The sequence below is a fragment of the Lepisosteus oculatus genome, chromosome 6 (genome assembly GCF_040954835.1).
Source record: "Lepisosteus oculatus isolate fLepOcu1 chromosome 6, fLepOcu1.hap2, whole genome shotgun sequence".
NCBI lineage: Eukaryota > Metazoa > Chordata > Actinopteri > Semionotiformes > Lepisosteidae > Lepisosteus > Lepisosteus oculatus.
The window spans coordinates 35,974,200-36,107,997 of record NC_090701.1 but is presented as its reverse complement, the minus strand read 5'-3'; the positions used below and the strand labels follow the sequence as shown (position 1 = coordinate 36,107,997).

Sequence of the window (133,798 nt, the reverse complement as noted above, 5' to 3'; positions counted from 1 at the left end):
GATCTTTAGAAATCAATACTGTAACTTCAATCACTAGAAATTATCAGGTGTCCTATTTACTGTATGTGTTACATTATTTTTGTTTTCTATTTTAGTGAACAGTACATGTAATACATGGTCAAATTATTTTAAGGCATTATAGCATTGTGTATTTTACTATAAGGAGAAGTCAATGTCACAATCATAATCCCTCCTGTGAAGGGCGCTCTGGCTCATTCACACTTTGCTGTTCCTGTGCACCTATCCTCCATCCTTCCCCCTCTTATTTAAGCCTGGCGCTCTCACTATTCTGGGCTCAGCTTTGGGAGCCCCCCCCTACCAGCGGGTCCAGGAGAGACCCGGGGGGCACAGGCTTCACCACAGTGTCCTAACCATCTGGGTCCGGGGCTCAGAGCGCCTAGCCTCGTCATCCCCCTTTATTCCCTGTCCCCACACCGGATCCCATTCCGCTTTTTAAGCTCGTCTTGTCTTGTCTCGATTGGATCACCCACTTTTGGACTTCGCCCTGGATTTTACGCCTGGACTCCTTGGACTTGTTCGCCTTGGCTACGCCCCACCAAAAACCAGTTCACCATCGTCACGCCCCCCTGTCTGTCAACCCCTCCTGATCCTTGTCGTCTCCTCCCTGTCGTCCTTTTCCACTTACATCCGGATTATACCGTGTGCATAGGATCCTGAACTACGCTTCGTTAGTTATCCTGAAGTATCTGATGGATGTTTTTCTTATATGGTCTTAGAAGTTCTTTTTGGGTTTCAAAAGGTTGGTTCTGTGTTCTTGTAGGTTTCCACCAAATCCCCTGGTTTCTTTTTTTAGCTTCTGAGATCTGATTAAACAATGAAGTATCTGGTTAAGTTATAGTGGTTATAAATTGGCAATGGTGCTGCCCTAGGAAAAAAACAGCGAAACAATGCACACATATTTTTGTTATTTATATGTAATATGTACAGTATGTATTCTGCCTTGCACCCATTGCTTGACTAGACAGGCTCTAGCTCCGCTGCGACCTTGTATTGGATAAAGTAGTTAGAAAAAGGATGGATGGAAATATAAATATACATTATATATGCAGTACAGTATAATCAGTCTACTTTTCAATCCATTTCAAGCTGCACTTTTATGAATGTATAATTGAGACCATTTAAATGTAATAACTAGAGAATACAAAATAGATAGTTACTGTTTTTGGTCTGTCAAAACAAAATCAGTGAGTTTTATCTTACACTGCTAAGGAATATTTGAGTGTTGGACTGTACTATTAAGGGACAATGTTATAACTAAGGGATGAACAGTATAGTGAAAATAAAACAATATGTTTCATCCATCTAAAATATTAAACAGCAACAGCTAATGTGATGACATGCTGTTCCAGGATAATCTTCAATTGTAATTTTTTCTGATTATGTTGTTTACCTGCCTGAAATCAGCCTGTAAAATAAAATTAAGATAAGTTACATAAGATTAGGAGCAGCTGCCAGATAAACGTAACCAAAATAACTACACTGTGACAAATAATTTGCACACTTTTTCATATATGGAATCTTTGGCCTTTTCTAAAAAATGTATAATTATGATTAGGCCAAAGGTTTGTGAATTGTATTCATCCCTCTTTTATATTTAGTATTTATTAGGCTTAATAAAATATTTTTTTTCATGTTATTGTTAAAATACTGGTAGTATCTCTTCTGATCCTTTGCATGTGTTGTATGAAGAATATCAACTCATGCCTTCAGACATTATAGAATTCCTCAATATAGATGAGATAAGTAATTCCTTTATCAATCAAATGACTCAATAAATAAGTTCCTGATAAATGAGTAATTTGTTATGGGCAAGTGCTATAAGTGTATTATGTGTAAAAGTGCAGAGGTAATATGTAAATATGTGGGCTTAGTTTAAGTGTGAGGGGAGTGAATTTACAGGGTTCTGGAGCAGTTGTGTGGATTCCTGTTGGGAGTGTTGTGGAATGAATATTTAAGACTAGACATCTGTTTTGTAATGCTTACTTGTACTCTTTGCAAGTGTACCTGTTTGTAAAACAAAGCTGCTCTGTTGCAAGACAAATTTCTGAGAATTAAGACAACAAAAGTATTATTGTATCTTATTGTATTATGGGTGTGCAGATACCATACTATACTTTTATGGTATACAGGGGTGGAGCAGTGGCTCTGTGGCTAAGGCTCTGCACCTTTGGCTGGAAGGTTGCTGGTTCAAATCCCACAGCTGGCAGAGGAATCCTACTCTGTTAGGTCCCTGAGCAAGCCCCTTAACCCCAACTGCTCCAGGGGTGCTGTACTATGGCTGACCCTGCACTCTGACCCCAGGCTCTCTCCCTGTCGGTGTGTCTCATAGAGCGCAAGCTGGGGTATGCAAAAAGACAAATTCCTAATGCAAGAAATTGCATAGAGTTAATAAAGTGATGTTGTTGTTTTATGTTTGAGGAAATGTATTATGCATGTACGTTTGCATAACAACACTAGAGGGACTCATAGATTTTCAGTCAATATCTGTACAGAGCATTTGCAATAGGCTCTGGCTCCCCCACAGTCCTGTATTGGATAAAGCAATAGAAATTACATAGGTGTATCTGTACAGAGACTGCTGGGGTACTCCTGTCTTTCCGTGTACCTCTAGAGACTTGTTTTGTTTCTGGGATCAACTAACAGCTCGATTTCAATTATATATTGTATCATTATCATAATATATATTGTTGTGTTAATTGCTCTGAATAATAGTGCCAGATGTACACATCACAAATACTCCTCATGACGGATCCTTGGAAGTTTTCTTTTTTGGCTCACTACACGTGAGCCAACAACAACTGTTTACTGTAAGCTGTAAACCCTCTATTGCAATTAGTATATGGTAAATTATATATGAAAAGAATGTCCACTGGGAATTTATTCCCCTCACCTAATTCAATTCAATTCAATTAAAAACATTCTCAAATAATCTGATAGTTACTTGACATATTAATGAACAAGGTGTATACACCCAACAAATTCAGCAATGGAATTTCCATTAAACTCTAGAACTACAACTACATCAAAAGCTTTGCTTTCATTTTTGATAAAAAGGGTTTTATTTTTACAAATGCATGATTTCAAATGGAAAGGTCACCTCTTGTTTATAACCATTCTTATGTTCTTATCTGGTATCTGGAATGTAAGGATGAAATTTTACCATAGTCCCATAGATAAAAATATAACGAAAGGGAGAGTAGTTTTTGAAATGACTGCAACTTAAAATGGCTAATGATCTTAAAATTAAAAGACCTCCATGTGTCATGATCTTCTGTATTGGTAAGCATAAGAAGAGTATACTTTATAAAATAAAATATACATTGATAGTTCTAAAAATCACTGCAAATGGCGCCAGTCAAAAAAACAAAATCTATATACATGCTCTGCTCTTCATAATATTAGCACTAGTTAGAATCTTTTTCAGTCTTATGCCTGCTACCAATAGGCTGCCTTTCTCAGTTCTATGTGCCACGCCACCGTATTTATCACTCTCTTACTAAGATCTGTTCCCATCAGCCTGCTCTTGTTTCCTCCGTTTATAAACTGATGCCTAAATAGCTTCTTTTACTTTATTACACTTTCTTGGGGTTTTTCTTTTTAAAAATGAGATTCCCCTCATTCTTTAGGTGACTAAGGCTATAAATAAAATGAATGAAGTAATCAAAATACATTTAAATAACAAAAGTTAATGCAGATGTTACTGTTGAAATTATGTTTTGTGATGCCTGCTAGTATGTCAGTTTTATTTTGACAGCTGCCGTATATCATGTCTCATCAACAGATCCAAGTCAAATACTGTGTGATGTGGGCTAGATGGAAATTGGGCTTTATACTGTATACATAAAGAGATTACACTTTCTTTTATTTCAACACCTGTATGAGACAGTTAAAAACACTTCTCTTCTCAACCCAACCCCACCACAGTCATGCTATAACTGTGCAGAGCCAAGGTCAAATTTACACAACATTATAATGAAATGGATCAGTTTGTGTACCCTGAGAAATGTACAGAAGCATTTTAAGAAAATAAGAAATTTTACAAAGCAGAGGAAACTATTCGGTTCAGCTAACTTTTTTGGTTGCTAGTAGTAATTGATTGGAGGAGTTCATTTAACCTGGAAACAAAATCAAGATACAGGCATCAAAAATGTGTCTGGGTAATGCATTCCAGACTCTCACAACTCTTTTTTTTTTGGTAAAATGTACCTCTAGTTTTCAATTTTAAATTCACTTCTCTGTAGTTTGCACTTATGTCTCTTGAACCAAACTTCCTGACATGCTCCTTTTCGCATACTGTGTAACATTAACATACATTAGCTAACCATATCAACATATTTAGGCACATGGGTATATTCTGAACAAGTCTGAGCTCACTGTGAATACAAAAATATAATAGTATGCCCCTGAAAATAAAATACCTAAGAGATACATTCACAACAGAATGAATAACAATTTAAACCAACCTAACATATTATACTTATCACACAACATTTAAAGAACTGATTGAGAGTATTTCACACTGAACAAAACATCCAAATTTGTTTTCAGCTTTAGAAATTAAGTGTTTCTAACATTGTTTAGTTTCACCCTGTGCTCAATATGTCTACATCACATGGTGAAATGCACAGATCTAATGTGTTCATGAAACTCTTTGTTCCAATACTTATGACCTTTGCACCATACAATAGTACAACTACATTTTTCTCACAAAACTAAAAGTTTACTGACAAGAATCTCGAATCTTGGAGCCATCTACCAGTTGCTCAGTTTGTTCCTTCACAAATACGGTAGGCAAAAATATCAACGGTCATTAATATGAAGCGTAAAGTCCAAGTTTCCTTGCTGCTTCAGATTTCTTTGGGCATTTCTTTTGGGGAAAGGGGTAGTACTTCATCTGAGAAGAGGGTCTTGAAAATTTGTTGTCAGGCAGGCTCAGTTGTCTCGACATGATTGCTGGGGCCGAGAACTTCCTCTGTGTTGAGATTGTATACTCTCCTGTTTCACTGCTCCCAGGCATGCTTGGCCCATGTGATTTTTCTAATTTCAAAGGATCTGCAGATCGTTCTTCCATAGGCTCAGGGCATGTCAAAGAAGCACTTTTATTTAATAAGCAATTTCCTGTTTGACTAGATAGCTCTCTGGTGGCTGTCGCTGTGTTTGTATCAGATGTTCTGCTTGAGTTGTTTGCCATGCGATGTATGCTTAAGTGAGTGTGCCATGGGGTTTTATAGTCTTCAAAGTCACCAACAAAATCATACGCCATCTGCTTCTCAAAGGATTTTGAATTTCTTACTTCCTGATTTATGGGCACCACGTTGACTAAGGAGTGTCCATTTACGTCTTTATTTCCTGTTGTTGAGGGTATAAGAAACACAGATCATTATCTCTCAAATGAAAGCAAATCAAACAATTATTATAAAACACAATCTGGAAAACATAAACGTTATGAAATCCATATTTTTAGTAAGCAGAGTTTAGAAAATAACTTGAAATGAAAGAAAGCCTCGATCATGAGTCAACAGACCATTAATAATTATCAGACTTAACTAAATAATTAAAGCAAGATACAAAGAAACTATATGACTGCCAGTGTAATTCTAATTAGTGAGATTACAGAACTAATGTACTGTTATTTGTGGGAAAATTAGCAGAATAAATAAAACATTGACTACAGACTTGTCCAAGAAACCCTTATCATTTCTACTACCTCTGCTTTCACCAGTCCATTAAGGGAAATAAGGATTTAACAGGTGTAGCATTTTTTTTACATCAAGATACAAAAATGATATCAGATCTACATACATTTCAGAGTTTTTTCCATTTTGATAATTCTAATCTCAGGTATAGACACTACATGGATTATAATAGTATAGTATAACGCTATTACACTAATAGTATGAGCAAATTTAAGCACCTTTAGTTAAAAATTATTTAACTAGCAAGAATAGTTAGTGAAGCTTTGACAATTGTAAAAGATTATTGTTGTTTCTGATGTGACTGTTTACATTGATGGAATTCCACCAAAAATCTTATGACATTTTAATAAAATACGTCTATACAAATATAGCATTTGAACGCAAAACAGATCAGTACATGTACTCAGTGGACCATTAATTTATTTTCTTCATTTACTGACAAATTCATGTGGAACTCAAACTTCTAGAACACAATATAAAATACATACTCTAACATCATTACAGCTATTCAATAACAGTTGCGCACTGTTAGAGAAAAGCTTAAACTGATTAAGTGTACAAAACAGAAAATTATCAAAGCTTTTACGATAGCCTAGAAAAGAACTTAAATTTGGCTAAACCGGTTTTTGTCTGGAAAAAAAAACCAAAACGGTTTTACCTGTTTACGGCTAAGTAACCTATAAAAAGGTATGTGAATAACATTCTACTGAACATCGTTCTTCGTAACGGCATCATATAAAGATACAAAAATGTAATTTATAGACTTGGAAAGGACACGCATAATATTCATATGACGTAAACTGATTTGTTCGAAAGCAAGAAAGCTATTTTACTATAAACGAAATATGTTTTAAAATATTGGCGTTCATTATAAATAGTGCGAATATAATTAGAGAACATAAGTTTAAAAAATATAATTTAAGTCTGCAGTGCTTAATCAACAAAATCTATATTGTATCTAATTGACACTACAATTTAAAGCATTGACTTTCGATTTAAAGCGCATTTTGTCACACTGGGTTTATAAAACTTTATTGCTCAATGCAAAGAATGGAGCTGTACAGTGTTCGAGATCAAAGTTGCATACTTTAAGAATAGTTGCAGACTCATATTTAAAAATATATGTAATAAAAGCAGCGTGCTTTTCTTATTCACACTACTGAGAAATATTTTACTCATGTTTGATTTGTCCAAGATGGCGAGCTTATAGGTAAATGCGAAACCAAAGCCATTATTAATGCATACCTTTTTTAAACAGAAGAATGTTGGTCTGTAATTGTTGTTTTTTTTTATTCCAATGGTACTGTTCTTTCAGAAGCGCTATGTCCATCTCTGTTGGTCCCGGAACGACTTCTGCTTCGTCTTCTTCAGAAGAATGACTCACACCACCTGCTTCGCGTCCAAATTTACGCACCTGAATCGTCTGGTCCGATAAAGACGTCAAAGTTATATGGCAGCAAGATAACATTTTGCTCATTTGTTTGCATTTGTACAACAGTCGTTTTTCTTTTGTTTTCTTTTCAAAACAAAGTAGTTTCATCTATGGCACTTAATAACTTCACGTCAAAATAGCACAAATGATGCGAATTGTTAAATAAAAACACACTGTGCTGGAATACTAGCGCTGTGCAAATACTTAGAACACTTGCAACCTGCTTTTCGTAGATGAGCTGAGGGGGAACATGTGATGCACTGCTCGAGTGATATGTAAATAAACAGGCTACATTGAAGCTTCACTGACAAAGACAAGGTGTGGTGTGGTGAGGCAATACACAAAGCTTTACTTTTAATTGGAGATGTAACTCCACAAACTGGGAGGAAAGGTATTGCGGGAGGGTTAAAGATGTTAGTTAATTAGGGCTGACTTGATCAGCTTTTTTATTTTGAAAAAAAAAACACAACAACAACAACTCATCACACATCTGTCAGAAGAGCTGTTCTAAGTCTAAAGAATTGCCTGAACATTTGTGCTCACAGCTCACCTGTTTTGCATGGTTTGATTTGTTTACACCCTTTTCTTGGTAGAAACATTTGGCACAATTTTCAGTATGACAGTCAATTAAATGGCAGGTGCAATACCTAATCATTTTATGGACATTTAAGGGACTTAATACAACTGGAAAGTAATGTTACTGTTACTTTAACAGTTTTATAGTTTATCCATAATAAATTAATCCTGTGAATATTCTATATAAACACTTTGGTATATGTCTCATACTGTAGGTACCTTCAACAAATATTTGTACAGTATGTATACTAGATGTATATTATGTTCTAACCCATCAGATACTGAAAGCATTTACAGTACTTGTCCATGTCAGAATTTGCACCAAGATTTTAAAAGATTTCAAGAGGTTAAGAAGGCATTGAAGAAACCTTAATTGATTTGTGATATCTCTTAGGCTATGGGTTACTATTACAAAGAACCCAAAACTTGTTTTGCTGATTGGTGCTCCTTTTCTAGTAGGATTTATAGTTAATCTGTGATAGAAAATCCAGAGAATTTTGTTGACTCATAAGTAGATTTTAAGATGCTGTGTCCTTGTTCTGTGTGTATCAGGAATAGTGAAAAAGAAATTGTATCTCTGTGTCAGTGTCTAGGATTCCAGTTTTGCAAGTGCTGTCATCTCTGCTTCATTGTAACTCCTGTAGTTTTTTTAACTCTGCATCCAAAGATCTTCTGAGGTTTTCACAGAATTCACAATAATTTAAATTAATGAGGGAAATATCCTTTTCTCCTTGTTGATATACTGTATTTATAATAGGTATATAACAGTGAAATGTCTGCCTCTAGAGCACAACTCATAGACTGGTTATAACTTCGTAATCTTGGACAAGTACAGTATGTGTTAAAATTCAAAACCTATACTGACTCTTGCAGTGCTGAAGTTAGGACAGATAATATATTACATAGAATGTCACAGGATTTGTTTTTGTAAGTGTATAACTGTAGTTCATGTATTTGCCACAGAGCCACAAATTGATTCATGTCCCTTTGACCCCCATGTTTTAAGGACTTAAATTATCTATGACAAATATGCCTTTGCACAAAGTAATGTCATTATTATTACAGTGTAACATGTTTAGAACGTTTTAAGCATTTATTCTGAAAATAAGTAAAACATTTTTTACACAATGTTTTGTCCTGTTTTATCAAAGAATTAAATAAATGTGGGGGTCATCGTACAGTAAATTGTCATCAAAACTAAAATACATTGACATGTCACCATTGAATACATTCATTGTTTCCTATAGGAAAGATGAAAATAGTGAAGTTGATTAGCAGCACATCCAATACCAGATTACAATGCTTCTTGACTTGTTCTCAGGCTCACACTTGTGGAAATGTAATGATCTGCCAATGTGCAGCATGTTGACACAGCAGTGTTTAAGAAGTGGGCGAGTCCCCCTTTGCAGAACCTATTGTTATAATAACCAGACTCAACAGTCAGGTCATGTTGTAAATCAGTTACTCAGCAGTACAGAGACTGGCTGTATTTGGGTCACATTGCTTTTTTAATCATTAACACCACTTAAAAAAGTGTTTTAACCCACATACATATCCTGTGCTGATTTGCGTATTTTCATTTAGAGTCATAGACAAAATAATGACATGCACTATACAAGCAAATGGGAGTGATCATATTTGTCCTTAGCAGTATATAAATAGTACATGTTATTATAGATGTATAGAATTTTATATATGATCTGTGATTAGATTATAAATATTACACTTTTTCCTTTAATTCTGGATTTTATTGGGTATTTGGAATGAATCAGTAATTCACAATACACACATTAATACATTATATAATTATATCCAATTCCTGTATAATATTTAGGCTACATTTATTAATTTTTGTTATATTTGTCTGCAAATATATTTCTATGGTACAAAGAAAAACACAAATCTTATTGCTCAGCAAAAAGCCTGAAAACGAACTTTTTCTAAAGATTTTATGAAAAGTGTGGATGTTTATGCTTTGAAATTGTACGTGTCTTATAATAGGCCATAGTAAATGTAAAGGAACAAGTAATAGGTTTATTCCATGCTGAAAAAAAGAAGAAAGAGAAAACAACGTTTCGGCCGTGGAGCCTTCTTCAGGTGTGAGAGAGACAGGGCAGTAGGCAAAGGTAAAGTAGCGGGAGAACAAAGGTTGAGAGGGAGGAGGAGTGAGAGGCGGGAGCAGGGGACAGAAAGAGAGGCCAATCAAGAGGTGTGAAGTCAAAATGGGTGCAGAGAGGTGTGAAATGAAACTTCCAATGAATGGAGAAAATCTAAAAGAACAGTACGACATCTGTAAAGGAATAGAAGGTGGTTAGAAAGCCTGGTCTTGGAACAGATAGCTGTGAAGAGACAGAATGCTGGTTTAGTGAGAGAAGCGGACGCAGCTACCCACCTGAACATAGTAAATGTAGTCAAGGCACTGCAGTCAATGTAGGATGAAAAAAAGGTTTTGCAAAAGTTTTTCAATAAATTATAAGAAGTATGCAAGAAGTTTCAGCTCTACAAATTGCTGTCTTGGAGAGGTCGCTGAAGTGTGGAGTTGACAGTGCACTGCATTTCCTGACTATTGACTTCACAGTCAGTTTTACAGATTGTGCTTCAAAAAGAAAATACAGTTTGATTAATAGTTTTACTGTAGAGGTTTTAGATAACACTCCCATGTCTTCCTTTGATTGTTTCAAGAGTGATGATCATTTCCTTTGTGTGTTTTAGAATTTTGTAAGCAGTGTTTAGCATTGTTGCCCCACAGTGCAGGGGCCCTGGGTTCAGTTCTGGACCTGGGGTATTATCTGAATGAAGTTTTTTAATTTTTCAATTTTTTCAATTCAATTCAAGCTTTATTGTCCCCTACGGGAAATTTGTTTTACGGCACACTCAAACACAACACAATGACAAATACACATAATCAAAAGGGAAGAGAATACAGAAGTGTTACAGGAGAAAAGAAACAAGAGACAAGTAGTTACTTTGCATTGTTTAAGAGTGTAATTGCAGTGGGAATGAAAGATTTCCTGAGTCTGTTGGTTTTGCACCTGGGGGCACAGAGGCGTCTCCCAGATGGGAGAAGTGTGAATTCACAATGGAGGGTGTGATGCTTTTGGCTTTCTTAGTCACCCTCTGTTTGTAAAGGATGCTTAAGTTAATTTGATTATTCCCGATTATTTTGCCACTTATATTCACTAATTTACCCAGCCTATTACAATTACAGGTACTTATGTACCAGTAACCAACAAGTGAAGCAGTACAGTATGTTAAGGCACTTTCAATGAATGATTTGTAGAAAAGTGTAAGGGTAGTTTTATCTACCTTAAAGTACCTGAGTTTTCTAAGAAAGATGAGTCTCTGTTGGCCTTTTTTATAGATAGTGTCACAACATTTGTCCCATTCTAGGTTTTTGTCAATGACCAGTCCCAAGTACTTATAGTCATCGACAATTTCAACAGGCTGACCATGAATTGTAGTGGGTTGAGGGGAAGTGGTATTTTTCCCAAAATCAATAACCAGTATGGTCACCTTGTGTTTGCGTGAGTTTCCGCCCATGTTACAAAGACATACTGGTAGGCAAATTGGTCTTTGTGTGATTTTTGCATGTCTGTGTGTGCCTGGAGATTGACTGGCTTCCTATCTGTGGTGTTTCCTGAGTCGTTCCTGTTGCTTGCTGGGATAGGCTCCAATGTGACCCTGAACTGAATGAAGTGGTTAGAAAATGGATGGACAACACAATACTCACTGACAAAAGGAAAAACTTTTAAAGCATTAAATCTAAATATGAAACAATATTTATGGATTAAAATCCATTATTTTTCACTTGTTTCCACAGAATGTTTTGTAGGTGTCAGATTTATCTTTGCTATCACGAGTTGTGTGACGTATTTCATTATTTTCCATCTTTCTCGCCATCTTTCTCGCCACACCTGAAACTAGAATTGGATAGGAAAGATGAAGATTGAATTGTATTAAACAGTATAATCAAATCTAAAAATGCTTTTGGATATAAAAATCTCAACATACAAGAGAAAAACAATGTTTTCATTGTTATTTCCTCTTACCCTGTGAGGGGACTTATTCCATAACTGCATTAGGAGAGAAGATAAGAATTTAACATCTAGTTGCCAGCACTTCTGTGGTGCTGAGTGACAAAAGTTCTGTCCCCCAGAGCACATAACAAATATGGACTGGGAAGGGGTTCCAGTATCCTGCAGGTACTGTGACGGTTACCTTCTCATGTCACAATTTGCAATGTCATGGTGGAAGGTGTAAAATGTAAATTGATGGTACCTGCAAACTGTTTCCAAATGAAGAATATACTATTCTGTGTATATTCTATATTCAGAATAAAATATAAAGTGCTACCATATAATGTAGCACTCCACCTGCAAGAACTGGCATCATGTAATCTTGTAAAAACTAACAAGTCTGAAATAATAGAAAAAATTAAACACTTTTTGTATTATGTATTAAAATATAATGTTAATCTTCACCTTGTTACTGAATTATTATTGGACACTGGAATACTGCGTCTGACCTTTGAACAGATAATCCTACCGCTCATTCCGGTCAGTGTTAAACATTGACGGAAAACTATGAGACTGAGTTTTTATTTGATTAGAATTCAGTACTTTAAATTTGCCATACTCTTTAATAATAATCCAAACACGAGAGTAGCTCTTGAAGTTTGAACTGCACAATTAAAATCTTTGCCTTCTTCAGTCATTTAATCGTGAAGTATTGCCACCTAGAAAGAACGTGTGAAAGGAGTCTTAAGACAGTCATAATTAAAAAGAATACTTTCTTAACGTTTCCGTTCTTGAGTGGTTACATTGTCAGCTCGCATTCTCAGAGGCTCGTTAAAATTTGTACCTAGCACAGCCAAGAAATACGCTGGTGGCGGCTCCTTTAATTTTTAACTTTTCCTGGGTCGTCATGATGACATAGGCTTCACTGTGTTCAACCCCACCGCTGAAATATGGCTCCAGCTTCTGGTTGTTGTTACCTAGGGTTTGATTTCAGTACCCAGCAGGTAAGGCCTTTTTTATTGCGTAACATGTTGCACATAAATGTCTTCTTTTATTTCCACGTTAACACACTCGGAACCGTACAGTACGTTGCTGTACTGTTGTCATACTCGGAAAGAACTAGTCAGGATGTTTTTGCACGTGATCTGTTATGATAGACAGTCTGCGAAAATTCAAAAAGTTCTGCAGCTCAGATGAAGTAGATTTCTGATGTAATGAGGTGTTGAATCTCCGAAAATTATTTATTTTGAACCGGAGACCTCAATTCTGATTGTCAATTATATTATTTTTTGTTACTCCGTAGGGACAGAAACTACAGTATTGATTTCTACTGTAGTTCTGGGCTGTTTTGCAAGATTTTAATAAACACACTCTAGTGCATAAATCCTTGCAGTGATAATTATTGCAATTTAATGTCTTAAAACTATGGTACATAGTCTAGATACCTTACTGTGCTTTGCTCCTTAAAGGTTTAGCAAAACACTTTTCAAGTACCGAAATATTGATTTGTATATGGAAGGTCAACTTTTAATTACACTTGTTGCACACGGCTCTGCATTGTAATGCTTTTTTATTGATCCGAAGTCGATTAAACTGTATCAATGACACCACGACCTTACCCCTTTAAAATATCTGACAACATATAGTATCCTTTTATAGTTTATTTCCTGTGTAATTGAGTGACTATTTCCGTGTTTTAGCATGACAGTTAACAATAAAAACCGCATTTTAGTTTGTGGGCGATTATTTTCATTATTAATATCATTGTAGCTAAAAGTGATTGCTGTTGATGAACATCTGGACGTCGTTTATCAAGACAGTGTGCAGTTTGACAATGAGATTCCTGAATACAGGTAAATAGTGAACTGTCACTAGTACAGACCAACATTGATTTATTCCTTATACATTATATCTAAAAAAAGCCATCACCACTTATGCATTATTGCTTCAAGCCCATAAAATTGTTATTAGTTTGTGTGATCATCTGTAACTCTGATAAAAGTAAGCTTATGTCATTTTAAGTGGTGCTCAATTTCTGTGTTTTAATAAAAATATAAAAGCTTTATGACTTTAAACCACACAATGAGTATTCTGCAAATACTTTACACAGATTAGATTTTAATCAAAGATGTAAAAATGTATAAATACAGTTTTACCCTGCAGCTACAGGTATTTTTGGTAGTACAAATCTACACTTGATCGCGGACACAGATATTTATTTAAATATACAGAGCCCTGTTTTTCTCACACAGGACCCAAGGTGGGGTTCATTTCCACAGTGACAGATTAACTGTTACTTCTCCAGTGCTGATGTGGGTTAAGGTAAGAAACACTGTGAATAACTTGCTGCAGAAAGTAATCTCCATTGTCACTGTCCCATCCAAGAAAGTACATTAATTGCAATGCATGCAAAATGTTGGGATTTGTATTTGGATTTGTCTGTTTTCCTTTTTTGTTATTCAATATTTTTGTCATCTAAATAAGTATAAAAATAAAGCTACATCATGCTACAGCTTTTTAATAAAATAATCCAAAACCTGCAAAGGGCTGAAGCAAAAAGAAAATTGATTGGTTTGGTGGTGCCTGAGTTTTGGATGGTGGAACAGTAATACATGGTATTATTATTTCATTCCAATAAAATTGCCAATTTATTTAAGTGTGTATACTGATATTCTAGGTGCAAATAAATTTCTTTTACATAAATTATTACTGAAATTATTCAAGCTATAACAGACCATTAACACTTTCACTTCTATTTGTGCCATGAATTCTAGGCGGTAGATAACATTCTTGAAAAGATGAAGATTTCTGGTTTTGAGTTCACTCGTGTAAAAGCCTTATCAGGAAGTGGACAGGTACGTTCTATTGTAAATTCATACGCTGCGGCAGACAACCTGTAAAAAAATGCTCACTTTTTCATGTTAAAATGTATGAGGTGATTCTTCTGCTATTTTTGTGTTTTTTCTATAGCAACATGGTAGCATATATTGGAAAAAAGGTGCCAAGACGGTCCTCCAGAACCTTGCACATGATAAGCCTTTGCATGAGCAGATGAAGGTAAAGATTCTGTGTTGCTTTTTTAATTGAGTGCTGTCTTAGGTAATAGTCTTAATTAATTTTATTATTTGGCTCATGAAAGGACACATAGATAATGATGTTTCTTCCCAGCATTTGACAGGCGAAATACCATATGGTGGGTGTTATTGATTTGAGAGTGCAATTTTCATGTACATGTGATTTTTTCTGTGAGGAAATCAATGCAGAGCAACAGCATTTAATTTGTCAATAATATACATTTTGACATTTTTGGTTTTCTTTTTAGGAATTTTAAACATGATGACTTTATTTTGTTTGTAATATCCAATTTTAATTTAAACAATTATTGCTGCATTATTGATGTAATCCAAGAGATTAGGAGCCTTAAAGACAATATACATGCTTCCACTGATTAGGTACGTCAACAAGACTTCTTCTTTTCACACTGTGGAACCATTGACACAAATAGCACCAGTTTCATTGGAGACAGAGGACAGACCCTTAATGAACATGTCCTGCAGATGCCTGTCTTACTATGAATTGTGGTTGCACTGTACGTCACTGATTTATTAGCTGACTTCTGCTTTGACCGATAGTCTTCTGCCCTGTCCATAGCTTACTGATTTTATGGCCTAAATTCCACCTCAGAATCTTATGTTATAAAGTTCACACATTATTTTAAAGTGAAACAAAAACAAAATACAAAGATGTCCTTCACCTTAAACTGTGGAGTTGTTGTAATGTAATGTAGTATATTTTTGACTTGACAGCAGACAGAATTTATTGGTCTTTATTTATACATTGTGAAATAGAAATGCCTTTTAATTTTTTAAGCTATTAATAGAAATAACATTTCACACCATCATATTTTCTCTACTAGTGTGTGATACACTTTCAGGTTCATAATGCAGTTCTCTGTGTTTTAATTTACTGGAAAAGTTATTAAACTGAGTAAATGTCTTGGAAATACCAGCTTTCAGTCTTTCTGTTTTATTCATACGCTCCTTAGTAGAAAAATGAATAAAGTACATAGACCCTTGTTAAAGAAAAAAAAACTTTCTTCTGGAGTATAATTTAATTAGAATTTTTTCCCCAAATTTCTAACTGTATTAGTCTCCACAGCATGAGAAGAAGTCACAACTGGAAAATCAGGTTTTCCTATAATCCTTTTGTTTTGTGTGTCAATGCTTTTATTTAATAAGAAGTGCTACAGGATCTAGATTCCGGCTTCCAGTTTCATTTCTACCTTTTCTAATGGAATCCAAATAAGATTAAAAACAGATGTTTGGACAGTAGAATACTAATCCTGTCAAACACTTTTTTCAATTTAAAGCTTATTGTTCGTAGCCCTTTGTTTTTCTTCTAAAGTCTGTTTGAAGAATATTGAAGTATAGAATATTTTAGGGGCTGCACACCACCAGAAACATTCTAACTCAGGGATTGCAAATGTCTTTCTCCTTTACTTGTAGAAAATTCAGATGTGTATTATATCACTTTATTAACCCTATGCAATTTCTTGCATTAGGAGTTTTTCTTTTTGCATACCCCAGCTTGCTCTCCATGAGACACACAGACACAGAGATAGGGAGAGAGCCTGGGGTCAGAGCACAGGGTCTGCCATTGTACAGCGCCCCTGGAGCAGCTGGGGTTAAGGGCCTTGCTCAGGGGTCCAACGGAGTAGGATTCCTCTGCCGGCCGTGGGATTTTAACCGGCTTGGAAGGCAGCTATGCTCACCACTATACCACAGTTAAGAACTTTAGAACTGTTCTATTATATAATATAATTATATATTTTTATAAAATTGATCATGTTATAATATTCAATGTACATTTAACTTATAATTACATTTTTATAATGTAATATTATAAATGAACAGTAAGGTAAAGAAAGGTAAGGCAAAAATCAGGCTGAAGTACTGGGACCAAATCTTTAAAATTGTCCTGTGTAAGATTTTTGAGATATAGGTTTTCTGCTTAACACTGGGAATGGAGATCTTGGCAAATTTGACAAAGATGTTTAGTTCGTGTTATCCCAGTTTCTGTGTCAAATCTGAGCTTCTAATCTGGATAACTCTGTCAGCTTCTTTCGGGAGTTAGGGCACCTTCAAGAAAATATCCTCATCTCTGTCCACATAAAATACACCTGTGATAATCAAAACTGAATGGAGACACCACAAATTTGCAGCTCTAAATCCACAGCTTTCAACGTATGAGTATTTAGCTGTATCTATGTATAGGATTGTATGTGCCTTTCATTTTGTATTAATTTTCCTAAATTATGTAAATAAAATTGGCAAGCTATCACATACGGTACAGTTTAATGGGCTTTTTGGGGAGAGGTAAAAATATGAATTCACAGAGTCTTTCCTGTGTTCCACAGGACAGTTTTGCGGTGCAGGATAGCCCAGTGTGGATGGATTCCAGCACTACGGAACAATGCCAGCTCCTGGAGCAAGCTGTAGGAGGAGCCCAGCACCTGGCTGACATCACTGGCTCTCGTGCTTATGAGGTGAGGTAGATCACTGTCCCTTGTAGTCATGATGTTTTGAAGTAGTAATAAATGTCTGTTATATATTGTATACTACCTAATCCACATATTCAGAGCAAGAAAAATGAAGAGCAGTAGATAGTTAATATGATAGAAAAAGGGAAAAGTTATTATAAGCATTTAAACCCTTTGCTGTGGGAAACCTAAAATAATTTAGGTACACAGAATTGCCTTGATGATCCAAACATTTAGCTGAGTGGCCTCTGTTTGTGTTCAACAATAATGTTTGTCGTAACTTCAGAATAAAAATGACGGTCTCTTTGAGGGTCTCTGTGACCAGGTGGTGAATTTCAGGCAAAGACTCAACTATGAAGACCGAAAAAGTTTTCCAAGCAAGTGAGGGGTAAAGTAATTAAAAAGTGTACAAACAATATTAAGTTCTCGGAAAATCCCTTACCCAAAATGAGTTGTGGCTGTAATTCCTTCCAGAGGTGCTTTGACCAAATGTCGAGTTTGTGGGTCTAAATAATTCTGCAACATGTATATTTACCATCTTTTCTTCAGTTTTGGCTGACATTTACTGAATCTTATCTTGCTCTTAGAAGTCTTCAGTCGGAGCATTTACGAAGAGTGGTCTTATTTGCACTGTTCTCTTAGAATATACACAGCACACCAGATAACACCACACAATGTACACAGTACATTATAAAACAGTAAATGATTAATAGTGACAGTATGTACAAACAGACAGTAAACAAACAGAACAATAAATACGTGGTAGGAGCAAAAATAAAGAACATAAATGAGAGAACTACATGTGAGATGTCACCATGGAATAACGCCATCCCGATCTAGATCAAGGCACTGTACTTCCTTGTTATTTTTGAATATTTGTCTCCTCAGAGGTTGAGCAATATAATGCTAAGTTACACAAATTTGCATATATTTTCAAATTCAAGTTATATTGCTTGATTAGTGTAATAGAGAAAGGGAAAAGGACTGAGAATATTTGAGGAAGTAGAATGCACAACAGAGCATTTTGATTGTAGAGACTGAACAATGGCACCATATATGAAATGTTGATTTTTTTTCTGTCTTATTTTTATGCTGGAATTATATTCTACTGTCTACTTGTCCTTCTTGTGTTTCTATATGTTGCTTAAGATGACCTGAATTGGGATCGGATCATTGACTTAGAATGCTTTAGTTGGAGAACTTAAGTCTTTCAATTTCTGTTTCATAGTATTGTAACGGTGTATACAGTACCTGTAATGGAAGTAAAATGTACTTTTAAAGAAATGGTTTGGATTTAAGATTTTTGTGGTTTTGCAATAATATGAATCCTAAACGTGAAGTGATGAATGTATTTTTTCACAGCACATCTGGTTTTACAGAAATTGTTTAATCGACATACTGTACATAAGCACATTTTTCACTGACTTTTTGAACGTCATTGTTGCTTATCTTGAGTAATATGCAAAAACTTACATTTTTAGAGATTCACTGGAAATCAGATAGCCAAGATTTGCAAGACAAAACCTGAAGCATACAAGGAAACAGAGGTATTTTTTTAAGCCAAAGTCCCTTTCTATTTCTTTTTTGATCTAGCACTTGATTAATTTGACTTCGTGATGATGCTGATACTAAAGCAAATACCTGGAGACCCGGAGCTACACCCAGTGCAATATAGTTTTCTCAGGAAATGCAACACAAAGACAATGAGAACTGGGTTTTATTGTGTTGTTTCATACACTTTAATACAAGTCATACCCATATCTTGACACTTTTTCTGAAAATTATGTTACAGAGAATTTCACTGGTCAGTAGCTTTGCTGCCTCTGTCTTCCTTGGTGACTATGCTCCAATAGATTACAGTGATGGTAAGTGCTCAGACCTTTTGTAGTGGGAACAGTAAAAGTTTATACAATACATATTGGCAATTAGGGCTCTAGGGAGTCACTGCTAAACTGAATTACTTCTTCCTTCTCTTTCAAAATATGTTGTGTTCTAGCTTTTGCACAGCTGATTTGTTGTACACTCTGTTCATGTATTTTTTTCCTAAGACATGGGCTGTTTATTAACAGTCATTGTGTTTGTTTAAATAGGTCAGATGATTGTACATTGGTTTTCTGTTATCCGGTAAAAAACAGTAGTTTAAACTTGGCTATATTAGCTTGATATTAAATATACTGTATGTTATCATGGTTAAAATGAAATTCTTTTTATTGCCCTTTGATGGTTATTTGACATATAATTTTGGATGAGGTGTTAAACCACGGTCCCGACTAACTGATCATTAATAAATTCAAGGCTCTGTTCTTCAGAGTGGGAGTGTTAACTCTAGTTAATTCCTCACTAAATTCCTCTTTGGACTTGCACAATCTATCCTCCTTCAATTTCCCCTTTAATTCAAAAGTAATATCACTTTACCTGAGCATATTCTTAGCATCATGAATAATTATTTTGTCACATATCACCTTTCATTTAAAATCATTTCAAGGTGCTGTGCAATAAAATGATTAAACAAAAGAGACAAGTCTAAACCCATTCAAAAAGTAAATTAAACACAATTTAACACTACAGTATAAAACTGCGTCTTAGGCTATGACAGTGCTGTCTGACTTTCCAGATCTGATATTGGCTAAGAGATCATAATGACAACAAAATCACAAATATAACTGTAATCTTTTCAGCTACATTCAGTCTCCACAATCAATGAATAGGAGCTTTCCATATAACATGGCTTGATAAAGTATTCCCCAATCTTTAGGTTTCTCGTAATTATTTCTATAAGTGTATTAGTAGCAGTTCTGTGCTTCACACTGTTCACAGGATCAGGGATGAATTTGATGGACATCTTTACAAAAGAGTGGGCACCACAATGCTTGAGGGCCACAGCAACCCAGCTGAAGGAAAAATTGGGCTCTCCAGTTCCTTCCTCAACAGTTCTGGTATGTTTTTAAAATATTTTTCTTACAGGAGTAATGAGAAGATGAAATTGGGTGGAAGGGACCATTAAAAATTATTACCACTGAACTAATTAGTTCAACTTACTAATGTAGACATTTACAATTGCTCTAAAATGCAGTACATATTTTACTGAGAAGGTTAACATCTGGAGGGAAAAGCATTCCCAGGGACTTTTCTGGGAACTCTGTAGAATATTAGAGAATATATATAGAATACAATATGGGCATTTTTTATAGAATTGTCTATAACTTCTTCACAAGCAGTCACCTTCACAAGCTGTTCTTGTGAAAGATGAAAAGTCGCATTGTATTTAAGATATTTTATTGGAAAATGTTTAATTGTTCTATTAAAAATGGTGTAGATTTATCTTAAAAATGTGATTTGCTTATGGAGTTGTAATACAAACTTAATATTTCCGGTTGTATGTTAATGTCCTGTAACTATAAAACTTGAATCATGAGTAAGGGATGAGCAACTAGCTTAAGTTGAAATGTTCCCAGATATTGACAGATGATCATGGCCATCACTCCACAATAAAAATGAAAGTCAAATAAACAACATAACAGAGAAGGCTCAAGCCATACCATTTAAGTCATTCATAAATAAAAAATTGATTGTGTAACAGAGGGGATCAGTAGAGGCCTAATCATGTGATTTTAATTAATATAGTATTTTAATACCCTTTTGAGTTTAATGCCCATTTGAACCCTGTTCCCTCATTAACAGTTGTATTCTGCTGAAAAAGGGCTATGAAGCCTGTTGGATTTTGTCCTTCAATGATCTCAGATATGCCTGTGCTGATAAGTTTCTTATCTTCTGAAATAATTACAGTATAGATATTCTACTGGATTTTCTTATCATTACGTTTTCCTTTATTTTTCAAGTATATTCAGCAACATAAAGTGCCATACCGTTGTGAAGCTTTTACTAGACTAAATATAATTTTCTTTGCTCTTTGTAGACTGTGCATAGTTTTTTTTCTGATAGTTTGATTACATTTCTATCAGTAGTTGATAGCATACAGATTTAACTATGCCTATTCGTACTGCCTGATAAAATGTGTCTTAGCTGCATGTACAGTATAAGACAGTGACATTCATCAAGGTGTGTTTTTCTGATTACAGTGCACTTTTTCTGATTACAGTGCACTGTGTGTCTTGATATACAGTAGCTGTAACTGTAACATGAGATATCATTTAAATTAATGATCATGTATAATGATCATGCACTTTCTGAAAACAGTATCTATAAAATCAATGCAGCTTTTATTCATCTGCTAGATGTAAATCTGCAGTTCTCCATTTAGTATTTTTGTATAGGGATCACCATAGCTTTCAAAGCACCAAGATAATAAATAGATGCCAAGACTCACTTTAATTTAAAAAAATAGTATTCAGATTTTACAATTTTCATACTCCTTCCTAGGTGGTTTTATGATCTTCATTGTACAACCATGATGTAGAGACATCATTCACAAAGAGGTATACACTCCTGTATGAAGTTGTCAGCATAGTGTGAATTTCACCCATCATTGGGAGAACTGTGATGTGCTCCTAATATCATCACTGGTGCGGTCAATGACAAGTAATCAGCAGTGAAAAGTAAGACTAAGTAAGAAAGACAGGTTTATGGAGAAGAAGAGTCCATAATATGTTATGTTACGACAAACAGCATTCTGTTGGCATCTAAATGAGATTTAAATACAACAATGCAAAGACATTTTATTTACACAGATTCATAGCTTTAGAACGAACATCTTCATGATTGAAATGACAGGTTAACATGCAATTATAAACTTTAAACTGTGTATTTTTTCATACTGTATCTGCGGGGTATGTTGTGTTCCTCACCTGACCTTGGACCCACTCTTCTAAAGTACTGTATATGATTTTTGTGGCTAGTATTGTCTCACAAAGTGGCTGGTAGTCAGATACTGGAGGTGTGTGTTAATAACTGGAACATGGAATTCTGATTAGTACATATGGCAGACAGAGCAGGCAGTCTTAGCTGGTCATTTTCCTGTTCTCATTGTGCCACAGGCAGAATTCAGAAAATGGTCTAAATGGAAGTTTTAGAAATTGGAAGGAGTAATCAGTATTCACTTTCAAGATAATCCAAATTTCCTAAATGTCATTGTATTTTAGTTCTGCCCTTAACTCATCAGTAATATAACTGGCAGAATTATTTTTCAGTTATGAGTAAATTTTATAATTAGCCAGTACTTGGCTTTCTTAGAATGGCTTGATTGACATTTTCAGGCCTCAAGCTGAAAACCTGGAAAGCAGGTCACACACATTTGCCTGCGAATTTCACAGGGCATTACTCATCATTTCTGTAACTGAAACTGCAACACCGTTTTGTAACTGAAATTCAATTACAGTTTGAGAATTATGCCCTTGGGGACTGGCACTTTTGCTCAGTGTTGCCGAAAAAAAAATGCCAAACATGTGCTTAGTGATCTTGGAATGTGGGAAGGTTGTAGGGATGTCTGCTCAGAAAAATAAAATGAACTGTGAGTATTGCCATGTCAGAGACAATGTTGCATAGCATTGGTGCCACCCAGTGGCACAGCTGCAACCTGCTTGCACAGTTAACAGTAATTGTAGCTAACAGTTTGTTAGATTTCAGTAGAATATATCACATTTCCCTGTACAGTGACTCCCACGAATGATAACACTGGCCCTGGTAAGTTCCTGCTAAGTTATTTTTTACTATATTTAAGTAAACCTTTTTTAGTCATACATCTTTTAAAATGTCATAAGACAGAATGTACGCTAGTTTTATGCTGCAATTCAGATTATGTTGATTACACCATAGTGCCTGTTCTATTAGTTTAGTGTCTAAGTTGGTCTTGATGTTTTTTCTTTTTTTATTTTAAATTAGGGTTCCGTGTCTCCATACTTTGTCCGGCGCTATGGGTTCTCACCAGACTGTAGAGTTGTAGCATTCACAGGTGACAATCCAGGTGAGATTCTAGTGATCCAGTTGTGGTTTCTTCCATGGAACTCCTTCCTCCTCTTTCTGTCTCTATCAACACTAGATCACTAGGTGGTAAGAGCACTCCATGCTGATGGTAATTCCATGAGCACTGAGAGAAGTAATGACATATTCCAGAACATGTTTGATTGTATTTGTGGGTGCTTAGACAAGTAGCCTTCCAGGTAAATTCAGAAGACAAGTTACCTTCCAGGTAAATTCAATTTACAATTGACTGCTTTTTTATTATGTCAAACCTGTAATGTAACATCTGGGAACTGCTGTACAAAACACCTTCTTGAAACAGTTTCAAGCTACATGAACAACAGCACACAATGAAATGCAGAAACAATCAGAGTTTATACTTAATATGACAGAATAGTACCTAGTTTGGGCCTAACAGAAATCTGTATCAGTATCCCTTGTCTGAACCTTGCATGTGCAGAGCGACTCCTTCCCACTTTGCCTGTGTGATGAAGATTGTCACTTGCACGTTCACATATTCATCAGCTTCATGTCCTCAAACTCAGTTCTTTCTGTTGGGGCAACTGGTTTTCCAAGCTCATATATTAATTACTTGATTGCATTAAATATACTGTTATCCTTTCATCTTCATCTTCTGACTGCTTCATCTAGTTCCATGTTGTAGTGGAGCTGGAGCTCATACTAGAAAGTGATTGGCGCAAGGAATGACACACTTTGGACTGGATGCTGGAGTCCATCACAGGGTGGACACACAGATACCAACACGGACAAGCACACACTCACTCCAGGGCCAATTTTTCCCAGAAGTCAGTTAACCTGCCAAGATGTTTTGGGATTGTGGGAAGACCCGGAGCAACCGGGGGAAACCCATGTAAACACAGTGAGAACCTACAAATTCCATGCAGATGGAACCCCAGGTCTGGAACTGAACCCAGGATCCCGTACTGAAAGGCAAAAATGCTAAACACTGTGCCAACATGCCTCTCTATTTTCCTTGTGTACAATATAATAATCAAAATGACCAGAAATCGAATTCCTTTGTCTTTATTGTTTTTAATATTAATCTTAAGCAGAATTTAAAGAAAACATTTTTTTTTTATTTCTAGAAAAAGCTACAAAAACATTGACAGTGTTTATATTGCTTTATTGTGTTTATAGACTTTTTATTCAGTGACATAGTGATACAGTTAATTTAACAGTTACCAGTATTTATATTACTAACTACATAATTACCTGTTGATCATATTTAATCTAACAGTTGCCTAATTTTTTCAGTGAATGACATCTTCAAAATTTGTTTTGCAACTTTGACTTCAACTTATCTCTGTTAAATAGCATATATTCCAGCACAGCATAAATACAATCTGAATAAAAGAATATTTCCTACGGAATTTGGATGCATGAGTGTCAAGTGCATCAGTATTTTTGCAATCGATAACAAAGAGATGTGAAACGCAATACAAAACTCAAGTGAGTTTTTATGCTAGTTCTTCACAAATTCAATAGCAATTTATTTGTGTAGGTGAGGAAGTGAAGGCTTCCTAATCATGTTAGAAATAACTAAATCTTAAAAGTGTTCATTGCTATTTGAATGCTGAAGGGCAATGTTTATTAATACAAATGAAGCATAGTAAATCAAGTAGATCCATCCATTCATTTTCTAACAGCTTCATCCAATTCAGGGCTGCATGGGGAATCAAGTACATGCTCATGCCTTTTCATTATACTTCTTGTCTAGCATCTGATAAAAAGTTAGCAGTAAGTGAAGTACATTACTCTAGAGCTTAGGAAAATTAAACTCAATTAAGTCTTTCTCATGGTGGCATGGTGGCACAGTTGTTAACATTTATTTATTTATGTTATTCAATAACGAGTCACGCGGGGTGGGGAGGGCATTGGAGCCTCCCGGCCAGCAATGGGAGCAAGGCAGGACACACCCTGGACAGGATGCCAGTCCATCACATGGAGACAGACACACACACACCGCTACACTTCCCACAAAACAATCAACCTGCCAATATGTTTTTGACCGTGGGAGGACACCAGAACACCTGGAGAAAAACCCATGTGAACATGGGGTAGCACCTCAAGAAGAGAACCCGGGGAATCCAGTGCTGTGAGGCAGCAATGCTAACTGTGCCAAATGAACTACCCACTTGAAGAACCTCTGATACCCAATTTACTTATTTTGATTTAGCTAGAAATAAAGGCTTGAGTAGAAGCCCTTAGTTCATGGTTAAATCGGTATTTTGTTCTTCTAAAAGTTATCATTTATTGCTTTTGAGTAAAGGGTCTAAAACAAAAAATATGAATTTTCCCAAAGAAATGTCAGTTGACCTATTTTACTATTGAAGTGCTTTTCAAATTTTCTTTTTGGCTTTAGATGACAAACTCGGGGAAAATTCCTGAATTAAACTTATTCTTCTTTGCTCTTTCGTTCCTGCCAAAGAACGGGTAACATATGTATCACCCTTGAAACCTGACTGAATGTTTTGTCTAGTCAACAAGAAAGCAGGATGACAAAAATGATTAAATATGTAAAAGTGCACTTGTCCCAGTAAAACAAAATTAAAGCTGGAATTTAAAGGTATGTATATATTGTTTAAAGTCACAGGATTAAATAATTTATTTTGATTTGCATCCAGTCTTTAGCTTTTTTTTGTGTGATGCTTACTGTAGTTCTATCAAAATAAAATAATGAAGTAAATGAACATATCAATCTTGAGTATTCAGTGATATAATAGACAGTTTTTCTACAGTAGCTGGAGAGTATCTAATGCCATACAAATGTATTGAGTGTTAAATCAGTACTGGTTCTTATTCCTCAGGGTCCTTGGCAGGAATGAGACTCAAGGAGGGAGACATTGCAGTAAGTATCCATGATTTTCCTACCCTGGATTCTGTCCAGTCTGGACGGGTGAAAATGTAAAGCATCTCAATGGTTCTGTTTCTGTACAGAAAAATGACACTTCGGACAATACTGAAGTCTAGCATGTTTGTACTATTTAAAGGGTTAACATCAAACTTTGTACAGTAGGTATAAATCTATTATCAACACAGCTATTATGCTATATGTAAAAATACAGTAGGGTTTCTGCCTTATCTACGATGATCTGATGATCTGCTCCTCTTCAAAAGCTGTTTAGCTAGTTGACTCCCAACCTGCCAAGAATCATTTTGGTCATATCGTTAAGTAGTATTCCTGCATAACTGAAGATGGCTGCCTGATTAACCTGGTTCTCTTTTAAATTATCTCACTCCACAAACTGCTCATGCTCAAATGGTGTTCGATCATTTATCTTCAGAATTACTTGGTAGAGTATAATTCTGTTGACAATATGATTAAACCTAGTCAAAATGTATCTTCTGCTAAATTAAAGTTGGCTCCCTTACCTCCATTTTGTTCTCAATCTTCAAACTGGACCACGTACACCCACTCGCTTAAACCTTGGCAGATTTTATTGAACTAGAACCTGCTTCAGAGCTACAGGTATGTTTCACATGTAGCATCTGTACTTTTTACACTTTAAAATAGGTGACAGGAGATACCTGACAAGAGAAATACAACCTCTACCTCTAAAAATTGTTTTGAGTGATGAGCTCTTTAGCTGGTAGGTATAATTCTAGTTTTTCCTTAGTTTATTTGCAGTTCATTCACACTCTTGGAGTAAGAGAGACGCGATTGCTTGGAACTCTGCAAAACAAATTCTCTAACTTCTCATTGATTTTTATATTAACCATTTATACAGAAATAAAACTATTCATTTGTGCTTTACTTATGTTGACTTAATTTTCTTACATTTTTATTGTAGTTTATAAAATATTTACAGTGGGGTCACTCATAAAATATTCTGTGAAGCCCATATACAGTAGAAGCTATACAGTTGTACAAGTATTAGGTGAGATAGTAAACTTTTTGCTGAAATTTCAGTTCGGTGGAACTACACCATATTATAATTGTGTAGTTAATTAAAATAAAACATGCTTTGTTGTGTGCTTTTAACAAATTACACAGGATGGTTTAACAACACAAGAGTCAGTCAAATCATTTTTTATACTCACAGCCTTACTGCAGCCCATTTCAGTGACCTACATTGTTTTTACCACACATCAAAATGGTGACTTATTAACCTGCATTACAAACACACGGAGGCTGTCTGTAGATTTTACTGTACTGTTTAAACTCCCTCATGCCTTCTGCTTCTCAAACTGTTACTGTAGATCAGGAGAGGGCAGTGTCTAGATCTCCTTTTGGCTGGCTGATTACAGGTACTGTATGAGGCCCTGGCAGTTCAGACTCAACAGAAGATTTCACATAAAATCTTTAAATGGAGACCTAGCATATCTTAAGAAGGACAAGTAAATAATTAAACAAGAATGCTAGTCCCTGGTTTCTGGAGCACAATCAAGTTAGAAGTTTAAGTCCTACTTTGGTGCTGTGTTTTGCTGACCATTTTCAGTTTATAATAATTTATTAATGAAAAAGAAAATAAAAGACAATGTCAAAATATGATCACTTTGTTAACTTTTGTTTCAGAGCTTTTATATAGCCAGGTACAGTAAGTACAATACTGTGACACACTTCATGACCAGAACATTGATAGGCAGGTCTGTGTAAATCAGATTCACAAAGTAGTCATAAGGTAAAGAGAAAGTGCTCCTTTCTTTATAGTGAACCCTTTAACAAACACAATGCTTTTACAAAGCCCTCTATTGGATTAAGAAATTAGAAAATGGATGGGTGGAATTCACACACAAAAGCCTACTTTCCTCCTGTAGCTTAATGGAAGAAATCTCTTCAGAAATCTCTTGTTATCAATATCTGGTAGGTAAGCTGTTTACAAGCTCCAAATCAAGACTCGCAACACTCCCAAAACTTCCAAAACCTGCAAGATTTCAGTTCGAAGTTGCTCCCTTCTTTCTCTCCCTCTGGTGCTTTTTTGCATATCTGAGGATCTACTCTTGAGTTTCTAGATGGCAGACCAAAAAGACCCAAGCAGAAACCTGAGCATCCTGGTTTTTTAAACAGTCACATCACCACTTATCTTACATTGAATTGTCAAGTGACAAAGGACACTAGCACATTCCGTAGAGCATTTTGGAGAAATGTCTGAGCCCATTGCTCTGTTGTACTTTGTCAATTTTAAAGTGAGATATGCAGTGTGACTCAAGAGTTTTCAAACTCATTGTTTGACCAAAACGGTCAAACCAATATGTTGCAATTTTCGATAGTGTTAACAAATGCAGACTGACTTGCACAAATGATAAAAGACATCTTCATCTTACCCTGCATTGAAATAGTTATTGTTACAGTTACACGTGAAATTGATGTGTTTAAAAATACTGTACAACCTAAGTTTTGTTACATTGTATACAAAGCTGTGACTTTGTGTTGACTTTAGGTGAGTCTTGGTACAAGTGACACAATTTTCCTATGGATCAAGGATCCCAAGCCCGATGTAGAAGGACACATTTTCTGCAATCCAGTTGACAGCCAGGCGTACATGGCTTTATTATGGTAAAGAAAATCTTACTTCCCTGAGTAAACTATATTTATATTTCGGTCTACAGAATTCAGTATTGCTCACATCTCCCAGGCGCACTTACTGTTTTAAACTGGAATAGTATTATCTATAATACAGTTCATCAGCAGTGTGCAGATCAACATCTCATAGAAGGGCAGTCTGTGATTTATCAGGTTTTTTGGAGAATATGCTATTTTACTTTTGAAAAGTGCATTCCTGTGAAACTGCTGCATATAAAGTCACCTTAAGTATTGGTATATGAATGATTGGTTCCAGATAAAATTCTGGCGTTTGAGAATTCATGCATTTGCGTATTACTTCTACAAAAAGAAAAGGGCTTGAAAGAATCATGCTAATTCATTCTTAGCATCCTTAAAATGTTAAATGCTAACTTCACAATGCTAAATACTAAAAACATTTCTAAATGTGAGCTTTAAAAATAAGCATAGACTTTACCATGCACTTCTTACTTTAAAGCATATGGTTATAATTATGTGGAAATTTAACTGACCTAATATTACTGTATGTCTCTATAAGAGATTTTGAAAATGTATCATTACACCAGAGCTCTATTTTCACATTTACCTAGAATTGTGAACAATTTTTGCAGTTTAGTTTTATGCTCATTCATTTGAAAAAGCATTTTTTAATGATACCTGACTTTCTGTAGCGACACTTACACTTTGTAGATATGTCCACTGTATTCTTTTAGTACAGTAAACCAAGAATGCACGGAGGAACCGTTCTTTGTCTTGTGGAGGATGGACAAGGTACTTACTGACAATCTCCAAACCTTTTGGGACCTGATCAATGACAGTGGTCACTGGTAGATAGGGAAACTTCAAAGCCAAACCAATCACCTAGTCTAGGACATCCCAGGCAGTGTTCTCTGTCTGAGATATGATATTTGTCTGCATGATATTCTGGACCAAGCTATTCTTATTCTTAGAGTAGAGAGTTTTGCTCAATATGCAGCTCAGGAGCCTGTAATCATCTGAAGCTTTTCATTAAAAAAATGTGCTGCTGCTGTTGTAAAAGATTTAAAGGCTATTTAACATTGTACAAATGTCCCTGTGAGCCACTGTAATTAACCTCATGTCACATTGCTTCTTGTACATTCAACAGCTGTATAAAGGCAATAAAAGCAAAATATTTTCTTTTGTACAGTAAAGCAGACCTGAAGACGTGCAATAGATTAACAAAGCGTTCCAAGTATGTTTAAGAGTAACAAAAAATCTCCAAATTAAAAATGTACTTATATCTTATATAGTGTCTTTCATCTCTAAGAATCCCAAAGCCTACAACTTTATATTTAGGAAGAGACCTGCTTTACTCCACCACTGAAGTGCAGCATCAACCTGGATGATGTACAGTATAGATGGCTTTCTCCTCTAATAGCCTCACTGCACAGCAGTTCAGGTGTGTGAAGAGAGAAAGTACTTCACTAATCAAATTAAAGGGGAAATTTTGGAAGCCCATATTGAACAAGCATGACTGAAATTTAAGCAGGACACCGAGATTAAAACCCTCATTCTTATTTGGTTTATACTCATGTCATGGACCACAGGGTCTTTAAAGACCGAAAAGTCAGGACTCCTCCTGTCTTTAGAAGAGAAGGACTATACCTCCTATAGTACATGTAAGACAGTATTCACTGAAAACTGTTTCTGTGCCTCCAGTTTTAAAAATGGCTCACTTACAAGAGAGAGAATCAGGGATGAATGTGCAGGAGGATCGTGGGAAGATTTCTCAAAAGCACTTCAATCAGTACCAATGGGGAACTCTGGAAAAATAGGTAATATATGTTTATTTAACCAGAGCTTTTGAGAGCATATCAAGAGTCTTGTTCTTAAGGTGGAATTTAGAAGACAATCAGGACCTGCTGGCAATATCGAGTAATTTGAGCAATATTTGTACAAATTGGAAAGATGAAAATTCAGCTAGTGAGGTGGTAGCAATGGAAATAAAATATTTCTCATATATTTTAGATTTGTATATTGTGTGCTTTTTCAATGTCTTTGAGATTGTTTCCAGGGACACCAAATTTCCATAAATTTTCTGAATTCTTTGGTATTGAATGGGTCTATTCAGTAAATACAATAAAACAACATTCTTAATTCTTGTTATGTGTTACAGTATTAAATCTGGATTACTCACCACTGGCATGTTATCAAATGCTATAAGTGTGTGTCATACTGTAGCTTACTTTGAATCAGGATAATGGTGTAAAACTCTGGTGATAATAGTGAAACAACTGAAAACTTTTTTTTCAGGAATTTATTTTGATGTAATGGAAATCACACCAGCGGCAGAGGGGGTACACAGATTTAATAGGGATAACAAAAAGGTAAGAAAAAATGACTTTGGTTCTGTGCAGCCTTGTCTGTTGCATCTTCCCGTGCACTGTTAGTTAAGTCAGGATATGTGCCTGACTGGGCTTACCAGTATACCTACTTGTACTCTCTATTTGAAGTCTCTGGGTATAGGAATATATTCTCTGGAGAATCTACACAACTTTGACTTGCCTCCTGATTCTCCCTACTTTATCCTATGGTGGAATCCTGTGTTGTCCCAGACATTTTCTTAAAATGTATTTATGATTTTTTCCCTCTATTTTTCCACTTAAAAAATTTAAATTTAAAAAGAAATATTTAATATCCTCTCCTCTGATCCACTTACTTTTTCTATAATTTAAAACAGTTGAAATTCCAAAAGACTGATAAAGACCTATACTATATACATTTTGCATTTACCTTTACATCATAGAAAAAAAATATTAAGCATTTAAGCTCTATTTTAAGACAGGAATTATATTTTTCAAACATGCAATGTGGGTTTCATTCTGGACATGAATGTGTAATAGCAAACATCCTTCAGTGTTGTCAGTTATATTATAATTGTGAAGCTTACACTTGTATGAATTGTCTTTATATGTTTATCCAATACTTTTTACAGTGTGGACCACTCAATTCTTCTGCACAATATGCTGAATATTGGTCTTTATATGAACTACTTGCATAGATACAATAATTACAACATTAGAATGGTGTTTAAAACATGAACATTGTGTTTCCTTTTAGTTTCTATTGGAGTCCTAAAAGGTTCTGTTCTGAGCCCTTCTCTTTTCTCCTTCTGTATCAAGGGTTCTGAACCTACAGTATGTGTCACAATGCCATTTATAGGTTGGGTCACCATGATCCTCTTTAATAAGTTGAAATTTCCTCTTGCACAACCGTGTTTTTCTGGAAGACTTTTTTTTTAGTTCCACTGGGAAAAAAAAAACACTATTGCGTTATTACGAGAGTGTTATTTCTCAGTAGTTAAACTTTGTTTGAAAATCATTATTTAGGAATTAGCATACCATCTTCATTAAGATGAATAAAAGAATGAAGTTACACTTCATTTTGTGGAAAGCTCTTAGGATACAGATGAATGTTTAATACATCTATTTTTAGACATCAAGTATACAGTACCTCCCAGCAATCGAGCATTCCTGAGGTAAACATGTGCAACATTAAGACATATTCCTACAAGTACTGCTACATCCCAGAGGATCAGACTTAATACAGCTGGGTGTGCAGCCCATTTGACATTGCTCATGACGTTTCAAGCATTGCAAGCCTCGAGAATCAAATGTAGTGGAGAGACTCCATTACAATTTTCAAAAACAAACAGAATCACTTAGTTCTGCATCAAAGTAAAAAAAAAATCGCTATATAGAGGCCAAATGATCCCTAGATAAAAAGGCTGCACTTACTGTAAATCAAGGAGAAGATTGTGAACTGACCCAGAGTCAGAAGCTGTTTAACAAGGGTGGTTTCAACATTGTGTCTCTACTCTCAACTGAAAAGGTTCAAAGAACTCATTAGATGCCAGTGGAACCTGCACATTTAGTATTTGTGTTTCCAAGTCAGGGTTCTTTCAGCATAGCTGTTATGGCAGTGGACTTTAAACCTGCAGATTAAGATCATATTTTAATGACTCATTGAGGAGGTTAGTAGCAATTGGACAGAAACAGAGATGTTAGTTTTGAATAGGGGCATAAACTTAGGATCTAGTTCAGAAACGTAGACAGTTTCATATTAAGTATCAGCTCAGTTACATAAGCACCATCAACAGGAGTAAAATGAGAAAGAAAAACTTTAACCTAAGAAAAGAGAACAGGGTTTAGGCGTCATGACTGCAGTAGAGGACTGTATTTTTTGTGAAAGAATTGCATGAATGCATTGCATAGTGCAGCACAGAAAGGACATTCAGACTTATTTAGCTGGTTGGAGCATATGATAGTGTTGAGAAGGTCTGTTGGATTATTGTGATCCTGTTCCAAACGGTTGGGAAAGGAAGAGGATCTGGCCGCCTTACAGGCATCCTTATAGGATAGCTGATGCTGTTCATAAGCCTCTAGCTGAGCAGAGAGCCCAATCTGTCTCCAAAAATGCTGCTTTCTTTTTTGAAGACCATATTAGTATATGCATGTATTCCATGTATATCCTACCGTATCCTTGAGTGTATGTCCATGAATGTATAATGTTTCCCCTCTGTTAAGGCAGTCTTCAACAATGTAAAATAATTAGTTTATTTCCTGAAATATTGTTTATCCTAATCTCTTTGTTGGTGACGGTTGTTTTTACTGTGTTTTTGTTAACACTGTGTATTTGTGCCACAAAACAGATTTCCCACATGGGATAGTAGATCATGAAATGAAATGATTAAAATGTGACCGATGTCAAAGATAGTAATGGAAAGCTGCCACTAGAGGCCGCTACAGGAGCTGGTTTCAAAGACGATCTTCTGTAGAAAGTTCACCTGTGGATGATATAATTGTAATCAATTTAATTGATTGGAATGTGAGAATTCGTTTGTTGGCTTTGTGCACTGTATGTAAGGGTGTGTTGTCTTGAGACTAGAAGAGATTGATAATGAGAGAATCATTTTATTTTTCTATGTACAAATTCTCCTTATTTGCATTACCTGAGCTTGGGATCTTCCACATATAATTTGTCCCTTCCTACATATCCATAAAGCTTTTGTTTTTCACACTGCACAACACACTACACATTTGTCAGGACTAACTGTTACTTTCAAATGTATATCTAAAATAAAACAGATGAAAATTCAGAAGAAGATTGGCATAGAATTGTTTTAGATAAAGAAGGAAACAAAAGACATTTGACATACTGTAGAATTGTTTTAGATAAAGAAGGAAACAAACTGTGAAATGAATATAGCTGAGACTTGTCGAAGATCTTTGGACAGCAATGTATATCATGGAAGTATAAACTATAATCAAGAAAAAAAATGGAGCTGCATAGTTTGTTGAAGCTGCAATAGCAAATTGTGGGAAAGCTATCAATGTCGGAGAGAACTCTGTAATGTTTCGATATATCACTGATCAGATTACTGAAGCCTCCTTTATGTCTGCCAAAGGTTGTGGGATTCCCAAAGGAGGTGGAAATTCGAGCTTTAATCGAGGGACAGTTCCTGGCAAAGAGAGTTCATGCTGAAAACCTGGGCTATAAAATCAGTGAGTATTCTTTTCTGTAAATTGCTCTGGAACTCTGTGCAGGTTTAACTATTCTTTTTCATTGACCAATTATAGAATTATTCCTATAGAATGGTTCAAAGTATAATATAACCACATCTGCATTTTTTTATGATTTTTACATTTTAGATAAAATTTGAATACATTATCAAGCTCCTATTTCAAACAGCAGCACACACTTAACATAAAAATATTTACAAAAAGAGGAGTCCATTTAGGGTAGATAGATTTAAGGAAACCATTATAGACATTTACAGACATTTTGACTGCTTTCATTTGGGGAAGCTTACAATGTATTACGTTTTCAAGTCTTTGTGACCTTGACATTATTAGGAAAAGTGTGCTTTAGAAATCAAAATGATAGCTCAACACAATAATTTGGTTCCCTTCTAGTACAGCATTGCAATATTTATTATCCTTAAATTACTGAAACTTTCTGAAAATTTTCTTCCTTTTTATTGTACATCAGCTGATGTACATCAGCTTTTATAAAATTATGTCCCTGTCATGTCATCATCTATATAAACACCAAAAAGAGAAAAATCTGTATGCAGTACATATTTAAAATACTTATTATTAAGCACTATTATAAACATATCTTTTGAAAACTAAATTTGCATTTTAAAGTGAAGTTATAACAAAAGCAAGAGGAAATTGCTAACGTATTCTTAATTAATTTATTAGTAACAGTGTATACTTAGCAAGATGATTTCAATTATAATGTGAAGCAGCTTTACATTTTTACATTTATTATAATATATTATTGCACTCAAAAAACAGATTTCAATACTACTAATTTATTTTTATGTGCATAATTATCCTGTTTAAAAACAATTTTTATGAAGGTAGCACAATTGAACTAATTTACATCACAGAGGTTGTGCTATTCCACGGAAATCTGAAGGTCATATGTGCGTCACCATTAGCCACATTTGAATAGGCCCTTTAATAGTAAACTTTTGAACTCCATTCTGCTGCTCCTGAGGCACTAATCAAGAGTGCCTTGCAGACAAAATACACTGCAGAAGAGGCTACACGGGTTAGGACAGATAAAAGTGGCAAACGTACAAAAAAAAACAAACCCCCACATTTATGGATGATTTGGCCAAGCCGAAAGGACTTTGTTTTTACATTTTAAACAGAGGCAGAAAACTGAAAACAGAATGAATTACTGCTTTGTGAAACTGTTTAGTTAGATTAATTTGTACAGACATCAAATGTGAGTACCTAGTGAACAATGAGTTGTCACACACAACAGGAAAATAGAATAGATTTCTACTGTAAATTAACATGTTTGATAACTGAGGTTTTATGCTTTTTTTTGTGTTCTATATTGTATATAAAACACAATTTTAAATTTCAAGTCTAAAATAGTTTCTTGGGGAGCTATTACCAGAGGGATTAGGCAGGGGATGAAGATAACTTTCAGATCTCATTGATATAAGAGAGACTTCTGAGAAATCTGACAAAGTTTTAGGGAAAAAAATAGGGACAATATAACTATAATTACCCTTTGCAAGGAAAGCAATTCTTAGGGGGAAATTTCAATAAATATTAATATTTCGCACAGAAAATACACACAGAAAAAAAAGGATAAGTGTACAAAATGTTGCCTATACCTGAAAAGGAAAATGTTTATCCTGCATCTTTGACCTAACTCTAGTATTAGCAACTCACAACTGGCAACCCACTGAAGCTAAGCAGGTGTGAGCCTGGTCAGTACCTGGATGGGAGACCTCCTGGGAAAAACTAAGGTTGCTGCTGGAAGAGGTGTTAGTGGTGCCAGCAGGGGGTGCTCACCCTGCGGTCCATGTGGGTCCTAATGCCCCAGTATAGTGACAGGGACACTATGCTGTATAACAGGTGCCGTCCTTCGGATGAGACGTAAAACCAAGGTCCTGACTCTCTGTGGTCATTAAAAAACCCAGGGCTTTTCTCGAAAAGAGTAGGGGTCCCGGCATCCTGGCCAAATTTCCCATTGGCCCTTACCGTTCATGGCCTCCTAATAATCCCCTTCTATGAATTGGCTACATCACTCTGCTCTCCTCCCCACTGATAGCTGATGTGTGGTGAGCGTTCTGGCGCACTATGGCTGCCGTCGCATCATTCAGGTGGATGCTGCACATTGGTGGTGGAGGGGAGTCCCCATTACCTGTAAAACGCTTTGAGTGGAATTATTATTATTATTATTATTATTATTATTATTATTTTAGCCATATGAACAATTTAAATACAGGTGTACAGGTATTTGTATTTAAATACAAGAAATACATTCTCTTGGCTGTGGGAACAACAGTGTGCCCATATGGATAAGGCGACTGGAACAGTCCCATACTTGGCTTTTCAGCAGGCAGGCTGTGCTGTATGATAAAACAGATGTCAGGATGTTTGTAATTAGACTGAAGGTGAAAAGTGTAGCAAACCTAGTCTTATGATGCAGTAACAATACATAGCAATGCATTTATTGGCTGTTTTCCAGTTTCTTTTACATAAAACAGATACAATAGTTACTACTGTATTTAACAGTTGCATGTAATGAAAAATGAAAAGGATGCAGAAATGGTAAGGTGTGCTGGCCTATCTCAATCATTTAGTTTAGGACAATGTATCCAATTTTTTTCTTCAAAGTATTATATGAACATTTGTTAAAGGACAGATAATCTTTTGCCTCTGATTATTATTTTTCCTTTATTTCAAGTAAAAGTACAGTTACACAAATTTAAAGAAACTGGTCCACAGATTGTGTTTTGCGTTAACTGTAAGAATCTGTGAATCTTTGTCGAGGCTTGCTGTGATGCCTTGGGGCAATTCTCCCAAACCTTTCCATACTTTCTCATGCTTAGAGTCCTCTCCAACAGAGAAGACTCTGGTATAGAACAACTTGGATCTCCCAAGTTCTCAACAGAAAATCACTGTCAACCCTCAGCTGAGCTGCCCTGGAGAAATAACCCATTTAATGACATTTTTGTAGCACAACACTTTCTTCCCATGTAGACACTTTCCATCCAGTTACCTACTTTATGTATACTCTTCAGTGATAGCTGAGAAAAACACAGCTGCAGGCATCAATTGTAAATACAAACAATTCTGAAAAATGTAAAGCAACAGTCACTCTATAATGTTTGCTTTCTGCTCAGACTTTCTTTTATGGGTTAGTGTAGTCTCCTTGTGTGTAGTCTCCTTGAAAGGAGCATTAACCTATGAATTGTTTTCTTTGGGGTTAAGAATTGTATTTCTGGGATGTAGAATTGTAGATTCACATACTGTTTTATCACAACATATCTGGTTCAAGGACTAAGACTGTAAAGGACATCCGATTAAACATTATCCCAGTTTCTAACTACTTTTTCCATAAAAACTCCATCCAGGGTGTAACATGCCTTGAGTAACGTGCCAAGATAGGATATGGTTAGGCTTCCACACAAACTTGAATTGGAGGAAACAGTTAGAAAATGGATGGATGACTAGTTTATTTTTAACTAAACAGAGTTTCCCCTGGACTAACAGTATGCATACATTCAGATATTGATTCTTAAAATAGAAACAAAACCAACAGTACATATGCTGTTCGACTGGTTTGAAATTTAACATCTTGTCATCCTGTCATTTCTAACTGCAAGTAGTTTTATATGCTCCATGTCAAAGGCAGGTAGGCAGTATCTTTTGCAATGCCATTTTAGTGAGAAGATGGTTTCATTTTGAATTTGCACAGTCTCTCTTGATGCAAGACTAGAGCTAATTGACTGAACAAATTACCTTTGGTTACATTTGTGAATTAGTCTGCTCCACCACCCTGGAGTGGATTGACTCACTTTTCCCCTGAAAAGAGAGGGATTCATACAGACACATAAAGCAGCATTATTAATAGCAAAGGGCTAATGATGCTGACCTTGAAGATGCAGTTGCAAATAGGACTAAGTGCTGAAAAAAATACAAGTCAATAAAATTAAATTGAATTTGGTAAATAATGCCTTGCATTCAAAGTCAGCGGCAAAAGTCTTTTATTGAAGGCTTCCTTTTATACAGGAATCCATGGAGAAGTTAACCTGGTAATGGGAAGAGTGTTGGTTAACAATAAAACATAAGGAGCAGTTTAATTCAAAGCATTTTCACCACCTTTTTTAACCCAGTGGTTGATGTCAGCTTTTCGTCTGGTAGTAACTCGATGTCGTAGTATTATAAATCAACCATCAAATATTCGATTTGGAATTTGAAGCTGGTCAAAGATCAGTATGGGGCACCATCTCAATGAGAATTCTTTTACCAAGTTAAAAAACTATCCTAAGGAAACAAAATTCTCTCCTGTCATGCCATACTCATGCCATACATCTTCATGATTTTAACACAAATAACATGGTTATGGATTACATCACAGCTGTGCACAGATTGCAAATAATTACTATTTATTATTGAATTTAAAGATATTTTTGTAAATTGCCTTACTTTTAACAAGGAATTTGAAAAAGATTTATTGGAACAGTTAATGCAGCCTATTATTAAAGGACTACAGAGCACTGTATAATGAAACCTTAATGGTGTACAATCTTACACACAAATGTATTATTTGCTTCTTAAAAGACCTCATCTGGGTCCACTTACAAAACATACATTAAGTAAAAGTATAAAGGAAAAGAAATTGACTTCCAACAAAGATAAAAGTGTGCAAAAACAAAATATAATATGTACTAAATCATTAACAACCAATGTGTGTATACAAAAATAAAAGCTAAAATAGAAATACCTTTAATTGAACAGCTCAGTAAGTTCCCCTTGTAAACTTTTCTATTCAAGTCTAAAAAGGTCAGAGCCATTCCTTTGAGCCAGGGATTGTATTTGGTTGTTCTTGTCTCAACTGATTAAAAGGCAGCAATTTCTTTGTAATGTGAAGACTAAGAACTGTACCTAATATTTTAATGGATTGTACAATTTCAACAAGGCATTCTTAAACTTAAATTCAACACTTTATATCGTATATCCTAACATTCGTTTTACCTTATTTATTGCTTTTCCCACCATTTATTGCTTTTCTAGAAGACAGACATAATGTATTAATATGAATACTCAAGCCTTGTTTATACTGTAGATCAAGAATCTGAATTCTTAAGCACTTCACTGTGCAGCTTCTACAGTGTTTTGTGGTTTTCTTCCTATTTGGGTATTGTCTACAGATTAGGTAAGTTTACTACTATAACATACAGTAATTAAGATAGAAATAAACTAGAAAGAACAATGGTCCTAATACAAATCCCTGTTGAACTCCACTTATCTGTGCATTCTCTTTCCTGTCAATTAACCAGTATTTAATCCAATCCAGACATGAAATAACTTGTGTGTGAACAGCTTAATACTTAGAATTAATCTTTTGTGAAGAACTTAAACATGTAAATGTACCATATCATATGCTTTGTTTGTATTAATTAGTACAGTTATTTTTTCAAAGAAATGTCAGGAAAGATTTACCTTCTAAATCTATTTTGACTATTTCCTATAATCTTATTGCCATGTAATGTATCTGATCCTAATTTAGCTGTAATTATTGTTTTGCTCACCTCACATGAAGTACAAGTAAGACATACTGTATGTAGTTCTGAAAATTTGTATTTTGTAAAAGATTAAGTCATATTTTTTTGCTTAAATTCAGGCATTGTTAATTGATATATTTTGACATTTCTAAACAGCTGATCTTTTTTTTAACCAAACCTATTTGTAATGCTCTATACCACTGATAAATATACTGTAGCTTTCAGTGTGAGTGTTCTGCATTTTGATAACCCTTATTTAAGTTGGAGAGTACTGCACTATTCATACAGCTAATAAAGTATCAAAGAACTTCAAAATATATTTATTTATAACCAACTACAGTATGTGTTCCAATTTGACTTCGGAGTCAGTTTTTTATATTTGGACATTCCTTTTGCCTTTATGTTATCATAGATGCCAGAGTCATGAGGTCAGCATTGAATGATAGTCTGTGAGACATTTATTCCTGATGATATCAGAACTTTTCTGTAGATTCTCAATTATTGCCCTTGGGTATGAGTTAGTGGCCCAAAATTATTATTTTATTACTGACCCCGCATTTAGATTAATGTTCTCTTTCATTGCATTAGCCTTGAACGTCTTGGACACTTGGACATGGACTGCACAGGTATAAATGAGATTTCTTTAGCAGTCATGAGAGTTGTTGAGGTTTATCGTCTTAAATTTAGGCCTTGACTTTCTCTGTGATGATGTGATACTGAATGTTTTAGCTTTTGTGTTCAGACTCTTTTAATACACATTTACCGTCATTGTGATTATTAAAAGCTAAATATGTGTAGTGTATAAATACATTTAATCATTGTGAATATAGAAAATATTTTATACAGTTGAGATACTCAGTGCTCATTGTTATACAGTTTAAACATGAAATGTTAAACAAAATCCTGATTTACATTCACAGTACATTTTCTTTGCTAGTTCAACTTTTGGTTACAGTTTATCAAGGGTAATAACTTTTGTAGGCTACTATTGTATTCGGTACACTGAAACTCTCAAGAGAACTGACCAATTTAAAACCTTTCAAAGATATGTCTGTCCTGCAACTAATTCCAATAGTTGTTTCACTGTTAAACCATCAATTATGCTATGTGATCAGGATAAGATATCTCAGCACTAATTTAATCATTCTTTTTAAAGGGAGGAATGATAACATTATGTGTGCTAAAAGTTACAGCATAGCAGCACATTCATAAAGATAAATAAGTACACATTAAGGCCTCCAGGTTGATTACTGATTTAAGAAATGCAACAACAGCAAGTAGCAGCTTATTTTTTAAGTTTTATGAGGTCTCTCCTTAAAAACTGTGAAGACAATTTGGCACTTCAGAAGGCCATTTCTGTGATAAGGAGATGTATAAACCTGCAAGACTGTCTGATCTTAGCCTTGATCAGAGCACATTTGGGATGTTCTTAGAGGATTCTACACCCTAAACCACCCTCTTGGTGCTTTTCCAGAGTGGTGCAGGACCCCACAAAGCTCATCATCTTTTGGATTTGGAATATGCTAAGTCAGGTTGGTATGCAGGTTGCTGTGCCTCTGTGTGAGAACTTGTTTGACCAATTTCATTGTCATCACATCACTTTCAATAACTCCTTATTCAATTCAGGGTCATGGTGGCCAAGAGCACATTCCAGGAAGCACCGGGCACAAGGCAGGATACATTCTTGATGTGACATCAGTCTATCACAGTTCACACAGATATATATAAGCACACCCTAACAACAGGGCCAATTATTTACAGAAGCCAGCTAACCTACCAGTATGTCCTTAGACTATGGTAGGAAAATGGAATATCCAGAGGAAACCCACACAAATGCAGGGAGACCACACACATACAGTAGCACCCAGGAACTGAACCAAGGCCCTGCCACTATGTGGCAGTAATGCTAGCCATTGAGCCACTGTGCCGCCCCTGACCAATTTCAGATTTTAATATGCTTTGTTTCCTTGTGCCCAGAATGCCATTTCATTTTTTAAAAAGAATTTTATTTTCCAAGTCATGCATTGTAATTAACAAAGTCTGTAATGGCATGTTGTGGCCTGATGAGGGCAACATATTCATGAGTTTGATAGGGTTTAACTATTGGTTGTTCAAATGTTAGCACAAGTCTGCCTAAGAATTAGTGTACATTTACACTGCAACCACAGTTTCATTGCATTGCACTACCATGTATAAAACTGCATACAGTACATCAAACATATGATCGCATTGTATATGTAGATCGTGATATAAATTGTAGTACCTTACCACGACGCAACTAACTTGACAAAATATTAGATACAGTTTGAATGTAATTTATGCTTTTGGATTCTCTTAGATGATCTTGCCAGCAGTTTGGTATTATAAAGATATCTGATTTGAAAATGTAGGTGTCCATTTAATCTGTCTGCTTTGCCATTCGGGCAGAGCGGTGGCACTGTGGCTTAGGATCTGTGCCTGTGGCTGGAAGGTTGCCCGCGGCCGGCAGAGGAATCCTACTCCTTTGGGCCCCTGAGCAAGGCCCTTAACCCCAACTGCTCCAGGGGTGCCGTATAAATGGCTGACCCTGTGCTCTGACCCCAAAAGCTTCTCTCTCTCCCCGTCCGTGTGCCTGTGTGTCTCATGGAGAGCAAGCTGGGATATGCGAAAAGAAAAAAATCGTAATGCAAGAAGTTGTATATGGCCAATAAATTGATCTCTACATGTAAAATATTTAACAAACAGCAAGTGGCTGAGTGTGGAATAAAAAACATTTCATTTTCTTCACTGAAAATATAAAGTTCCTATGCATGGGAGATTCTTGTGAAAGTGATTTTTTGTAGAAAGAAAATAACTATGTTCAATGTATTATTATTATTATTAATAATAAAAAAATAATTTTATTTTATTAAAGACAAAAATATGTTTTACAAAATTGTTGTAAGTTGCTAAGGAAATAATATCAGGGGAATATATATTCTTCTACATATTTAGATTTTAAAAGTATTGTATGTATAATTTTGAAAATGAAAAGAGAAAACATTGTTACATCTTTTATAATTTAAAGTGTGATTGTCATTCACTGGTTGCACATTCTCTTTAAACACATACAGCAAAAATTGTGAGGTAATTTGTCTTAATTGTGACAAAGTAAAGAAATTCAAGTACCACAGTATACTTTACTATGCATATTTAAATAAGCTCTCTGGCCTTTAAGATTTGTGAAGAAATGTCATGTAGAATTAGTATTGTTCAAAGGATCCTAACTGTAATAATAATTGCATGCAGTCACAAGTGATTAAATTGAGCATTTGAGTGACGGGACATAAGGCAACAGAAAATTGAGCTTCAGGTAAAGATGTCTATAAATATGAAGAAACTTAGGCCATTAGAATTCAGAGCTTGTGGTAAACTTTTTGATTCTTTAAGTGTTTGCAGTTAAAAGGAATTTGTATAGGATGTCTGTGCAATGAAAATATTGACAGGATAAATGTCAAGGTCAGAGTCACTCATGTTTCGTGACAGATGCCTCAGAAAGGTCAGCGCACACATATTTGCAGTGCATTCTTTGACCGGAGGCATAGTGACACACAGAACATCACAAAGTAGTGCAGCTGGTGAGCCTGTTCTGATAGAGCATCTTAGGTGTTGTTTTATCAGCATCTGTGAGTCTGAACAGAGGGGGTAGGAATTATTGGCACTAGTAACATAGCTTCCTCTGGGTGAGGACTGACTGGAAATTCTCCATCTGCAAACCCCCTAGTGTGTTGTATGTTGAAGTTATGAGTGGTGCTGTGCCCTTTCTGAGTTTATCTGCTTTGCCAACTTCAACATTAATGCTGGAACACCTGTCTGCCAACTTCACACTTTTGCAGCGGGAATGCTGTGCAATATGGATTACGGAAATTCTGTAACGTGTAAAAATAAATAAATAAATGGAATAGTTTGGGAAGTACCATTTCTTCAATCTTTTTAATATTATCTGTGTGAACATACCGTTTTCTGTGGAAAAATATAGCTCTCTTTCATTTATCCACGTTATATTAAGTTCCAGTACGTTTAATTTTCAAGGTAAAAGGAAAATATATTATAAAAAGTAAATTTGGGCATCTATTTTTGATACATTTGGTCCGGATTTTGGTTCAATGAGACGTTAGTGATTTCATGTCCGTCTTTCATTCCTTTGGGACAGCAATTAAGCTTAATTCCCTCCGGACTGAAGGACAAGTTGACCAAGACTCTTTCTGGGATGGGCAAGACGCTGTGCTCTTTTTTGATTGGCTAACAGAAAAAGTCATGATTTTGTCATCTTTTTCCCTTATAATTTTGAATATTATATTGTTATTACTGTGATGATAGTATTGGGCTAGATGTATTTTGGGCTAGGGTTAACCCTAACCCTTTCTTTCCTGTCTTTCCTTTAAACAGATATTTTTGGTATTGGGTCACATCTACTCTAAAACTGCTTGAATGCTGAATTTGCAATATTTTGTGTTTTAAGGCTGTGACATATTTGTATAGCAGATTTAATTTAGAGCCTAAAACTGGAACTAAAACATTTCACTTGCTTAATGCAAGTAATGTAAAACTGTGTTCACTAGACTGCAAAATATATTAATATAGAAGTTCTATAAATATTGCAGAAACACAGTGCTGATATCTATATTTATGTCAATAGATATAATTAGGCTTCCAAGTAGTGGAAACCTTTAGCGATTGTAATGATTTTTTTCTAAACACAAATTGCTCATATTTTGAGACTGAGCAACTTCATACAAGACAAGTCCTACAGTAGAATTGATTTTAATCCACAAAAATTGTGATACATATTGGGATTCTGCATCAACCAAAGTCAGAAACTCTTCAATGATGGAAATACATCTGGTTGCATTTTATGAACACTTGAAGGTTAGCACAAGTTGCTAGTTTAATAATGGTTATAAACCATTTCAAAGAAAGCAGCATAACTTGCAAAGTACTTCTGATCAAAACACTTGTTGGCTAATTAAACCCAGAATTTATAGGTCTAATTCTCATCTATCTCATCTAATTCTCATCTCATCTATAGGTCTAATTCCTGCATACATGTACACATGAATTGTTACAGTAACTACAAATGTTTAAGAACTGTTTGACCAATTAACTACAAAAGTGTTGAGCATCATTCAAGTAAACATTTTATCAAGATCTTTTTTACATACTGTATAGTAAGTTAGCTGCATGTGAAAGGTCACCGTAACCTGAAAGTGATTTAGTACCTATGCACAAAAAAACTTTTTACCCACCCCAACCTACCCAACCTTAACTTGGTTCAACATTGACTTGTGTCTTTTCTATTTCCCCCATTTCTGATGTAAAACCATTTACTCTCACTCTTTGTGATCTGTTGTTCCAAAAAATTTGTATAGCACCCTTAATAATAGCATCTCATGGTGCTTTGCATTAGGTGTAAAAAAGTTAGAAATGAAGAGCACTATTATTATTACTATGAAACTACAAATTATGTTTATTAGCAGTAGAGGTCCTAATATACAGTAGATCACCATGGTACTCTGTTAATGACATTTCCTCCAATTTGAGCATTCACCCCTTAGCTGTAGTGTGATTATTCTATTCCAAAAGGCGTTCTCAGTCTAAATACATACATTGTCACAAATGCGCACCACTCTGAATTTGATGTGAAACTTTATAAAAAGCCTTCAAAAAATCCAACAATGTCACATAATATACTCAGTACTGTATGCATCCGTTCTGCTGTTGCTTGTACAGTGAATTATTAGTTAAAAAAAGCCTTCCTGTTCTACTTCCATATTGACTATCCTGAAGAGTTATCATATAGAGGGTCTTCTAGTTTGGTTCTAATTATCATCTGCTTGCCTTTGCATGTAATAGATGTAAGGCTTATTATTCTACGATCACTTGAGTTAGTTTTGCAATCTCTTTTGTGGATGTGTGCTACATCAGCTATTATTCAGTCAGTGTTGAGTGGTTTCCAAATAACATCACTTGTTTCCATTTAATAGTATTAGAATACCATCAGCCCAAGAGGTTTTATTTATCTTATGTATAGAATTATTTGCCTTATGTGCTTCTAGTTCCTGTAAGACTTAAGTTTGTTTTATGCTAATAATGTTGATTAATTATGATAATTAAAATGTATTAGAATTAATATAATATTATTTGGCTGACACTTTTATCCCAAGTAACTTACTGTACATTTGTATCCATTTACACAGCTGGGCATTTTAGTTAAGCAAACTGAAGAACCTTGCTACATCAGAAGTACCCTACCTGGGATTTGAACACACAACCTTCCTGCTATGAATCCACACACTATTACTACACACTGCTGCCTGTTCTGTTCTGTTTAATAATAAGCAACAAGTGCAAGGGAGGATACACCCTGGATGGGATGCCAGTCTGTTGCAGGGCACGCAGAGACAGACATACACACTTTTACACAAGGTCCACTTTTCCCCAGTAGACAATTCACCCACCACTATGGTCGGTGTGAGAGCACTGGAGTACCTGGATGAAGCCCATGCAAACGCAAGGGTTCATTCCAATGCAGGTTTCAGGCAGATATCACCCCTGAAGTTGAACCCAGAGTTAGAAAACAGCAATGGTAACCACAGCTCCACTGTGCTGCCTTAAACACCTAAGTTAAAATATTAATACAATAAGCATTCTCCCTTTCATATATTACAGGTATTAATCCTTTGACTTTTAGAAGATGTTGAAAATATTGTCTTATCTGTCTGAGAAAGTACTGAAATTAAAGCTTTGCTAGATTTTCCTTCTCTTTAATGTTTTCATTTGTGGTATGTACTGTAAAAACTGATATTGAGGAAACAGAGAACAGCGTGACATGAAATAGAGTATATCAAGACCTGAATGAATAATCTGCTGCTTAGCTGAGCAAGAAATTGTTCCTTTCCTGGATATAAAAGACATTTTCTCAACCAATGAGTGCCATAGTGTTCTACTTTAAGTCAGTTTTCTGATGTGCTTTGGCTTGAAAGAATGTTGTGTGAATAATTATGTTGTACCCATACATATACTTCACATGCATGTGGATCAATAAAATAAAAGCGTTGAGTCAGAGGCTCTTTCAGAGGACATATTTTAAGACTAAAAAAAGCAAAACCATGATGGTATCAATTTAGTGATTGAGATTTGCATAGCACATTTCAGAATAAATATAACGTATTCATTTTCAAAGAAATGGCAAATTAAATCATTATGTCTTGAAATATTTAACTCTGATGTATTTAAGCAACAAGAAGCAGTGTTTTACCCATTGTACTATATGTAACCTCAATTTTTCTAGTTGTTTGATACAATAAATTAAATGCTAAAGAAGATACGGATGTTTTCATTTATTATTTCAGCTGAAAACCATGCAATTTAACCTTCTTACACTGTTGTACAACATACTAAACCACTTTAAACACAGCGTTCCTTCAAAGTCTTCAGAGCTGAACCTTTTTCAAATCACTTGTAAAGCTTTTGATTTTTTTCTGGGAAAAAGTTTTTCTCAGCCCTTTGAGATGTTTCTGGCTTGGCATGTCTTGTGCAGATGCTCCTGCAATTGTGAAAAATAAATGTAAAAGTCACCTGGTGTCGTGTTGGGAGAACAGTCAGGAAGCAGAAATTCTTGGAAGATCAAGGTTTCTCTGCCAGCAGCTTTTGCAAGTCTTTACAGTTAATTTGTGCTGCAGTTTATGATTCAAGGGTGTGATGTGTCGTTCCATGGTGTTTATTTCAAAGTAATCCTTCTATTTCATGGAACACGTCTGCATAACCACATATCCTTGTGTGATACAAAGTTGCTGCATAACACTGGCATTTTCTGGTCTTGCCTGCAGAGGGTTTTATGGAAAAAGCTGGTTGTTTCTTGTGAGTTTTTAAACCTTTAAACTACTGTTTATAATTTAAGGTTTTTTCATTTAATTGTACACAAAAGTATCAGAGACTCCACCCTTAAGTTGAAAATGCATTCCAGACCTTCAAGCAGTATATTGTGTATTATAAAATGACTGGTCTTCCTTCTCTCATCAGATGCCTTTTTTTCAAGCATCATAACAATGTTCTAGATGCACTGCTTATACAGTACACACCTCGTTAGTTTCATACTTATAATTTATCCCACTCTCATGCCCAAAACGTATTAATATTTGACAGTAAAAGTCTTTAAAAGCTTTGTTTTACTTACCATCTTCATATGTAGGCTGGACTGGACTAGGTTATCTTTATGCCATAACAAAAATCTGTAGATCATGATGTATAGGATTGATTAGTATTTTCAGGTTATTCTAAAACACATCCATAGATTCCTTTGTTTAGGCATCATCTAGCATACAAAATCTAATGACCACTGTAGCCTGCCTACAAATGCAAGAGCACAAATATAGTGCAGTCTAGTTATAGTTGTACTTTTCTTAGCACATAGTGTAAGTACATGTAACAACAAAAATTGTCAGTGTGACTATTTCTGTACCCTGAAGTACCCTCATCCAAATATACAATTTGACTTCAAGCTAAATTATATAATAATAAGATGTGAGCTTCACTTTTATCTAAGAAGCTGTTGAACTTATATAACTTAAAGTCTACAATTATGCATAATTACATTGCAATTATACACTTCGATAAGAAGTCACCAAAATTGAGACATATGCTAATAATATTGAGATGGTTTTACTGGGTTTATTGACCTACACTTGGTATACTTAATGGTATACTTTTTGACGTTCTCAACCTCTTCCAGAAAGCTTTGTGGACTTCAAGATTCTTTCCGGAATTGGAATTGTGTCATTGGCTTCTGTTCTCTCTCAGAATTCAAAAGGCCAAAATTACATTGAGGATCAGGAATTATTATTCCATATTGGAATGGCTCCACAGAAGACAGGAGACAATCTTTAACAGAAAAGAGTTGTGAAAAGAGTTGTGGGGCTTTCGGTTCTTGCTACCTAGCCATGTTGTTGAAGCTGAAACCTTAGCTTTAAATAAATGGCTATAAGACATCCTCAGATCAATTGGCTACTAGTCCTCAAATGAGCTCAATGGGCTTAATGGCCACCTCTGATTTGTAATGTTTCTTATTTTTTATGTTTTTTTGAGTATCTAGCAAGGAGGCAGCAGAGGGTACAACACATTTTGTTCAGTGGGGATACAACTCATTGGATATCATAGAATCATTTGGTATTTATATGTAGAAATTCATATTGCAGTTGGCTCTGAGATTATCGTGAGCATCTCATTATACTTTCACAGCTTTGCGAATTTTGTTTTATGAATAGTTCGACAATGCTTAGGCTGCATGCCCTGGTTCTGTACACGGTGTAGGCAAGCTCTGGATTGCTTTCCATTTAATACATTTAAAAAAGCACATGCCCCTTTTACTGAGACCCCCTAAGAAGTGAACAGTTTTATAGTGTGTTAAAGTTTACTTTCATCCTTGCTTCCCTCTGAGAAATACCCACTGTGACTCAGTAATGATGTCTTTAATTTGTACAATACTCCTTGTGGGGTGTAGTGGAGTGGAAGCAGGGAGCCTTACTGAAAGATAATCCACAGTGGCTGTTTTCAGAAATGAAAGCTAAATGCTGAAAATGTACCATTGTTGCTTCAGTCAGGCCTTATATTTTTATTACTTAAGATAACGTTTCCTCCCCTGTGTTTGTATTTAATGGGCAGTGTTTGCATTGCTCAGATCTATATGAATTTCATTTTCCAGTCAGAATTTCTGAAGACTATTCCCTGACATTTCTCTGTATTGATGGAGAATGTCACTCTTGACTGCTTCCGCTCTCTGGCTGTTTCTTTCTCAGCTTGTGTACATATCAGCTTTTATAGCTGTGGGCAGAACTCAATGTGTAGATTTAATAGACACACTCTGCTGCTGGCCCTTCTTTCCTCTGCAGACTTTGGAGAGCCCCCATTACCTGTAAAGCTCTTTGAGTGGAGTGTCCAGAAAAGTACTCTATAAATGTAAGCAATTTTTAATTATTATTATCCAATGAAATCCTGAGTTATAGCTTGCTTATTACATATTTACAAAATATTTAAGGAATAAGCCCAGAAAATTGTTTTGAATTATACAGTAGAAAAGGATACTTGTAAAGTTGTAAGATGGCTCTAGTTGTAAGCTGTACAATATGTTATATGTTGTACTTCAGTATTATCACTCAGTGAAATACCCTAGTCTAATATTGATTGGGCTGACAGGTGGCCACAGTACTGTGAAATATGTTGTTCATACTTGCAAAGAATGAGCCATTTGTGTTTTGTGTGCTTTCCTCTTACCTTTATACTTTCTGTAATTTGTCTTACTCTGCTTTAGGCACAAACTTCATTCAATAAAAATGTTGAGAGGCATATGAAATGAATTTATTAAACTGACATACAGTCAAGGCACAACTGAGGGGTATCTAAATCTGCTTTTGGAATGACTGTATTTATTATGCTTCACAGAAATATGAACAGCTTTTCTTATAGTTTTCATGCAGGATACCTTACATATAAGCTATGGGATTTTCCAACAAACTTTATCAGATCTCCTTTTTAAAAGTATATTTAGTTTTTACTGAACACTTTGAAATCAAACATTGGTATACGGCTATATATAACATATAGTATACTGTACCACGAAAGCTTCACAAAGGTAAAACAGATCTAATTTAAACCGCCTAAAATATTTAGTCTCTTTTCGGTGCCTACGGACAGTTCTAATTAGAAGAGGAATGCACTATAATTAATCTTCGTTGATTACAGATTTAAAGACTGTAAACCAGCATCCGTTGTATCCTAAACATGAAGGCCCTAAATCCAAACAATATTTGTATACCTCAGGAATTCTTTAAGATGTAATCAAGAGAAATTTCTAATGACTTTAAAGCTGATTTTTAAATTATTTTTACATCTCTGTGGAGCATGAGAAAATGGAAAGCAATTAAAGCTCTCTAGTCATGCAACAACAGTATATTAAATAAATTATTCCCTACTGCTATTAACTAATGCAATAAAAAAACATTTGCGGAAATGACAAAAAGGCAAAGGAGTGCACCAGATATTTTGAACTGAAGAAAATCTGGCAGACATGTTCCACAAAACATGCTGGGCTGCTTTCAAGATGATTGTTTAGTTACATTCTGGTTATGAGATGATAGAATTCTGTAGGCATCTTCTTTTGGGTTTAGAACTATAAAATAATATTGTCTTTTGTGAAATTCTGATTATGTTCATGTGGATTAATTCATGGTTAGTGTATAGTGTAAATAAATAGAAAACTACAGTATCTTACAATAATATAATAATGAAAGATAAGGACTAATGTTTATATTTTTATGCTCTAAGAAATGTGGGAAGAAACTTCTGTTGTAGCTCACCTTTTCTTCCCATTCTCTCACAAACCTAATTAACATTTATAACATTTGTGTCAAAAGGATCAATGTTATCAAGCTTAAAAGCAGTTTAGAATTACATACAGTATAGTTCCTGTTCGGTTGCTTACACTTCTCAGATAGAATGATTCAAAAGCTTCACATATAGTAGATGAGCTGCTATTATCATTAATCTTTGTATTAACCTTTCACACCCAGAGAACTGGAACCATGACTTCCTGCTGGATTAATTATAATTACTGTAATTTGACAATAAGGATTGCAGGATTGAAATATACATTCAGTGTCTTCTGGTCTTTAAATTACCCTAAATTTGTAAATGTGGTGTTATGGCAGGATCAACTGATGTCACTTGGCTTAAAGATGATGTCTGCCATGGAGTGGATGAAATGTATCAGAGATTATATGAAATTCTCCAAATGGAAGTGAAAAAGGTCACTCTGTCTGTGTGTAGGTGTGCGGTGGGGGGAGTGTAGACGTGCGATTTGTACTTTGGTTTTTGTAAAAGCTGTGTTGACATTTAGGGTCAGCCTAGGGCAAAGCACTGGTAGGATTTGTGGTTTTGCAGGCCAGCGTGGTGAACTTCAGAAATCTGAGGGGTTTGAGCTCAAACTCACATTGGGGATTTTGCAGAAAAATGGACATGAATGTCAATTTGATATCTGTCCAAAGTTATACAAACTTGAGGGAGCTGAGATTTATATTTCCCTCCATAGTTTCCCCTTCTCTTTCAGTGTTCCTTTTTTACAGGGGTTATGAGAAGGTAAACCAACTCCACATGTTTTTAAATTTCTTGGAGTACCATAATAAAACATTCAGTTTTTTGTTCATGTAGAACATGGCATACTAAAATTTATCACTAGGAGCCATTGATCTATTTTAGGCTATTTTAAAGACTTTGATATTTTTTATTCTTTACACTTCAGATGTTTTGTGTGCTCTTAATGTTTCAGGTCACGTTTACAGACAATATGCATTTGCATTGTTTCTAAAATACAAATGAAAAGGGACGATTAGCATACACTAATGACAAATATGAATATTTATTTTTGCTAGATGTGTGACATTACTATGCTTTGTTGGTGTTTTACCCCCCAAACCTCTTTAGCAACTCCTGCCTTTGTCAATGACAGATGCTCATATTCTGGCCTGTTTTACAACTTTAGCATTGTATTGTAAAATCATTTTCTCCACTCAGTTCCACTCTAATTTCTCCAGAGCTTGTTTTTTTTGGCCATTTTTCCTTTTTCATTCTCCTTTTAAGCTCATGGCTTAGCATTACACTTATTACAAAATCTATCATTCTTCTCTTGTAAGAAATTTAGACCTATTGTAGATGTGTTACAATTTTGTTAAAATGTGTTATATTTTGTTAAACAAAGCCATTATCCACAAGTCTCATCTCTTAATGTATTGCTTTTTGGGGTTAAGATCCCGTCTTTTGTGGATGTGGTTATCTCATTTCAGTATTCCTCATATGTATGGCTTTTATTCAATTCACACTGCAATTAGAATTTTACTAGTGTTATTGGTTTCTAATCTTGTACCCTATCAGTAACAAAATGAGTAATGTGAGTTTAATATTTTTATGATTTAATCATTTTACAGTGGATTCATTAAACCATCTACCAGAATTTCAGTCTAAGAACATCACAGGACATAAGATTACACCAGACATCTCATTTCACATAATGAATCATACAAAAATAACCATTTGGCAGCTGAATGGACAAAATCAGTATTTGATGCAAAAGTTTTGCAAATTCCAAGAAAAGCTGTGAGCAAAAAAACCTCTGAAAAGATCATGGGTCTGAATACTTAAAAGGCAACCAACAGATTTCAGGTTTTCTTGGAAAAAGGTTGGTGCTGGAAGAGGTGTTAGTAGGGCCAGCGGGGGGCGCTCACCCTACAGTAAATGTGGGTCCTAATGTTCCAGTATAGTGACGGGGATACTATACTGTGAAAAAGGCGCCGTCCTTTGGATGAGACGTAAAACCGAGGTTCTGACTCTCTGTGGTCATTAAAAATCCCAGGGCGTTTCTCAAAAAGAGTAGGACCGTAACCCCAAATTTCCCATTGAGCTTTACCAACCATGGCCTCCTAATAATCCCCAACTATGAATTGGCTTCATTACTCTGCTCTCCTCCCCACTGATAGCTGTGTGGTGAGTGTTCTGGCGCACTATGGCTGCTGTTGCATCATCTAGGTAAATGCTGCACATTGGTGGTGGTGGTGGTGGTGGAGAGTCCCCATTACCTGTAAAGTGCTTTGAGTGGAGTGTCCAGAAAAGCACTATATAAGTGTAAGCAATTAATAATAATAATAATTAATTAATCAATCTTGTTTGGTAAGGGATCAAATATTAAATCAGTTATTTCACAAATCCCTGACATAACAACAGTCTGTAATTGTTTCGCTTGTAATAAATGTATTGACTTGCTGTATTGTAGAATAACTTGTACATTTGTCTTGCCGAGATGTTACAGATCTATTCCCAAAGTATTAGACCACCCCTGTTGTTTGCAGTTTTTTTATAGGAAGAAATCAGCTCGCCTACGGGTGATGCTGGTTTCTCTAACTTGTGCGGAATGCGCAATTATTCGTTTAACTTTCTGGAATGGTTATTTGCCACACCCAGTGGTCTGACCCAAGATCAACACCCCAGATTTCTCTATCTGTTTACACTTTTTAACATTATTGTTATGTGGTAGAATATAGTAGAAAAATAGTTTTAGGTTAGACTGAAGTAAATCTGTAAACAAATAGTATTATGAAAAATAAATACAGTGCCTTTCAAAAATATTTAGACCCTTCCAATGGTGTCCTATTTTGTTAAATTACAGTATTTCAAAATATACTTAAAAACTGAAATATTTTGATTGCCTTTATACTCCATTTTTGGTGGAAGCACACTTAGCAGCAGTTCCTACCCCAGGTCTTTTTGTGTAAGTCTTGGACACTTCTTCTGTCTTCTCGACAGATTTCCTCAAGCTCTCTCAGTTTGCTTGGAGATCACTTATGGACAGAGGCTTTCAAGTCTTCCAACAGCTTCTCAGTAAGATTCAAGTCAGGACTTTGACTGGGACACACATAATTCATTTTCTTATTTTTAAGCTACTCTGGCGTACAGTAGCTTTGGTTTTGTGCTCTGGATCTTTGTTCTGCAGAAAGGTGATGTTTTGTCACAGTTTTAGGCCTTTAGCAGATTTTCCTCAATGAGTTGTAAGTACTTTGTTCCCATTGCTCTTGATAAGCTTCCCAGTCCCTGCTCAGGTGAAGCAGAACTATAACATAATGCTGCCACCACCATGCTTGATAGTAGTTATGGTGTTGACTATATTGTGTTTGCATCTGATGTAATGATTTGCATTTAGACCACAAAGTTCCAAGTATGTCTTGTCTGACCTTAAAACATTTTGCAGATACCTTTCACCTCTTAATAACAACTTCACCATTCTCTCTTAGGAATATTAAGGGTCTTTGAAATGCTTTTATACTCTTCTCTTGATCTGTGCCTTCATACAGCTTTATCTTTGAGTTATTTTGTAAGCTCCTTTGTCTTCCTGGTTCCTTAATCCTTTTTTATAGAAAACGTTGTTTTAATTCTTAAACACGTGAAATGCTAAGAGTTTAAATGCTAATTCAGTCATGACCTTTCCTTTTTCTTTTGTATTAATTATGTTTACTTGTTTGTTTTTATTTTTTGCTGTGAATGTGTAAAGTAGGACATGTATATAAATACATTGATTGCTACTGTACTTCAAAGCATTATGACAGTAAACTTTAAAACAACAGAATGTGAAACTCTGCAAGGGCCTGAATACTTTTGTAAGGTAATGTGTGTTTTATGTAATTAAAGAGTACAGATTTTCCAGTTGCATACATTAACTCCTTTTGCTGCAATATGTTAAATGTGGCTCTTGAATGATTCAGCACAAGGATCAGTGGCAAGCAAGTCTGAATTTCAGAAAATTGCCTGCAGCTATTAAACATGGAAAAAATCTAGCTCTGACAAAAAAAGTAACAATTAAGTGCATTTAACTTACAGCAATTAAAATAAACTAGTGGTGATACTAGTGGTATCAGGCTGATATGGTACAAGAAAAGACGTGTTAAGTGCTTAAGAAAGAAAAGAGGATTCTATCTAGAAACATATCAAGGCTTAATGATGAAAAGTAAGGCTATATGTTTTACCTTTTTTCTGAACAGAACAGAAACCTCTAAAGGAAGAATACAAATTTCCCTCTAAAACATCTGAGTAGTTGCATTAGGTTTACATAACTCCTATCTATACTGGAGTTCAAGAATGGTTTGTTAAACTGCATTTTTTAAATTGCGGAGACTGGTGACTTCTGGTATGCTACTGTCAGTGTGTCAGAAGCATGACCATAACTCCTATATATATATATTGGATATTGGGTGAAACTAATGGGAAAATAGTGTATTGTTCTGCACATCCGTAGAAATATTGCAGTCACTGGACATTTGCTTATTTGTTTTTTATGTCATTTTTAATACCTTTTAGACCTTTCACTACCTTAGATAATGTTGCACTTTCGATAAAATCCTTGACATTCTAAAGTAGGTAATATAAGAGATTTAGGAAAGTACTTGTCGAATCACAGTGACCACATAAAACTTGAATATTTCCCAAAATACCATACTAGGGCTATACTGTATTCCTTGCACAATGGGTGCTGTATCTGACTTCCAAACACGCCTTGTCACTAATTCTCAATGTCACACTTCTAGAATGGGTGAATCAAACATAACACTTTGGTACAGCTGAGATGTGGGATTCATGCACCACATACCACATATAAATTGAACCTGGGGGCTTTAACTATTTTTTGAAAAAAAACTTGCTAGTTTAACTTATAGGGTAACTGATCGGAAAAGATGTGGTTTAAAGAAGGGTTATTCTGAAGTTCAGATTTCTGAAGTGAAGTCTCTTTAAGTTTGTGTTCATGTTTCCAAATTGTAATAAAAATGATTTATCATTGGCAAAAAGATTTAGATTAGGTGTCTCCAACCTTAGTCTAGGAGAGGGTCAATCCAGTCTGTAAGTTCCACACTCCCACTGTCCCGTTAGGCTGGCACAGTGGTACTTTTTTTCATGAGACCCATAACCAGAAGAAATTGTTCTTTATTTTGACAGTACAAGATGGAATTCTGAGTGGAGAAAGACTAGAATGGTCATATGGTTGTTTTAAATGTGATATAAAACTGCACTTATTAGCATTGCTGCCTTGAAGCGCTGGGTTCTTGGATTCAGTTGTTAGGGTAATATCTTTGTAGACATTGTATTGTATATTGTCCCTATGTTTGCATGGGTTTTCTCAAGGTGCACAGGCTTCCTCCCGTAGCCCAAAAACTTACTGGAAGGTTAATTAGCTTCTAGGAAAATTGGCCCTGGTGTGAGTTTTTGTGTCTGTGTGTGCCCTGTGATAGATGGCGTCCTGTCCAGAGTGTATCCTGCCTGGGATGGGCTTTGGCTTTCCTGCCCTCCTGTAATGGATAAAGTGGTTAGAAAATTAATAGATGGATGGGTGATACTTTTTTTTTTAATGTGCTGTTCAATTGTATTATTCCAACCACTTTTTAGAATCATTTGAGTTTTAAGAAAGCAATTTGTTCAATCGATTGAATAATTTGTACAGATTAATATTAATATTAATATAAGGCTGGTGTTAACAAATAATGTTTACAGGAATGGTATGAGAATGAAACCTTTTAAATTAGAAGGCTCTCAGAACTGTGTACAAATGTCTCACATCCTGAATAGCATTGCCATATTGATAGTCAAAAGCAGAATGCAAGGAATTGAATAAAGATCCATTAAGAGAGAAACATACAAGGAATGTCAGGTGTTATGAATGCAATCTATTGCATGAACTAGTAGTTTTGCACTTTTAATTCATACAGTGATATGTGGTTACTTGGAAACATATGAATGCACCAGAACAAAAACAGGTGCTTTGGACCTTAGTTTGATTAGGACCCTGAGTCTTAAATTTAAGAGATTGGATTTAATTTTCTCCTCTGCTTTGTTCTCATTGTATAAACAAAATGAAGTGAAATAATTGAAGTTTCTTCTTTTTTAAATGTTATTAAAGAGTTTAGATAATTTTCCAATTGCGTACCTTAACTGCTTTTAATACAACACTTCTAATCCAGTGCTTCTAAAACTCAGAATTCAGAATTTAAGGGGAGAATAGTCCACTTCTATTGGAAAAACAGAATGAGATGACATTTAAAAAGGATGGCGTAGAATGAGCTGTCATGTCTTTTCTCTCTGTTTCTTCTTCAGGATGTTAGTGTAAGGAGTGCATTTCAAATAGTATTAGACTTGTCTGGAAGAAAAGGGGGAAGATAAAATATAAAAGCAGTGCTTCTTTCTCCTTATCTAGTCCCAAGTTCCGTGTTGAGTTTGAAACAGAGGTCACATTAAATGACACAGATGTCCATTGACATAAATGTTAAACAAAAAGGATGTAATATAAAACAACATTTGTGTCATACTCTATCAGTTCTGCATTGTAGTTTCTTTCAAATTCAATGATTTGCTCTTTTTTGTGTGATAGGACGGTCTTTTCCTGACCTTAAAGTGTTTCTATCCATTTTATATGTATATATAAATATATGGGTGGCATGGTGGCACAGTGGGTAGCCTTGTGGCCTTGCAGTGCTGGGCCCTGGGTTTAATTCCTGGGTTGCTGACTACATGGGATTTGTATGTTATCCCTATGTTCACGTGGGTTTCTCCCAGGTGCTCCAATAGGCTCCAGGCCATCATGACCATGAACTGTATAAGCAGTAGTTGGAAGTGATGATGATGTGATATAAATATGCAATTGCGCCTATATAGTTCAGGTGGGTAGCTGCGTCAGCTGCAAAGGTAATTGTCAGCATGCGAAGGCTCAACAGCCGAAACTTTGTGTTCTCTTTCTTCTTTTTTTTTCAGCATGGAATAAACCTATTACTTGTTCCTCTGCGCCCATATATTTACATATATCATATTGAATATTTCTATGCCAGTGTTGAGTTCCACTAAAGCATCGTGTGTTGAGGAAAACCTAAACAACTGTTGCTAAGTATTGAAACTTAGTACTAAACTTCAACAAGTAGGCCAATGTTAAGGTCTGGATAGACACACACTTCTGGTATTATTCTCGTTGCAAATCCTTATGAATGATATTAAATGAGACCGTTTTCAAACTGCTGGAATCAGTCTTTTGGCCTTTTTTAGATATTGACAAATGTGTCATTTAAATCTGTATGTCCCATCCTTGTGTTTACAATGTTGACAAGTTGTTCTAATAATAAAAGAATAAAAATGAAACTTAATATTGGAAATCAATGTTTCGTGGTCAAAAGCACCTGTTTTTCTAACAGAACCGGAGGATGCAAACCAGCCCTAAAGAAGAACAGATTCATTTTTGTATTTCTGTTTCTGAGAGTAGGGGTGATAATCTATTTCAATATGACTATCGCCTTTCTTTGCTCATCATGCTGGTAAAAACTGTCTAAAACTCAGTCTAGCTTCATTCAGCTATATATCGTTTGTCTCATTTGACTGGGGAGTCAATTAATTTCTGCATGAAAAATCCATGCATCTTCTTTCTGTGTTACCATGGAACTCAGATACCAGATTCATGAGGGCAAGCTTGGACTGTAGTCTTGGAGACATTGTACCCTGATGATGCCAAAGTTTTCAATGCCCCTTTTTATTTTAGATCAGAAACTTTGAATCTCTTCACATGTACGATTTCTTTGATAAATCAACTTTTAATTGCAATTATTCAAAGATACTGTAAGAATGCATTTGGAATCTTATGTATATCAACATGCATTTATATAGTATTTATGTCATTTTTTTAGTGGAGACTCTTCTGGATTGAATATCATGGTGTTTTTCTCTTGGAATTATATATTTATTATTATATTATATTTATTGCTATAATTTTGCTATAATTTTCTGTGCCCTCTAGATTTATTAATGGGGTAGGTAGGTCCCTTTTGAGGTAAAAAAGGCCCATGGGGGGCGAGGGCCCTATTTTTCTTGACCATCCGACACTGGAAGTGGAGGTGATGTGGTCAGCATCATGCTCCGGCAGGCCTATTACCTCCAGAAGGATTAACCCCCTGATACTCATTTGGAAAGTAGGCTGAGTAGACCTGGGAGCCGTCTGGAAGGAATTTAGAGCTTACCCCTACCTGGGATTGAACCTGGGACCTTCCAGCCAGAACGCCCTTGCCGTCTGAGCTACCACAGCTCCTTATTAATGGGGTAACCAGATAAAATATAAAGAAAGTATTTCATTATGACAGAAGGTTTTAAAATTGGATAATATGTACTGCTGAAAAAATAAGAAAGTTAATCTGTAATTTTAATAGAACTGCACAGAGTGAAGTTATATTTATCACAAATAATTTAAGAAAATACAAGTATCACATGTTTTACCCCTGTGCAGTTAGTATTTTGTAAATCTTCCTTTGGCAGGGATTACACTGACGGGATGCATCTTGTGGTGTGCTCTGAGTTGAGAACATTTAATCAGGTCCTTGAATGCCCACAAATGCCACTTTAATGCAGGTGACAATGCCTTGAAGTTTTTTTTTCTTTTGCCCTGTGTCCTGAAGATGCCAGTTTGTGTTGGAGGTGCCTTTGGATTTACAGTGTATTCCCAAACCACTTGTTTCGCTGCTTGCAGTGTAAAGACTGTGTCCTTAATATACCAGTATCCTTAAATGTATTAATGATGGACACTGCGGTAGAATGTGATAGACCCCGCTTTTTGTTAATTCTTTTAAAGGCATCCTTCAGCTTGTGGATCAATGGTCCACAATGACCACTTGCCCACAGTCTCTGAGATTTAACATGTTCATGCGTTTAGCTTCTGAGTGTTTTTCATATAACCCTGCCTGGTACCCATTTCTTGCTGGGACAAGCTCCTGCTCCAGCTCCACTGCAGTCTGAATTGGAAGAAGCAGTTAGAAAATGGATGGACGTTTTCCTCCTTTTATACCCCCAGAGAAACAGGGGGTGACCTTTGGAAGCCTCTATGTGGCTCTGGAGGAGTTCTGGAACTTTGAAAGAGCTGAATAATATTGTAGATTTGTCTTAATTGCTTTTATTTAAGAGTGGCACAGTGATGATATGGTTAGTTTTGCTGCCCAGCAGCACTGGTGCCCTGGGTTCAGTTCCTTGGGGGCTGGCTCCATTGAGTTTGTACTGTATGTTGTCCCTGTGTTCATGTGGGTTTCCTCTGGGTGCTCTGGTTTCCCCCCATAGTCCACAGACATGCTGGTTGGTTAACTGGCTTCTGATAAAATTGTCCCTGGTGTGAGTGTGTGTTGATCTATGTGTCTGCCCTGTGATTGACTGATGTTCTGTCCAGGGTGTACCCTGCCTAGTACCAATTGCTTGCTGGGATAGGCCCCAGCTCATCTTTGACCCTAGTGGGTAGAAAATGGATGCATAGATTTTATTTAAGGGAATACTTAGAGGTGTGAATAAATGTAACCCTTGGGTTTTCTAGAATTCAGTTAATTATTTATACCAGATAAGACATTACTCTGTCAAATTCCACTATAATGATAATACACCACTTTCAGAACTATTTTAAGCAAGACACATTGTGCAATCCAAAACTTATTCAGTTATAGGGTGTTTCTTGTTCCTATATCATTGGGTGTATGAATATATCTGGACGGTCTTGATACATAAGTCTCATGAAATGTGAAAAGGGAATATTTTTAAAATAGATTTTAAAAAAGAAGTATATTTGTCATGGATCAGTTAGTATAAAATATGATATCTAAATTCAAGCCGTGGCATACTATACTCTTTTCATGTTCTCCTTTTTTGATCTTATCATAAATATGTAAAATCAAAGCTTGACTTAATATTGATACTTAAACTGTAATGTTATCTTGTCTTTACAAGTGTGGTATTCAAATGTTGTTCAATTAGGGAATTTATAATATTTCTGTAATTCAGAAAACTTTTGCTTTTACAAAGGTTGATCTTTTTTTTCATTTTTAGAGGGAATACACAGATTTCTAGGGGAGGCATACTACTGTAGTGAAGACTTGTTTCAGAATAACTTTGACAAGATAGATTTTCACATGCACAAGTCATTGAGAAAACACCTTGATTTCATTTTTCGCTGATGATTAAACTGTAAACTACAGTAGGTAGTTTTTCTGAGTGAAAATTGTTGGCTTTACTTTAATCAACTGTGGCTGCAACTAGGCTGAACAAAAGCAGGGATGAGCTACAAAACACATTAAAAATGCTTTCAGACATGTTGTCATTATTTTTAATAAAATGTTTTTTTCTCCTCCAACGTAATGTGTCACTTCTTGGTTAGCAATATAAACATGAAACTAATGAGTTTATACACCTCCAAAATATCAGGCAAAATGAAATACAGCAGAATTTATCTTTAAGCAGCCAAGGAAATGAAGGGCAGTAACACAATAACCTGAAATAATGAAACTATTGAAATATTTTACACCATACAAGGGGAATGTATTACATTTTAATATAATGATGTTTTTTATATATTTTAAACATTGCTCTTATTGTATGGATTAGCTGTTTATTCCCTCTTTTAATGATTTATCAGTCTTTCAGCTAATCCAAATAAACATTTCTTACGAAAACTGTGGGAATCTGACCCCTGTCACCATGATCGATGCTATTAGGCTTTCCTGCAATTATTGCACTTTCAGATGCTCTGCTTGACAGTTTCCCTAGGAAGATAACCAGAGAACAATAACAATAACAGCCTGCCAAAAACAATAGCATTTGCAGTCCTATGGACTAGGATATATAGCCTCTATCCTGTTTTAGTCTGAGATCATTTCCTTCTGTCTTGGACATACCTATCCGTCAGAATGGAATCAAAACTTTGGGTGGTCTCTCAGAATGTGCCTGCTTGTTTCTGAACATATACTCCTATTCTAATGTACTCCTTCTGTAATGTACTGATTAACAACTGTGAAAGCTTTCAGTGGCGATTCATTGTGAAGGGCACTATGCCAAATAAAATCTGACGAGAAAATTATTTTGAAGCCCTGCTTGCTTACATCACTTACATCTTGTTTCTCAATATCAGTATTTAATTCCACCAGTCAACCAATAGATAATATGGCTTCCTAATGGATTACAAAGGCTTGAATATATTTAAATGTATTTTAACTTTTAAAAGAATTGGGGCACATCCTTCCAAATATGGGAATAAACAAAATATCACATAGTCCTTTGATTTTTTTTTCTTTCAGAACGCTCTGAAGGTTGTCCAGTAGTTTTCCATATGTGACAAAATAAAGTGTTTTCCAACTTTAGCAGAGTTCTTTTGTTTTATTTGGAAATGAAAAAGTAAATGTATGGAATTCAGATTGATCTAAGTATTTATCCTATATAACCTGCATATCTATGTAGTAAGAAAACATAAGAATAAACATTTTTATAAATATAAATATTGTATTTTTTGTTTAGTGCTCTGTGGTGATGGAATAAAACCCATCAAACATGCTTTTTTAGTAGATGAACTGTTGCTCTGCTCTGAAAGATACATTATTTAACATTTGTGGACTGTGAAGGCATAAGTTTTACAAGATTTTTTACATTAATCAGTGTTCCTCAGTGTCAGATTATTTAAAAATAATAATAATAAATACATTTTAAAATACACTATAAAACTTTTTATATTGGCATACTGACAAAAAGCCTAATTTTCATCCATCCCAATGATACAACTACTGTACCTCTGTCACTGTGATTTTAAGTCAAATTACTGTGATAAATCACATTCTTAAAATAAAAGGAGTATCAATAGTGAGCAGTGTTCAATATGTCTGAATGGAGCGTAGGGGTGCTCAGTCCTGCTAGCAGCTTGTCCTGATCCATGCAAACATCATATGATTCGATTAAAATATTTGCTCTATAACACAGATAATACCCTTGAAATCTTATTATTGTAGTCATTGCTACATAGCAACTATATATCTCTCCTTCAAACTGGTGCAGTTCTTGTGTGTTACTCTGGGTATAGCAATGGAAGTATGTAAATTGAAACCACATTATACAGTACTTTGTTGTTCAGAAATTCTATATTTAAAATTCATGAGACTCCTATTTTTCCTAACCACCAGCGATATTAAATTTAGTTGCATTATTTAATTAACTTGTATGCCCACAAAGTGGAAAGACAGTCTCTTTTTAATGTTATTCATAAGCCCATTGATATTGAATCAATTCAACATGCTAAGCTTGTTCCGCGAAGCAGCCTGGAGCATTGCTCCAGCAGCCTGCTGCCCAATACTGTATCGTATCATCATTTTACAAGTGTAATTCATTGAAATGGGATTCACATAGATTTTAAAATAATGAGATGAAAATACATCCTCATGTAACCCTTTCAAGAAGTACAAAATGGGCTCGGCTGCCTTCTCTACCAAGCCTGGCTTTAACATTGTATTTTTAGAATGTGTCATGACTTAAGTGCTACTGGCTACGTTTGCTGCTGTTCAAATGTCTTTCTTTTCCAAGGGTTAGACTTCAGAGAAGAAAGAATCCCAAAGCCAAGAGATTGTTGTTCCCTGCAGCTTTGACCACCAGCTGCATGGTCCACATCTTTTTTTTCAGTGTGGCACAGCAATTGCATAGACATGTCATGGAAAGAGGCTGATATTTTCCAAATTAACCAAATTTATGGTAAGAAATGATTATTTATTAAAAATAACCAAAAAAAATATACTAGGTGCTGCCTACACTGATAAGTAGCCAATAGATTATCTTGAAGACAATGTTAAGATTTAGTATTGAAAAAAAAACAATTTCAAAATGACATTCTTTGCTTCCACCCTCTGAGATTTAGTCTTCTTTATTATCTCCTTAACAATTATGGGATTCTTCCCTTTCCTTTCTCCTTGACTTTATATTCTTCCTTTCCTTCTTTATTATCTAAAGCTGTTTGAGAAAAGCAATGTCTATGGTTTCACTCTCTCCCTCTCAGTTCCTTTCTTCTAATCTTTCCTCTCAGATTTCCCTTCCTCTGCATTCTGCTCGGCAGGACAGGAACCCAATATAAACCATCTTTTTCCTTGTACCAGTTATCGTAATAATAACAATAAAAGAATAAGAAGGATTTTTGTTAATGGGTGCTTATCAAGAAACTTGAAACTCTGTGAAACACTCCGTTGCCCAATTCTGGGCAAATTGTGGGCAAAAAGCAATTTTGTGCTAAGTGGAGTATAATTGCCTGAATCAGCAGATTTTACATTTATAGATGGTACATGAGGTTTCTGGGTAACCTTCATTTAAAAAAGCTTAATTAATCAACCCAGACATTGACACTGTTTACATGGATATAACATTAGATCCTGACTAAGTAATCAAATATACAGGCATACTATCTTTTGAGATTAAACTGCAGGAAAAAAATATGTAAAGTGCAATTTTTGCCTCTAACACATCATCTAGTGTAGATCTTTAAAAAAATAAGCAAAATATATTTGTTTTATAAACCTTATATGACTACTTGCAAATGGATAACTTTACTTTTTGGAGTTAAACAGAGCCCAGGAAAGGGGCTGTGCTCTGCGACATCAAGATGTCAGACACAGTGGTGAACTGTGACTTTTCTAACAAGACTTATACAGTAGGAATACTTTAAACACAAATTATGTTGTTATCATTTTGAATTCTGTTCATACCAGGTCTATGTGTATCTTAAAACATTTACTTTAAAACAGAATATAAATTTTGGGGTGCCACACATTACATACACAGTAAAACAGTGTTTTTGTTTAAAGATATTTGCTCATCTTGGCAAAACTGAAATTCTAGCTGTCTCACTTTTGATAACTGCGAACTGTTAATTTAACCTGGAATTAAACTGGTTAATTAAATAAACCTGTTTCCTTTGTGAAAACATTACAACATACTGTATGCACATGCCCAACAAAGTGGTGAACCATTTTTGCCCAATTATGTCCCATTTTGTTGAATTATACATAACATATACACATATAGGCTGGCATAGAGGCATGGTGGTTACTATTGCTGCCTTGCAGCAATGGAGACCTGGGTTCAATTCCTGAGGTGCTGTCTGTGTAGTGTTTGTGGGGGTTTCCTCTGGGTGCTCTGGTTTCCTCCCATAGTCACTAGCATTGTTAGTTTAACTGGCTTCTGTAAAATTGTCCCTGGTGCGTCTACTGTACAGTATGTGTGCCCTGTGATGGGCTGGCATCCTGTCCAGGCTGTATCTCTCCTAGCACTTCCTGAGATAGATTCCAAGCCACCGTGCCCCTGAATTGGATAAGCAGTAATTTAGAGAATTTTTGATGATATACAGTACGCCCATTTTAAACTGATTGAAATTTCAATTTCAAATGAAACCTAAATGCTCAAACTTAGCACTTTTATAGGTGACAGAAATTAAATGACCGCAAGTATGGCAAATTCTATAAAATCATTTGAAAATATTTATCATGTACTGTATATATAAAGTGTTTGAAAAACTACAAAACAAGACATCATTGGAAAGGGGTGAATACTTTTGCAAGGCGCAAATTATTCACACAAAGGCATTTAATTTAATAAGGGAAAAATACTGGCTGGTTCATTGCTGGTCTTTATCTTATGAAACAGGACTGGAAGATACAGCTGTAAAGCAGTCCTATCTGTGACAAGAAACTTAAGATTACAATTAGTTTGAGAACATGGAGTTTAGAGAGTATAAAAGCGGCTTTGATTTAATGAGACATTTATTTGAAATCTCTGAATCCAATAGGAAGTGCTTATTAGCAGGAGTGAAAAGATTATATCAAAGGAACAGTGTAATGGCCAGTGGTTAGACCTATACTGAGAATGCAGGCAATTACATAGATATCTTAATGCTTTTCATCCTTACAGACAGATTTAAGACTTTATTTTTAATGCAAAGCAATTTCTTTAGCAGTATGCTATATTAAAGCTACTGCTGTTGTGGTGAAGTGAAGTAAGTTTTAATTTTGTACTTATTTGTGCCTAAAAATGTAACACGAACAGTGAGCATGTTACTTATTGCTGCTTAAATTGTGCTTTTACTGAAACAAACGTATGTTGTTTAGTTTGTGTTCTTTAGGGTATATTAAGTCATTATTTAAACATTTTATGGTTCATTTTTCTTTTCGTTCTGCAGCTCTCTTGGTATGCATACATAAGTACTAACAGTGTAAGAACAGATATACTACAGTACAGAGAAAAATGTGAAATTATTATGGAAATGTAATCCCAACCTGTATTTGCTTCATAAATATATTTATATATATATTATTTGATTGAAGTAAAAATGAAGTAGGAGTGAATAATTATGAATGAGTGTGTCTGAAATAATAAGTGAACCGCTAGTTTACTTAGAATGGTTAAGAGGAAAATTAGAATTGGGTGGTTAAATAATTGGGGAAGAAGAAAACAAGACAGAGGTTGCTGCCCTGTCCTATATAATGGTCATACAGGTTAATGGAAATAGATCATGCCTCATCAAATATATTGCAAAGGACCTTAAAAGGGTCTAGAACACATTGAAAATATACATTTGGTATTTTGCATTGTCCAAGTCAAATTCTAGACCTAAAGCCCATTGAAATGTTATGTCAGGATCTGAAGTGAGCTGTTCATGCAAGGAAACCCTCAAATGTCACTGACATTTGAAGCATTTCTGTAGGGAAGAATGGGCCAAAACTCCTAAAAGTCAAAGGCGTGGTAAACAGGCAGGAAACAAACAGTCATTGCTGCTCAGGGAGGTGCCACCAGTTACTGAATCTCAAGATTTACATGCTTATTCACACAAGGATATTAACTAAAGGATCATTTTGTTAATTAAACAATCAAAATGTATCTTATGTATTTGTGTTGTACTGTATGTGTAATAAGGTTTTATTCATCCTTCTTCAAGCCTTTCATGAAGTTCTTAATTATAACTAAATTATACAAGTATATGGCCCCAACTCCGGAGTGTTGACCTTTTTTTTCTGTATGCAACACTGTATGTTATGTAATACATTGCAGCAACATACAAAGTAACAGAAGATAGGTGCTCAAATGTGGGGCTTGCTTTTCCTAACTAATTTTCTAACCTGTATTTCAATCTTATAACACCAAGGGGGTCAATGCAGGTTTTCTAACACAACTTATTTGTGTTTTTTGTGATTCAAAATAATATTAAGTAGGAAAAACTAAATAAAATCTTGCATCATGTGTACAGCAATCATAAGCAGTGATTTACCAATACCCCAATACCATGAGTGGTCTGTAGCCTATTAAAAAGGAGAACTGATTTAATGTCAGGACTAGCACATTGTGTAATTTTACTAGAACTGAATACTTGGTGTATTCTAATGTTGATTGTTCTAATGGAGCAAAAACAAATTATTTCGGAAGCAATAAAAGGAAATTGACCCTAATGCATTTTTACAGTCATCATGCTAGCTTTTCAGGGTATTGTTGTACTGGTGAACACTGAGCTTGATTTCATAAAGCTTCTGGGTTAAAATAAAACAAATCAGCCTTCAGTCCCTTCAGTCCTGGTTGATACATCTGTTTCCCTGAAGGTTAATTATTTGCTCTCTGTACTTTTCTATTCTAAGCGTCTCTCCTCATTTTGTTGTATCAGTAACAACTGTACTTCTTAACATTAAGAATTGACTTACAAGAACACATACGCAAGACTACTATTCATCGACTTCAGCTCAGCTTTTAACACTATCATTCCAGAGAAACTAGTCAAGAAACTCAGTGCACTGGGTCTCAACACCACCCTCTGCAACAATATTTGGGACTTTCTGACAGGCAGACCTTAGGCTGTCAGGCTTGGAAACCACGCCTCCAGCACACTATCTCTGAACACAGGGGTCACCCAGGGTTGTGTGCTAAGTCCATTGCTCTTCTCCCTCTACACCAATGACTGTAAGGCCAAACACAACACCAACTCCATCATCATGTTTGCCGATGACACCACAGTTGTAGGTCTGATCACAGACGATGATGAGAGGGCCTACAGGAAGGAGATCAATCTCCTTACAACGTAGTGTGAAAACAGTAACCTCACCCTCAACATCAGCAAAACCAAGGAGCTGACCATTGATTTCAGAAAACTGCACAATGGACATGCCCCTACCCTCATCAACGGGACTGAAGTGGAAAGGGTCAGTAACTTCAAATTCCTTGGCGTCCATATCACTGAGGACCTCACATGGTCTCTCAACGCCACCTGTCTGATCAAGAAAGCGCAACAGCGCCTGTACTTCCTAAGATGGTTGAAGAAGACTAAGATATGCCCCAGATCCTCACTAACGTTTACAGATGCACTACAGAAAGCACACTGACAGGTTGCATCACAGTGTGGTATGACAACCGCAGTATTCCTGACCTCAAAGCCCTACAGCGGGTGATGAAAACTGCCCAGTCCATCACTGGGGTTGCTCTCCCATCCATCCAGGACATTTTTGACAGACGGTGCTTGAGGAAACCTCTAAAAGACCCCTACAGACTGTTTGACCCTCTACCATTTGGAAAATGGTACTGGAGCATTCGGGCCTGGACTACCAGACTCAGAGACAGTTTTTACCCCCACACTATCAAACTATTAAACTCCCAGCCTCTCTCACCTACTGTACGATCTGAACCTCAAGTGCCTTCTCTCTTACCAAAACTCAAACACACATTGAAATCTACCTCTACCTCACATGTCAATAAGCTCACTCCCCATAATTTTCTATCCTTTATTTCATTCTGTTGATGTATGATTTTGAACATCTGATGTTGTTTTGCACATTACCTGTTACCTGTGTTGTTTTGCTCATTGTCTGTTGTCTCTGTCTTTATTTTCTAATACAATTGTAATGTTGTTGTTTTTTTTTGTACTTCTTACCGTCTGAGAGCTAGCTAAATATCATTTCATTATACAGTACCATATACCTGTATATGAGTATAATGACAATAAACTTGAACTTGAACTTGATATTTCCCATATCAAGTCAACGTGAGTTAGTGTACCCTCAATTGATGCAAGTGGTTGCTTATCTGTCTCACTTTTCCACTGTGGTGGATATGAATGTTTTTTTAGAAGCTGAAATTGTTAGGCTAATGAAAAACAGAATATAGAACTAGTTTGGATGTTGTTAGCAGAAGATACAGCATGTTACATTTCAGCTGTCTTGAACACCTCCGTAATTTAAAGTATTTAAAATCAGATGAGACTCACTATTCTATTTAGATTGGTATTGGTTTGTTTAATGGTAGTTTATATGTTGTAATGAGGAATAATCACTTGAGAATGCCAAATAGCGAGCACTCATCATGATGCTATTAAAAAGAATTACAGCTGACACGCTTTTAACCAATTTGTTCAGACAGGGTTGGGACAAGGAATAAGTGAAAATGAATCCCTATCCCAAAGTTAATTCCCATTTTATGAGACAGCAAGACCTTTTAAGCAAAGCGGGCAATTAGATGTGTAGACAGTGCACTAAGGTTGTGTTTCAATTATCATTTCAGTGACCTACCAGGCTCTTTTAGTGGAATGTCAGCCAGAAACTAGATAAAATTGCATAGTGAGATTGAACTCTGTGCTGCACCGAAATGTGCATATATCCAAATAGAGGAAGATGAACCTTTAGATGTGTGTAAATTGACAAAGCAAGGCACAAGCGGGGTTATGAGACAGAAGATTACTATGTCACCGAGCTAGGCATTACCATAGGGTGAAGATGCTCTCTGAATAAGATAAATGAATATTCTAAAATCATATACATTTCCCATAATATGTACTGTAGCTCACTTACACTATGGTCTCTGAAAGAGGCAATCCATGAAAAAGGAATTAATGTGAATTTGCATGATATCCTGCATTTTCCTATTACCTCCTTTTAGCCTGCAGACTACAAAATCCCTTCAATTTAAAATCAACCTTTTTAAATCCAAGTTTCAATCTTGTATTGATTGAATATGAATAAAAAATTAATAAAGTATTTTTGTAAAATGAAATTATTGTTGTGGGAATGTGTTACCAAATTGTTACCAAAACAGAATTTTATTATGCTAAAGAAAAAAATACAAATCAGTTTACTTACTGTTTTTTTTAAAAAAAAACTATAATGACTGTTTCTTGAGAACTCTCCTCTGGGATCACAGGATCTTACCAAGTGGAGAGCTTAGAACCATAAAAAAGAAAATAATGTTCCATTTTATTTGATGAGCCAATTTATCTAGATAAATGGCAGTCATACAATTCATGTGCACGGTCCATTAAATATTAGGGTTTATGCAGGAATTCAGTTAATACCAGACACCGGATAGATTTCGACTACATTTTGAAGAAGATGTAGTGCTACACACAGTCGTGAAGAATCAATACATAACTCTTCCACAAGAGACCACAAGAGTGATGTTCATTGGAGGAGTTAGGCATGTAGTTAAATATGCTATCAAAATAGGCCAGAATGTATCTAGTGCTTGTTGATAACTGGTTTTATGTGGTAGCACAAGGAATGTAACGAGAAGTGAAGAAGGACAGGTTTTAAAATAAACTTATTTAAAAAAACATACTAGATGACAAAGAACCATATCATATATAAACATAAAAGAAAAAATCACACAAAACACAAATTTACATAATTCTATTCATTAGCTGAAAATAATGAATTTGTCAGTGTTTTGTATCCATCCAATGAAATTGAGGATTTACAATAAGTAGTCTGAAACTGACCTACAGTATTTCTCCAATTCCAAGAGGAACCTTCCAGAGTAGTGGGAGTGTTTTCTCCCTCTTTCCTGGGGGTTATGCCCTTTTCCTTACTTGCTTGTGCCCAAAATTTGTGTTGTATGCTCAGAGTACCACAAAATTACTTGTGGTCCCAGCTAACTGTCATTGCAAACAATCCTGGGATATACAGTTGTTGTTTTTTTCCCCAGGACCCCATATTCTCTTAAGTTGTAAGAAATGTAGGCCAAAACCCATGGTCATACCCACTGTATGAACTCTCTCCAGACTTTCTCCAGACAAATTTTATAAAGATCATTATTAAGACTTGAAAGAAAAAGTCTTTAGAAGCAATTTTGGTATTTCTTTTAAATGCTGATATTGGACATTGTACTTAAAAGTTACCAAACCCATTCACTGTGTTCAGTATGTATTTGTCTAGACTGATCAAGTGAGCTTTCTTGTCAGTAATTTGCATCTAATCATTAGTTTTAAATAATATCATATATACTCAGATCTTTGCACATTTTTGACACTATGTTGCATTAAAGCTTTTGTTATAGACAAAAAATGCAGTACACTGTAGATTCAAAACAAAAAAGAACAAGAAGAAAGATGTGAAGTTGATCATTAAGAAATAGAATCAGGCTGTCCCTGTAAACTGAACAGCTGGACAAGGAGGAAGCTGGTAAAGGATGCCACTGTGAAGCAACAGCGATTTTGAAAATGTTCACTGGCTGAGATGAGAGAAAATGTTAATGAGTCAAAGCTGTCTGTATTGCAGAGTGACAGGAAAGAAGATATTGCTGAAAATATATCTCATATCCTGTGTGGATTTTACAACAAAGCCAAAGCATTTAGGTCATGTAGTACTTCGGACATGTGACAAAAACTATGGTCAGACTAGACAAAACTGGAACACTAAATGCAAAATGTTACTGTACATCTAGTGCAAACATATCACCCGATCTACACATTCCTTCCTGTCAAGCATGGTGCTAGCAGCACTGTGTTATAGGGCTGCTTCACATTAACAAGGACTGGGAGGCTTGCCAAGACTGAGGGAAAAATTGGTGGAGGAAAGTACTGTTGTAACAGAAGAAATAAAGTTCTTGATCCCGAGATGAAGTGAAACAGATGAGTTTATTGCATGCAAGGAACAATAAAGCCGAAGTCTTGTTTCCCGCAAGAAACAACAAAACCGAAGTATTGTTCAACGTACTGTTACAAACTTTTGGGTTATATAGTGTTTTCTTCTCCGTTTCTGACGTCACTCGGTCTGATGGTAAAGAGGGGGGTTCATGGTATTTGGCCAGTTTACGATGTTCTGGGCAAATGGTCAGTTTAACATTACACCCAGGGGGGTTCCTAGCTGGCATCTGCAATCCTTATCAGTTAACCCCCTTTCCTGCCATAAACCCCAGCTTGTGACTTGGAAGTCTAAACCCCCTACAGAAAAGATTAAATTCAAACCCCCGTCTTCACATCTTTCTTCATTCCCCCCTTATAAAATATGGCATACGTCAGTGTAGCCTATTTTTATACATACAATGTCAGGGCAGATCTTTCCTTTCTTGGCGAACAGGTATGTATTGCCATGACATTGTACGTTCCACGGTTATGGCAAGATGTGATACATGTTTTTGTGCACGTGATGATTACAATTATACATATAAACAATACTACTCCTACAGATAAACACTATAAAAAGGTTCCACCCCAGGCCCCAAACACAGACTTTACCCAAAACCCAATTCCCCAATTTTCAGTATAATAGTCCTGATATTTCTGTCCCTCATTGTAAATGTGTTGGGCCAGATCTGAGATGTGCTCAGAATTATCAGGAATATATGTGCAGCATTCAGTGCCAATTACTGCACAAGTTCCTCTTTGGGCCGCCAGTACATAATCTAAAGCTAGTCGGTTCTGCATGGCCACTGAGGGCTACCATCTCATCATTAACAGCCTTCAGACTACATGAGGTAGACTTTGCTAATTCTTCTAAAGTCGAGGCCATTTGAATTAACTCTCGACTCAGAAAGTTCATGCCGGCTTGTGGAAATATTATACCTAAATAATATTCCCAATCAGCCAATTTTCTTTGTGGTCTGTGGTTAGGTCCGAAGGGGCTGTGGGTTTGAACACGGATATGAGGAACCACATATCCTAAATAACATGAGCCAGACCACTGGGCTGGCAGCCATGGGTAGGCTCGTTTTCCACAAATGAAATATGTTCCGTTTGGCGCTCCCCATGCCTCTGAAAATAAGAAGCTTATACCGAATTGTGGGGTGTGCCGATCCCATCCTGGAATTTGGGAGGTAGAGGTGGATATATTTGCAGCGCTGGTAAGGTTGCAACGACTCCATCCAACCAAGTGCAGACCAATTAGTGTGCTGAAAACATGTTTCCCTCACGTTCCTTATTGAGAGTCAGGTATGGTGGTGTATGGCTTCTGTTATATTTAGGAGCGTAAGAGCCTGTGAAACTCGTGGGCTCTAAGCCTCGCTCCTGTAGATATTGTAATGTTGTGCAGGTTAAAGTCCTGTTATGGCAACCCCCCATAGTTTGTCATATTAAAATCTCCTAAATTATCCCTCCAAATGATCATGCCTATGACTTCCTCGCGACGCCAAGTAATGGCTCCCATAGGAAGTCCTCCCTGTACATATTTGGGTAATGCGGCACACACCCAGCAGGCACTTTGGTTGGTTTTCTTAGCTGTCAGATAGGAGAGGCCTAAAAAGGAATTAATTCCATGTTCTCCTTTGTGGGAGAGATGATCATTAATTCCTGCGGAACATAGTCCTACAGCAACAATTATTGTTATAAACAGAAATGATTTCATTCTGAGTCTGTAAATGGGGATGAGGCTCGTCGGCAGTGTGGCGCGTGGATCCAGCGATCTTTTCCTTCCACTCGAACCGCAGACTCGGTTGTCAACAGGATCTGGATCCCACCTGGGCTGGAGAACCTGTGAAGGAAATTTCCTGATCCACACCCACTCTCCTGGGATGAGGTTGTGCCCTCCTTCAGGTGGTGGTCCCCACGCCTCCAGGACCTGCTCGTGGGCTCCTTGGGTGGCCTCTGTCAGCTACTTGCAATAATACAAAGGAATGGTTGATCCCTCTGAGGAAACCCCAGTCTCAGCACCTGTAAGAGAACTTGTTTCAAATTATTAAAGGCGGCTTTTGCTGCAGGAACCAAGGCAATCTTGTCCTTGTACTGCACTCCCCCCTTAAGCAGATCTGTTAAGAGTTGTGCTCACCCTGCAAAAAACATATTACCCAGGCCCTGTTAAAATTCCACAATGCTAGACACAAAAGGGCCTTATCATAACTGCTTCTATTAGACACTCTAAAGCTGAAGCAACTCAGACTTGTGGGTTTCCTCGTCAGGGGAAGCACTCAGAATACCATCAACATACTGAGTGATCACAGCCAGTTGAAGCCACGTGATACCCTGTTCTGCATAGTCATTCTTTGTAATGCATAATATTTCAACCCAATAGATCTGGGATCAAACCACCCATTAAAATCTGGTACTCGGCAAGTAAAACTTGCTGTCCCAATACTCCTGTGGCCTCCTGCCATCTTCCCCTATACATTGCTCTATAGTACACTGTTGAACAGAGGAGTGAAACAAGCATGACAGTAGTGCTCCAGTATCCCCTAACAGAGAAACCACCACTCCATTAACAGTACATTTTTAACCACTGGACTGGGACAGACTTAGGGAGGCTACAAGGGATTTACAGGATCTAATCGTTAGGTAAACAGATTTTCTCACAAGACGTTATTCTCCCCAGTCTCGATTCTAAACCTACAGCGTTTCAGCATGTCTGGTTTCGAGACATTCGAATAAAACCAAATTGTTTCCACTATTGCAACTAATTGTATAAATTACAATTTATAATAATTTCTAATAATACAAAAACTGTTTAACTACTTTTACGTCCGCCTGTACTGTACTTATACGTTTCAGACGCTCTTATATTTTCCAATCTCCTTAAGTTGATTTTTGTCAAGTCTCTTTAGTTACGTCTCTAGCCAGTCCCGCTGGCTAAACACACTCACACCGTCATTTAGTAGACCAAAACTCACAGTTACACACATACAGGCACACAAATTCATAAAACACACATACACATCGAGAATATATTTTTCTCTTCGTAATACAATGTGCTGTATTCTTGTTTTACTTCTACATGAATCATTTTAATTCCTGAAGCGCACTCCAGGTTCGCTGCATTTCTAATTTCGGGTGCGGTACTTTAGCCCACCGGTCAATATCTTACGGTTTTGGATTTGATCGTATGGGGGAAATCAGGGAAGGTAGGTGCGATTGCAGACCCCCTTGACGGGGTGCGAGACAGTGTTAGAGTGGCGCTGTCATCAACGGCGCCAGCCCCTGCTACATCAAGTCCTTTCCCACTTCGAGTGAGAGTACAGATCTGCGGGCGCCCTCCCTCTAACAGGGGAGACCCTGATCCGTCTTTATCACACTCATACCAAGTGTTATCCCAATCAGACCCCCCTTCTCCATATGGCCACTGAGGGAATTGATCCCAATTATTTTCGTTTCCTGCCTGTTTGTTCCCCTGTGGGAGAGCAGGACATAACTTAGTCGCTGGCTGCAGCACATTAACCAGTGCAGCGTGACCAGGAGTTAATTCCTTCTTTAGTTTCTCATTCTCCTGTACTGCCTCTTTTAGCTTTTTTTTTCTATACTCTTTCGTAGCGAGTAAAGTATATTTTCTTCCGGGTATTTATTTTCCCCGTAAACACACTTTTAAGTCACATCCCAATTTCTTTCTTTTTCGTCATGTATCTGCCACTACTGGTGCCGGCCGTGCACCAGGGTGGGAGCTACATGCTTGTGCTTTTGCCAATCAATACTCATATATGCTTTCTTTACAGGCGTCTTCGCCCCAAATTCCCTCTGACAAGCTCAGCTTTTTCCATATTTTTCTCCTTCTTTTCCGTCAACTTACACTTTTCCGATATTTAAACGGACCCTTCCACCACTTTCTCAAACCATCAGTTAGCGCACATGTTCGGTCTCTTTAAGATTTACTTTTGTCGTGTGTGAGGTAACAGCTCATTCAGTAGGGGGATGTTTTCACTTGGAAAAACCTGTGCATTCCTGCACTCATTCAGCTAAGGGCGTCTGTTACCTCCAGATCTAAATGCCTCTCCGAGACTTTAGAGAGGACTTACACCGCACTGTTCACAGGTAAGAAACGAGACCTCGAAAACCCCCTTTCTTGATCAGTAATTCACCATCCCCAGAACGCCAGCATCGCTGCTTTTGCCCCGGGGTGGACTTACGCACTGAGCTCAATCAGGGCGATTCTCGGGTCTCAACGTCCCCCAAATCCTGCCACTTAATGCCCCGCTCCCCACTATGAGGTGCGCCCATGCCAGTGTCGCGCGTGTGTATATGTATTTCACAAACAAGGAAAACACCAAAAACATACATACATATATCTCTTCTACTCCTGTTTCCTTTAAAACAAAAAAAAAAACCACGCCACGCCAGAAACCACGCCACTCCAATCTGTGCACGATCAAGGCGTAGCTAATCTCAGGACCCCGGGCGTAATTAAAGCCCACACCAATCCTGGATTATACGTGCATTTAATGCACCACTCAGCTCCAGAACCCCGGGCGCAATTAAGGCCCACACCGATCCCGAGCCACAGAACTCCGGGTGCAATTAAGACCCAAACCAGTTCTGACCTTCAGAACTCCGGGTGCAATTAAGACCCAAACCAGTCCTGAATTATACGTGCGTTTAATGCACCACTCAGCTCCAGAACCCCGGGCGCAATTAAGGCCCACACCGATCCCGAGCCACAGAACTCCGGGTGCAATTAAGACCCAAACCAGTTCTGACCTTCAGAACTCCGGGTGCAATTAAGACCCACACCAGTCCTGAACTACGTGCATTTAATGCACCACTTGCTCTAGAACCCCGGGCGCAATTAAGGCCCACACCGATTCTGAGCCTCAGAACTCCGGGTGCAATTAAGACCCAAACCAGTTCTGACCTTCAGAACTCCGGGTGCAATTAAGACCCACACCAGTCCTGAACTTCACGGTAAGGGTCCAAAACCCGTTCAAAACTCCACGCGCAATTAAGGCATACACCAGCTTCGAACGCCTGTACACAATACCGCGGAACCCCTGCCAGACCAAATTCTGGGCTTACAGCAAACAACCCATTACATACACCGGTGCCTTCCCCGGGCCAGAGGAATTCAGAAACTCACGTTTACTCCGTCATCTCGGGCGATTCTCGCAGGGAGCAGAGATTTCCCAATCGGTCAGAGAGAGTCGGGACTTTTAAATAAAAGAGGAGTCCTTACCTCTTAGTTATGTGCGCGCTGACCGTCTCTCCTGCCGATGGGAAGTTCTGCGCCTTCTGGAGCATCCTGCCGATTACGCCAAATTTGTTGTAACAGAAGAAATAAGGTTCTTGATCCCGAGATGAAGTGAAACAGATGAGTTTATTGCATGCAAGGAACAATAAAGCCGAAGTCTTGTTTCCCGCAAGAAACAACAAAACCGAAGTATTGTTCAACGTACTGTTACAAACTTTTGGGTTATATAGTGTTTTCTTCTCCGTTTCTGACGTCACTCGGTCTGATGGTAAAGAGGGGGGTTCATGGTATTTGGCCAGTTTACGATGTTCTGGGCAAATGGTCAGTTTAACATTACACCCAGGGGGGTTCCTAGCTGGCATCTGCAATCCTTATCAGTTAACCCCCTTTCCTGCCATAAACCCCAGCTTGTGACTTGGAAGTCTAAACCCCCTACAGAAAAGATTAAATTCAAACCCCCGTCTTCACATCTTTCTTCAGTACAAAGAGGAAAACCTGCTAAAATCTGCTTATGACCTAAAACTGGAACAAAAATTCATCTTTCAGCAGGAGTTTGCACTAGAGCTACACTGGAGTGGCCTAACACTAATAAAGTGAATGTTCTTGAGTGGCCCAGTCAAGTTGTGACTTGAATCCTGCTGATAATGGGCCAAGAAGAATGGGCAAAAATTGCATCATGCTATGTTGGAAGAGACTTACTCAAAAAGACATGCAGTTATAATTACTGTCAGGTGCTTCCATCAAATATTAATTTCAATGGTCTGAGTATTATGCATTGAGCACTGCATTTTTCTCATGCTGCAATTTTTAATTTTTCTTAACATTTGCTGCAGCCTATCGTACTTTGATAAAACTTCAATTAGAGCCTGTAGGTCCTGAGTAAAATGCTCGTTTTTAAAAATATGTATGCATTATTTTGTAATTTTGCAGAACTGTATATAAAGACAATCCAAGGAATTGCTCATTTTCACATTAAATATATTCTAGTTTTTGTGTAAGCTTTAGCAGTCAGCATGAATATTTTATGTGTGCAGATTAAGAACAGACTCAAATCATATTGCAGTGAATGCTTTTTCATCTTGAGGAGCTATAGTACTTTATTATTAAAATGAGGAAACATCAAGAAAAAAATAGATGTTGTTTTGCTGAAAGTTTAAAATAAATTCTCATTCAGAATGCAAGCTTTGTTGCTTGTGGTTGTGTGAACTAGATAATCGATAATTATCTGAACTGGCCTGTGATTCGCACTACATAGGAAAAAATGAGAATATGTCAACTGGCAAGAGAATGGCAGCTATTTCATTGGCCTTTGTCATGTGCTTGTCACCTTCTCTTGGATGACAGTGACTTCCGGGAGCCATAGACATCTTGCAGCAGTTTTGAGCAGAGCCATTGTAGCTAACTGATGTGGGTATCTGCCTTCAATCTACGTCCAGCCTTTGTGTCACAAAGGTTATCTTTATTTTCTTTAAAAAAAATTGCCATCAGCCTTTCAAAGGATCAGTTAAGAGCTTTAGTGAGTCATATGAAACAAACATGATATACAGGTTTAAATTAAAATCTTTAGAATTTGTATATGGTGGTTCAAGGCTTGAATTAACAGTATGCTGTTATTTCCTTCATTAGGCAGTATGTTTTTTACAATTAAGGTTGGGAATTAAGGTTGTAACGAATATATTATCCCACACAGGAAAGTTCCTATTCAAGTACAAATGAAATACAGAATTTTTGAGTGCCATGTACTTTTTTTTAGTTTATGACAGCAAACTTTAGTAGAAGAGAATATCAGTTGAATTACTTATTCAGATTGAAATCACAAACAGATGTTGAAGAACATGAGTTTCAAAGATCCCTGAGAACCTGAAAGATAATTCAATGATACTGTATACTTTACAGTCTTTAAAGACCATTTTCTATAGTTTTTTCAATATACATTCACTGTCAGTGAAGATATCGGAGGCTTTAATTCTCCTGGATTAAAAAAAAAAAATTAAATATAGTTGAACTTCTGACCCCTTTACTAACGAAATTCCCTGCCTTACCACCAAGTTAAATTCAGAGGTTTTGAAATGGCTTCAAAGGGAACATTAATTATTTATTTTTCTTTCAGTGGCACAACGCCTTCAACTCTTCTCTGCTTGTTTGTAGTGTTTTCTAGAATTTGAATTGATTTTTTCCCTTTCCCTTGTTGCTGTGGTCAGCGATGACCATTCAAATAATGAAACAAAACAGCAAATCAATTACAGAGAGCTTCTTCTGGATAATTTTAATTCATGTTGACACCTCAGATGTACAGCTGCCTGTGTGACTGTTTTAAATGATATCAGATGAGTGGCAATTTCATCTTCTTGGATATGTTATGATAACATAATCTAAAAGAACATGAAGGAGAATTCCTGGACATTTTTCCTTTTGTGCTGCATATCTCCTACCTCATGAATATTTTTACATAATTGCAGGCTTCTAAAAAGGAAGCAAAACTCCTTAAGAAGCTGAAGTTCTCCCAGAGTTTGTTCTTTCTCGTGATTCCTGTTACAAATCACACTTTATTAAGTCATCACAGGCACCAAGCACAAGTGGGGCCTATGGTGGTGACAGTAAAGAATAGTGTGACATTAATGGGGAACTTTAGGTAAAACTCATAGCCATTTAAACATACAATTTTGGTATCTCAGTGAAAATCATTAAGCGCGTTTATTTTAACATCAAACCTTATTGACATTCATGTAAGGAAATGGGAGACACCAGATTTGGCTATAACTTACTAATTACATGTGACTAAAACAAATCCTTTCCTTTCTCTTCATCACATTTTCTTGGATGATGAAGCTGATTATTATTGGACTCATTTCTCTATGTATCTAACCACATACAGTTGAAGTTGAAAAAAACGTTTTTCTTTTTTCTCTTAACAAGTCAGTGCCACCCACTAGAATGAATTTAACCCTTCTGACTACTACAGTACTAAAATTATCTGACTACTTATTCTATAAGTGTAACAGATATGAAGAGGCAAATCAACCTCAGTTTTCATGCTCGGGATCTTGAATTTTGCTATCACCATTTTTCTCGTCCAGAATTTGTATCTCCTATACTAATGATGTCTAGGGCACTTGGATTGTCTGACTCTTCATGAAATCTTGCAAAATAAATAAGTTGAACTGCTTTGACTCCCATATAAGATCAGAAATCTTTTGGAAAAGTCAGTAGAATTTAACAGAAATGTGTTGAATGGACCTTATGGAGACTTAAATGCTTTTAAACCCAACTGGTAATCTTAGTACCACATTCTAAACCATGTGGCATTTTGCTATTTTGCTATTATCTATAATTATCTGACAAAACAAATGCTTATTTTCTCTTGACAATATAGAGATTGTTTTAAAGTTTTATTAAGAGTCAGAAGCTGAATATACAAGGTTGTTTCTAGGTTATGTAACAGGGCAAAAATCTTTATGCCCAATGAATCACTGCAAGTTGCTCAAAATGCGATTTTTGTTAAAGGTAAGCTAGACAGAGAAAGTGCATGTCTGCTCTATTGTTTCTCAGAAGTCACGGATTCACTGGCTAGACAGTAACTGAAAGAAGCCTCTACAATTATTCAAAAGGAAGGAGACAGCCAAATGCATGCTTCTTGAACATAATGTTCAGGGTGGTTGCCTCATCCCTGACCTCTGGGTGATTCTATTTCTTTTGTTTGAAGTGAAAGTTAAATCAATATTTAATATTTCCAATAAACCCCTTCCTTCTCTTAGAAACTATTGTATTTTCACTCTTAAGAGCTACTACTCAAAATTCAGAAAGCAAACATTTTTAGATATATTTGTGCATTAAATTGTTAACATGGAAAATGTATTTCTTTCGGAGATGCCCATTTTCTTCAAATTGCTGTATAGTAGTGATATTTAATACATGTAGCCTGAAATGAACATGAAATCTAATTAGCATCACTGCCTCTTTCTGAATATAAAAGTCTGTACCAAGAGTCAGTTGGCTCCAAATCTGTGTCATCTCCAAGAATCAGTCATAAAAGGTCCATGACATGTCTCCAGAACAAGTTCATTTCAGCTTCATTGCAGGTTAAGAGACCTAGGAGCATCATAGAGAGAAAAAGATCACAGATGAGAGGAGACAGGGTCCAAAGACCCATCTTTTAGTAAAAGGGGCAGGGTGGTTTTCTCTCCTGTGACTAGAGAGATTCAGAAGAGGGAGCTACAAGAAATGAACTCCAGTGCTATGACAATAGGGGAGATGTTTTGGTACCTGTTTTCTCCATTGTTTGGAGCTGTTCAGGTCACCTTCTGCCTCGTTAGTGGGTGCATAACATTTTGTGATTAAAAGATTAGTAAACTTGGGTTTAAATCGTGCCGTAAGTCCTCTAGGGCTGATTTGATACCATCCTAGCAGTGTCTTACTGTGATCCTTGTCTAGCACAAGAGCAGCTCCCTCTTGGTGTTGGCTGTCTGTACATCCTGAATGCAAAATAGTTTATTCAAAACTGATCCATCTGGTTTTACTATTTCATAAAATGTTAGTATGAAGCAGCTCCACCTCTCTAGCTACATTGTCTGTATATTCCAACATCTTCTCCTGAGCAGTTGCTTCAGCCTGTAATCATAGCCATAGCCAAAATGTAAATGTAGTGGCTCTCTGAAGGCACCAGTTCTGTAGGGTTTGGGCATTTACTGAGACAATTATTAATTGTAGCAGTAAATCACAAAGTTGATTCTTTTGATGGCTTTAGAGTCCAACCATGCGACACAACTCAAACAACGCACACACACAGGTACTAATACACGAGGATACATTTATTAATACATAGAATATGCATGTAAAACTAACAGATCTTATCGAGAGGGTAATCAGAATACAAAAGGTATATATTCAGTCAGTTACGAAGTGTTCATATCAAGAGGACATACGTTCAGTATATCATTTATTTAGACCGTTTCATAAATGAACTTGGTTATAACTTCTACATTAGATACTCAAACAAGTACATAACTCTTAGGAATTAAATTGATATCAACTTGTTTGGATAACAATTGAATTCTCGAGCTGTAATGCAGTGAAGTTGAATACTCATCCAATCTCTGGGGATTCACATCTCCTGCGGGCACAAAGAAACAGTTGCAGGCTGTTGGTGTCCAATCCGCGCGCTCTGGCTCGGTGCCAGGCTGTGCTGTACGGCTTGCGACGGTGCACTGCTGATGCTCACTGACCGGCTAGTTAGTGTTGTTTGTGCCCAGCAAGTCAGGAAGAGGACCGGTTCGTTCCTGATGAAGAGCTAGTTCTGAATAGTGATTCAGCTGTCCACAGTTCCGACCTGTTCACGAGGCCTGCTGCTGGTGCTAACCTCGGGTGGATCCTCTGGTTACTCTCTGGCAACCTCCGCTCTAGACTCTTAGAACAAAGGAAAGTTCTGGCACTCGGACACACTGGCCGTTCCGTGGTTGTCCGGGCTGAGTCTCAGGATGGTCAGGAGGCGCTCTGCGAGAATGTCCTGCCCTTGGGAGCCTTCTGCTCCTGGGCCGTCCTGCCCTGGTATTCTCCTTTGAGACATATTCTCCTTGAGACAGACCCTTCGTTCCCTTCCCCCACAGCATTCCCAAACCATCGCCCAGCTTCAATCTTCTCTCCAACTGCTCACTAACCAGGTCGCCTGGCTTTTTTCTTCCCCTGTTTCGCCAGCTCCCACACCGATTCCTGTAACGCCTTTTTTGCAAACACCTGCTCCAACCCCTGCGGCCCCGCCCACCAGTCCTTCAACTTTACCATTTGTCCTCCCGGAGAAGTATGATGGCAATCCAGCAGGCTGCAGGGGCTTTATTGCTCAGTGCTCCCTGGTTTTTCAGCTGCAGCCTGAGCGTTTTTCTACTTCTCGGGAGCAGATCAGATTCGCCCTTTCCTTGCTCACAGGCAAAGCATTGGATTGGGCAGCAGTATTGCTTGCTAGAGGAGATCAGCTGTTCTCTGACTTTCAGCTTTTTGCTGACCGTCTCCAGGCGCGTTTTTCTCAAAGCAACACGGATTTGACTTGCCTTCGGCTTTCCTCTCTTCGCCAGGGCGACCGACCACTGCAAGATTATGTGGCTGAATTCCAAGCCCTCGCCACGGAGTCTGCCTGGAACCCTGAAGCTTTGGTTTGCCTCTTCTCTAAGGGTCTCTCGGAGGATCTAAAGGACCACCTGGTGCTCATGCCTTTACCCACCTGGTCTCTAGAGGCGGCTATTGCTCAGGTGGTTGAATTGGACACCTGCATTCAGCTTCGGAGAGCGGAGAGACACCCAGGAAGCAGACCTGTGTGCCCCATGGGTCCTCCCCTCTTGGCGCCCACCCTGCCACATGCACACCTGTCCTTGGAGGAAAAGGAAAGGCGCCGTCAGGAGGGGCTATGTCTGTACTGCTCTGCGTCGGGTCACCTGCTCGCTACTTGTCCTTCGAGACCCCCACATCCACCTCGAGCTCCCCCACTGTCTACTGTTAGACTCAGTAGTGCTGTTTTTTCACAATCCTCTTCAGGGCCTTTATTCCCAGCTGAGATTTCTTGGATGGACACGCACCTTCCCCTTTCAGTTTTGGTGGATACAGGGGCAGCTGGGAACTTTGTGGATGCCTCTTTTGCTAAGAAGTGGGATATTCCTCTTGCTCTGCTTTCACCCCCTAGCTGCATTCAAACTTTGGATGGGTCACCAATCGCTCCTGGACGCATTTCCTGGCAGACCATTCCCCTATCCCTTACTGTTGGTGCCACTCACGTGGAGGACATTTCACTCCTTCTCCTGGATTCCCCTGCTTACCCTGTGATCCTGGGCCTTCCCTGGCTCAAGAAGCATGATCCTCACATCTCCTGGGCCAAGAATGAGATCATTGCCTGGAGCCATGCCTGTCGTGACAACTGTTGTCGTCCTCCACTCAAGGTTGCTGCTGCAGTAAACCCCTTGGAAGAGCAATCTATTATCCCCCCCCAATATGCACATCTGAAACAAGCCTTTGACGGACAGAAAGCTCTATCGCTCCCCCCCTCACCGCACCTGCGACTGTGCAATAGATATGCTTTCAGGAACACTCCCACCCAAAGGACCGATCTACCCTCTCACTCAGGCAGAGAATGAAGCCCTGCAGGATTATATCAAGGAGGCCCTGAATTCCAGTTTTATTTGTCCCTCCTCGTCCCCAGTCTGTGCTGGGTTTTTCTTCATAGGGAAGAAGGACGGCTCCTTGAGGCCTTGTATTGACTACAGAGGCCTGAACTCCATTACAGTCAAACATCCCTACCCCTTGCCTTTAATCCCAGCTGCTCTGGAGTCCCTACGTGGAGCATCCATCTTCTCAAAACTAGATCTACGGGGGGCTTATAATTTAATCAGGATCCGTGAAGGGGATGAGTGGAAGACGGCCTTTATGACCATGCACGGCCACTATGAATATCAGGTTATGCCTTTTGGACTCGCTAATGCCCCGGCGGTCTTCCAATCCTTCATAAATGACATCTTAAGGGACATTATTGGAAAATTTGTTTTGGTATACTTGGACAACATCCTCATTTTTTCTGCCGACCCTCAGGGACATGTCCATCACATCCAGGAGGTCTTGTCCAGACTCATCGACAACCAGCTCTACGCAAAGATCGAGAAATGCATTTTTCATGCTTCTAAGATTCATTTTCTGGGCTACATTATTTCTCCCCTTGGTGTCGAGATGGACTCAGCTAAGGTCGCGGCTATCAATGATTGGCCTGTGCCTCGCAATTTAAAGCAAATCCAACGCTTTCTAGATTTTGCCAACTTCTACAGGCGATTCATCCGGAACTTTAGCTCCGTTGTAGTGCCCATCACGGCTCTGACCCGCAGCCGACCTAGCTGGGGTAAATGGAATCCGGAGGCTAACCAGGCATTCCTGCGCTTGAAACAACTCTTCAGCTCCGCTCCTCTCCTATGGCATCCAGATCCCTCCCGGCCTTTAATTGTTGAAGTTGACGCCTCTGCCCATGGGGTTGGTGCAGTCCTCTCCCAGCTCCTCGAAGAGGATCACCTTCCTCATCCATGTGCCTTTTTTTCCAAGAAGCTCTCTCCTGCCGAGGTTAACTACGATGTGGGCAATAATGAACTCCTAGCTATCAAGCTGGCCCTCGAGGAATGGAGACACTGGCTGGAGGGGGCTCATCACCCCTTTGTCATTATCATGGACCATAAGAACCTGTCCTATATTTAATCTGCCAAGCGCCTCAATACGTGTCAGGCCCGTTGGTCACTTTTCTTCTCTCGTTTCAATTGTGTTATCACTTACACTTCTGGCTCCAAGAATGGGAGGGTTTATGCACTCTCTCGGCTCCATGACCCCCCAGACTTGAACTACATGCTTGAACCAATCATCTCTTCCAACAGAATTGTGGCAGCGATTCATTGCTCCATTGAAGATCAGGTCAGGCGTGCCCTCAACGGAACTACAGTTCCTCTGTGCTGCCCCCCGGATAAGCTTTTCATCCCGAACAACTTGCGTTCTGCTGTCTTGCAGTGGGGGCATGATTCCCGGTTTGCCGGCCACCCTGGATGCAGACGCACTCTGGACCTCCTCATCAGGGACTTTTGGTGGCCTTCCATGCGCTCTAGGAAGGCTGGCCTCCTTCACCCCCTTCCACACCACCCCTGGTCCCAAATAGCTGTTGACTTCATTACGGACCTTCCTAACAGTCACGGTCATGCGGTAATCATGGTGGTCTCCGATCGTTTTTTCCAAAGCAGCCCATTTTGTCCCCCTCCCAGCATTGCCCACAGCCCAGGAAATGGAGTCTTTGTTTGTACAACAGGTCTTTAGGATACATGGTTTGCCTGACGATGTTGTCTCGGACAGGGGACCTCAATTTGTCTCGGCCTTTTGGAAGGCTTTCTGTCAAGCTCTAGGGACCCATGTATCTTTGACTTCTGGTTATCATCCTCAGGCCAGTGGTCAGGTGGAAAGGACCAACGAAAGCCTCCTGACCTTTTTGAGAGCCTTCACCTCCAGCTCACAGGATGATTGGTCATCACTACTTCCCTGGGCAGAATATGCCCACAATTCTCTTACCTCCTCCTCCACAGGTCTCTCTCCCTTCTTTTGTTCATTAGGTTATCAGCACACTCTCATCCCTGTCACACCTCCAGACACGGCAGTGTCGTCATTGCAACAATATATGTCTAAACTGCGAAGGACCTGGAGAATGGCGAGGACAGCTCTTATTAAGTCAACCCAGCGCCACGCCAAATTGGCCAACCGACACCGCAGACCAGCCCCTCGTTTTCGGAAAGGACAGTTTGTTTGGTTATCTACACGGAACCTACCTCTACATCAGCCTTCCAAAAAGCTTGGGCCTAGGTATATCGGCCCCTTCCGGATTCTCTCCCGGATCACCCCGATTACCTTCCGCCTTGCTCTCCCCCCTACCCTCAGAATCCACCCCTCATTCCATGTCTCCCTCCTGAAACCCTTTTACCGCTCGCCCCTTGCGGCTCCCCAACGTAGCCCGCCACCTCCTCGTCGCATTCAGGGGTGCCCGGCTTATACGGTCCACAAGATCATCGACTCCAGATGGAACCGAGGTACCCTTCAGTATCTAGTTGACTGGGAGGGTTTTGGCGCCGAGGAGAGATCTTGGGTTCCAGAGAAGGGGGAGGCTGTCACGACCACCAGCCAGCAGAGATCAACGCGTAAGCGAGCTAATCAGTACCAGCAGCGGATTACTATTGACAAGCGCCGCCGCACGAGTTAACACACCTGCAATTGCTCTACTGTGCGGCACGCCAGGTTATTTATACCATTCTAATCTACTTCCCGTTTCTCGGTATTGAGTTCACTTCTTGTTGCTCTGCCTAGCGTTTCTTACCCTTTTGCCTTCCTGGAATTCTGTCTGCCCTTTTGCCTTCGGACTTCGGATCTCGTCTCGCCCCTTGGATTGTTTGCTATCTGTGCCTATTTCGGATTTGACCCTGCAGCTCTCTTTTCGACCACGATTCTGTCTCACATCTTGCATTGTTCGCCACCAGTGCCTTTACCGGATCTCGACCTACCTTCGCCTTCGGACTACGACTCAGCTCCTGGTTTTGCTCTGTACGCTTACTTACCTCCCTACGACTCCTGCATCTGCATCGGATCCTTTTCACCTTTACATAGCAGCGTTACAGAAATAACCAAATCAGAAATCATTTCCTCTATTAAATACTTAAAAAACATTAAAGCTACAGACCCAGATAACATCGCAGCTCAGCTCCTGAAAGTAGATATTCCTACCACCACAGAGCTGCCCTACCCAGTTTGCAAAGAAATTTTGAAAACAGGACAAGTGCCACAAGAATGGCTTCAAGGTCTGGTTTTTACACACCACAAAAAAAGGTGCAGTTGCAGACTGCAATAACTGGAAAGGTGTCATAATTCTGGCAGCAGTTTCCAAAGGTTTTACGTGAATACTTTTGATACAGATGCAAGAAACAGTGCAACAACATCTGAGGGAAGAGCAGGCCTGGTTCTGCAATAAATGATCCTGCAGATCCTGCAGAGAAATATCATTGAACAACATGCTGAATGACAATCCACAGTACATGTCAACATCATCAATTACAAAAAGACTTTTGACAGTTTTCATAGAGGAAGCCTCTAGAAAATCCTACACTATGGCCCCTAATATTATCAACCTTTTCAGAGCACTCTTTAGCAATTTCCAGTGCAGTGTGTTACATGAAGCAAGTCGGCCAAAAGATTTGCAGAGGAATCCAGGGTCAAACAAGTTTGTCTTCTCTCTTCACTACTGATCCTTATTGCCCTGAACTAGGTCATTAAAGAGATACTATGTGATCAAAGATCTGACATCAGATGGACACTTACAACCCAACTAGAAGACCTTGCATATACTGGTGACCTTTGTTTAATATCAAGCACTTTCAAGCTCACCACTATAAATTGTCACGCCCTCTGCAGCCAGAGGGCGCTCCTTCTCTGTCCTGTCCCTAGTTTCCGGTCTGCTGTCCTTCCAGTCCCTCTCTTTCCCTTGGGCTTTATATTTCCGGGTCTTGCACTCTGCCCTCGCTCAGCATTGACGTTCGGATGTCCTGAGACCCACGTAGCACCAGGGCGCCCCATGTCCGCTCCCTGAGGGCATAGGTTTCTATACGGCAGTGGTTCTCAAACTGTGGTATGTGTACCTGCAGTGGTACTTGGCGTGCCGCCAGGTGGTACGCCAAATGATCCTGGAACTGTGTTGTGTGCGCTGAAAAAATCGGGACGGGTTTTCATATTTTGTATTTTTATACATATCGAATACGCAGCCTATGTACTACGATACAGTGCGCGCAAATACTTCAGTGGACACAAGAGATACTCTGTAATTCTATACCACTCTATAGGAATGCGTGCTACGGATGCAAGTGACCAATTGTATTTAAAAAAAGCTACTGTATCTCCAGCAAATAGGGTGAAAGGAGAACAATGCCAACGTTGTAAACACAGGAATGCATAGAAATGTGTGCTATGAATGCTGGTAATCTTGTGAGCACATGAAAGCGTGAAAAATAACAGAAAAATATTTAAGAACTGTTCTAAGTTAATTTGAGAAAAATACACAGAGCGTCTCTTTGTTTCTCTCCCATGCACATGAAATAAATACTTAAAATAAACACTGAAATAAAAACGGAAATGTGGAAAAATGCAAGCTTGCGGATTGCTAAAGCAGGTAAGCCCCACACTATTATGTGTGGAGAAGAAGCTGCTGAACAGCTCGACCTGCTGCCCCCCCATTAAAGACACAGTCATTCATAGAATTATTGAAATGAAGGATTATATCAAAAGTACGCTGACAGAGCGCGTTAAGATGAGCAGATGTTTTTCACTGCAATTAAATGAGTCTGTAGTCGATTTGGCCAATTTGCTCGTTTACGTTAGATACGAGTTTGGTACGTCCCATGAGGACTTTCTGTTCTGTAAACCGCTACCAACAGGAACTACAGGAGAGCACATATTTCAGCTTCTGAATGAATTTATCGAAGAGAATGGCATCGACTGGATAAAATGTGTCGGAGTTTGTACAGACGGTGCTAGAGCAATGACAATCCGACACAGCGGTGTAGTTGCACAAATTAGAGAGGTTGCTCCAGAAATTTCATTGCAACATCCACCGCGAGACCTTTGCTGTCAAGAAAATGCCTGACGATTTAAAATCTATTAGACTGTTGTGAATTGTATCAAGGCTCGAAAAATTAATTCACATGTGCTTTGCTCGACTAAACAGGCTCACCCCTCTCACTGAAATGGTGCTTTTTTATTAGTTGTTGTTAATGTTTTTCTGTAAAACACTTTGAATAATAAAGTTTATTATTATAATATTTATTATATGTATGTGTGAGTGTGTGTGCACATGCGCTCATGTTGGTCATTAAGAATTTCTGGGGTTCCTATGAGATGATGACTTGTAGGTGGTACTTGGATGGTTTGGTTGGATAAGGGGTGGTACTTGGTCCAAAAAGTTTGAGAACCACTGCTATACGGCATTCCTGAACTCTTTGCACTAATGAGCCCGGGCCTTTTTCCTGTCTCGCCGCTACGCATATGGGTCTTTTTCCACTCTCTTTCTCCCCACGGTTAGTCCCTTTGGACGTCCGTGACATAAATATAACCATTTGAACACTGTCTTAGGTAAAAGTTGTCTCAGGATCAACACAAAGTAAAGTAGATGGGCATCAACATAAACACATCAGAATAACTAGATATATTATACATTATCAACAAAATAAACACCTTCACCTGCCTTAGTAGTATTGTAGATGAGTGGTACTGACGTAGGCATGCGCTCCCGCATCAGCAAGTTCAGAGCTGTCTTGCAACCCTAAAACAAACATAGAGATCCAATAACATCTCACTCAAAACCAACGCAAAGTTTTTCAACTCAGACATAGAGACTTGTTGTCTTTATGGCTCAGAATATCAGGAAATCACAAAAGAAATAATGAATAAAGTTTGAACTTTTAGAATCATTCTGGGGGTCAGTTGGAAGGAAGCATCCAAAGTGGCCGAGGATACGAGAAAATTGAGGCACCTTTTGGAGGCCTTCTGCGCCATTTTGTGTGATGAGGCCTAAGTAAATAATCCTCTGGCCTAGTGTTTAGAGCTCCTTTAGAGATTCAACAATCAGGGCAATAGAATTAGAAATTTTCTTTCTTTCAAGCAGAATCATGATGGTCCTGATATAACCTGAAATTCATGTCTGATGTTTTTTATTTACTTTATTTTTAGTTCCTGGAACTAGGGTCCTGGCAACTGGTGGAGCATCAGCAAACAAAGACATTCTGCAGGTAAATGTCAATATTTATGGTAAAAAGCCTTTAATCACTAAAGACGGATGTCTTTGTGTTTAAAGTGATATTTTTGAAGTTGTTGGCAACATCAATTTTTGTGCACTCCCTGCTGGGATAATGGGTAAAAAATCATTTATATTTTCTTATCAAAAAGCACATGTACTTTCTTTTCTGTGTATTAGTGTTAAATTAAACATGTGTTGTAACTACTCAGATTAGTCATCTGTTTTTACCGTGTCATTCATGAAAATTATTTTATCTGTACTTTGGCTGTTTTATTACAAAAGCGACCTACACACCCTTTGCCTTTCTACAGTGTAAGTTTATGGCTTGAGTGTCACTCATTATAAAATATAACATAGATCATGTAAGCTTGTTTATAATGAGCATAAATGTTTCCCTCATGTCATTCTTTTGCTGTTCCCGACTTTTGACTTGCTCTGAGTTGGAATTAAAAAGTGGTCAACATAGGTAAATTAAATTGCTTACCGTCATGAAAAGTAACCTTAAACTTATTCTTAAACATATATACTGAACATCAAAAGAAACATTATTTTGTATGTAGATTTTTAGAAATCACAAGTAGACTTTAGGTATTGATTAAAGTGTAATTATTGTTTCATTGATCATTCCTGACTGGGCATGATAGTTCATGTTGCATAAACAGTAAATCACCTCAGAGATGAGAGAATTCATTGAGCACAGGTGATGAGGTGATTTAACCTGTTGAATCTAAAAAAAATAAAGTAAGAAAACACAGAAAGGAACCAACATGCTTGGCTTATCAAAAGAAAAGCTTTTATGCTGCAGGTATATTGGATGCTGGAGTAAGTAACCTAAGGTGGTCTCACCAGCGCTGAAGCCAAGCCCTGTTTAGCGATGAATAAAGATTTGTGTAGTACTCCCTGATGCACGTCACAGAGCAGTATACAGATGTGCAGAATGATCCACTAATTATTGTGTACTATAGACCAGACACTGGAGAGGTCTCAGATGATGGTCTGGGCAGGAGTGTTTGGTATTTGCTTGTAGTGATTGATGGCATCCTGACTGGTGCTACACTGATCAAGTCCTCAGCCTTACGTGCTTCTTTCTTGGCATAACAACAGAAAGACAAAATATGTCCTCTTTGCTTTTCTTTCAACGACTTTCTTATGAGAAGACAATGTAAAAGTTATGCTATGGATTCACTTCTCACAAGGCTTGAGCCCCATTGAACAGCTGAGGGATGAGCTTGGACAACATGGCATTGAGTAATCAGAGACCAGCAAATAAGAATATAAATATTTATGTTCTATATAAGGAAGGAGACCGATAACTACAAGGCAGTATCATCAAAATGTTGTGTTGTGTGACAGCTTCTATTACTATTACTTTATTACTTCCAACAGTGGCCACACACTACTAGAGGTACTACTGTACCTTTTATTTATATATACTGTATATATAATATAGATGTCAAAATTGACACTCTGTATTTGAAACATGAACATTCACTAAACCAAATTTATAGAGTGTAATATATGTTCTTGTTGACTGATTTATCAGTGATATCTCTTCAGCATTTATTGAAAACTCATTCATCCTGGTAATATAGGGTACAGGAAGTCAATATTTGCTTCTAGGTGTGTAGGTTCAGTATTGACCTCAATCTTCCTGTTTTCTAAAATAAAACATGTATGCTGTTGTTTAATTTCAGATACAATCTCTACCGAGAGTTTACTTTTAACTAATAAGCATTTATCTTCAGGTTCTTGCAGATGTATTCAATGCTCCAGTGTACACAATTGACACAGCTAATTCAGCCTGCCTTGGGTGTGCTTACAGAGCCAAGCATGGTAAGAAAACCGAATAAGTGCCGGAAATGCAAAAGTTCTTCTTTCCTTTTTGTTGCCTTACTTTACAATCCACACTTCTTTGCACTGTCATAGCAGCCTATGCTAATCATATGAAAATGCAACAGACCATTTTCATACGGTGTTATTGAGACACTTGATTCTTTATATCTGGGTCACTAAAGGTTTTTGTTTTTGAACCATAGCCATTTCCAGGGCAGACTTTCTCACTTCTTCAATTGGCAATGCACACTTGGCTTGGTGCTGCTGGAGGTAAGGCTAAAATTAGTTGGCTATGAGTCTCTCAGCTTCCAGCAAAACAGTGGCCCTTGCAGGTTTCCAAGGGACTGTGGGATTGTGGTGATATCGTGAGGCTCCAGACTATCTTGTGGCACAGCAAAGCTTGTTACATGACAAAGCATGAATTGCTTGACTGATGCACTTGTCGTATGAGCCTGTTTGCACTTCCTAATTCTCTACCTGTGTGCATAGGAATTTTTGCTGTGGGTCAATGGTGTAAAGACACAGTTGGAGGACCCACATTTGACGAACACACGCTCAAAATAATTTTTGTAGTGGATGTCAGTTTAAAAAATAGATAAAGGGCAATCGTTTTTAATCCAAATGTTACAATACTTATGAGTGCAACTACCAATAATCTCTCACTGAACACTCTCCTTCTTTTTCGCCAAAGCCATAAAATCCAGTACTTTTAGATAGACAAACTGCAAACTTTTAGATGCAAACTGTTTATAGATATAAAACAGCTGTTTTCACTAAAACATATTCTCTAGCTTTTACCTTGTAGCACCATTGGATAGAGACCTTAAGCAATGTGGTGAGGCCTGTGGATGGCATTCAGTGGCACTGTTAATTCCATTAGGTCATTATGTTAATGTTGTGTTATTTCATTGTATAAATTGATTGTTTTGCTGAGTTTTATTCTGGAATTTAATCAATAAAATATCCAAAGTAAACTACTGAAAATACATTCCAAAACACCCAGTGAAACAATTTTTAATGTGTCTTTAATACCAGATTACGAATCAATGGCTTTTGCAGAACATACAGTACATACATTTACAAGATATACTAGACGTTTATCAATTGAAGTACAAGAAACAATAGTGGTACAAATGGGGAATTATGAAACTTGTGAAAGTTTAGCTTTGTAGCTGGAAGTGTTCACTCTGCCAGGTGACACAAACTTTATCTAAACTCTTAGAGACACTTCCTAGTCACCTAACGCTGTAACAATATATAGGGTATCCCTGTTTAAGAGTCTGCAAGAATGCTGTTTGCTCAAGTTACTGATTCTGGTGGAGCTTGAGCTCATACTCAAATTAGATGCTCCAACATATGGCCAACAAGTGAAGACAGGACAAACATACACATATACAGTATAAATCTCTTCCAGAGATAATATATTTTGCTGTCATTTTCCGTCATTTACTACATATGGTCCATTCCATGTTAGCTATCGATTTTCTTTCTGTGTAATTGTTGGTACCCTATAAACTCGGTTTTAGAGTTAGAGTTTGACTGAGTGTTTGGGGTGATGTCAGAGGAAGAGTTTGCATTAAGTCAGAACCACACATGTTGCATTTTCTCTGGAGAAATTCTATACTTTGACATTAATCAATAATTTAGACTGAATCTTCTGGTCTTTTAGTGCAACAAAGGGGATAGCGTTGTGCTATTTTGTTTTTTTTAAACTCTTGTTTTTATGATTCTGTTTCAGGTGCCTGCAGCATATTATTGTGGAAAATCGGAATGAATTATTTTGTAGCTCTTAATTAGTAAAACAGAACAGATAGCTTGTACAGATCAGAATTGTTTGAATTAGAACCCTTGCAGCTCTTTAAAAAGAGTCATTTTATTTTTCATAAAATGCTTTCTTTTTTAATTTAAATGAATATTTCTCTACTCGTACAGATTTCATGTGTAGCCTGTGGCAGTTAGTTAACAGAAATTAAAACTTTAAGTCTTTTGTCATTACTTGAATGTTCCTTTTGTAAGTTGGTAAATCTAGTCCTTAAGCAACATAGCTTTGTTCAGATTCCTGTTGATACTTGACCGCATGCATTCAGCATAATATTTGAAAAATATTTTAATCAGTAGAAACTAATCAAAATTAAAGGCAATTAGAATTCTTTGCAACCGTTATGGGAAACTTCATGTAACTTTAATTAGCTTATTTCATTTACATTGTCACCAAAGTAGTGTGCCGAACTGTCAGCTATAGATCCTAGTCTCAAAAGAAAGGATGTTCATACTGTGTGTAATGCTATTGTCATTTTTATTTTACACAGAAACAGAATTATTTCAAATCTGAGTTTGAGAAGACAAAGTACTCCACGTAACATTCGTGTTTAGAATGCCAATGATTTTTTTTCAGGCACTAACACAGAAAGAACATCCATAACTAACATGCCAGCAGCCATATCACCATGCAACTCACAACTGGCAACCCATAAAAACTAAGCAGGTGTGAGCCTGGTGAGTACTTGGATGGGAGGCCTTCTGGGAAAAACTAAGGGTGCTGCTGGAAGAGGTGTTATTGGGGCAAGCAGGGGACACTCATCCTGTAGCCTATGTGGGTCCTAATGCCCCAGTATAGTGACGGGGACACTATACTGTAAAAAGGTGCCATCCTTCGGATGAGGCGTAAAACTGAGGTCCTGACTCTCTGTGGTCATTAAAAATCCCAGGACGTTTCTCAAAAAGAGTAGGGGTGTAACCCTGGCGTCCTGGCCAAATTTTCCCTTGGCTCTTACTGATCATGGCGTCCTAATAATCCCCATCTATGAATTAGCTTCATTACTCTGTTTGCCTCCACACTGATAGCTGATGTGTGGTGAGCATACTGGTGCACTATGGCTGCTGTTGCATCATCCAGGTGAATGCTGCACATTGGTGGTGGTGGAGGGGAATCCCCATTACCTGTAAAGCTCTATATAAGTGTAAATAAGTTATAATTAACATGGGATGGACAATAATTCTTGTCTGATAGAAAATTACAACAAAACACTTAATCTTTGGAAAAGATTTATACTGTACATGTGTAGGTTTGTCCTGTCTTCACTTTATTGCCATAGTTTGGAGCGGCTAATTTGTGTATCAACTTAAATTGTGCAGATTGTAAATTAATGATTTTTCCATAACACAAGCCTAGCCACATTCTTGGCTGCAGGTGCACATTTGCTTCCCATTTTAATTGTAGTGTACTTAGGATAATACCTGATATTTCTGTCTTAAAAGTTTTAAACCAGAAAAAGTTTGAAATTTGGTGAGAAAGATATCACTATAATCATCTAGCCTTGGTTGAAATAGTTTGAAAGCCCATTTAGTATTACCATGAGAATGCTTTTATTTGCCTGTCTGTATGATCAGAAGGTAGTGCCTGCTCAGACTATTTTGAAATTTGAATTCTTAGACTTTTTTTCCTATCTTGCATTTTATTCATATTCTTCTCTCTCAACAGTTTAGAAACTCTGCAACGAATACTAATCAGTTAAAGTATTATAACATTACAAAACCTTGTGCACAGGAAATGCAAGAGATTTCCAACTTATGCCTAGCTACAGTACCATGATGATTCATGATGATCCTTAAAAGCCCTTTCATTAAATATTCTAAAGGATAAGGTATGCTTATCCTTTTAATACTGTATAGTTCAATAATGAGATGAACAGAGTACATAATAAGCTTGGGCAAAGGAAGGTAGTTGGTAGTATGGCACTTATGACCTCATGTAGGTAAAATAAATGAAAAGGCAACTCACAATATTTGCAGTTCAAGAAAACTTTGATTTGAAGTTAAAATTTTGTACATGTTGTACAAAAAAATAGCCCAGTGGTATGGTAGTTGTTGTTCCTGTCTCATAGTTCCTGTCTTCAGTCCTAGGTTGAATTTTGGACCTTCTATTTGGAGTTTGCATATTCTTACCATATCTGTCAGGGAATTCACAAGGCACTATATTTTCACCTTACATTTTGAGAACAGTGATAGTTGGATTAATTGGCATCTCTAAATTGTCACTATGTACTGTATGTCCATGCTCTTGAGTACTGTATGTGTATGTAATGCAATGGACTAACATGCCTTCCAACTTGTAATCCTGCTGTTTTCTAGTTCAGTATGACCCTTACTAGGATTAAGCAGCTTTCCGATAGTAAAAATGGAAACAAATGAAGAACTTTTGTGGCAAAAAGTGGCCTGATGTTGACTAATATTCCAAATGTCCAGTTTGCTGCATGTGTTCATAGTTTATTTAGTTGCGTTCATTTTAAACCTACACCAGTTCCAGAGAAAGAAGGCAAAGCTAAAGATGTGAGCATGGGACTTGATTAAGTTATGTTAATGAATATACAACAATCCATTGAATATGAAACAACTAATGGGTTTAATAGGATTACATATTTAATTTAAAGCTTGCTTAGTGAATCGGTAATTGTATTAACTGGATGTTTATAGAAATTAGATGTCAGATAATGATGTCTTGCAGAGTTTAGTGAATGGATGGCCTGGCTTCTAGAAAGATTAGAACTTGGGCTGCACCAGTGATCCTCATATTCACAGTACTCTGCATTGGTGAAAATGTTTGTAGTTTCTGTCTTCTACTTATAGCTGTCATTTTTGTGACTGGCACTGAACATTATTTTTCACTGTATATATAACTTTTTCCCAGCTGCCCTTAAGACTGTTTTCTGCATAGAACAAATCTTAAGATGCTAGTTTGTCCTTCATCAAATGCAAGTTTGCTGTCAAGATCCTCTGCTTTCTCTGCCATATAGTGTGCTACAAGTTCACTACCTTGAAAAGAGTGCTGGAAGAAACAAGTATAAAACAGTGCAAAAATCCACATTTTCCGACCAAACAAATATTACTAGTAGTAATTATCATGGTTGTAGGATATTGTAGGCTATTCCATGTTGTTTGACACTATCATCCTGCTATTTTAGACATGATTTAAACAAACTGGGACCTGCACAACAAACACATGAACTCTGGTTTAATTAAACACAACTGTGTTTAACACAACCAAGCCCTGCAAAAACAGTATCCAGTCTACATTCAGATGAACAAACAAGAAATGTATCACCATCCTACTCCAATATACCCTGAAGTGACCCCAGATAAGCTGCTGACCTTCTGGAGGTACTTAAAGACAACAGTAGCCAAGCTCAAAACCAGGAACAATTTGAGCTCCAACCTTGCTGGTACAACTTCAGACACTGCTACCACCACCCACAGGACCTCAACCCCTGCACTGTCTTTTCTCAGCAGCAGAATACTCTGCCTGTCTGGTCAAGGCAAACATCACACCTCCACATATCTGATGACTTGCAATAACACACAAAAATGCTTAAAAGGTTCAATACATTCCTCACCTGCCATTACATGAGGAGATGTTTAATCCACCAAAGATACGCCTGCCTTCAAGAAAGCCAATCTCCAAATCCCCTTTGAAAAATCCTCCCCAATAAGATTCCACTTGGGCTGAAGAATAGGAATCACTGGACTTAACAAGCAAGTATCTCACCACATGCCTTATCTTACAAACCCTTCCAAGAAAAGTGTTCCATTCTGAATTGCTTTAGGATTGGTCATGGTCCATGTCTTCCCAACCTCTACAGATGAGGGATTAGTGCAAGCCCTCATTGTTCCTCTGGGATGGAGTAAACTAAGTAAATAAAATATGCCACTCAACACCAAGGATATGCTTAGTTCATCCAATAAGTGTAAGGCACACAAAGCAGTGTACAATTTGTAAAGGGCACAATATTTGCATGAGGGTCAGGGCTGCTGGCTCAAAGCTCCCGTGTTTAGAGTGTAATTCCAGCTGCCATTTATTTTTTCAGGAAGACCTAACAGATTGACCAAAAAACAAAATTCTTTCCACTTTTTATTCCAATGTGGCAAAAGACCTACCTCTTTATTAGGTTTTGCCCAAGGAACTTTACAAACATACTGTACTTACAATGGCCACACATGTAAAGGAACAGGATGCTTTATTTCAATACTCCTCCAGGTTTTCAATAGAAAAGAACAAAACTCTCCACAGGCTTGTCAGTGTGTTCCTTCCACACCCCACTATCACCATTTTCACCCTTTATAAACCACAAATGAGTGGTACTTTTCCACACTTTTATCAATTATCTAATAATCAAACAACTGACACCTATTGAGTCTATTTACACATGTTATTGGCCTTTGGGCAGCTTCTTGACATTTTTGCTGTACTCACATGATTTAGAGCAAGTCCCATACAGCTCAATTATTGTGAAAAATGACATACTGTACAGTGTTGGCAGCGTGGTGGCACAGTGGGTAGCATTGCTGTCTTACAGCACTGGGGCCCTGGGGTTCTGGGTAAATGCATTAGAGAAGTAAATGCACTAGAGAAGTTCCTGGGGTGCTATTTGCATGGAGTTTGTAGATTCTTCCCATATCTGCATTTGTTCTGGTTTCCTCCCACAGTATAAAGACAAACATGTAGGCTAATTGGCTTCTGGTAAAATTGGCCCTGATGTGTGCGTGCCCTGTGATGGACTGCTGTCACCATCCAGGATGTATCCTGCCTTGTGCTTGCTAGGTTAAGCTCTGCCTTCCACATCGCCCTGTACTGGAAAACCAGTTAGAAAATGTGTAGATGCGGATTTTGAACATGCACTAGATATGGAGCTGCGGGAAGTGGTCAGTCTCACATTCATGAGGGAATGTACAGTACATGTACTGTATGGTCAATCGACAGGGCACCAACACACAGAAGCAGAAAGGAGAAGTTAGTCAAAGTCGCAAAAGGAATGGGGATACAGCAACCTCATGTGACACTGCCTGTTAACATCACATTGCTTTTAACTAGTTTCACACATTCTCCCAGCTTTCATCAATCAACTAATTTATTTCTTGGTTTCCATTCATTTACAGATTTCAGCATGAATTACCTTTAATTTTCTCTCAAACCTGGAAAAAAAACTATGTTCTTCTTTTTCTTTGCAGCACAGAATTAACACCTAAATAAGGTATCAAGTATAATGCAGTCATATGTAATGAAATTAAAATTAACTTTCAAGGATGTCAGAAACGCAAATGAAATGATGACTACTTCTTCTGTTAGCAAAACTACTTTCTTACTCATCTCTGTATTGCTATTAATACTAATGCCTGCTGTCATCTAGTATTTTTAAATAATCATGGTATAATAAGGAAACAAAACCATTCAGGCAATGTGAAATCAATCAATAATCAAATACAAACCAAAGGTTTACAGTTTCAGGAAAGCAGACTGTGGATGCTGTTACCTTATATATGTTTTAATTTACTTTCTTATTATTGTTAATCCAATAGTTTTATAGGTATAAACAAATATCTGTTTTTAGGACTGTATGAGAATGCTACTTATAGACTTCAGATCTGTACTCCACAGGTTTTTACCTTTTCCCTAGTGGGGTTTTGCATGGCACAGTATACAGTACTGATTTTGTGGTGACAGTTAACGTTTATATTCTTGGAATATGTGTTGAAGTGTAGTTTTCTGGTACGGTGCTCAGAAATAATTGACAGTATGTTCTGTTTCATTTGGAATGATAAAGAAGCAATTCAACGTCAGGAAAGACAATAAATACAATGAAACATCATTAAATTCAGGAATTCATGAAAAAATCCCGGCTAACAATTAGAAGACGTACTATGAGTTTGGTAGGATTGAACAAAAAAAGAATGTAGATAAAAATGTAACTTTAATAATGAAATGAAAATTTCCTATTAGCCCTTAGAGAGTCCACAATTTAATGTACCATTCTTCCAAAATTGTACTGTGACATTAAAAATAGTCCAAAGAAGAACGATCTCAATACCATAACAGTAGGCATGAATAACAGCACTGCTGTTTTGCGTATTCTAGATCAGGAATGAATGATCTGTGTGAAGTTTGTTTGTTCTCCCCATGTTCCCGTGGATTTCCTATAGGAAAACAACCTATGGGTTTGGAGCTGAAGGTGGTGAATTTAAAATGAGAAATATAGATCTTGAAGAAGGTGCCTATGAAAAAGACACATTCCTTGTGTTGTCACATCATTTCATGTCATTTTCTGAGGATGCAATAAAAAGACACAGTATATAGTTAAACATTTAGAATTGAATTAAAGCGGTTTTCTTGAAATTGTGCAATTACTGTATCTAGTAAAGTCTAATGTAGAATGTTGTGTGCAGTTTTGATCACGATGATGCAAAAAAAACTGCTGTTCTGCAGTCATTCAGGTAAAGAGTGAAGAGGTACAGTACATTCCTGAGCTCAAAGAAATGTCTCACTCTGACAGATGAGAAGAACTGATTTTTTTTAGTCTAGAACAGAGAAAACAAAGAGTAGGGATGATGCAAGTATTGAAAATCGTCAAAGACATTGACACAGTCAACCTCATGAATGTCGTGATACATGAACTAGAGGACACAAATGAAAACTAAAGGAAAGTGCATGAGAAACAGCAAATAGGAGGAGAACAAGACGTTACCCAGCCATGCTATTAAAGCCAATACCCTGGCTGTTTCAAGATACAGCTGGATGAGACCATTGGACCAGTTAGCTACTGAAAATCAAAAGAGCTAAATGGACTGTATAGCCTCTTCTCCTTTGCAGACTTCTTTATGTCCTCAGTTGTATGAAAATATTTAAGAGAAGACAGAGAATTAAAATGCATAAGCATGTGTAGTAATCAGTGAATTGCAGGGAGGATGGAGTAAAAAATGCAGCTTTTTAATGATTAATGTATAATGTTAACTATTCATCGTGCATCCAATTAATCATTTGTTTGCAGTTTCTTAAACCTAATTATATTGTAAAGGCTCTTGTCAGAAGCCCCTATAAACTCAGCCTCTAGGGATATTGTTGAGACTCTCTTCTGTAATATTATTAATTAAAAATAAAGCAAGGTATCATCTTTACCTGACAGACAAAGGCCTAATCACAGTCACATTTTGTCATATTAATAACACCCAGTCAAATACTCTTCATTTTCCTTATACTCAGTACCAATTTTAATGTCTTTACATTATTTATTTTGCAGTGTGGATACAATAAGAGCAAATAAGGGAAAGGCCTGGTGTCTCTAGGGGAAAATCTGCAATTTTTTCTTTCAAAGGGATGAAAAATTCTTTCTTGTCATAGGCTATTAGATGAGTTATTGCTTCTAAACATTTGATGAACAGTGTTTCCAAAGCTGCGTCAACTCTGATATAAAATTCCTCCACTATAACGTTATCTTGTCAACATTCAACTGGACATAAACCAATGAAGACATCATGTCAAATGGTAAGCTAAAATGTAACAAGACTTAACTCAATAAGGATGCCACGTCCAATAGACACTCAGCATTCATATGAGATATTTCTGTTCACCAACATGTCAAAATATGTATGTTTGGACAATTTACAGTTTAGCTCTCTTACATTTTAGCAGCACAGGTATTGTAGGCAGTGAATGTAATCATGTTTTTTTAAAGAAAATCAATTTTTGTTAAATGAAGAGGTGCTTTACGACATGCATCTTGTCATCTGATTGTTTCTACACCTACTGGTTGCCTTTTTCAATGCATTTTCTTTCAAGCAATTGTGTTATTCTTCCAGCCACCCTTCAAGTAAATCTTTTGTGAAGTTTATGGACAATTTTCTGTAATTTAGAGCGAGTAAAAGAATACACTGTTTTCAAATATACAGTATTTGTAATTGTTTCTATAAGGTCAGATTTACTCAGTCAGTTTACTAAAATTTACTCAGTCAGTTTAGCCTGTGATAAATACAAATCTGGGTATTCAAAATCCTAAAAGAAAATGACTATTGCAGCTCAAATAGTAAAAAATACAAAACAAGAAAATGAGGATGAGAGGATATATATAAAGTACGTAAGCAGAATTGTATTCAGATCGAAGAATAAAAAGCACATTATGTTAAAGATTGTGAATACTGAAACCAAGCTATCTAAACATCTCTCCATGTTTTCTCACATGTTTCTCCATGTGAATCTTTCAAAAAGCAGGCTGGAGAGGGTCCTGGAAGAATGCCCTACTAGGAACCAAGCAAGCAGGTAGAACAGAATGACCCTCTTTATGCAGCCTGTCATGTTTATATAGAGGTTAAAATAACCAAACCTTTCAAATCCTCAGTAGTGGGCTTACTTTATTTGATGAGACAGAAAAAAAAATGTTCACTGAGTTGAAGAAAGAATTGTTCGACAGAGTGATTGGATTTACTCCTCACAGTATGGCAGATGAAAGATGAGTTTACAGATAAAATGGAAAACCACTCTAACCTACATTATTATTAGGGCATTTCTGCAGGGCTAAGGAATCTTCTTGATTTTTCAGGGATGTTCAGTGCAGTGTTCTTGTTTACTTTTCAAGGGAATCTTTTTGTATAAACTGCTGGCAAGTGTAATGCCCACAAGAAGAGTGTCTAGTAGCATGGTTTTGACTTTTATTGTTTTATTTTGTGACCTAAAACTGATTTGCATACGGCACAAGCATCCAGAAATTAAAATGTTTGGAAATGATCTATGTATCATCCTGAAAAATAGTTGTTTAATGCTATATGAAGTAAACAGTGGTGGAAATCATAATAAGGGTTATCCAGTTATTATATAAAGGGTGTGATCAACATTTTTTTTTAAAAAAGAGATGTTCCCTGACATTCGGTATTGATGAAAGATGACAAAAAGTGCCAGGCTCTGTGCCAGTTAGCAGTAAGATAATGTCCTTTCTAACCTGTTTAAGGACATTTCTAACATAATGAGAAAGTACTTTACTACTCATTTGCAGTGTATATAGTACAATGAGACATTCTACCTAACTTTGCATAGGATTTCTATTATCTAATATAAAGATATCAAACATCTACAGGCTGGGTCTGGCTAGTGTGGTTCAAGTCCATTTATTTGGCCCATGTGGAAGATGGTGTCAGAGACATCATCTGGGATATTCATGTTGTCTGAGCCTACATAGTTCACTTACAATGCAGGTGTCCTTATTGATATTATTGTATCCATGTTACACTTCCCATGATTCACTCCAGAAATCTAGACATTTGTCAAATATTACTCAATGTTGTATGAAAAGGACTGGATTTCCAACATACAAACACTGTTGTATGTTTATGTTTGATAACTGACCTATTTAACTTAGTATGGCTGTTAAGAAGACAAAAATATGTAATAGTTCTGCAGCCAGGAACTGTTTTGCTTTTTTTCTTTGCTTTTGTAACACCTTGGAGCACTGGCCACACTTTTTGATGACATGATGTTAAATTAAGGAGTATACTAAATGTTCACTAAAGTCACTAAATAAGCAAACACACAAGGAAAGTGGCTATGATGTGAAGAAAAGAGAGTATTAAAATATAGTAAACCTTGTATTTGTGAGGGTTGGGAACCTTGACGTCTACGCAAATGGAAAATTTACAAAGGTGTGGCGTATTCATAAATGCGGGAATTAATACCTAATGGGGAAAATAGGGTTTGGTTGTATGGCTTGTGAAGGATTTTGATAGTAATATCTTATATATACTGTATATAGCAATATATTATATATATAATTATATTACTGTTATGATACTGTATATATAATATGTATACATAATTATATCACCGTCATGATATTACGGCTTATACTGTAATAGTTATTTTTTTCATTATTAATCAATTTTCTCTACTTTTTACATCTTGTTTTTATTATAAATGCAGCTCTACTGTATTGTAATAAAGTTTATTACAGCACAGTAGCAACAAAGTAAATGAAATGTACTCACTCCCTTCCTACTCAACCAACTCGCTCCCCTGCTCCTGCTGTTTGTCTACTTCTCTTCTAATTTCTTTTGTTATCCTTTTCCTTAAGACAGTGAAGAACTGAGAGTATGATAACTTGTAGGGAATCGTGAACGTTGTTTTTAATGTTCCTTTTATTTTACAGCATAACACAGGCATTACTGTCCTAACAGCTCTACACACAATATACATCTAATGCTTTCCTGGCAGAAAATGAATAACTAAGTCATAATCCCATGATGCACTTCAACATAAACATGCTTACTCTTTATTAACCAAGCTGTGCCTTGTTGTAGCGATGCAGGTGATGCGATGCAGGTGATGTGTAGCAGATCTACAAGCATTTACACTCTTAACTGCACAGCTTGCGAATACGCAAGTTTGGTCTGTGAATACAGAAAAAAGCATTCACTGATAATTTTGCAAGAATAAGTTGTAAATATTGAACTTGAAACTTTCATACAAAAACATTTGTATGGGACAGGGTGGGTGTATACAGCTGTTCGAGAAGAATCGTGAACAAGATGTTCCATCAATATTCTTTTCAACAGAGCAGGGATGAACAAAATGAACAATAAATACATTATTGTCCCCGTCCCCATCCTTGAACTCTGGGTAGTGACCAAAAGATTGAGATCATGTTGTATAAGTGGTGCAAGTGAGGTTTCTCCATAGGTCTTTGGGGCTTACTCTTTGTGACAGTGTGAGGTGCTCTGCTATCTCGGAGGAGCTTGGAGTAGAGTTATTGCTCCTCTGGATCAGGAGGAGCCAGTTGAGGTAGCTCGGGCATGAGTGCCTCATGCTGGAGGGGTTCAGGGCACGGCCCACTGGGAAATACCTGGGAGATCATATCTCTCGGCTTGCCTGGGGGCATCTGGGAATCCCCAAGGAGGTGCTGGAGACCATTGCTGTTACCACCACCTCACCAGGAATAAGACCTTAGAAGATAAAATGAGACCATAATCACATAAAGGGTATTTTAAATAATTGTTAGTAAGAGATGCCCCATGCTCAGAGGGTATTGAATAAGTTTTGGAAAATTTTAAATAGTTGATTTTTAAAAGGAGGTAATTTGTCAAAATAAGCAATCAAAAAAATAGTATGTAATGGCTGTGCCTATTTTTTCAATTATTTTAGGCATGTCTTGATAGGAGTGAGACTAAATCACAATGTTAAATGATTTTAACACTCCTGATCTAATACTTTCCACTAAGTCCATAAAACACATTGGCCAACCAGAAGAGAAAATCATGAGGGACTGAAAATGACCTTTTCCACCACCTACAGTATATTCGTAGTGACTTAAAAAAAACATTCAACATTCTCTGAAAAACATCTAGTCTTTTATTATGTTACTGTATATATTATTATCTGTAGCATTTCAGAGCTTCGGGCTTGACTGAATATAATCAATTAAAATATTTGAAGTTCCATAGTATAACATACTTTTTTAATTAATGCAAGCTGATTTAACATAGGTCAGGCATAGGGGTACAGATAGTGTTTATCTTCAAAGTTGAATGAAATAATATTTTAAATAAAGATGTCAGAGTGACCCTCTTGGCATAATGTTGGATGACACCATGTTATAATTTGAACAACAAAATGAAAAACAATCATGTTAGATTAACCTGGCTTAAAAATGCCAGGCAGATTCAGTGTGACTCAACATTTATTGAAGAGACAGGTTATTTGACTCAAATTAAAGGTCAATGGAGTCATAATATGTGTATGTAAGCAGCGTTGATGCATTAGAAAGAGGTTTTTGGTTTTGAAATCATTAGGTCTGCATGTGTTTTGGTCTCAATAAACGTTCTATTTAGATGACAGGTTTTACCATTAGTGAAGAGGAATATATTTTTACAATGTATTAACATAGATATTCAAATGCAATTCAGTGCCTTTGTGAATACTAAAATATATCTTAAACATATGAAGTGAGCAGGTAAAGATACATAGCATATACAATATGTAACACTCACTTCTCACTTCTCAAAAATTCCCAAACCTATCAGGAGAATATCAAAATCTTTCTTTCAGCAGGTGCACTGAAATTTTATTGAACACACATACTACAGATTACATTTATAGCACAGATTAACATTTACTCAGCAGAGCTGATTAATAGAGGGTCTGATGACTACTAGTATCACAGACTAGCAATGCGTATAAGGATTATTTAATGATTAGTATATAACTCAAAATGGAAAATGCATTTACAATATTCTTCCTTACATATATATTTTGAATATTTATTTAATTATTCTTTCATGCAGTATACAGTATATGAAGATGAGTACATTTTATAAAGTACATTGTCCTTTCTACATAATTACTGATACAAAGAAATGGCAAAATACCTTACCAGAGAGAATTGTTCCTCATTGCTTCATAAAAGTTTTGTTATTGTGTTGGATTTTTCCAAATGCTTATTCATAATGTTTCAGCAGGGTTAGCTAATTCGAAGATTGATTATCCTATTTTGAAGTTTTGAAACACTGGGCATCGTCTTGTCCTTGGGAGGCAAGTGATGTAATGAAATCAATGAATCATTGTAGTGTTTCTAATAATTTACTTAGGTTAATTAACTTCACTGTTAAATCATTAAGACACATTAGGCATATTAAAGAATACATATTCAACAATGACAGGTGCATTCTAAGTCAGGTCATTAAACCAGTCTCAACACAAATGGACCATAGCATATATATACAGGAACAGTCATACAAAGAAGAACAAGAGAGGAAGAAGAACATAGTCATCATCTCTCATGATCAGAACCAGAAGCTTGTGGCAAAAGTTCTTTTTTGAATCAGATTTTAAACTGGATTATGTGCAGGTAATCTAAGCACAGAAAGAGTATTGGACTTTATTATAGAAGAGATCTGCTGTCTTATTCATTTGGAAATTCTAATTTCATTTACTGTGGAGTACACAGGCTAAAACTACCTGCCCTAGTTTTAGTGGTGCATTGTTAAAATTGGAAAATTGTGTCTCATTCTTTCAATGTATGAGCATCTGTTTAGAGAGAAGTAATCATGTATGGGATGTATTTTGTTTATTAGGACATCTTTTTTCTTATTGATGTTGTTGGTGTTTATAGTTTGGAGTATAAAGGGAGATTTCTGGAGACCATATCTTGGATGAAAACAGCGTTCTGAAACTCAGAGAATCTGTGCATAATGTAAATGTTGTGTGTTAGTGTTATTTATAAAACAAATATTTGTCAGGGTTTGGATATGATTATTATTCAGTTGTGAAGATGTGCTGGAGGATAAAAGAATACACACTAACAGAATACTAACAGTTAGTAATGTCTGACAGTAGGGGGTGAAATTATTAATCTACTGTGTATAAATTACTTCCACAGTAAGATGATGTCAGGACCTGATTCTTATTTGATGTTTACACATAATTTAATAACCTCCTTATATTTAATTTTAACACTCCCCTCTTTCATAACAATATTTATGGTGTAACACTTAATCAATTCCAGACAATTCCAGGCCATATTTTTCACTAAGAGTTAACTTATTCAACAAATTAATATAATAGTTTGTGCCAATATTTTACATAACTGTCTTGTAAAGATAATTTCTTGTCCATTCCATTCCATTATTAAAGTTTATATATAAAAATACTGTTGGAAAACATATGGGGAACATACATACTAACATACAGTATATCAGTAAATCTGTAAATATCCAGTATATATTGTGATGCCACAGGTGGAGGGGCCTCCACTGGGGCATGAACAGGCACACTCCGGACATGCCCCTTTAGGTCTGCTGGCCAACGTTTTCTCTGCTAAGTGTGCACTCACTCTTTTAACACACACTTTCTAATCTTCATAAAATTTTAACACACACTTTTTTCCAACAGGGGTGCTGAACTCAGCCCCCTCACTGGGGCAACAGGTTGCATGGCTTACATAGTCAGAGACCTCTGGGCCCCCGGCTCTCGGACTCTCAGGCCAACTCCAACTCTCCAACTCACTTGTTCCATTCAACTTCGTCTGAGATTCGGGTTGAGGTCCTTCACCTTACCAAGTCCTTCATTCGCGGTTTCCTGGGCCCAACAAGCTTCACCTTCAACTCTGATGTCACTATTTCACTAGGAGCCTCCCTGTTCCCAGCCACCATAGCTGGAGCCTCCTGTTCCCTCACTCTTAAGCTGGAACCTTCTGCTCCCTTACTATTACACACTGCACCAGGGCTATGGGCTTCCACTCTGCCCTGTCAGCGCTTGGACTAACAAGGACCCCCCCACACATTCTCGCACTAACAACACCGAGTCTCTTCTTAGTACAACTTGAGACTCAACACACAACCTCTGATGTCTCACACTTACACCCTAGGCTGTGCCTTGCAGCTGCTGATGTACAATCTCTGTACTATTATCTGTGCCTCTCTGTCATACTGTGCAGCATTGGTGGCACCCTCATCTCATCTCCACTGCACGCTCACCACCCAGAGGTCTGCAGCTAGATGGATCATGCTCTCTCCCCCCATACACTGTCCCTCTTCTGCTCACATTCTGGCCCACTACCTCTTAAAGGCACTATGCCCGGGACGGCATGACAACATAGTACTGTACATATCTGTTTGCTGTAGAGTTGTAACTTGATGAAGAGTTCGTATTCATACCCACAATTCAATGCAAATTGTATGCTTCATTACAACCCATAATTATTGCTGCTCTTCAGTAGCATTATAACCTTGAATGGTGCTCATATGAAAATAAATCTATACACACATTATGTTTTACAAAGTGCGGGGTAATACCGGCCAATTATTCATTTTGTTATATTTTTTAAATGTTTAGTTACCGAACCCATTCACTGCAATTACATACACACTTGCTCATGTCAGTTTCTGGTGGCGACAGGGGTGGATCTGTCTGTAATTTGCAGTGAATTTAAATTATTTTGTTTATTTTTTTCAGGAATAATTCTTGTTAACCATGGCAGATAAGAATAATGATAAGAAAACACTTGACAGTCCCCACATTTAGATACGAAGGTCACAATTACTGAATTTAATAAAAATATGTGAGCAACAGTAACATTGTCTGCTGTAAGCATAGTACCATTTTTAAAAAAGTTTTTTCAATGCTTATTTAGGTCTGCTACAGTCATACAGTATACAGTAGGTGTAAAATATTTTATTATTCTTTGTAATAAATCCACAGGATAAAAAATGGCCCTTGCTTTATGTACAAAACCATTTTACATCATGGTCCAGCAGCCTGTAACTCCTGTTCCCACTTTGGAGAAAATAAGTTCCATGGACATGTTCGTCTGATGTACCCACAAGCCATACAGTCTGTTATTTTACATGTTGAAAGCTCCATGTCACCATCCAGGAGAATGATCAACAAGTTGTAGGACTCACTGATGAACTGACCACCAAGTCACAGCTGGGTAGTGACATCAATCAGACTCAAAGTAGCAATGTCCAGGATATCAACCTTTTTTCTTCATGAGGTTTTTGTCATGAAGAAAATTGTGTTACAGCATTATAGATAATGTAAAGCTGCTATGAAAGATATCTTTCTCAAATAAGGTCAAATGCCTTCTGTATCCCAGGCCTTCTGGTTGGCAGAATGTTTATCCGGGGGTTTGGATCAAAATCACATCTCTATGCATTCTAATTTTACTCCAAAAGTTCGATACCTTTTTGGAAGCAATAGACACACTGAAAATGTATCCAGAAGTTTATGGGAAACTGTACTGCATTGCATTGAACTGAATGTATTGTGATCCACTGAGAAGAAAACATAGTTCACTAGAAATAGGAAGAACTGAACTCTACTTTATACGTATTATATAATTGTATATACACTGCACAGCTCACTAACATGGCATTTTGTTCCTTCTGAAAAAGAACAAAGCATGTGTGATCAAAGTAGTTCTGACTACTGACATATTTCATTTTTTTGTATTTTGTATTTTGATTTCCTCAGGCAATACTAATATTGTATGTCCAAGTTCCATTAACATTTTGCATTTGAGTCAGTGGTTTTTAATAATAAAACTTAAGGAATTGTCTTGTACAATTAAAATGATAGAAGATGAAATTTGTCTAATCTATTAGAATGCATAAGCAGGTATCAGATTTTCATCAGAAGAATTCTTGTCACATGCCTGTCGCTAGCAACCTTGCTGTGATAAGCACAACTAGTCCTCAGAGTGCGATGTATAGCACAGAGTAATGACAGACCAGTTTCAGAGCCACATAGTGGCCACATCTGTTCCTAAACGTGGCCAGCTAACCTGCCAAGACTATAATTTCCTCACAGGGAAAGAGACACTTAACAAGCATAGAGGAGTTTAGATTTCCAGATAACATTCAGAAACTGAAACGTTTTCATGCATAGTATTTGGTTATTTTTGATACATGTGGCCTAATTTAAAAAAAATACTTCAATATCCAGGTAAAGAACTAGGAGTTAATAATTATTAATAAGTAGTGTCTCAGCACCATTAAGTTTATAATGTACTTATAAACTAAAATAAATAATATTAATGTAAAACTTACCCAAATCTGCAAAACCGTGATGAAGTGATGATAAAGATAATGATTTTTGTACAGTACGATAGCTGATCAAGGCAATAATGAATAATGTACAGCATGATGAAAGGGTGTTAAAGCACTTCTGGAAGGGCTTCTTCATCTGGATCTAGTGGCAAGTGGTTTGGATCAAAGTCAAAGGAACCAGACCGTACATGAGTTAAGGTTGGCAGTGACTGCAAGGCTAGCAGTGAAGCTATTGAAGAGGGCGTAGTCTATGGTGGGGAAACCCATACAGTAATTCTGTCATAAAAGAGCATTGTAATAGTCAGCTTTTTTCCTGTTGTATTTCCTTATACATTTCTAGGTACAGGTGCAATGTGAGCGATCCTGAGACTCAGTTCCATTGAAGAATTGTATTCTGTAAACTTATCCATCATTACTTTTGCAAATTGAAGCACTTCATTAAACTTGTGAATGTCTCAACTATCTTGCTCTACATCCTCTTCATCCTCGGTTTAATCTTCTTTGGCTCTTCTCACAAGCTTGTCATGGTCCTCGTCTGTTAATTCATCTCAAATCCATTCAGCTGCTCTTTCTCCTAGCTTATGTTCATGTCAACAAAACCTTTACCACCCATGATTATTTATTGAAAATGTACTATATATTTTTTTAATCTTAGCCCAACTCAATCTCACTGACCTTCTTTCACGAATAATCAAATCTATGAAAGTCAAATACAGGAATGTTCAAACCTTACTGTACTAATTTTAATGATTAATATATATAATGTAATGAAAAATAGTTGTTAATCACAGATACTGTATATTTATCAAAGTTGTCTTATTGTTTATAATTAAAATGTTTTATACTGTATATAATGGAACATTATAAACCCATAGGAAACTACAGAAAATATGCATTAATAATAACAATAATTTTAATCAAAAGCAACTTGCATTCACCACTTAGAACTATAAAATAATATACATAGCAAAATGATCCACTTTTATGTAATATATTATAATAATCAAAACAACATAAATTATCAAGATGAATAATACAGTAATAATACCTGCAACTTTAATTTAACCATGTGTGGTCACTGTTGACCGTTTGCACCATGGCGAATCTCCTTCATTTGCAGTCAATGAATATATGGTCTGTCTGTTTGACAGTATCACCATCTGGGGACCTCCTTGTCATGCTAACATGACTGCAAGGGGTACTTACCAACATCCATTCCTGTATATGGGTTTTAGCCTGCCAAAGACAAGGGACCTCTGCTACTGTGATATCTTGTGAGGAATCACACTCCTTTCCAGCAAAACCTTCTTTAAAATTCTCTTCAAGTGCATTGATGACAGCTTTGATAACAAACTTACACCTGAGAGAGCAGCGTACCAAAAAGACAGAGGATGTATAAACCAGATGTGCTCTGCACCACAACACTTGCCTTGATATCACTGCTCTTTATGAACTTCCTTCAAAAAGGAAAGACTGATACTGAGCCTTGGTTCATCACACCGAAAATCTATGCACATGACAGAAAAGTAAAGAAAACCATACCTGTTAGGTTAGATGTCAATATCTGGAGGTGAAGTGGCTCCCATATAGGGAGCAGAAATTGGTCTCCCAGGTTTACAGAGGCTTAATATTAATAGAAGTCCAATGGTAGGTCATGTAAACACACAAAAAACATTTGTGCAGGAGTGAAATCACAAGTCACATACTGTGCTCCTTGACACCCCCAAATGGGGTAGCAGCAAGGACGCTTTCACACATTCAGTATGAGGGCACATTTTAAATTCAATCTGTTTACCAAGAGATTGAAGAAGTCAATTTATTGCTCAAGGGTTTCACATTCTACGTGTATCAGAGCTGAATCTCTGTCACTCAATGTTTTAAATCTGTTGAACCTGGTTTTTGTATTTTATAGGGTTTGTTGCTGAGAAAGGTGTGCACTTTGCTGAAGCTGTTGGACAAGCCTTGGAACCTAAGCTTGCAGTGTCACCAACACCAGGAGCAGAGCAGGTGGGGTACAGACCTTCTAAAGAAATAATATCTTCACTTTCATGTTCAAGCTATTTGATTTAATATTTTCCTCATGTTGTTGTACATATTTCTTGCTTAGATTATTTAGATGTAGCAATCACCGAACTACTCCAGAAAGAACCATTGCTTTACAGAGATTTCAAAGCAGAATGTGATGGAACAAGGAGGAAGGGTGACAAAACCAGTCTACAACTTGACTTCAATACTCCTCCAGTCACCATAAATACAAGAAAAACCAAAACGTTCCTAAGGAATGCATCTTAGTTAAGAAATGACCAGAACGTTGCCTGTGATGGTACCAGTATAAACAGCATTTCCATTTGTCAGCGAAGCACTGTTAAAGCATTGCCTTGTACTATACACAAACATATTTTAGTACTCTTTTTCTCAAGTGCTACAATAATATGTTTTTAGCTGATATAAAACTTTACCACGGATTAAATAACATGAACATAATGTACAGAAAATAACATTGATTTCTGTTGAGAAATATAAAAAAGTCTGAGTATAAACTATTGCAATATTACAACTCGACAGGCTCATATTATCCCCATAATGCTACATAAAATAGTTACCTACTGATCAAAATGGCTACTGATTTTAACATTCCTGTTTTATTAATTATAAAATAATATTCTGGAGTTCAATTAAACTCCATGAGAAATGTCGCCTGGTAATTTCTCAAAGTTAAGATTCTCCACATAGCCCAAATGCATCACTTCCACTAAAGAACGACATTTATAATTCTCTCAGTTAAACAAAACATGAATAAAAAGCCTAACTGTCATTGCAACATGATTTTATTATTATGAGGTGATTGAGATCTTTAATGTTACTGTAATTATCATAGAGCCTCAAAACTCTCACAACTGTTTGCATGATGACAGAATTTGATGGAAGTACTGTAGTTCTTTTTTTCCTATAGTTCTGGGTGTGCTGTGACTATGAGCAGCACCCGCTCAAAGAAAGAGAAGAAATGTCAGCAAATAAAAGTCCCTTCTGCATGCAAAAAGATCCATCTACTCCTGTGTTTCTACCACCAAAGTAGAAATAAAAATGAGCAGGCTTTATGCATTTTGACCTATGTTCTATGCAGAATTCTTGTTTACTATTATTATTTTCTGTGCAATACATTAGTTGAATTAGAGTTAAAGCGTTTTTATTCAGTTGTGCAGTACTTTGATAACTATGATTATGATTCAATGGATTTGTTTCCCAGGTACTATTTAACAATACTTTATATAAACTCATAGAGTTTCTCTGAGCCCATGCAGTATGTAATATGGTGTTTTTGAACATATCATTTTGCTTTAAGCAGCTGGTAGAATGTAACAGGGCAGCTTCCGGGAGTGTAGCTCAGGGAGTAGAATGATGGAAGGTAGTGTAGGAGCACTCCAGAGACTGAGAGAGGAATAAGTCAGGGTTCACATTTCTAATGAGAGTATTATAGAAATTGGCTTCAGCAGTCAGAGAGCTGATTTTGCACAATAAAAGAGACTAGCTCAGAGAGAAATGGATCTAATCTGATGGTTGGACTAGGTCAGTACATTTACATAGTGCAGCCTTGAGCAGTGTGCTATACTACTGTATATAGTTTCTAAGAACAAACTGGCAGGTTTTGACGATGGAATGACCAATACGATTAGCATACTGACACTGAGTATTGCGCTAGAAGTGCTACATAGGAATTTCTTACATTATATGAACATTATTTAGTCTTGCATTACTAGTTTGTTTGTTTGCAAAATCCCAGCTATTAAAGCACATAGACTGCTCCAACATTTCCAACATTTCCAGCTGGGAAATTACCAAGAAAATAACACCCCATTGGACTCTGGTTGTCCTTTAAAGTGGGAATGTACCAGCTACAAAATTGTGCAGGAGCATTTGGTTAGAGTACAAGCTCAGCCACCAAGCACCCTGTAAAAGCTTTTTTAGCACTTGAACTCTGAATCCCAGATCAAGGCTTATCAGCTACAGAGTGGCCTACTTTATGAGTCACTGCTTCTTCATTAAATGCTTCGTTCCCTTTGGATGTGGAATTGTGAAAGTAAATTACATGCCAGCCTCCAACTATTAAAAAAATATTCTGGGGTTACATCAGGACAGGAGATATGAGGCAAGTTGAGGCTGAATTAGCTCAAGCTCTTGGGAGAGATGAGTGCAAGCTTGTTGAATAATTAAAATGACTGAATTTTAAATAGAGTATAAGGTACTTTGAATTTAAAATGACATTTCCACATATGATTGGCTGTTTGTGGTTCATGCACAGTGACAGTGTTTTTGTGATTGAGATTATCTGCAACAATTTCAGATGTTTGGGGAGACATGACAGCTAATTGCACTAACATGTATGGATGTTACTATACTTTGAAATACTTTGTCCATTTTTTAATTCAATTATTTGACTTGAAAGTGTAAATAAAATGCTTGAGTTTAGAATTGATTTAAGAATTTTCTCAAATTTACAAATGTTTTGAACGTGAAGAAAAAGTGAATATAGCAAGTCTAGCAAAAAGAAAAGAATGGTAGACTTACAGTACAAACCCAAAGCAACATTGAAATAATATATCCCATGGTTTGTAATTAATTTTAGTCTTTTTTTCACTGAAATGTGTTGTGATTCTATTGAAATAATCCTGGATATTTCTGTTTTTGATGCCTGGAATGCTAACAGCTACAGCATATAATAATCATGAAAAATAAAGTTTTAGACATGAATGTGTTGATATTATAATGAAAGTTTCACTGCCTCCTTTGGCTTAACTTTATACTGTATGTAAAAATATTTTAAATGTTTTCAACATTGAGAATTTATGTGAGAAGACATTTATACTGTAATCAATTAATGTTATTGGTGAAAGAGTTTTAAGAAGTTTGAGTTCAATGTTTTGTAAATAAGAAATCAGTCCTGATGCTATCTTACCCAGTAAACAAATTTATAAAAGATTCTTAATTCACCCCACTTATCAGTTAATAGTGAACAAGTTACCATGATGTCTTTATTCTTCTGTGAATTACATTGTGGTAGAAAAATAAACTTTGACACTTATATTATGCACTATCATAGACACAAAAAACATTCTTCTGTTTACAGCTGGAGAGTTCAATATTGAGCTTTCTCAGTTAAAATCACTGAGTCCTTAATCCTTAGTCACAGTAACACACTCTGAAATAGACGACACACAGTGGAACTTTGGGTTGTGTGGAAATAAATGGCACTAATTGGAAAAGACAATTCAAAGACTCTTTTACTAAAATAGGAATTTATATAAATGGTGTTCTACTGATTGGAGTTCTCTTGTATTTTCAACTCATAAAATGCCTTATACATACTGTATAAGGGAAGTGAAGCTTGTGTTCCTCCAAAACCTCAGAGCAGTAATTTCCTATGGTGTCTGTTTAAAAATCAGCAAATACAGTTTGTTCACTGGAATTTATAGACAAATATGAAAAGTGGAAGAAATGTTAGCCTTTGGAAATTCCAATTATTAATATCTCAAAATATTTGCAAAAGTGTAATTCGGGGCAGACTTTAAAAAAAAATCGACCTTGGACATATTAATATAGTATTAGTAATCCTGACATCAAAAAAAAAATATTTACTGTTATTTACAGTGTTGAGAAAAAGTAAGTTTCATTAGCTCAATTAAGAGAATGAATAGAATCAGGTGTTATTAAAATAATTAGGTGGATCCTGGTGACTGAGCTGAGAGGCCCTACTTGATATAAAGATCAGAAATGCTGTGAGTTTCTCATGCCACAATCTAAGCAAATATCTGAGGATCACAGAAAAAGACTTGCTCATCAGTCCAGAAAGGAATACAAAAGCACTTGGGTCTCCACCATCGGCTATCTGACAGTCTACAAATGGAGAAAGTTCAAGACCACAGTCAATCTAGTCATCCTACAAAAATCTCTCCAAAACATTAAATAAACAAAGAAGTTACAAAGAACCCCCAAGTAACATTCAAGGAACTGCAGGCCACTCTTGCCTTGGTTAATGTGATTGTATATGGCTCAACTATCAGAAAATGACTGAACAATAACAGTGTTCATGGAATATCAGCAAGGAGAAAACCACCGCTCTTCAAAACAAAAACACTACTGTTCATGTGAAGCTTGGCAAAAAGCACAAATAGCGGGCTCAAAGCAGAGTGCACCCTGGATGGGACACCAGTCCATCGCTGTCCATGTTAAAAATACTTAGCAAAGTAGGCAAAGGCTACAGTATTTAGCCAGGAACTCAAATAATTAAAATCATTCCCAAAAATAACTTGTATGGCCTTACTGTGCAAAGTTTCCATCTTAGTGTGGGAGCATTTGTAATGATTACAAATGTGTGCAAGCAAATACTTGAAAATACAGTATACAGAACAGCATTGTTGATTTAAATTAATATAGTGCCTTGTTAAAGCACTTCTGTCTCGCTTCACCTTTTACACACTTTCCAATCTGTGATAAATATTCCAGCATAAGGGAGTTCAAAGACTTTCAAATAAACTTTGCTAAAATGTTATATGATTCTAGCAATTGAAAATGAGATGGATAAACTAACTCTGTTTTGTTTGATTTAACCCTTTGTGAGTAAGGAGAAATCAAATAATTATTAATGTCCCACTTACAATGTATGTAATCGCTCAGTGTTTATATACTGTATAATAGAACTCCCTGAAACTACTGACAGGTATTTGTAGATAAAGTTGAGAAGATTTGTGTGCCTAATTCCATCACCAAAAGAAATTGTGTGAAACTTTCTAGAAGGTGTTTAAAGTGTGAGCCCCTTAACTTAAAGCATTGCTGTGAAAAAACCCACTGTCAGAAAAATGCTAAACAGCTGAATGGTGTTATAATTATGTTTTTTTTCTTTTCCTCTTGCTGAAGAGATGGACATCTCACTGCATTAACCTTCCATGAGTTGTAAAGAACATTTTTCACACTGAACTATTTCAGTATTATTAAATTAATTGGCTAACACTTTTATCCATAGTGAGACAAATATTACCTCATTGCTCTAAAATGGTCTGAGTCAAATCAATTTTAATGGGTAAAACAATAGTTAACAATGGGAACTTGGACCCACAGTCTTCCATATGTATGTCCTATGCTATTATCCTATTGTATATTCCATATTCATACAGAGCCAAATCATACAGGTGAGTCAAAGTGGGTTTTCCAAAATGAACTCCAATAATAATCATGTGTCATAAAGCAAAAACAAACAAACATGATTGATAACTACAACTGCTAAGTATTTTTTATAGACAAATCAGTTCTACCCAAAAGTCAATCAAGCAAATTTACTGTGTAGTGTTGTATTTCGTCATTTTGAAGAAGCAGAAGTATTAGGACAGCTGGTTGACAGGTGTCTCTTGTTGGTCAGGTTCTCATTGTTAAGTAACTAGGCTAAAAACATCTGTGAAAATCCTTTCAACCTTTCCTTCCTTTTGATGTTGAGCTTTGTATTGCTTTTTTCCTCATTTACTTATATTTGTGTATACACAACTTGGTTGTTCATGTACAGTACATGGTTAAGTAATCATTGTATATATGGCCATAATAGCTGAAGCAATTTACTTAATATTGCAAAAAAATTGCAAACAAAAATGCTTTTTACCTCCCAAGCCTTCCGAAAACCATCTGTTTCTTCTAAATGTCACACATTTGATGGTGTTGTTTGAATCTAATTACCTGTTTTCAATAGCTAAGGTGTCATTGTAGCACTTCTCAGGTGTTGCTCTTCAGCACCTATGAAGTTACAGCTCACCAAAGTATGGATAGAACAATACTTCAGGCACAAAATACTTCAGTGCAATGGAGAGTGCACTTATCTATTAATGTGAATATGAAGAAAAGGAACAGTATGTACAGTGTAACAAAAATAAATCAACAGGAATACATGCAAGTGTGAAATGATCACAGTATATAGGTCTAAAAATCTGTTTTTAGAAAGTAATTTAGGTAAAAGGAGTGGCATGTTTGCATTGCACTTAGTTATACTGCCTTACTTCTCTTGGGCCCAGCTTTTATTCCAGACTGTTGCACATCCTTTGTGGAGTTTTTTTTCTTACAGTTAAGGAAGATCCTATAGCCAAAACATGTTTTATCTTCTTCTTACACTTCAGTGTGGAATTAACCTGTGCTTGGGTCCTAGCAGCTCGCTAACCGGTTCATGAATTAATCACTGTCTAACTCATAGAACACTTACTGGACATGTGTATGTGTTTCATGAATAACTAACAAAACCCAGTGACTGCAAAATCTGTGGTCAGTCAACAACCAATTTGTAATGGCAGATCTCTGGCAGATGTACGGCAATGTTTGAAAGGGAAAAGTTTTACAGGGTGTTAAATTTCATTGTTTCATTAAGCTTTTCCAGAGTATCTGGCTTGTGTGTGGAAGAATGGGGAAGTCTCCTTTCCAAACCTTTTTGGGTTTTTATATGGAGTATATTAATCATGTGCTATAATAAGGTAATTTTCTCACATGCTACTCCCTTAGTTAAACATTTTATAAGTTAAGATAAAATCACTTTATTGGCCATGTAAAATCTATTGTATTAGGAATTTGTCTTTTCGCATCACCAGCTTGCTCTCCATGACACACACAGAGAAGCTTGGGGTCAGAGTGCAGGGTCAGCAATTTATACGGAGCCCCTGGAGCAGCTGGGGTTAAGGGCCTTGCTCAGGGGCCCAGTGGAGTAGGACCCCTCTGCCGGCCGCGGGGTACGAACCCGCAACTTTCCAGCCACGGGCGCAGACAGATCCTTAGCCACAGAGCTCACTTCACTCTAAAAAAAGAATAACATACAATGAGAGCCACTGGGATTTTGTCTACCTTAACTCAAGTTGAAAACATGAAAACATTGCCCAAGTAAATTTAATTTAAAACTGATATTGGGTTCTAAAAGAAGTGTGAATGCAAATAAACTGTGAACCATTAAATGGTAACAAGTAATCCACTTGAAAGGGTGCAATTAAAAAACATTTTCTACAAATCTTAATATTGTGGACTGTTATGCTGCACATTTTCTGATGTTTCTTTCTGATAATTAAGGCATTCTATCAACAAGAAATTTGACTGAAGAATTATTTAAATTTAGAAAAAACTACGTTTTCTGGTTCAATGCTGATGAAAAAAGAGAAAATCCTTATTTGTAAAGTCTTGTGTATTGCATTACACTTTAACTGTGTAATGAAGAATTCCTCCAGTGTTGCAAATTATGTAATGAGTGTTTTTTTTTACCATTGAATGACTACAGTATAACCACTACTGGAATTAAAAAGCTTTGCCTGCTTAATATATAGCAAAATATGCCTTTGTACTTGGTTTTGCGATGACTCGTGTCAATGAAAGGGCTGGAAGCTGATACCTAATCCGATATTTCTGTAGGAGAAAAAGGGCATCAGTGCCTGTTGGGGCATACTGGGCCTGGAATCGAATTGACCATATTACTATGTTCACTGTTTAGTGGAAAGGCATATTATTTCACTTAGAATTAAGTGTTATTAAGACCTCTAATAATCTTTCTGTGCCTTGACCATGGAAGCTTAGGTCTTTCTGTAAAAGCAGAGGAATACAGCTAAACAGAAGCCTCATTCAATAATAAAAAAAAGATTTCCCTAGATATCCACAGACATGGACATCTTAAAGCTGTATCTATTCAGAAATATCTAATGACATATAGATGGGTTCCATTGACTCTAGCTAGGCTATTTCTGCCAGAACAGTGGTCAGATGTCACTGTCCATCACCCAGAGGAAAATCCACAAGTGAGGGACCTGTAGGTTGGGAAACAAGATTATACCTAATAACATCCAAAACAACTCACCAGCTGTGATATCGTACCTTAAAATCTAGAACCCAGTTAATTTTGGTTGGTTAACTCACTGGTTCTGTGCTCTCTCCAATTAACTTTTCCAACAAAGTGACTGCAAGCAGTCTGAGTCAGAACCTTTCTACAAAATACCAGGCTGGGAGAGAGAGTCAGTAAAAAGTACAGAATTCTTCCCAGGATATTCTATCTGCAATAGATAAAATCTTATGTTTGTGAACCCACTGTTATTTTCACCTGATAAATTAAATAAGACACCTGGACTCTTTTTTGTCTACTGTATATCCTGAATATCTGATTATATTATGTTACAATCAGTAGCGAGGACAAACTGTTCTCCCCACCTGTTTCACTTGCAGCTACTCCCAAGCACAACTGTGCACAGACTATTGTTAAAGACAGAAGTTCAGGGTGATATAACTTCCAAGCAGAGCTGTGCTCAGTAACACTAGGCACAGCTCTCTCCTCTTTATCTCTCTCTCTCCCTTGGACACTCCTTGCACAAGGCAAGCAGCTGCCAAGGTGCACCACAGATCATCACAGCCAGCTCCATCTTCTCAGTGGAAAGTTTGAACTGATTAAGGATCTTTGGCCTAAATATTTTTGAATATAAAACTTCTTTATTTATAATTCTCATGAGTTTATTATTCCAAACACGTGTGATTAGTTCATGATAGTAAATGCATATGTACTTGGACCTGAATATATGAATGTGATGTAATTATATCAGACTGATAAAACCTGAGATCAAAACACATGTTATATTCAAGGTATTTTAACACTGCATTTATTAAATCTGATTTTTGTAATCCCCGAATGAACAATCAGTTTTTCATATCACGGCACATTATTTCATAAATATATTCAATTGTGTTTGTCATTTGTTATGTATGTTTTTGATGTCAATCAATAATAAATTGTATGGTGTACATTGTTAGAGCTACTATGACTATTGAAGTGTCTTTAAGAATATATATACAGTGGTTAACACCTAGCTAGGGTTAATGTTCATAGTTCTCAGATCTTCAAAGCAAGGAAAGAACTATGGTGTTCACTAAGTTGTGCTGGGTGTGAAATACATTGATGAAAGGAATCATTTTGTTTACTTTGTTTAATTAAGTTCTGATTAAATTTCACTCAACAGTCCAGGAACGCAGCATAAAACAGATGCTGTTCTTAGGAAACTCTGATTTCCTGTTTAGAGAATCCCCGAGTTACAGCTTCTCCTGCATTTTTAGAATAGGTTTTCCATTCACTTTGTAGCATCCAGATTTACAGAGATACTGTAGATTTAACTGTAGGTTGTATTCTGTTGGTTTAGAAGGCACCTTTATCTTCTTTTGTCCTTTGTAGGCATTCTAGAGGATTTGAATACTTGGTAGCAGTCCACGGTTTATCTTGGTGGTCAGGATGAGGGCCTCTGGGGTGCCTTATTTGTAAATAGCACATCTTGTATGTTTATGTTGCATACTGTTTAGAGTGTCTTTACTAATACATATTTGTTTAGCCCATAGCTCAACACTCACACCTCATTGTTGTGGAATCCTTTTGGATCCTTAGGATTAGCCCATTTTGTAAATCAGGGAAGAGAAAACTCTTTTAACTTCAGATCAGATCTAATTTCATTTCAGCCTTTGAGTGGGTGGGATAAATGCATAACGTGAAACAAGGCTCCCACATGGGACTTTTTTTGAGTGGCTGTAGATCTACATGTGATAAGTGTATGATCCACAAGGTGGATACTATCCATAAGTCCATAAGACATCAAGCCACTGCCCAAGAGGAAGGATATCTGCTTTAGCAGGATCATTAAGTTCAGCGTGTCTATGGTGAAGGTGGTAATGATGCCTAGAGATGTGGTGGGGTGCTGGTGCAAGATGTCTGTTTGAGTGCATCCTTCAGCCCTGGTGCCAAAGAGAGGAGAAGTTTGTTTCCACAAGACAAGGCAGTGAAGGCAATTATGGGTGAAAGCCTGGAAGGGCAAAGCAGCACTTAACATTGCAGATGTACTAGTCTGGGGTCATCCTATTGTGAGGATTGAGAACTGTAAACTGCTGTGGTGAATCCTTGATGGATTGTATAGAATAAGCCTGCTAAACATAGAATTTTTGTTTCTGAGATTCCTTCTATTGCTTGAAATCAACAAATTAATGTTTGTTCCCACAGATCCTGTTGCTTCTGGTAACAGTTGTATATAAATGGAGGGTTATTTTTTATTGTGTTCTCTAGCTGTTTCAAATAGCATTGTACATAGACTCAGCTCTGTGCTCCAGGAAATACAGTAGAATCAATCTGACCACCATCCAAATACCAATATGATAATTCAGGCTCTGAGTGTCATTCTGGTTGCTCTTCTCTCAAAATAAAATATTATTTTTGTCATAACTTAATATTTTAATTACCTCAGAGCTTCTATGGAAGAAGACAACAATCAAACTAAATAAATAAAAAGGTAAAATTGAAGGCAACCTGGTCTAGAATTATACAACCCTTTCAATATATGTGATTTGTCCTTTCTCAGGCAGTACTTTCCTTTACTGTATTTTTATTTATTTTATCTATGTACATATTTTTATTTTATTGTTGATGTGCAAGATCTAAATTCCTTACTTTTAACATTTATTTAAATTGGTCCTTTCCATAGTATGTCTGCATTTTTTCAGATTCCATAGTATGTGGTTTAAATAACAATAAAATGAATATAGTACAGATAAGAAACTTATGTAGACGTATATATTCACATTATCCAAGAAAGAGCATTTTATTTGATTCACGTTTGTGGTTGTGACCCTTGTGTGCTCAATCCACACAATACAGTAGTCGTAAAAATGGTTAATGACTATTTCACAAGTGTTCATCTTCTATAAGATTTTTTCAGTGGTTATAATGGTCTATGTATGATCCCTGTAGTACTTTAAACAACTAGATCCATAGTTATAGTGCAGTCATTTAATTCAAAAGTATTGCCTCTCAGTAATTATTAGGTCATAATGTCCTGTATAAGTCAAACAGGCACATAAAACAAATTTAATAGATGTTTTTCAGTTTGTTCAGAGCAGTCTCTGCATTAGATTATTGTGATTATGAGTGTAACTGAAATTTTTATTAACTGATCATTTAACTAAACTTAAATTTATTATCTGAGGGTTCTAAATTAAATTAGACCTTATATATACTTATATGTATATATTGAAATTAATTTAATATTTATTACAATCAAGTTATTAACAAGTAATTAACAATCAGCTTGTTCTATTATGTGTCAAACTAGTGCATTTACAATCTGAAAGCACATGATTATAAACAGTTTTCAAAACTAAACCACATAAGCAGTATAGTCTTTGACATTTGTTATTAATTTTGGACATATCTCAGAATCTTGATTTGGTAGATGTTTATTTTCTCTTCGGGCATGTTGACTGTGAAACATTTGCAGACTGTGCATCTCTATAATAATAATAATTCATAAGCAGCTCTCCTTCTCTTTTTCATACTTGTCACATATATGGCTTTCAGATGCAATGTGAAATGTGCCATGCTGGGTTGGTGGTAGTGCTTTAAATAAGAGTTATGAGACAACTTCAATAAAGATTACTTGCTGTGCAAGGATCGGGTTTCTGTTAAAGCATCTGCAGTAATTGGCTGTCTTTCAATAAGGCCACAGTTATGATTGACAAAGAGAATGGAACACTCTCTCTGTTGTACTGTGAGACATACCCACAGGACACAGAAGATGGAAGTGCTTGAAAGTTTATTCGGGGAATAGCAGATGATCTTCATCTTCCTTGAATGAGTTTGGCAGAGGTCAATGGGAAAAGGTTCACATCATTTTTTATCCATTTTATTAGGACTTCTTTTTCGCCCTCAGTAGTTTTACTTCCATCATGTTTCTAAATTGACTTGTGAATTTGACATGTTACACACAATATATTTCTTTTGGTACCTACAATAACACATACCAAGCCTGAAGGCTCAAAAATATGTATGCACGGCAACATGTACTGTATAACTACACTATCGATTGCTGTGTAGAATAGTAATTGAATGGAAGAAATATTGTAGAAACATTACTCATTACTCTACAATACAACATAATTCAGTAAATGTGGTCTTCTGCCAAAAATAAAGTTTAATAAACAAATTATTACCAGAGTAACATACTGTTTTACCATGCTTTAAAATAAAGAAAATCAAGGTATTTAGTGAAAGATACAGTCACTTTAAATATGTGTACACACATGTGACATCATCCTTTTGAAAGATGACAGTAACAATTAACAAATCATCATTGTAATCATTTCAGAGAGGTTATTCTTATTCTTAAATACATTCTGCTTTTTTCTCTTCAGTTTGGTGTCACAAATTATCTAGCCTTATTTGGCAATGGGACAGTTTTGAAGACAACTTGTGTTTGTTGCTCGTTATGTGAACAATAAACCTTTTTCAGATTGCAATTTTCAAATGCAAACATCAGAGCTATATGTTGTAAATGTATGGGTGATTTGAAAATTATAGTAACCTGTAATCTAGATTGAGACTCCCTTTGATTCCTGTCCTTTGTTACCTTTTTTATGTTCTTAATATCCAGTCTACCAGTAGCAACAGTATTGTTTTTCTCCTTTTGTCATTGTTGGCATACTCAGGACAGTTTCATCCATGGCAGGCTAAGGTTTTGAGTACTTAGCATTTTGCCTAAAGAAATATATATATATATATTTCAAAAATCTTCTTGCTGGTTCCCAAGCAAACTGTATTTGTAAATGCTACAATGCATTTTCAAGACATTTGTTGGGAAGCTCAATAGATTTTTTGCAACACAATTGCTTTAGTTGCTGTGAGAATCAAACAATGGGAGCCTCTAATGAATTAAAGTGTTCATTATAAGCAGATGAAGGACAGAAGTTCAACTGAATGATTTCCATGGTGACACAAGTGAATCCTTGCATGCTCTTCCTTTCATTTTCAGTTGCTTCTTTATCCTTAAAGATAGTACGTATGTGTTGATCTGACATCTAACCCAGCAGGCACAGGGACGCAGGGCAAAAAAGTGCTCAGGATGCCAGTCCTTCAAAGGGCATCCAGACATACACACATTAACTTACAGACATGGAAATTTAGCAATCCTAGTTGATCTGGACAGCATGAGTGCGTGGGTCTGTGGGAAAAAGAACACAGAGAAAATCCAGTGCCATCACATGGAGAATATGCAAACCCTATACAGAAGGTGCCCTAGTCTGGAAGTAAACCCATGACCTAAGAACTATGAGACAGCCCTGTTAACTGCCATGGCACTGGGCCGCCCCTGAAATGCAGTATTAATAGTAAAGACAGACTTGTATTATAATTTGCAAGAGAGGGAAAAAGCAGGTGGGGGAAGCAATGAATTGTACTGTTAATTTAGTCATTGAACACTGCAAGCTCTGATTAACCACATTGTAAATAGCTGAAGTGAATTGTAAAACAATATGAAAAAAGCACAACAGGAAACATTGAGTTTCCATCACCTGCCTTTTGCTGAGGCAGGCAAACATAGGACATACTAATTTAAAAGCATGTAAAACTGTTGTCACTGAGTTTAAAAAGTCTGGAATTAAAGATGCTCACTTACTGCATTGTAGTATTGAAGTATTCAGCTGGAAATCGTACATGAGTTATTGAGAAAATATAGTTGTGTTAATACCACAATTTGTAATGTGTTAAAATGACCATTCCCCTTAAAAATTCAAGGAATTTTCACTACTTGATCTATTAATGTAAGGGCTGTAGTCACCTGGGTGAGTTTCACTTCAATGGTGGATAGGGTTGGTCCATTCCTGTTAGTAGAAAACGATATACCTTGGATCATTTATGTCCTTTAAATACAATAAATTATTTTCAGTGTAAAATTGCATTTATTTTCACAAAGAATGTAATCTCCATTATCAATAAATAATACACTGTTATGCTAACAATAAATGTTTTGCTCCATTCAAGAGATACTGTAAGTGGATTTTAAGAGCTGCTAAAAATGTTATAAGAAAGGTAAAGAAAATCAAAGTGCATAAGCAGAGTGTTGACTTGATGTAAAATAACAGCTTCTCCTCAACCACAGAGATGAGCTCATATACAGTATCTCCTTTTTACCCAGTGACTTGTCAAAAATAAAAGCCTGTCTGATCATCTACATGTGTAATACTGTGGGTTTCCAGGCACAGGCGGCCACGGTGTGTGATTCGCTGGCCAAAGATGATTGACACTGTGTGCACAAGTGGCACTTGTGGTGGATTAGTTGTGAGTGAAATGATTGCTTCATTTAAACTCTGTACTGTGCATGTTGAAATCCGCTTAATATGGAATTTTACGACTGAAGGGAAATTTTAGTAGCTGAGCATAAAAATAACAGGAGCATAATGTCTCTGAATGTCATAAACTGTTTTAATTTATTTATATAAATATATTATACATACTGTATATGGCTGATAGTGTTAGTTGAAATAAAAATACACAACAGTATCCCACTTTCTTCATATACATTTTATGCATCAAAGTCAGTCTTTCACTTAGTCACTTACTGTGATTATTTTGAAAACGTTTTGTCTTGCTCGTTCTGACAATATTATGTTTATAGACATTATAAAAGGCTATAATAAAATGATATTAATTTAAGGATCTAAATATAATATATTTCTTTGACTCATTCGCTCGTGATTTTTATATATTTGGCTTTGTACGAAAAAAAACAAAAGTAATTCTCTGATCAGACTGGGTGCAGTGTGCTACATTACAGTCCATTGCCTGTTACCACTTTAAGAACAATAAAAGTTTTTTAAAAAACAAAAAAATATATCTAAATGTTTCCAAAACATCCACTTGTGATATTTTAGCTGCTTAGTCTAGGTGGTATTAAATCAGTACAATTGTTTTTTACAATAACAGCAAGTGATGTCCTTAGGAAAGGATACAACATTATAACTTATGAAGTACAGTAAATAAACTTTATAATGTTAGAAAAGTACGTTAAAACTATAACCCACTGTAAGTCACCAAGTTAAAGACTTTGATGCATAAAATATTTAAGAAGAAGGTGGAATACTGTTGTGTACTTTTTATATTTAGCTACCCCTACCATCTACTGTGTATTGTATTACGTTATACTACTGTTTTTATTTTCAGGTACCAAAATTTACCTTTAGATTTTCTGTATGTGAATGTAAACCCGAAAGAGGCACATCATGTTCACAAGCTAAAGTATAACAATAAACTTTTATATATATTCAACTGAGCACTCTTGCTTTTATAAAATATACCTACTTTTTAATTTATTTCAATGTTTAACATGCTATAATATACACGCTATATTTGCTATTATTCTATAATGCTATATTTCTGCTATAGAAATGCTATAATTCTGTAACTGGAAAAAGGTTGCCCCTCAGCATTGACTGGGATTCAAAACCAGGTGTTTTCTGGTGACAGCTCAAATGCTCCACACACCATGTTAAGTTTTCACTCCTCCATCTGGTGGTTTTACAAAGTAGTGGAGCCCCACAACTGAGTATTTCTAAAAACCTGAGGTACCCTGCTGTGCATTCTGAATGGCGGGATCTGTAAATCTAGACTTTGCTGTCTTCATGTAGTGAGGAAGCAAATGCCAGTAGCCTTTGGTATAACAATTTGTCTCAGTTGCATCTTGGCAGACACAATAGGCTCACCCCCAACCTGAAAGAGATTCCAGCCACTCTAGGCAAGATCACAGTGTTCCACTCAGAAGGGGCAAATGTGGTAACTATTTTTATTTGTCAAATGAAAGTTGGTAATGCAGTGGCCACCCTTAAATACTGTATACTTTTCAAACAAGTTTGGATTAAAACAATGCTGATAATGTTAGAATTTTATTGATATAATGAAACGTATAAAAAGAGACTTACTGTATGTCTGTATGTCTCTTTATATGTCTCCTACATGTCTCTCTGTATGTCTCCCATACACTACTGTAGTAGGATATGATACAGCAGTGGCCCCTAATCCCAGTCTTATAGGGCAGTTGTGTGTACAAGTTATCAGTCCTCATCAGCACTTCAGGTTGCTGGTGTTTTAAAGAAGACTTTAAAAGATGCAGATACACTGGCACTTCAGAAACAGGACTGGAGACCCCATGTTGTTAAGTACAATTTTCTGAGCATGAAGTAACGATGCTTTCTATACATCTTATACATTACCCAGAGGGGTGCAGCTTCAGTGGAGGATGATATGGGTCCCCTCCTGTATTGTATGTAAAACACTCTGTAAATTGCAATTAATTATTATTAAAAATTTAAAATTCATTTAACTTATGTTTTGAAGCTTATTTTTATGAGTTGTACAGTATTATTGTACCACATGATAGTCTGCTATATTTTGAGTTCTCTCAGGATTTATTTTGATAAATTCATTTTTATTGGGTGATTTGTATTAACACTTTTAACTTATTGCTCAGTATCCTTTCAGAAACACTTAGAATTTAATGTGCTTTCATGCCCTGGAAGAGACAGCAAGACATATATTTCCACAGATAATACACATGACTAGTTGCTCATTCAAATCAATACTTTTCCTATGCCTTTTTCTGTTCATTCAGAAGTCACCCTCCTTTGTTTAGGTAATCCAATATTGTGTCTCCTTTGCCATCAATTAAGATATGCTAGGTAAGTAACTAGGGCAATACATGTCTATTTTTAATCTCCTTGATGAGAGTATACGTATGGGGTACTACAATTTCATTGTAATTACTGAGTAGAAGAAATAATGACCAAGACATAAAAACTGTGGCTTGGCTACAGAAAAAAAAATGTCTACTGAATCTGATTCACAAGAAGATATAAAAAAACAAAAAACAAAAAAAATTGGGCTGACAAATGTAATAAAAACAGTAGATGCAGACTGATAAAATGTGTAAAATTGTTTTCATTTCGGGAACACTAGTTGAAACAGAATTGGTATTTTCAAAACTATTTTTCACTATACTGCCTGTTTATTATTTCCCTTATATTAGCTTCCTTTTCGACTGGTATTTACTATAACAACATTAGTCTTCCATATTCTTCAATTGGACAGATAAAAATGAAAACAAACACAAAGCCATGTATTCACTCATTCACCTCCAATTGCCGCCTCTTGCACCATCCTTCTCTTTTAATAATCCTTTGTTATATTTATTTTCCAGGTGTTTGAGCCATTGCTGAAGCGATATGCAGACCTGGAGAAGAAAGTCTTCCTGGAATCAAAGCAATGAAGTCAGTCAAACAACTACTTTTCTCCTGTGTACCTTATTGATTTACAAGTTAATAAATAAATTAAATCTCAAAAAGGAAAAAGTACAGATTATACAGTATATGGTATATACACTTGAAACCATTTTAGCTGAAATTCATTTAGAGGCACAGCTTATGTTCAATGTTTAAATGTTTAATAGCAAATATTTGCACTGGTTGGAAATCCATCTTGTTCATGTGCAAATCTTCCTTTTAGTGATGTTGTGAAAAGGGTGAATAAGATCATATTCATAACAATTGGTTTCTTTCACACACAAAAAATACAATGGATCCTTTGAGATGGTAGCAGCGGGCATATTGGTTGATTTTCACTTTCATGTGTTATTAGCAGTGCTTCATGCTGTCATCTGTGAAATTTAATTTTGTATTGTTAGAGAAATAAAAGCCTCCTTTTATGTGAATGAAATTGTCATATTCATGGTAGCAAGCACAAAGTAGGCTAGTTTAAACATTTTTTGCTATGTATTAGTAATCTGCATTTGCACAGGACTTTTATTGTAGACATTTTATTAATAATTCACAATGTACTGAAAACTGCAATCCATTTCCATACCAAATATAAAAACATGCTCACCTTTAATAAATGATACAGTATATACTGTAACTGAAACTTCAGACTATTTTGTGCTTAATGTTTCATTTTGTATGTTCTTTACACCAAATCAAAATATATTTAGAGCTTACAGTTGAATTGGTCATATATAATAAATGTAACAAAATGTCTTTAAGGCTGGAAATGTCTACATTGTAATTAATAACATTGTGTTTAAGAATTTTGCTTTGTATCTTTTGCTAAAGAAAAAATATCCATGCATTAAACATCAATTTTAAATGCCATTTTATTTTCATCTCTAAGACAAATCTAGGTGATTCATACTCTTGTACTCTTTACTCAGCATTAAAAGTAATTTACATTTATAACTGCAAAAAATCAAAGTTTTCAACAAAATTACAATCATTTTTGTTGTGGATGCAGTGACATTGATCCGACATGACAAACTTAAATTTGGTAGTGGTAACCAAACTTCTAACTGATCCAGCCATTTCTTTAAAACTATATACGAGAATAGAAATGTTCTAGAAGAAAATAGACCATCTAACCCATCTAACCCACTTGGGTTGTCCAAGGATCTCCTGAAATAGTGATATTGGGTTTACCAATCTTCTTTGTTAGGAATTGATAGATACTAATGTTTAATATTTTAAAAAATATGATTATTAATCTTTCACAAAGAAAAACTTAGTTTGTTTTCTCATGATATTCTATAGACTGTAATGCAGTGGTTTTCAAGTAGGGGCACACCTACTGCTAGAGGGGTACTTTATACTATCACACTGGGTAGAATAGAGGACAGAAGAACAATGATTCAAACAGATTTATGAAGATGTATGTACCTCCTGGAATGTCTGACCAGATGTTCTAGCAAACAAAAGGTACAGCAGAAGTACAACAAAAAGAAAAAATATGGTCTTACTGTATATTATCTTTGCAAAAAATGTTTTCATACTGTAACTCACAGATGCTTGATTTCAATTGTGCATGTTACAGTATACATCCATGTGACTACAGTTGACTGCACAAAATAAATTAGGTATTATTTATTCAGATTCTGTGAGTTTTAACTCCAAATGATGCAACAGAATTGTTTGGCTGGAGTATTATTTGGTATGGTATGTATGGCTTAGTAAAAAGGATGTGTTGTAAAAGCAAAAGAAAAGTACATGAAGGAAACAAACCGACATGCAGTAACTGCAGAGCAACACAAAGTTCATACAGTAAGTAAAGTGATGATTACTTGCAGTTTACACTTAAGTCCTTATGTTATGAAGATAAACCGAAAATCAAGTGTGTAATTTGCCTTATGGTGTTTATTAATGCACACATTAAACTATTTTAAAACATCACTCTTTACTTGCCTATGTCAAAAATCATTTAAAAATGGGATCTTCAAGCTTAGTCTAAAAACTCTATACTTTGAAACACTCAAAAATTTCAAACAGCAAACAATCATTTTTACTTTTAATATTTAGCGAAAGTGCTCTGAAAGCCTTCTTTTAATATTACATTGGATTTCCATATTTAACTAAATCCATTCGTATTGGTAAATCATGATTATTCCTGCTGCGGTGGACGTCTGTAATGTTTGACAGTGAACAAGTACAGTTGGTCTCATAAAAATATACTGATTTCAGATTGGCTCTAAACAAATTTCAGAAATGACAGAGACTGAGGTAAGAGATTGAAAATGGTTTGTGCCCATGCACTCAAGCTTTACAAATCCACAAACACATACAATGTACTACACGTGTACAATGAACCTCAGCTGTTAAAATGTAATTGCTGCATTTGGAAAAATAGGAAAGTTGAATATATTTTGTTGTCTTATGCTATATTGCCAGAATCAATAACAGGAGCAGAATTGTTTGGAATACTTAATCAGTACACAACCAAGAAAACCAATCATGGGAGTTATTTAATGTTATTTATAGAGACAAGGCAAGAGTTACGTTTGGAAAAAAATAATTTCACAGCAAAAGAAGCAAAACATTGGTTTGACTCATTGTCGATGCTTAAATGCATGAATGACAACAATGTTCACATGCCTGATGGACTTCAATGATTGAAATTCAGATACATGCAATTTCTAACTGCTTCATCCAAATTCAAGACTACAGGGGAGCCAAAGCCTTCCCTGAGAAGCAACTGGTGCAAACAGTGAAAGGCAGGATACACTCTGGATGAAACACGAGTCCAGCTTTCCAAGAAGCCAATTAACTTTGTATGGTTAAAGTATGTCTTTGGACTGCGGGAAGAAACCGGAGCACCCAGCAAAAACCCACACAAACACAGGGAGAAGATACAAACTCTATGCAGATAGCTCCCATTTGCCACCACACATCTATGCAAATCTGGATTTTCTCATTGAAAATGATAGCTTTCACTGCACAAATACTGCATATATTACACCATATTTAAGAATTCTATGATTATCTTAATGTTCATATTTTTGATGTTGTAGGTATATGTCAGCACTATGAACCATTCTTATATTCCTATTTAAACAGTTCTAATTTTAAGTAAATGTGTTAAATATAATGGAATTCTGATTACACTATAACATATTCCTGTTTTTTTTTTTAATTGTTGAAAAATAGTAATTAGCAGTAGAGTGTCAAGGAACATCTTGGTCTCACTTCAACTGTGCTTTAGCTGATTGGATTAATATTCTCTCCCTCTCAGGGTGGAATGCGTGAATGTTATGGTACATTTTCTTTTGCGAAAGGACAGGGTTATCTTGGTGTAATAATTTGTCCATTGAAATTGTTGATTTTCTCAGTTTATACTTTCCCCAATGGCAGTACATGAATTATTCCCAGCCTTGATTCCTTAACCCGTGCTGACTCAATTTTGTTATAGCTTTTATAGTGATACAGCTCTGTCTCATGAATGTAAAATTCTTCAGGGAATGTTGGATCACATCACTACCCTAAGATGACTTAGGAACATCGTTTGAAATTTCTCCACTGCCACACTGTCATGTTACATGCAATCTAAACTCACAGTGCAACAGATGTGTTTGAGAAGACAGCCATTGTATTCACAGAAAAATTAAGGTAAAGTTCCTTGATCATTGTTTTGATGCTTGTTGAGCATTTAGCAAAACAAGGGAATAATTCTTAGACAATGTTCACCATTCAACTGGTAAAAGCAATTTTTACTTTTGTGGGAAATGGTGCAATAAAATTATCCAATATTGTTTTTCAATAAACGAGTTTGGCTGTGCAGACATCACACTCTCCAAGATTGCAATTTGGAAGAAAAATAC

At 36.6% G+C, this 133,798-nt stretch overlaps 2 protein-coding genes across 5 annotated transcripts; one reads left to right on the top strand and one right to left on the bottom strand.

The window, feature by feature from the left end:
- Positions 1–3,866: 3,866 nt before the first annotated feature.
- On the bottom strand, positions 3,867–7,423 carry LOC107078212 (uncharacterized protein C9orf152). Its single transcript, XM_015354112.2, has 3 exons — positions 7,370–7,423; positions 6,963–7,140; positions 3,867–5,370 (listed from the first exon to the last, which is right to left on the bottom strand). The coding sequence occupies exons 2-3, from the start codon at positions 7,045–7,047 to the stop codon at positions 4,832–4,834; spliced, it is 624 nt and encodes a 207-aa protein (XP_015209598.1). The 5' UTR covers positions 7,048–7,140; positions 7,370–7,423; the 3' UTR covers positions 3,867–4,831.
- Positions 7,424–12,448: 5,025 nt separating this feature from the next.
- xylb (xylulokinase homolog (H. influenzae)) lies at positions 12,449–130,586 on the top strand. 4 transcript variants are annotated; one of them, XM_015354098.2, is made up of 19 exons: positions 12,459–12,745; positions 13,512–13,594; positions 13,994–14,063; positions 14,516–14,596; positions 14,712–14,798; positions 17,158–17,286; positions 18,762–18,827; positions 19,073–19,145; positions 20,098–20,216; positions 23,119–23,200; positions 26,025–26,065; positions 28,599–28,714; positions 30,401–30,516; positions 30,995–31,068; positions 34,149–34,245; positions 90,569–90,627; positions 92,381–92,468; positions 112,732–112,826; positions 129,863–130,586. In XM_015354098.2, the coding sequence occupies exons 1-19, from the start codon at positions 12,692–12,694 to the stop codon at positions 129,929–129,931; spliced, it is 1,599 nt and encodes a 532-aa protein (XP_015209584.2). In that variant the 5' UTR covers positions 12,459–12,691; the 3' UTR covers positions 129,932–130,586. The 4 variants fall into 4 exon arrangements, with proteins under 4 accessions (XP_069047328.1, XP_015209585.2, XP_069047327.1 ...); XM_069191226.1 differs by lacking the exon at positions 18,762–18,827 and having other exon boundaries at positions 12,457–12,745; XM_069191227.1 differs by lacking the exons at positions 90,569–90,627; positions 92,381–92,468; positions 112,732–112,826; positions 129,863–130,586 and adding exons at positions 40,374–40,411; positions 41,260–41,364 and having other exon boundaries at positions 12,449–12,745.
- Positions 130,587–133,798: the final 3,212 nt, after the last annotated feature.

Coding starts and splice junctions, on each gene's coding strand:
- xylb (XM_015354098.2), top strand. CDS start 12,692: ATGGCTCCAGCTTCTGGTTGTTGTTACCTAGGGTTTGATTTCAGTACC. Junction 14,799..17,157: donor CTTTGCATGAGCAGATGAAG/GTAAAGATTCTG, acceptor TGTGTTCCACAG/GACAGTTTTGCGGTGCAGGA. Junction 34,246..90,568: donor AAACCTGGGCTATAAAATCA/GTGAGTATTCTT, acceptor CTTTATTTTTAG/TTCCTGGAACTAGGGTCCTG.
- LOC107078212 (XM_015354112.2), bottom strand. CDS start 7,047: ATGGACATAGCGCTTCTGAAAGAACAGTACCATTGGAATAAAAAAAAA. Junction 5,371..6,962: donor CATTCTTCTGTTTAAAAAAG/GTATGCATTAAT, acceptor CCTCAACAACAG/GAAATAAAGACGTAAATGGA.